Raw genomic sequence first — 144,179 nt, 5'->3', positions numbered from 1 at the left:
GGAGGAAAATTTCTTTACAAGGTTGTGTTGGTTTCTTCCATATCATAATGAAAATCAGCCATTATTATACATGTATCACCTCCCTCTCCTTCCTCCAATCCATCCCTCTAGATCATTACAGAGTATATGTCTGGATTCCCTGTGGTATATAGCAACTTCTCACCAGCTATCTGTTTTACAGATGGTAATGGAGATATGTATATATACCTTCTCTATTCGTCCCACTCTCTTCTTCCTCCACTGTGTCCATAAGTCTGCTCTCTGTATTTGCATCTCCCTTCTTTCCCTGCAATATGTTCATCAGCCCATTTTTCTAGATTCCATATATATATATATATATATATATATATATATGTGTGTGTGTGTGTGTGTGTGTGTGTATGTGTGAGTTAATGTATGGTATTATGGGGCTTCCCAGTTGGCGCTAGTGGTAAAGAACCCACCTGCCAACGCATGAGACCTAGGAGAAGTGGGTTTGACCCCTGGGTCGGTAAGATCTCCTGGAGAAGGAAATGACAACCCACTCCAGTGTTCTTGCCTGGAGAATCCCACGGACAGAGGAGCCTGACAGGGTACAGTTCACAGAGTCACACAGAGCTGGACACAACGGAAGCACTTACGTATAATATTTGTTTTTCTCTTTCTGACTCATTCATTCCATATGACAGTTCTAGGTTCATCCACCTCACTATAACTGACTCAAATCCATTCCTTTTTATGGCTGAAAAATACTCCATTGTATATATGTACCACATCTTCTTTATCCACTCATCTGTCGTTGGACATCTAGGTTGCTTCCATTTCCTAACTATTGTAAATAGCACTGCTGTGAAATTTGGGGTACACGTATCATTTTCCATTGTGATTTTCACTGGGTGTATGTCCTGAGAGGTATTGCTAGGTCATATGGTAGATTTATTCATATATTTTAAAAGAATCTCTATACTGTTCTCCATGCTGGCTGTATCAATTTACATTCCCACCAACACTGCAAGAGGGTTCCCCTTTCTCTACATTCTCTCCAGAATTTATTGCTTATAAATTTCTGATAATGGTCATTCTGACTTGTGTGACGTGATACCTCATTGTAGTTTTGACTTGAATTTCTCTAATAATTAGTGATGTTCAGCGTATTTTCACGTGTTTATTTGACATACATCACAGTAAGAGCCTCTTTGACCCACCTCCTAGAGTAATGGAAATAAAAACAAAAATAAATGGGACCTAGTGAAACTTAAAAGATCTTTCACGGTGAAGGAAATAATAAACAACATTAAAATACATCACTCAGAGTGGGAGAAAATAGTTTCAAATTAAACAATTGACAAAGGATTAATCTCCAAAAGATATAAGCAGCTCATACAGCTCAATATCAGGAAAAAAAAAAAAAAGAAAATCAAAACAATGGGCAGAAGATCTAAACTTTTCTCCAAAGAAGACATACAGATGGCAAATAAACATGAAAACAGATGTATATTTTCTAATAGATACATCTTAGAATGGGCTTCCCACTTGGCAGTAGTGGTAAAGAAACTGGCTGCCAATACAAAAGTTATAAGAAACTGTGGTTTGATCCCTGCATTGGGAAAATCCCTTGGAGAAAGAGATGGAAACCCATCCCAGTATTCTTGCTTGGGGAATCCCACAGGCACAAGAGCCTGGTGGGCTACTGTCCATAACGTCGCAAAGAGTTGGACACCATTGAAGTGACTTAGCACACATGCACAGGTATTAAAATATTAGGCAGATGTCTGTGTGTGTTTAGTCACACAGTCATGTTCAAATCTTTGTGCCTGCATGTTCCTCTGTCCATAGGATTTTTCAGTTCAGTTCATTTCAGTTCAGTTGCTCAGTTGTGTCCAACTCTTTGTGACCCCAAGGACTGCAACATGCCAGTCTTCCCTGTCCATCACCAACTCCTGGAGTTTACTCAAACTCGTGTCCATTGAGTCGGTGATGCCATCCAACCATCTCATCCTCTGTCATCCCCTTCTCCTCTCACCTTCAATCTTTCCCAGCATCAGAGTCTTTTCAAATGAGTCAGTTCTTTGCATCAGCTAGCCAAGTATTGGAGTTTCAGCTTCAGCATCAGTCCTTCCAATGAATATTCAGGACTGATTTCCATTAGGATGGACTGGTTGGATCTCCTTGTTGTCCAAGGGACTCTCAAGAGTCTTCTCCAACACCATAGTTCAAAAGCATCAGTGTTTCAGCACCCAGCTTTCTTTATAGTCCAACTTTCACATTCATACATGACTACTGGAAAAACCATAGCTTTGACTAGATGGACCTTTGTTGGAAAAGTAATGTCTCTACTCCAGGGGATTTTATTTACCCAAGGATTGAACTCTTGTATCTCCTGCATTGCAGGCAGATTCTCTACCCACTGAGTCACCAGGGAAGCCCCAGGAAGATGGCAGTAACTCTGACTAAATTGTCAAGAGCAGGAATCAGCATGGCCTCTGCTATATAAGTACATGTTACTGGAACTCAGCCATGCTCATTCATTTATGAATTACTTAAGTCTTACATATTAATGAGTCTACATACATCTTTGAGTTGAGACTCTGTGACAAACACTTCATGACCCAGAAAGCCAAAAGTGTTTACTACTGGCCTTTTATAGAAACAAATGGTCAATTCCTGATCTCAGCAGTGTTTCTCAAAATGTGGTCCCCTGAGCAGTAATCATCATTGTAAGCTAGGAAATAGTTAGAAATGCATACACTTTCTTAAGCTCTCCTAAGACCTACTCAATCAGTACTCTGGGGAGGGACCCTGCAATGTGTGTTTAAACAAGCCCTACAGTGAATTCTGGTGTATGGCACTGTTTGAGTACCATTGCTCCACAGTAAATTATTTACTATTACAGTATATTTTATTATATATATTTTATATTATTATATCATTACACAATATTAACTATTATGACTTCCATATGATCATACCTTATGATTACTCCATGCCTGCCTTGTTTCAGCTAAATCCTAAAAGACATATTGTTGGTTAAGAGGTTACTTAAATAGAGATAGGAGAAAGAGATCAAATTGAGCTGGCAGCCAGTAGTCAAAATATATTTTTTAAATGGCCCATCAATTTAAAAATGAGACAATGCACTTTCAGTTTGCTGAGACCTTTTTGGTCAGCCATTTTAGAGTTAGAACAGGAGGCTATAATTTATTCAATGTCCTTTGGGTATAACTGTCTTACAAACTATTTGGGTCTTCTCAATCTTTCTGTAACAGTATAACTCATATCTGTACCATTATTATTTACAAGGATGCTTCTCTAACCATTAGAAACTATTTTGAATAATCATAAATGTGGACTGACTTTTGTAAGAAAGAAGTCTAATATAAAGTAATACTAGTTTGATATTATTATCTTTCGAGTGCTCCAAGTTTGAAAAAATATTTATTTTCAATGTTTTATGATTATTAGTCTTATAAATGTGCTGTAAATTTCTCATAAACCCCTTAGGAAAAGCAAAATGAGTTCTTTTAGGTTGGGATCCCTCTTCTCTGGTCCTCTGACTAGTAAAGTTTCACTCTACACTTAAATTTCTACTGTTTAGTTGAATGGTTTCCATATTGTATTTGGGAAAGGAGAGTATAGTAGAATACAACTGAAAACCCAATCAATGCAATTCTCTTGAAAAAATATAAACTAATGAAGTGTGAGCTTAGAAATGGATCTGATAATGAAGGCAACTTTTCTGGAAGACATGTTCCTATCTAGTCCAATGAAAGACTTTAACTACATTCAAATAGCAGCTCAAAGACGAATCAAGAAGTAGATGTTAGAGATTCTAACCTCCAGTCTCATATAGGTTTTATTTTTAAATATTTTAATTAATTTTCATCAAGTACAGTTGTGTTACAATGTTATAAATTATAGCCTCAGTTTAGTTCTATATTTCCTGTTGTTGTTAGCTTTGTATTCTGAAATTCTCATGTGTATCATAAGCAGAAATATTAGAAGACAATATATAAAGATTACAGTGAAATTAACAATACATGGAAGTAGATAATAACGGTTAAGATATGTAAGAAAAATTAAAAAGCATAATAATGTGACAGAAGAATTTTTCTAACCGGTATAATCACCATCAAGATTACTGAGTCATTTTTTCAAAATTGCTTGACAAAAATTGTTTTTAGTTAGTAATTGCACAACACTGAAACGAACAAAAAATCTCTTACCCCAGTCCCCAAAGTCATCTAATCGGAGAAAGTTTTACCATTATCAAAAGAACATTTATGGATTGCTTAATTTACTTTTCTTTGTACCTTCTCTATATTATCTCATGTAATTCTTAGAAGCACCACATTGAAAAAAAAAAGAGGAGCAGCATCTCTCTTCAACAAGTGCCGAAGAGTGTTTTGCTGTTCAGTCACCAAGTGATGTCCGACTCTGTGGAACACCGCAGGCTGCAGCATGTCAGGCTTCCCTGGCCTGCACTGTCTCCTGGAGTTTGCTCAAACTCATGTATGTGGGGAGGTAAAATATATGTCTAGGGAGGTAAAATAACTTGCCTGATACTTCTTAGTAAATGGAGGAGCAAGAATTAAAACTCAGTTCTACCTGACTTCAAATTTCTTGCCTGTAGCTATTAGGTGGTATACTTTTCCAATAGTTTTGAGGGGCCTTATGACTAAAAATTGAACTGTGGTGTTGGAGAAGACTCTTGAGAGTCCCTTGGACTGCAAGGAGATCCACCCAGTCCATCCTAAAGGAAGTCAGCCCTGAATATTCATTGGAAGGACTGATGCTGAAGCCGAAGCTCCAATAGTTTGATTACCTGATCCGAAGAACTGACTCATAGTAAAAGACCCTGATGCTGGCAAAGATTGAAGGTAAGAGGAGAAGGGGACAACAGAGGATGAGATGGTTGGATGGCATCACTGACTCGATGGACATGAGTCTGAGTTGGTGATGGACAGGGAGGTTTGGCGTGCTGCAGTCCATGGGGTTGCAAAGAATCAGATATGACTGAATGACTGAACTGAACTGAATGACTAAATATTAAAAAAAAAAAAAAGTCTAGCTTACTTAGACTTTATTTTTTACTACAGTTTTTCAGTGTATCACTGGAGATATTGGTGATACAAATTTTGAAAATGTAATGATTCTTTTTTACTTACAATATATTTTGAGGGACAAATGACTATAAGAACAAGCAGATAAATGGGACATTTAGACTGTGCTGCTGATAAAATACAGAGCATTATCACTTTATCTGACAAACATAAACGAATGAAAATAAACTTATAGGATCTGATTTTATTTCAAGATGTTTTCTTTAAACCAGCACAAGGGTGACTGTCTTTCAATTTCCTGGTATGCAAACAGAGTACCATATGCAATGAACAAATTCTTATAAACTACATAATGTATTGGTGAAAAGAATTTGGTAACATGGGAAATATGTAAAAATAGTGTGAGTCTATCAATTTCTAAAGAAAAATAGAGCATGCAAACTCTCGTTAGGGATAAGAAGTTCTCTAAATTATAATTTTTTTGTTCCTCTAGGCCCCTGATAAAACTAAACATATTTCCAGCCTGTTTTTGTAAATAGCCAAAATGGACTTCTGCTTGGTCTTGCTGCCATTTCTAACTTCCCTTGGACATTGATGTCCAAGGTTTGGAGGTGCAGTTTGTGGCTTCACAGGAACAAAAAGCACCAGGCCCTGAACACCTGGCCTTGCCTGTTGGCTTTGTAATACTGCCAGTGACGGAGGAACGCCCGGGCATTTTCAATTTTTCATATATCAAAAATTGAATTAAAACTATTTTTGGCTCAAAGAATAAAGAAAATTTAGTTTATAGGAACAGATATGCAACCCCTCTTCAATATGCGTGTAAAATACTCGAAAGACAGTGAGAGAGAGAGAGAGAGCAAGAGAAAGATGACCCGTACTTAATACTTGCGATGAATTTGCAATCTGTGAATGTGTGTCAGCTCGGGCAAGTGAAGTTTTTCCTAGCATCCCTTTCCAATTCTCTCAATTGATAATCAACATCATGTTGGAGTTTTACTGTGAAGATCATATAAACTATACGCAGAAAAGGACCACTATTCTGGCACGTGGTTTGTCTTCTATTAGGCGGCCGGACAACAGACACACAACTGAGTTGTTATTTCCCTAAATAATTCTTACCTTGAAAATGACTTTCACATCATGCCCTGAAAATTTATCCTTCATCCCTTCCTTCCTTCTTTCTTTATTCTTTCTTTTTGTTTTTCTTTTTTCCTTCTTTTCTCCCTTTCTCCCTCCCTCCTCTCCTTCCTTCCTGCCATTCTTTACTTCTTTCTATTTTCTTTTGATATGTCTTTTGATGCAGTGTTATGCTGAGATTCATTGTTTCAAATTCTTTTTAAAGGAAGGCTAAACATAAGGATCCTTATGATAACTTCTGGGTAATCTTAAGAGGACTCCAGCTTCAGTGAACTTTGCCCTAGTATTGAGTACTAATTTCAAATGAATAAGAAAGCCTTGCTAAATATATGGCATCTGTAGCTAAATTATGCACTGGACAGTCTAAGGGATCAAGTGTTCCTTAATGGAAAATAAAGAATAGTACCAGTAAATGTGAAACCAAGGTTAATAGAATCCCTAAATATCTGCTCAACATACATATATTTATTAAGAAAATAATGAACTGCCTGTGAGAAAAAAAAAAAAAAAAACAACAACAGAGAGTGATATAGCCAAATTCTTTTAGAGGTCAGGGTGCTAAATTTTCAATTGGTAAAGTGTTCAGGATGAGTTTGCAGTTATATAGATAACTGAAAATCTTATGTGAATTCCTAGCACAGACACAATCACGAATTGCTTTGCTCCTGTTCTTTTTCTGCTCCTGCAGGGAGACTGACAGTTGGGAGGCAGCCACTGGTCCCTGGGTTTCTGCTTCAGCCAGAGATCAGCATTTGCTGCAAGTTGAAGCATGGTGGGGATCTAACAGCTTGAGTGTGATGACCAGGCAGACTGTGTGAAAAGCCACTGCCTGAGGATAAAGAAGGAGAGGCAACAACCTCGATACCAGCATAGGAAACTGCCTCACAACAGATGCGGTGCTAATTACATCTGGGGTGGGGACTCTCAGATAGTCACTTTCATATTGGCTGTCAAATCCAGACAGAATTGTGTCATAAGAGCTTCTGGCTGACAGTCTGTGCTCGGGAGAAGATTCTATTCACCAAGACCCGGAGGCTGAATTGCATGTAGTACCCAGCTCATGGATCCTTAGATTTCCTGCTTAGTCACTTCCTATTTCACCAAGATGAGTTCTGCAAATGAGTCTACACAAACATTAAGAAGTGGAGTTGACAAATGTTTTTGTCTGCTGAGATTGACAAGTGTTTTTGTCTGCTGAGATTATTTCCTAATTTTAAAAGGCCATCAATGAATGCAAAGTCAAAGTGTTAGTTGCTCAGGCCTGTCCGGCTCTTTGCAACCCCATGGACAGTATCCCATCAAGTTCCTCTTTCCATGGGATTCTCCAGGCATGAATACTGGAGTGGGTTGCCATTGCCTTCTCCAGGGGATCTTCCAAACCAAGGGATCCAACCCAGGTCTCCTGTATTTCAGGCAGATTCTTTTACCGCTGAGCCATAGGGAAAGTCAATGAATGAATGCTAACAGTAAATACATATTTTCCTTGCACAGCCAGAGACCTTAATCTTGATTATTCTAGAAAGAAAGTTATATTGACAGGTCTTATATTAGGACTGTCCCAGGATACAGGTAAAGGAAACAGATTCAAAGCAATGAGGCATCTCACCATTGAGCCGAAGAAATACTCTTACTCCACGGGTCTTTAAACGACACCACACTGCTTCTTAAATTGATATTCCCTTTTTAGAAAGTTGCCACCAATAGATGTTGAAGGTCCAAAGTAATACTCCAGAGCCGTCATTTACAGAAGCTCTGAGATAGAATCTCCTATTACTCTCTGTTCAGTAAGCACTGACGATAAGCATACTGCAGTCAATGCTAAACATGCTCTTCATTATCATTCTCATTTCAGTCAGCAGAAAGCCAGCCCTAGATGACGTTCCACTCCAATTCCTAACGTTTGTGTAGAATAATATTAGTAATAAATCTGATAATCATCTTTGGTCTGATAACTCATTGCCTGAAAAATAAAGCCCCCCATGATTCTGAAAGCCAGTAAATCCTAGATGGAAAATCTTCTCATTAATTCTGAACCTGATCTGCATGAGACAAATTCTTGCAGGCTCTTCTTTAAAATCCAGATATTTCTGGAACCTCCCCTGGATGTTGAACTGTCCTCTGCTTTTACCTCTTTCTCATCTGCACAAACGCATATGAATGCACACAAACAACTGAATTAAAAAGTAAGGAGAGCCTCAAGCTGGACCACAAAGTTAACTGCTAAGAAATTAAAGATGATGGGAAGCTCTATCCTATATGAAATGCAAAACATTAATGCCATAAAAAAATCAAAGTAATTTATAAGCATCCAGAGTCTTATATAGTCTTAACTGCTCAGTTGTGTCCAACTCTTTGTGACCCCATGGATTGTAGCCTGCCAGGCTCCTCCATCCATGTAATTCTCCAGGCAAGAACACTGGAGTGGGCTGACATTTCCTTCTCCAGGGGATAGTCCCAACCCAGGGATCAAAGCCGGGTCTCCCACGTTGCAGGCAGACTCTTTACTGACTGAGCCACTAGGGAATCCCAGGGTCTTATACAAATAGACTCAATTCTGTGATTTCACATTATTCTTATACAAATAGATTCAATGTTGTGATTTCATGTTATTCAGGAGTAATTTCTGATTTAAAAAATCGTCCTTTATTTGGTGATTATTGGCACCTGACCCACTTAAAGCACAGGTTTTATGCACAATAATTGGGCACTGAGTTTACTGCGTTTACTGCTGCCGCCGCTGCTAAGTCACTTCAGTCATGTCTGACTCTGTGCGACCCCACAGATGGCAGCCCACCAGGCTCCCCATCCCTGGGATTCTCCAGGCAAGAACACTGGAGTGGGTTGCCATTTCCTCCTCCAATGCATGAAAGTGAAAAGTCAAAGTGAAGTCTCTCAGTCGTGTCCGACTCCCAGTGACCCCATGGACTGCAGCCTACCAGGCTCCTCCGTCTAAACCCAACTGTGCAGAGTGTAGGACCCAATGGAGGAAGCGTGTAAGGTACAGCCCTTGATCAAGACCAGCTCAGTCTTTTTGAAAAGAAAAGATTCACACCCAAAACAGTAAATAACACGATAAAACAGAGTATGACCAAGGGTTAAAACTGAATGCTGTATGGCAAAACCAATACAATATTGTAAAGTAATTAACCTCCAATTAAAATAAATTAAAAAAAAGATACCCAATTTCAAGAATAAAAGAAATTAAAAAAGAAAAAAAAAAACTAAATGCTGTATAAATGAACAGGACATTGCTATTGTGATGAGTTATTCTTTAAAAAATAATCTTATAGAACCCCTTTCCAGGAAAGAAAGGCTAATAAACAGAATATGGCTAGTTTAAAAGTATCCATGAAGACAAAAGAACTGAGAAAACCAAAATAGACCAGAAAAATACACAGTCACTATATTTGTAAAGGAACATCCCAGGGAAATGCCTTGCTGCTGCTGCTGCTGCTTGGTCACTTCAGTCGTGTCCGACTCTGTGCGACTCCATAGACGGCAGCCCTCCAGGCTCCCCCGTCCCTGGGATTCTCCAGGAAAGAACACTGGAGTGGGTTGGGTTAGAAATGGTTAAATTTGATAAAGATAAGAGGCTAGCCTCGTTTAGCTTTATTACAACTGCATTTTGAGTTGCAGTCAGTGAGAAGATCCTTGAGTAATTTCACAGGCAATGGCTGGGACAGAAGCTTTAAGAAATACTAAGGCTAAGACTTCCCTGGTGGTCCAGTTGCTAAGACTCTGATCTGCCAATCCAGGGTGCCCAGGTCCAATCCCTGGTCAGGTAACTAGATCCCACATGAGGTAACTAAGCTTTGGCACAGCCAAATAAAATAAGTAAATAAATAACAAAGAAACAAGACTGTAATCCCATAAACTAGGGGTGAGGTCGTTTGATGACTGAGTAGAGAGATGTATTAATAAAATGAAAGGAAGTGCAGAGAGAAGAGGGTTGTTGAGGTCACTGCTAACAGTCTTAAGTTGGACGTGTTCTCTAAAAAGGCTTCACTGTGGCTCAGTGGTAAAGAATCTGCCTGTCAGTACAAGAGATGCAGGTTCGATCCTTGGGTTAGAAAGATCCCCTGGGGAAGGAAATGGCAACCCACTCCAGTATTTTTGGCTGGGAAATCCCATGGACAGAGGAGCCTGGCAGGGTATAGTTCATGGGGTTTCAAAAGACTGGGACATGACTTAAAGACCAAACAACAATTGAATCCTCTAAAAGGAAGACATCTTTTTTCAATATTTCATATCAAAGAAATGTGGTCATTTATTCAATTCTTCAGCATTGACCAGCATAGGGCAAACTGATTTCTAGTGGATTTAGGGCAACAAGAAAAATATTCAGAGTATATGAAAGTATAACTATCAAGGAAAGGAGAATTTCAAGGCAAAAAGACCGCCTAATGAAGAGATGAGCAAATCTTGAAGTACAATTTGATCATTTCCCAGCAATAGCCAGTCCTGAACAAAATTTTAAATGTAGGTTCTTTCCTGTTAGACACAGACTGTTTCCTGTTTGAAGAGTTACATGTAGTTCAAGACATCTGGGTATATGCCTTCCTACCCTATTAAATAAATGCAAATAATTTCAGAGTGTAGTTAATGAAAATTCTCCCTCTGAAACAATGTAGAGAGTAAACTACAATTTAAATCACAGTGGAAAGAACATGCCTTTAAAATTTTAGAGAATTAATTTTATGAGTCAACCTTTATTGGATTCCAATAAAGTTCTGAGTTCTTGCTAGTTTTCCTAGAACCTAAATTGAATGTGATCTGCCCGCAATATTCATGTTGATAACTTTTTTCAGCAATAAGCTCCTGTGTTATATACCAGGAGCATTCCATGTAAACATCAATATATTTTTATAGAATTTAATGCATATCCCCCCTATCTGTTTCATCTCAGATTTGACACTACATAGGTATTGAAGCATTTTTTTTCTATGCAACTGATTTTTTTAATCTTAATAGCATTTAATATGGGCTACCCTGGTGGCTCAGATGGTAAAGAATCTGCCTACAGTGGTGGAAACCCAAGTTCAATCCCTGGGTTGGGAAAATCCCCTGGAGAAGGAGAAATGGCAACCCATTCCAGTATTCTTGCCTGGAGAATTCCATGGACAGAGGAGCCTGGCCAGCTACAGTCCACAGGGTTGCAAAGATTCAGACACAACTGAGCGAGTAACACACACACACACACACCCCTAACCTTTAATGCAGCACATTTTCAAAACACATCCTAGATGAGCATCACCAGCTTCACCGGGGTAACTGGGAATTTGGGGTTGTCATTATGGGAAGAGGAGCTACCGGCATCTGGTGGGTGGAAACCAGTGATGCTTCTGAAGACCTACAACAAGACACCCTATAGCAGAAGACCCTCTCTCCTCAACAAAGAAGTAGTCAACTACTGTAATTGAGAAATCCTGGTATAATCTATACCACTTAGTACAAAACTAGACATATATTTGTTGCTAAACATATATATATATATATATTTTTTTTTAAATTTAAAAGTTCTTGTTATAAAAGGGTCCAGAATTTACCCTCTAATTTTTTTTTTTTTTGCAAACACTGAATCTATTAAAATTAACAAAAATACACAATATGGATTAGAGGGTGATTCTCTATATCACCAGCTTTTCATGCCTATGGCTAAACATTTCCCAAAGACAGAATGGGACCCATAAAGCAGGAAGGCTCGTTCACCAGCACACTCGTTCCTTTTCCAGGTTACAGTGAAGGGGTGAAGTGAAAGTCGCTCAGTCGTGTCTGACTCTTTGTGACCCCAAGGACTATACAGTCCATGGAACTCTCCAGGCCAGAATACTGGAGTGGGTAGCCTTTCCCTTCTCCAGGGGATCTTCCCAACCCAGGGATTGAACCCAGGTCTTCTGCATTGCAAGCAGATTATTTACCAGCTGAACCACAAGGGAAGCCCTTGTGAGGGGTAAAATATGAAAACACCATTTCAAAAGGGATGTCATAGTTCTCAAGACAATGTCTACTTGCCCCCCAGTTAGTGAAAAGAACATTGCCTCAAGCTGGCTGCTTCCATGCTTCCTGCCACCTGCACCCCCACAGGAAAACCTGGGTCTTTCTTTTCAATTCACCATGGCCAAAAAGGATACTTGATTCTAATTTGAGACATTTTTAGATCTTAGCATTAAGAAGAGCATGTTTTCTTACAAAGAGCAAGGAAGCAGAGAAGAACCCTGAGAGACTGGCACTGTCATACCTCTGCTAGAAACTGCATGAGGAACATCAGACAGAAGCAAGGTTGGTACATATATGGGCTTCCCAGGTGGCCCTAGTGGTAAAGAACTGGCCTGCCAATGCAGAAGGCATAAGAGATGCGGGTTCAAGCCCTGGGTCAGGAAGATCCCCTGGGCACTAGTGGTAAAGAATCGGCCTGCCAATGCAGAAGGCATAAGAGACGCAGGTTCAAGCCCTGGGTCAGGAAGATGCCCTGGAGGAGGGCATGGCAACCCACTCCAGTATTCTTGCCTGGAGAAACCCATGGACAGAGGAGTCTGGTGGGCTACAGTCCATTGGGTGGCAAACAGTCAGACATATCTGAAGCAACTTCCCGTGCATGCAAGTATATAAAATTCTACTTTTTAACATATCCAAATTCATAACCAGCCTACCTAAAACCACTTTTATATGGTCATAATGAACTGAAATATCCCTACTTGTGTCTTTGGGAGACAGATGTTTTTAATAAATCAAGGACTTAGCTTCCCCACTTCTCATCACTTCCTCATTGTTTTAGGGGATCTGCTTTCAGCAAGGCATGCACAGTAGTAATGGATCATTTTCTTCCACTAACCCCTATGCCAATGTGCCTGTACATCTTTGCAGCAATTTATCCTGGAGCATCTCAATCAGCCAACCTCTCCTCACTCCACGGGGGAAGACACTTTTCTATTGTTATTATGTAAAGTGTTTTATTTACTGTGAATCATTCACACAGGTTTTATATTATGATGTGGCAGAGTCTCATTATGAAGCAAATGCATGCGGGGGAATAACGGTGAACCACATCAGATAAAAAAATCAAAATATGGCACGGAGTGGGGAGGAAGCCTGTCATGCTTTTTAAAGAAAGGAAGAAACTACTCAGGCAATTTTCAGTTTGGACAGCAGTTACAGCAATTCTTGGATCCTTTCAATCCCACAGTCTATTACGAATGGACTGCCGTGTCTAGGAGGGACATCCTGGTGACCTTTGGACTGTGAGTCGCTGAAATGCAGACACCATTTCTGCAGGTGACACATCTTCTGAATGCAAATGCCGCATTAGACTTTCAAATCTAATGATAATGTGACAAACAAAATCAGTCACAGCCCTGTGAACTATGCTGAAGTCAGTTCCTACCTCGTGGAACTGCCTTACGCCTCAATTTGCTCAGTGAGCACTTGCAACATAGTTTTTTGAAAAGCCTTTAAAATGAGGAAACTGGATCATCCAGCCAAGAATGTGAGGCAGACAGGATGCTTCCTAGTGCTTCCACTGGTTCTGAATGTCTTGATTGTTAGAGAGTTTGTTCACTTTAACTCAGTTTTTTTTTACCTCACTGCCATTGACAGTTAGTGTTAGATAAGTTCTCCTTCCCTGGGTTGTCCTGCAACAGTAGGGGATCCTGAAGCATCCCAGTCCTCTACCTGCTAGACCTCACTATCAATTCCATTTACAATGATCAAAGTATCTGCACACCCTGCCAAGTATCTCCTGGGGACTGAAGGCATTAAAAGAAAAGAAAAACAGAGCATACACACAATTTAGAAAGTACTTACAAGTTAGCTGCATCTCACTTTCCAATCTGAACTTAGGGAAAAAAAAATTCTTTATTAAGAGTGGAAGAAAGTGAGGGAGCAAGAATGAGAGGATTTATTGCAGGAACTGGTTCCTCGCTGCTTAAATACTTCTCTTGTTTGCTGGGGAGAATCTTCTCTTTGTCTAGGCTGAAGCTGAGAAAAGTAAAATATAAAATTGTATCAATTCAGGGCTTTAGTAGAATCATACATGCATCATGAAAATTCCATCCTCGTAAGAAAACACAGGTTCCTGTTGAGTTCTTCAGCCCGATTTAGAATAGGAAAGACTTACTATTTACTTCTACCCTATGTCTCTTGGTTTCCCAACTTCTGCCCCCCTCTACTTGCCTGCACCTTAATGTTTGATAGGAGTCCCTTGGCAATGATAACTCTTTCAAATAATTGGGAACACACTATAAGACGAGGGAGAAAAACTAGACTTCCTCCACCTAAGAAAAGATTTTGTCTTGCTAGTGTTTAAGATTAAAAATAATCATCTGAGTGCTCTAATTTTCTTTTTTTTTTTTTAAAGAAAAGTAGGGGAGGGATTGAGAGGGAAAACATGTGCCCGAGTCTACAGGCTGAGCATGTGTTCAGATTTTGGGGGGAATTTTACTTATTTATTTATTTTTAATATAAATGTATTTATTTTAATTGGAGGTTAATTACTTACAGTATTGTATTGGTTTTGCCATACATCAACATGAATCTGCCACGGGTGTACACGTGTTCCCCATCCTGAACCCCCCTCCCACCTCCCTCCCTGTACCATCCCTCTGGGTTGTCCCAGTGCTCCAGCCCCAAGCATCCTGTACCATGCATCGAACCTGGATTGGCGATTCATTTCATATATGATATTATACATGTTTCAATGCCATTCTCCCAAATCATCCCACCTTCTCCCTCTCCCACAGAGTCCAAAAGACTGTTCTATACATCCGTGTCTCTTTTGCTGTCTCGCATACAGGGTTATCGTTACCATCTTTCTAAATTCCATATATATGCGTTAGTATACTGTATTGGAGAAGGCAATGGCACCCCACTCCAGTACCCTTGCCTGGAAAATCCCATGGATGGAGGAGCCTGGTAGGCTGCAGTCCATGGGGTCACTAAGAGTCAGGCACGACTAAGCGACTTCACTTTCACTTTTCACTTTCATGCATTGGAGAAGGAAATGGCAACCCACTCCGGAGAATCCCAGGGACAGAGGAGCCTAGTGGGCTGCCGTCTACGGGGTCGCACAGAGTCGAACACGATTGAAGCGACTTAGCAGCAGCAGTAGCAGTATACTGTATTGGTGTTTTTCTTTCTGGCTTACTTCACTCTGTATAATAGGCTCCAGTTTCATCCACCTCATTAGAACTGATTCAAATGTATTCTTTTTAATGGCTGAGTAATACTCCATTGTGTATACGTACCACAGCTTTCTTATCCATTCATCTGCCGATGGACATCTAGGTTGCTTCCTTGTCCTGGCTATTATAAATAGTGCTGCAATGAACATTGGGGTACACATGTCTCTTTCAATTCTGACTTATAATTAATTAGACCTTCAATATAGCTTCCCTGGTGGCTCAGATGGTAAAGCGTCTGCCTGCAATGTGGGAGACCCGGTTTCGATTCCTGGGTTGGGAAGATCCCCTGGAGAAGGAAATGGCAATCCACTCTAGCACTCTTGCCTGGAAAATCTCATGGACAGAGGAGCCTGATAGGCTATAGTCCATGGGGTCTGAGAGAGTCAGACACGACTGAGCGACTTCACTTTCACTTTTCAATATAGCCGAAGAAGGTTAGCAGCTTTTGTACTGAGGAATATGCTGACATGAATATCAACTCACTTGTCTGCACTGCTCAGGGTTAAGTAGCCATATAATCCACTGACCGACAGGAATTCCACTCTGAACACTAGGAGGCAAGTTGTTCCATATGCTGTTTCTCTCCACCTTGTCTCACAGGCCATGGCCCCATTTCACAGGCCAGCATCTCAGCCTTCTCACTCTCTCTGTCCCAAATACTCACCTGCATGTTTAGTTTTGCCCTCCAAAAATACTCCTCAGCCTACCCTGATCCCTGCCTTTGTGCTCAGTCACTTCAGTTGTGGCTGATTCTTTTCGACCCCAGGGACTGTAGCCTGTCAGGCGTGTCTGTCCATGGGGATTCTCCAGGCAAGAACGCTGGAGTGGCTTGCCATTCCCTCCTCCAGGGGATCTTTCCCATCCAGGGATCCAACCCACGTCTCTTAAGTCTTCTGTACTGGCAGGCGGGTTCTTTACCACTAACGCCACCTGGGAATCCTGTCCTTCCTAATTTTAATGGTTGCTCTAATCATGACTTCTCCTACAAATTCTTCCACTACCAACTATGTGGAAATCACAGTTGTATATTTTTACATCAGTATCTCGGGTTTCCCTAGTGGCATGAGTGGTAAACAACCCACCTGCCAGTGCAGGAGACATAATAGACGCCAGTTCAATCCCTGGGTTAGGAAGACCCTCTGGAGGAGGGCATGGCAACCCACTCCAGTGTTCTTGCCTGGAGAATCCCATAGACAGAGAACCCTAGGGGGCTAGAGTCCATGGGGTCACAAACATTTGGACACAACTGAAGCGACATCACATGTACAGACTGATATCTTATCACAGGGTTATACTCTGACTCCTGTCTTGGGCAGAAAGCAAGTGCTGAAAAGCTGATACAAATGTCAGCGCCATACAGCCCCTGATCCTGAATATCTGTATCTAATTTGCTAAATACGTTCAGTCTCGTATTTATATTTTGTATATATAGGCAGCTTGTTTTCAAATGAGTGTGATGAAAACCATGAAGCTAGTAGCTCATAAGAAAAAAGAAATCTTTCTAAGACAATGTCAACTTCTCTTGCCTCTGACATCAGGTGACATTGGTTTCTTAATCTCAAGGGAATGGTTGCTTCTCTGTCTCCACAACATATTTACAAGCTCAGCATACAATATTTACTCAAGAAGTTTGCTCATTTCATTCCTGAGAATGTAGACAAATTTCTAATAAGATCCAAGGTGGATCCTCTGCATCTAGTTAATGTTTTTCTAAGCACAGCTTTGTTTTGGTAAACTTCTCTGGCATTTTTACATTATGTAGCTGTCAACATTAGACTACTTTCTCAGTCAAATTTTGTAACCACATAGCAATTTCACAATTATTGTCTTCCAACATTTATGATTAGCCAAACATATTTATTAAAATTAAATATGTCCAATCAATATAAGTGACATCATTAGACATACACCTTCTGGCATTAGCTGAGACTTAGCTCATTTAAGTAAGTGGGAATTAACAGTAGGAAAGAAAATTAATTTAATTTTGGCTTGTCCATTACTGCAGTACTTGTTAGGTTGCATATGAGTGATCATGCATTTGAGCAATAGAACTATCAGAAATATTTTGTTGGAAACAGCAACATCCACAAATGGGAAGAATGATGAAATTTTAAGGGACTGAAATTTTATGAGAAAGCTATTGTTTTTCTCAATATTCTCGCATCATCCCTGGTCTTGAATGTGTTTATGTCTTAAGTGCACCATACTGAAGGCATATGGGGAAGCTATAAGTTAATATTTTTAAAGTAGATTTTTTTGTAATCAGTCATCTGGAATGATACGCTCAGACCTGTTACAGTGGTAAGGAAGTTTTTGACCAGACCCTGTTCTCCAGTTTTCCCCCTTCTTTCCTTACTTCCTCCCTCCCTTGCCCTCTCTCTCTTCCCTTCTCATCTGCCTGCCTACCTCTATTCTTTTCTTGCTTCTTTTCCTTCTCTTTTTGAAACATTTGAAATATGAATTTAATATGAGTTTAGGAATGATTCTAATAACAGCTGTGTTTTCTGTTTAAAGGATAAGATTTGGATCTGTATTTCCCCAAGTTGCCTTTCCTCCTCATTGACATAGAAGTTTTTTTTTAAGCTCTCTTATTTAAAAAAAAAAAAAAAGAGAGAGAGAGAAAGAGAGATGTGTCTATATATTGCCCTTTAGTTTTTGTTTAGCTGCTCAGCTGTGTCTAACTCTTTTGAGATCCCATGGAATGCAGCCTGCCAGGCTCCTCTGTCCATAGAATTTCCCAGACAAGAGTCCTGGAGTGGGAGACCATTTCCTCCTCCAGGGGATCTTCCCGAATCAGGGATTGAACCCCCATCTCTTGTAATTCTCCTGCATTGCAGGCATATTCTTTATCATTGAGCCAGTGGGGAAGCCCTGTATATATTCTCCTAGCAGAGATTTTTTAATGGTGATTATATGCCTCAAAATATTCATAGTATTTAACATGTGTTTCATTCAACAAACTATGCAATAGGTACTCTAAGTATCCTTGAAAAAATTAGGTACAGAAAAGGACTATAACTTGCCCAGATAAACACAGTTATCGAGTAGCAGTCAGAACCAGAATAATAAATCTGTATGAATCTGACGTTTGTTTTTTGTTTTTTTTAACTACTAAACTCTGAGTTTCCAAAAATTTGCACTTTGCAAGTTCCAGAAGATTATGAGTGATTAAACCCCTATTTAAATACAAATATTCAGATTGTAGAACTTGTGTTTTTAGACATGTTAATACCCTGCCTCAAGAAATAGTGTTTGCTAATATACATTATTACAAGTAGGATTTACTTGAAGCTGTATCTGATGGCTAAATTTTCTCTTTGGTTATCACACAACATTTTTCAATATAGATACCAAAGGCCCATTCATTTTGTGACCAAGCTTCATTTTGCATTATGTAACCAAGCTTCACATCTACTTTTATATAAAAGTATTCTTTGAATTAAATAACTTCCCTATTTTACCCAATATTGGGAGGGGGAGAATTAGGAGACTAAAGCATAGTAACTGACATATTTTTCATAAAGTGTATGAGATTTCACAATAGTTATATGAAAAATTAAAGTCTTACAGAGATTATTATTTTATGACCTCAAGATTCACATTTTTTCTCTCTCTTTTTATTTGGAAAAAATAACTGTGCTCTTGAGGAACTGAGGCTTTGATCAGTCAAAGGCTCGGAAGTTCAGAGCAGGCAGTGTCCTCAGAGCTGAACTAGTCCGAGCCCACCTCTCCCCACTTCCTGCCCTCCTGATACTCTCAGAAGAGTCCCAGCCCCGTGAGACATGCAGAGCAGTGTAAGGAGCCAAGGAAGCCAGATGGATCCAAAAGAAAATCCAAAATCTGCTTCTTACCAGGTCTGTTGCCTTCAGTGAGCTCATTAGCTTTTCTCAGGTGCCATTTCCTAATCTATAAAATGGGGATGTTAATTCCTGCCTGCAGGGTTGTTGAGAAGAGCTGGTGAGCGCGGTATCTGGCATATGGAAGAGTGCTCAGGTAGCACTTTGCTCTCTTCTCCGCCCTTCCTTCCGCTTCATTTAGGTCTCCACGGGTGTGCTGCTGGATCGGTGCTGCGTGCATGCACTTGTCCTTCCTTGACCCTCAGGGAATGTGACTCTCCCTTCATCTGGGTCCTCCTAGCCCTGTGTACATGACTCCATAAGCACACCATACCCTCAGAGTCAATTCTATGTTTCTCTCTCTCTCTTTCTCTCTCTTTTTTGTTGGACAAGGAGCTTCACAAAAGAGAGAAAACTTAACTATTTATTTTTTTGTATCCTGATCATCTACAATAGCTCAAGACACACAGTACCCAAGTGTAAACAGTCATTGAATGGAAGAGATTTATGAGTCTTCAGAGCCTTGGTTTCCTTAACATTAAAATTACAATAATGGGTTTGGCCCTTTAACATTGCTGGATTGCAACAAGAATCAAATGAGATATGCATTGTAAAATGGTTTCAAACACTTGCAGTAACACCTATTTAGGCATTATCATGAAATAACATCTTCTCAGAGAGACCACTCAATTAAGCTGTTCAACACAGATCTCCCCTTATTGGTGAGATCTACTTGCTCACCCTCTTTGTATTTCTTCATACCATCTGTCACTCTCTGATATTATCTATTTATTTTATTTATCATTTGGTTATTCTTACAAGAATACAAAAGCTAGGAAGTCATCTGCAATGTCTTTTTCATTCATTTCCAAAATACCACCCACTTGAAGAGTGCCTAGCACATATAAATGTCTAAAATATGTGTAATCAAAGCATTTAAAAGCAATGAATGAGTAGAAAATTAAAGGGAAGAGTGACTATCAGGAAAAAATTTGAGACAAGATAGTTTCTCTTACCACCCTAAAAACCCAATAATAGTCATGTAAATAGAATTCCAAGACGGTTCTTCTCTTAATAATGGGGTTTGTATAAATCAATGGGCTACCTCTTAAATCTAAATCCCTTTCCACAAAAAACAAACAAACAAACAAACAAAAAAACAAAAAGCACAGCTTTCAGAATGACAGTGAATGCCTCAGCACTTCCAGGTGACCAGCCTCACTTTTTTTCCTTCCCCTGCCTAGAGAAGTTCCTTTAGCATTTGTTGTCAAGCTGGTGTGGTAGTGCTGAATTCTTAGCATTTGCTTGTCAGTAAAGCTTTTCTTTTCTCCCTTGAATCTGAATGACAGCCTTGCTGGGTAGAGTTTCTTGATTGTAGATTTCCCCCTTTTATCATTTTGAATATATCATCCCAGTCCCTTCAGGCATGCTGAATTTCTGGTGAAAAATCAGCTGATAAACCTATGGGGATTCTCTTTAACATTATTTGTTATTGTTTCCCTTGTTGCTATTAATATTTTTATTTATATTTAATTTTTGTTAGTTGGTTTAGTATGAGTCTTTGTTTCTCCTTACATTAAGGATACTCTGAGAACTGAGCAGGTCACATTCATTACCAAGGAATGCACACACCACATTTCTCTTTTTGTCCTTAAAGTAATGCTTAAAATTCTCCAAACCAGGCTTCAGCAATACATGAACCATGAACTTCCAGATGTTCAAGCTGGCTTTAGAAAAGGCAGAGGAACCAGAGATCAAATTGCCAACATCCACTGGATCATTGAAAAAGCAAAAGAGTTCCAGAAAAATATCTATTTCTCCTTTACTGAGTATGCCAAAGCCTTTGACTGTGTGGATCACAATAAACTGGAAAATTCTGAAAGAGATGGGAATACCAGACCACCTGACCTGCCTCTTGAGAAACCTATATGCAGGTCAGGAAGCAACAGTTAGAACTGGACATGGAGCAACAGACTGCTTCCAAATAGGAAAAGGAGTACATCAAGGCTGTATATTGTCACCCTGCTTATTTAACTTCTATGCAGAGTACATCATGAGAAATGCTGGGCTGGAAGAAGCACAAGCTAGAATCAAGATTGTCAGGAGAAATATCAATAACCTCAGATATGCAGATGACACCACCCTTAGGGCAGAAAGTGAAGAAGAATTAAAGACCCTCTTGATGAAAGTTAAGGAGGAGAGTGAAAAAGTTTGCTTAAAGCTCAACATTCAGAAAATGAAGATCATGGCATCTTGTCCCATCACTTCATGGCAAATAGATGGGGAAACAGTGGAAACAGTGTCAGACTTTATTTTTGGGGGCTCCAAAATTACTGCAGATGGTGATTGCAGCCATGAAATTAAAAGATGCTTGCTCCTCGGAAGGAAAGTTATGACCAAAATAGCATATTAAAAAGCAGAAACATTACTTTGCCAACAAAGGTCCGTCTAGTCAAGACTACGGTTTTTCCAGTAGTCATGTATGGATGTGAGAGTTGGACAATAAAGAAAGTTGAGCTCAGAAGAATTGATGCTTTTGAACTGTGGTGTTGGAGAAGACTCTTGAGACTCCCTTGGACTGCAAGGAGATCCAACCAGGCCATCCTAAAGGAAATCAGTCCTGAATATTCATTGAAAGGACTGATGTTGAAGCTGAAACTCCAATACTTTGGCTACCTGATGCAAAGAACTGACTCATTTGAAAAGATCCTGATGCTGGGAAAGATTGAGGGCAGGAGGAGAAGGGGATGACAGAGGATGAGATGGTTGGATGGCACCACCGACTCTATGGACATGGGTTTGGGTGTACTCTGAGAGTTGGTGATGGACAGGGAGGTCTGGCATGCTGCAGTTCATGGGGTCGCAAAGAGTGGGACATGACCGAGCGACTGAACTGAACTGAGATTGTGGAAATCTCCAAAACTACTGTGAATGGTGACTGCAGTCATGAAATTAAAAGACTTTTTTCTTGGAAGGAAAGCTCTGACCAACATAGACAGCATATTAAAAAGCAAAACCATCACTTTGCCAACAAAGATCCAAATAGTCAAAGCTATGGTTTTACCAGTAGTCAGGTATGGATGTGAGAGTTGGATCACAAAGAAAGCTGAGCACTGAAGAATTGATGCTTTAGGATTTTGGTGCTGGAGAAGACTCTTGACAGTCCCTTGGATTGCAAGGAGTTCCAACCAGTCCATCCTGAAGTAAATCAGTCCTGAATATTCACTGGAAGGACTGATGCTGAAGCTGAAGCTCCAATACTTTGGCCACCTGATGCAAAGAGCCGACCCGTTGGAAAAGACTGTTGCTGGGAAAGATTGAGGGCCGGAGGAGAAGGTAGCAACAGTGAATTCGATTGTTGGATGGCCTCACAACTCAATGAATGAGTTTGAGCAAACGCCAGGAGATAGTGAAGGGCTAGGAAGCCTGGTGTGCTGCAGTCCACAGGGTCGCCAAGAGTCAGACATGACTAAACAACAACAGATTTTGGAAAGTTGCTGAGTCCCCGGCCATTGACTACATCTCCATGCTATGAACTATGACTATGAATTCTGACTGTGAACTCTGACTATGAACTACATAGTCTTGAATGTGCAGTTCCTCGTATAGTCGTGAATACAGAGGATCATAGATTGCTATGTAGGGCTAATGGGAAAGGGAACCTATCACGCCTCGTGAGACATGTTATTTTTCATTGCCAGGGTGTCTCAAGATACGCCATTTATTTTATCCTACTCTTTCTACTTTATTTCGGCCACTGTCATTACCACTGCTATTGATATTAATATCATCACCACAATCTTGAGCACCCCCATTGTGCCAAATACTGTTCCAGGAAATTTACATGCATTCAGGAGTATGTTCATTTCTTTCAAAACCAATTAAGATATTGTTAGATATTATGCACAGTTGATGGATAAGGAAATGGAAGATCACTTACACAGCCAGTGAAGGATAGATGTAGCCCCAGGATTCAATTCCAGTGAGCTCACGTCCAAAGAGTGCTATTCTTCACTTTATATGCTTACATTCATAAGGAAGGCCAGACAGATGCTGCACTGCTTTGCTTCCTGGTTTTGAATCTTCTTTGATGAATAAAAGATCAATATCCCAAAATGGGTACTTTAGCATCACATTTCCAGGAAATAGTTCCCAAGATAAATCTGTAGCTTTTCCACATTTATCAATGCTCATGGTTTTCTTTCATAATGCACTAACTCTACACTTGGATGCCTCAGGGCAAAAAAAAAAAAAAAATTCTAGAAGAATGAAAAGTTTTTATTTATTTTTGGACACTAACTGAAGGGTCTAATGAATTTGTTCAGTTTCTTCATGAGCAAAGGAGGAGAGAGTTTTAAAATCTATTTACTCATGCAAAAAAGAATTCAAAGGATGATTGTCAACTTTGATCCACCCAAACCCTATGAATCCAACCAAAAATCACATTGTCGAGTTCAAAGAGGGTCAGGGGAAAGGGAAGTTTAAGGAGGAAAAATAGTCACAAGTGGTACCTTTTGATAAAATATTTACTAACAATTACAGAGATATCATGGAGAAGGTAATGGCACCCCACTCCAGTACTCTTGCCTGGAGACCCCCATGGATGGAGGAGCCTGGTAGGCTGCAGTCCATGGAGTCGCTAAGAGTCGGACACAACTGAGAGACTTCACTTTCACTTTTCACTCTCCTGCATTGGAGAAGGAAATGGCAGCCCACTCCAGTGTTCTTGCCTGGAGAATCCCAGGGACGGAGGAGCCTGGTGGGCTGCCATCTATAGGGTCGCACAGAGTCGGACACGACTGAAGCGACTTAGCAGCAGCAGCAGCACAGAGATATCAATAATGTGAAAGGAAAGAGAGAGAGAGAGGGAAAGAAAGGAGGGAGGGAGGAGGGAAAGAAAACAGTGGGTGAGGAGAAAAAAGCAATTTAAAGTAACTGTTTCAAGTTCCTCAACGGATAAAATGATTCTGAATTACTATCCGTGTTTACTTCTTTGCTTATTCAGTTATGAAAAAAAATATTAAGCATTTTATTAGTAGAAAAACTCAGACTAACTCATTTGGTGGCAATAGCTAACAAGTTAATATAAGCAGCTTAATCTCTTAACTAAATCTTAAGAAATATGTCTTTATTTCTGTTCAGTAAGGATGCAGTCACTCAGTATGCTTAATGTTTTCAAAAACATTAAGGTTAAACTATTGATGATAATACTGTATTTCACTTCATGGATCAACTTTGTATATGTGTGATTGGAAAGAAGTACTGTTGAAGGTTCGTTGATTGGCTAGCCCATCATGTCCTGTCTAATACTACAAAAACCTTTGCATGGAAAGAACTCATACTTTTGTTTTCTAATCTAGTACCCTCCTATTGCAAGCATTCTCTCCAAAACACCTGTAACAGAAACATCTTTAAATAGATCACCTAAATAATTTAAGACACTTCATTCTCTCTTTCTTCAAAGAGAAGGGAGAAAGAAGGTGTACCGTTAGGCTTATAGATCATGACATTGTTGACTCTTCTGGAGGCTCAGAAGGTAAAGAATCTGCCTGCAATGCTGGAGACCCAGGTTCCACCCCTGGGTTGAGAAGGTCTGGAGCAGGGATTGGCTACCCACTCCCATATTTTTGACTGGATAATTCCATGGACAGAGGATCCTGGCAGGCTGCAGTCCGAAGAGTCACAAAGAGTCACAAAGAGTCAGACACGACTGAGTGACTAACATGGTCACTTGACTGGATCACTTCCTGTTTTTTGCAGCTGCTGCTGCTGCTGCTAAGTCGCTTCAGTCGGGTCCAACTCTGTTCATTAATGAAAACTGAGAGTCACAGGGTGGGCTCTGCCCCTTTTTCTTTAGTCAATCATGAAAAAAATCCATCATCTCTCTTCAGAATGTGAGGGGTAGTGATCACTAATACTTTCCACCTTTGTGGTTTCAGAAGCAATTTGAGATAGAGATCATTAGCCTTAAGGTTGATGGAGGTAAAAAGGCCCAGAGACTGTGAATTTTGTCCTATTGTTCTCCATTTCTAGCAGACTAAATTGTATTGCCAGCTTCATTCTGTTAACATATTTTTTTCCCTGTACAGAAAGCCATGAAATGGTTAGAAATAGATTAATTTATATCAGCCTTTTGAAAGGCAATGAATGAAGAAGAGAGAAACATTCGAAACGCAGGAAATAATACTTTCTGGGCCATTGGTCGGGATTTTCCAATTTTCAGTTATTTCAGTTATTGTATAGAAAAGCATTGAGTGTAGGCACATTATAAGCAAGCTTTGGTGTATTTAATGGATCTGAAAAACCCCTTGAATTCCATTTATGCATGCTTCCATTAGTATTTTAAGATTCTAATTGTGTTCCCACAATGAGTCATTTTATATCAGTGGCTGACAGTTGATAATCAGGGTGGCTTAGAAAGGAATATTTTTCATCTATCAAATTAGGCTTTGTATATTTAATAATTACTAAATGAAAGACACTGACAAAAGTAATTTGATCACAATGTGGATTACCAAAATCTGCTTCTCATTATAAACATTTCCAGAGGCCATTAGGAGAAAAACTAGGGATTTTCAGTGCAATAGATAAGCAGTCAGGCTCAAAGGTCTACATTTTAAAGTGGACTAGAGAATTCCACATTCCCTTTATTATAATACTCTTTAGATCTTTCTGTTCAACATGGATTGACCGAGATGCAGAATTGTGTATACAGAAGAAAAACTTGTATTCTTTTTTCTCCCAATTTATGGCATTGTGGCTGACCTGCATGGTTCAGGAAAGCAATGTTATGCTTAATAGCTTTCTGAAAGCAGTTCAGTGAAACTTTTAGATAATGAAATTTCCCAAGTTCAACCTCATAGGATATGATGACCTCTACGTTTCAAATACTTGTTTAAAACATCTTAATCAGTTTCTCAATTATGTCAGCTTAAAATACTGAGCTATACCAACCACAAATCCTCCTTTGAGTAAGTAGACCATCAAATGTAGTGTCAACAAACTTTCAAAATAAGGATCATAAAAATTACAGAGGTTAAAAAAAAATTGCAAAGTTAATATTGTCTAACTGGACTTTAAGGCCAATAAATCCAGAAAGATAAAGAACAGCTTTACCTAATGATTCTCAAGGGGAGAAAGATGAATGCTTCTAAACTCTAACAGAAATGACAAATATTTTATAAACATTATTTGATTAGAAAGGTTCTGAGAGAGGGGGACAATTGCAAAGCAATCATTAAGATTATAATATTTAAAGAGACAGGGATCAAATGGAAGTTGGGGTGATTTCAAGCCATGAGACTGTTGTAAACACTTCTCTTGCATCTCTGGTATGCAGTTAATCTCACAGAGAAGATTAAGAAATAGTTGCTGACTAGATAAACGCATGGCTTTTCTTCTGGAGTGAGTTCCTGGGAGACAAGTTCCATTACTTGCACTCTTTTGTGGTGCCAGCACCTGGCAATAGAGCAGAGGGTGTGTTCATGAGCAGTCAGGGAAATACGTTTGATCGAGGTGCTTGTGCAAAGCCACTAAGAAAGGAAAGTAGAAGATGAGACGATGGTTTTGTTAAGACCAAAACCACTTACAGAGTGGAGAGCTGAAGCATATGAGGCACTCAGAAACATTTGCACATATTCAGGTAGATGGATAAAGTTTATCTTTCAGACGAACCAAGTTATGATGCTAAGAAGGATAAAGACACAGTGGGGCATGTCGCCACAGTGTAGACCGTTGTCAGAATGTTGTCTTTCTGAACTCATTTATATTGTTCCTTGAATACATACAAAATCTATCCTGATGATCTCTGATTCTGAACTCTTAGAATGTTCAGGGAATTCATTTCTATGTGGAGATAACAGGATCACCTGGGAGCAAATATCCAATTCCCAGTTTCATTTTCTGGTTTCTCCTGTTTGACCTGAATAGAGTAATATTAAAGCACACACACAGCTTTACGAATTGGAAAGGTCCATGTAAATGCATGTTGCTTCTATTATCATCATTTGATGGGTACTCTTTCTATAATGTGCAGAGCACAGGGCAGGTACATTAATTTGAGGTTGGTTCGCTAGGAGCGTCTGCTGATTCTAATTGCTGGTAATGTTGCAATTCATTCCTAAGTGAGCACTGCTATTTCCATCATTGTGAGAAAACAACAGCTTTGTGGGGATGCTTTCCCAAGGGAAGGTAGGGTGAGCAATACGAGAAGCAGCTGAAGAGCAGGGCCATTACAGTATCTATATTCTTTTTAAGAAAACACAAAGGGATTAGCTAGGGCTTTGCTGGTGGCTCAGTTGGAAAAGAATCCACCTGCAATTCAGGAGTTGCAGGAGACGTGGGTCTGATCCCTGGGTTGGGAAGACCGTCTGGAGAAGGAAATGACCACCCACTCCAGTATTCTTGCCTGCAAAATCCCATGGACAGAAGAGCCTTGTGGGCCACAGTCCATGGGATCACAAAGGGATGGACACGACTTAGCAAACAAACTACCACCACCAAGGAGATGAGCTATGTTGTGAAATTGAAGCTGTCCTGTTCTGTCTGCAGAGCTGTTCTTCAGAAAAGAGTTACAGGAGACTCGGTCCTATTCCAGTAGAAGTACATGCAGGGGGCTGTGTGGATGCTACATTTCCATGTCTCTCCACTGCTCCTGTTCCTCTCACCTATAACCTCATTCTTTTCCCTCCCACTCTCCACTCCCAGATGCTTTTGCTCACCTCATCACCTTTTCCATCCTTGGACCTAATATGCACTTCACTCCAAAGCCTTTCCTGATTTCTCCATGGAGAATAAATATTTGTGTATACAGACATCCTACAAAAAAATGAACTTCATTGTCACAGTCTTTTAAATATGTTCCTCTATCAGCAGAAAAGACGCTTTATTTATCTGGGTGTGTCTGTTTTCAATAACTAAGAAAGTTACTAAGTGAAAAACTATACAAAAATAGTTAGGTTCAGATTTAGGTGTACCTGACTCTATGTCCTGGAGCTTCCCAGGTGGCACAGTGACAAAGAATCCTCCTGCCAATCAAGCAGATGCAAAAGACAAGGGTTCAATCTCTGGGTCAGGAAGATCCCCTGGATGAGGAACTGGCAACCCGCTCCAGTATTTTTGCCAGGATAATCCCATGGACAGAAAAACCTGTTGGGCTATAGTCTATGGGGTCACAAGAGAGACATGACTAAATGACTGAGCAGGCATGCCTCACTATATTTCCTAGTTCAAACATTTAAATGTATCACTTAATGTTTTAAATGAGGACAGAATATTTATTTTGAAGGATTTTTAGAGAGAGTTAGCTGAGTAAGGTTATCCTCAGTCAGTCCTGAATGGTGTGTTATACATACTAAGCTTTGACACACAGAAAATATTTCTGAAAACATTTCTATAGGTTTCATGTAATATTTTGCAGCTCAAAAGAAACCCCCAAACATGTTTGAATATATCTGTGAATTAAACTGTGGCTTTTGTTATTTTAGTTTTCTGTTAAAGGCATTTATTATCATATAACCTTGAAAAATCTGTCCGAATTCTTTTTATCATTAGTGTAATTTAGTGAGACAATTACTGAGTTAATTTTGCATAATTACAAAAATACCTCACTGTATTTTTTTTTCTAGTTTACTTTTAAAAATACCACACTCAAAGCATAACTCTCTAGCTTGTTTGTCTAGGGCTTGGGTGAACTCAGTTGGAAATCAGAAAAGAATAGGATATGGATTTCATTTTGAGCACAGCTCTTAGTATAGAGTAGAAACTGGAATAGAAGATAAAAACATGGTTGTCTACTTTTTGGTCCTCATGACCTGTGACTGGCACTGATGCTAAAATCTTCATGTATTTAAAATATTTAGTCCTATTAAAACCCCTGTGCAGTACATGTCATAATTTTTCCAAAATTTGTATAAGTTAGGAAACTGAGGTAAACTTGCCTGAAGTCACACAGCTGGAAAATGACGAGCTGAAATTTGAATACAGAGAGTCTTTACAACAAACAGCTTCTGTATTTTAGCCTTGTAAGTTATCAAACTGACATTTTCACCAAAATAGGCATTGTTCTAGAAATGCAATTAGTAAGTAAATAAATAAATGAATACTAAATCTCTTTAGAACAATAACCATGATAACACATATGAGAAAGAGACAGCTTATCAAAGCAAAATGGAAAGAAAGAAAAAAAAAAACAAGAAAAATAAATGATGTAGGCTTAGATAAATTTGCAGCTTGGTTCTTTGAAATGTTCATGCTGCTGCTGCTGCTAAGTCGCGTCAGTCATGCCCGACTCTGTGCGACCCCATAGATGGCAGCCCACCAGGCTCCCCCGTCCCTGGGATTCTCCAGGCAAGAACACTGGAGTGGCTGCCATTTCCTTCTCCAATGCATGAAAGTGAAAAGTGAAAGTGAAGTCGCTCAGTCGTGTCTGACTCTTAGCGACTCCATGGACTGCAGCCACCAGGCTCCTCCATCCATGGGATTTTTCCAGGCAAGAGTACTGGAGTGGGGTGCCATTGCCTTCTCTGTGAAATATTCATAGAATAAATAATTTTCATATAGTTTAAATATTTGCAAAAGCTTTAGAAAGTTTTTGTAAATAAGCCAGGTTCTTAAATGAAGTTAGTATAGTCCTTATAGAAACTTGGACAGATAGCAGAAACACAGAAACACATACACTTGCATATACTATCTTTCAAACACAGATTTTAAGTCTCCATTCTCTGTGAGTTATGATGCAGAAATCCTAAATAAAAGACTAGCCAGCAACATTCAAAAGATGTTGTTAATAATACAAGAAGATTATATGCTGGCAAAACAGATGCGAATTTGCCATTCAATATCCAGGAGTGAGAATTATCTCATTTCTTTATTTTTCTAAGTGAAATGAAGGCAGGCTTCATGTTCCACTGAGTCATTCCATCCCCCTGACCCTTGCCGCACATACACAACTATCTCCAGGTGTCACACACATAGCCTAGCAATGACGACTTCTGAGAGAAGGAAGGAACGGTCACATAGTCCCAGTTCAGGGATCTTCACTCTTTTCTCTTGCACTTTCTGTTTTATAGCACAGTAGCCCTGAGCATCTTCTAAATGCTGATGCTTCATGCAGCTAAGACATACCCTCAGCTACACATAGCTTGAGATCAGAATACCCCACCGTGGTCCGCAGAATCCCAGTACTTACTGAGCAACCACCCCTGTCCGTATTTCTTCCATAATCCTTGTGTGGAAGCAGGTTTTCAATCCCTGAAAGAAACCATCCACCTTCTCTTCCCTTTGCTCCCATCCATGGTCTAGCCAGTCCCTTATTCCTGTTCAATACCCTCTCCTGCATCATCCATGGATTCATTCTGCCCTGATTAGTTGATGATTTTTTTTTCTTTTTATCAATACCTGTAAAGGTATTTTCTTTAACCAAAACTGTGAACTAGGGAGAGCTGTTGAGTTGAGTGGAAGAGGGGATGAGGAGGCAGAAATGACTGCTTTATTTTCCAGGCTTGTTCCATTTTCCTGAAAGAAGAGAAAAGAAAGGGAAATTGTACTTTGGTAGCCTTTCTCCCCACAACAGCAAAACACATCAAAAGTTAATAGCATTTCCTAAAACACCAGGAATACAAAGGTAGCTTAATATTATTAAAGCCATTAATACATTATATCATATCCATGTGTCAAACATGCAATAACTATATGATTATTTAAATAGATCTTGAATTTAAAAAAAAAAAAACTAATAACCCAACACCCATTTGTGGAAGTCTGATAAAATGACTTGGAACTGAAAATGAGAAAACTCCTCAATTAGAATCCAATATCATCATTAGTGGTAAAACACTTCAAACAATTCTGCTGAATAGCAGCAACAGTTTAAAAAACAGAAAACATAAAATGTTCAATAGACTAGAAGGTAAAAGAAATCAGTATAGGGGTTGGTAATGGCATTGAAATGTTGCTTTTCTGGATATCACACACATCAACAGTGGCTTTAAAGCCACTGAGACAGAAGCCTTCCTGCATAGCTGTAGCAGTTCCATCTTCGTGAATGTGTAACCTGGGGCCATGGAGCCCCTGGCTTAGAAGGACCTGTGCTCATTTTGATGTTCTACTGTCACCATCTTTAAATCCTCAGTACATTTTGCACAAAAGCCTCCTTATTTTCCATTTGCCTTGAGCCCACAAATTGTGTAGCCCCCAGCCTGACGGTGGGGATCTGAAAACCTCTGATGCTCTCCCCTGTGTGGCAACTGGAGTGAAGCTGTGGGTCCAGGATGGAGCTTGTCCAAACTGTCGTCGTGAGATTTTAACAAAATTATTTAATCTATTTGTACCTCAACATCCTTGGGGCTTCCCCGGTGGCTCAGTGGTAAAGAAATCTACCTGCAATGCAGGACGCACAGGAGATGTGGATTTGATCCCTGGGTCTGGGAGATCCCCTGGAGGAGGAAATGGCAACCCAGTCCAGTATTCTTGTGTGGAAAATACCACAGAGAGAGGAGCCTGGCAGGCTAAAGTCCATGGGTTTGCAGAGGTGGACAGGACAGAAGCAACTGAGCATGCACACACACGCTCTCTTGTAAATTTTAATGTGGAAGACAAGAAAATAAACATTCTTAACTGTAAAATGGAGAAACCTATTTTTCTTTTTAATGTGTTGTTGGATTCTGATTGCTAGAATTTTGTTAAGGATTTTTGCATCTATGTTCATCAGTGATATTGGCCTGTAGTATTCTTTTTTTGTGGGATCTTTGTCAGGTTTTGGTATTAGGGTGATGGTGGCCTCATAGAATGAGTTTGGAAGTTTACCTTCCTCTGCAATTTTCTGGAAGAGTTTGAGTAGAATAGGTGTTAGCTCTTCTCTAAATTTTTGGTAGAATTCAGCTGTGAAGCTGTCTGGACCTGGGCTTTTGTTTGCTGGAAGATTTCTGATTACAGTTTCAATTTTCGTGATTGTGATGGGTCTGTTAAGATTTTCTGTTTCTTCCTGGTCCCATGACCAAGTGGGCTTTATCCCAGGGATGCAAGGGTTCTTCAATATCCACAAATCAATCAATGTAATACACCACATTAACGAATTGAAAAATAAAAACCATATGATTATCTCAATAGATGCAGAGAAAGCCTTTGACAAAATTCAACATCCATTTATGATAAAAAATCTCTAGAAAGCAGGAATAGAAGGAACATACCTCAACATAATAAAAGCTATGTATGACAAACCCACAGCAAACATTATCCTCAATGGTGAAAAATTGAAAGCATTTCCTCTAAAGTCAGGAACAAGACAAGGGTGCCCACTTTCTCCACTACTATTCAACATAGTTTTGGAAGTTTTGGCCACAGCAATCAGAGCAGAAAAAGAAATAAAAGGAATCCAAATTGGAAAAGAAGAAGTAAAACTCTCACTGTTTGCAGATGACATGATCCTCTACATAGAAAACCCTAAAGACTCCACCAGAAAATTACTAGAACTAACCAATGAATATAGTAAAGTTGCAGGATATAAAATCAACACACAGAAATCCCTTGCATTCCTATACACTAATAATGAGAAAACAGAGAGAGAAATTAAGGAAACAATTCCATTCACCATTGCAACGAAAAGAATAAAATACTTAGGAATATATCTACCTAAAGAAACTAAAGACCTATATATAGAAAACTATAAAACACTGGTGAAAGAAATCAAAGAGGACACTAATAGATGGAGAAATATACCATGTTCATGGATTGGAAGAATCAATATAGTGAAAATGAGTATACTACCCAAAGCAATTTATAGATTCAATGCAATCCCTATCAAGCTACCAAGGGTATTCTTCACAGAGCTAGACAAATAATTTCACAATTTGTATGGAAATACAAAAAACCTCGAATAGCCAAAGCAATCTTGAGAAAGAAGAATGGAACCGGAGGAATCAACCTACCTGACTTCAGGCTCTACTACAAAGCCACAGTCATCAAGACAGTATGGTACTGGCACAAAGACAGAAATATAGATCAATGGAACAAAATAGAAAGCCCAGAGATAAATCCACGCACATATGGACGACACCTTATCTTTGACAAAGGAGGCAAGAATATACAATGGATTAAAGACAAACTCTTTAACAAGTGGTGCTGGAAAAACTGGTCAACCACTTGTAAAAGAATGAAACTAGAGCACTTTCTAACACCATACACAAAAATAAACTCAAAATGGATTAAAGATCTAAATGTAAGACCAGAAACTATAAAACTCCTAGAGGAGAATATAGGCAAAACACTCTCCGACATACATCACAGCAGGATCCTCTATGACCCACCTCCCAGAATATTGGAAATAAAAGCAAAAATAAACAAATGGGACCTAATTAAACTTAAAATCTTCTGCACAACAAAGGAAACCATAAGCAAGGTGAAAAGACGGCCTTCAGAATGGGAGAAAATAATAGCAAATGAAGCAACTGACAAACAACTAATCTCAAAAATATACAAGCAACTCCTACAGCTCAACTCCAGAAAAATAAATGACCCAATCAAAAAATGGGCCAAAGAACTAAATAGACATTTCTCCAAAGAAGATATACAGATAGCTAACAAGCACATGAAAAGATGCTCAACATCACTCATTATCAGAGAAATGCAAATCAAAACCACTATGAGGTACCATTTCACGCCAGTCAGAATGGCTGCGATCCAAAAGTCTACAAGCAATAAATGCTGGAGAGGGTGTGGAGAAAAGGGAACCCTTTTGCACTGTTGGTGGGAATGCAAACTAGTACAGCCACTATGGAGAACAGTGTGGAGATTCCTTAAAAAACTGGAAATAGAACTGCCTTATGATCCAGCAATCCCACTGCTGGGCATATACACTGAGGAAACCAGAATTGAAAGAGACATGTGTACCCCAATGTTCATCTCAGCACTGTTTATAATAGCCAGGACATGGAAGCAACCTAGATGTCCATCAGCAGATGAATGGATAAGAAAGCTGTGGTATATATACACAATGGAGTATTACTCAGCCATTAAAAAGAAAACATTTGAATCAGTTCTAATGAGGTGGATGAAACTGGAGCCTATTATATAGAGTGAAGTAAGCCAGAAAGAAAAACACCAATACAGTATACTAACGCATATATATGGAATTTAGAAAGATGGTAACAATAACCCTGTATACGAGAGAGCAAAAGAGACACTGATATATAGAACAGTCTTTTGGACTCTGTGGGAGAGGGAGAGGGTGGGATGATTTGGGAGAATGGCATTGAAATATGTATAATATCATATATGAAACAAGTTGCCAGTCCAGGTTCGATGCATGATACTTGATGCTTGGGGCTGGTGCACTGGGACGACCCATAGGGATGGTATGGGGAGGGAGGAGGGAGGAGGGTTCAGGATGGGGAACACATGTTTACCTGTGGAGGATTCATTTCGATATATGGCAAAACCAATACAATATTGTAAAGTTAAAAAATAAAATAAAATTAAAAAAATAAATTAAAAAAAAAGAAAGAAAGAAACCTATTTTTCATTCTCATGATGGCTTTTGTGGGGATCCAATCCAGTTATAGACACAATATACTTACCAAGTGACATAATGAGCACTTGGTAAATGGCATCTAATCACTAATATTATTGCTGCTATTACAATTGCTATCATTATTAGCCTCCTCAAACATAAGCAGCTAGGTGATAAAAGATATATTTCACTGCTGAAATTGCAGGATTATTTATATTTTATTTTCTGAAAAGAAATATTATTTACAGGATAGATAATAAGGACTTATAACAAGAACTTATAATAAGGATTTAGTTAAAAGTCTTAAGACATATAGATAAAAGAAAAAGTTATAACGATAAAAATTATCTCTAAATAATACACTATTAAGATATACACAGTGGTCAAATTACTACATATACATCACAACCACTATATATTTTATTTTTAATTTTCTTAAATTTGTATACACTTGCTTTCCATTTGTGGATATTACAGATGGTTGGCTCTATTCCCCATGTTGTGCAACACATCCTTGAGCCAATCTTACACCTAACAGTTTGCACCTTCCACTCCCCCACTCCTGGATTACAACCTGCCCCCCCGCAACCTGCTCTGAAAACCACGGTTTGGTTGCCTTACAGCATTGAGCTATTTTCTGCTGTACAGCAAAGTGAACCAGTTGTCCAGAAGAAAATAACACAACAGTAAAACAGCTATACATCAATAAAATTGTTTTAAGTTTTTTCTCTATGTGTGTGATTCTGTCCCTTTTTTTGTTTGTTAGTTTTTATTTAGTATCTCTATATACTTCAAATATGCATAACAAGGTAAGAAGTTATTCAATAAATTATCAAAGATATTTTTTCCTACTGGTGATGTAGACAATTTTTATCTTATGCTTTTTACTCTCTGCTTTTTTAAAATTTCAACTGTGAGCTCAACAAAGTTGTAAATGAAAATAAAAATATTTTTGAAATAGCATCTCACATTGGCATAATGTGGGTATGTGCTCACACACACACACACTCAGACATGCATAACTCTAGATTTATTTGGGAAAGAGGTCCTTAGATGAAAGTAATTCTCAGAAGTTGTTGAAATTAGGATTATTGGGAACAGTGAATAGTCCTTGAAAACTTTTAAAGATATTCTCTTCAAGAGAAAGTATAATTACAAGAAATTAAAATTGTTATCTATTATATTTAAACTCAGGACAGCACAGAGGAAGTGTGTGCTTTAAATTATTCTAAAATAACATAGACATCATTTGATAAATTATTAATGTTGCTATTTTAAAGACAAGTGTCTGGATTATGTTTTTTTAGGCATACTATTTTTTCTTTCATGAGAGACATTATATGTTTGACCTTAAAATGTCTATGTTAGTTATTATTAAGATCTGTAAAGTGAAAGAGTCACACAGACGGTGAGAGCCCTGGAGAAACTTTCATATAAAGAAGTAGTAGAGTATAGCAGATGTCATAAGTAGGTGATATTAAAAAGACAGACACATGAGTTTATTGAGGACTTTTGTTTCTCACAGAAAGCTTCCTGTATTTCCTGTTCTTGTCTTCCTCGTGAAGAGTTACAAGAGAGTCAGTCAGTGTAGTTTTGTGTATGAGTGTCATTGTTGACATTAGCTATTAATTTGCCATTCACTCTGCTACTTTAAACAGATTCAGTTCAGTTCAGACACTGAGTCACATCCAACTCTTTGCAACTCCATGGACTGCAGCACGCCAGGCCCCCCGGTCCATCACCAACTCCCAGAGCTTACTCAATCTCATGTCCATTGAGTTGATGATGCCATCCAACCATCTCCCCTTATGTCCTCCCCTTCTTCTCCCACCTTCAATCTTTCCCAGCATCAGGGTCTTTTCCAATGAGTTGGTTCTTCACATCAGGTGGCCAAAGTATTGGAGTTTCAGATTCAACATCAGTCCTTCCAATGAATATTCAGGAATGATTTCCTTTAAGATGGACTGGTTGGATCTCCTTGCAGTCCAAGGGACTCTCAGGTCTTCTCCAACACCACAGTTCAAAAGCATCAATTCTTCGGCGCTCAGCTTTCTTCATAATCCAACTCTCACATCCATATATGACTACCGGAAAAACCATAGCCTTGACTATATGGAACTTTGTTGGCAAAGTAATGTCTCTGCTTTTTAATATGCAGGGTGGTTGGTCATAACTTTTTTTCCAAAGAGTAAGTGTCTTTTAATTTCATGGTTGCCGTCACCATCTGCAGTGATTTTGGAGCCCCCCAAAAATAAAGCTGTCCACTTAAGCAGATTACACAAATTCATTTGCCTTGTCTTAGGACACGGCTTAGAGACTGAACTACAGCAAATATTTCTTAATTATTATTAATTTTTTTTATTATGAGTTTGCATATTTTAGAGCAGCCTTAGGTTTACAACAAAATAGAAAATATTTCTTATATAACCCCCAAAACTCCCCATGCATGACCTCCTCTATTATCAACATCAGTGACAAGAATGAGGTATTTGTTCCTATGGGAATTGCCAGGCAAGAGTACTGGAGTGAGTTGCCATTGCCTTCTCCTTAGCAGCAGCAGCAGCATAAATAGACACTGACACATCACAATCACCCAAAGTCCGCAGTTTACTTAGGTTTCATTCTTTTTATTGTACATATTTTGGGTTTGAACAAAGATATAATGACATGTATGTATCGTTATAATACTGTTTGTTTCCAGTGCTCTAAAACTCCTCTATGCCCTACCTGTTCACCCCTCCAGCCCTCATCCCTAGCATCACTGATCTTTTTACTGTCTCCATAGTTTTTCCTTTTCCAGAGTTGTCATGTAATTGGTATCATTCAGTATGTCATCTTTTCAGATTGGCTACTTTCAGTTAGTAATATGCATTTAAGCTTCCTCCACATCTTTTCAGGACTTACTAGCACAGTTTTTTTTTTGTTTGTTTGTTTTTTGTTTTTTTTTTTTAGGGCTGAATAACACTCCATTGTCTGGATGCACCACAGTTTATCTGTTCATTCACCTACTGAAGGAATCTTGGTTTTGGCTTCCAAGTTTTGACAATTATGAATAAAGTTGATATAAACATTTGTGTGTAGGATTTTGCATAGACATCAGTTTTCCACTGCTTTGGGTAAATGCTAAGCAACATGATTGTGGATCATATGATATTGGTATGTTCAACTCAGTAAGAAACCTGCAAACTGCCTTCCCACCTGGTGTGCCAATTTTCATTGCTGTCAGCCATGAAGGAGTGTCCCTGTTGCTCCACCTTCTTGGAAGCACTCAGTGCTGTCAGCGTTTCAAATTTTGGTCATTCTTTTTTTAATTGATTCTATCTTTAGAGCAGTTTTGGGTTCACAGCAAATTGATCAGCAAATACAGCGCATCCCCATATACCCTCATTCTTCACAGTCTCCATCAACATTCCCAGCAGAGTGGTATCTTTGTTACAGTCTAGGAACTCACATTCAAATAGGTGTGCAGTGGTATCTCATTGCTGTTTTAATTTGCATTTCCCTAATGACATATGACTGTCTTCATTTTTTAAGCTTTAAACACATAAAATCTATTTCACTGCACTAAAATAATTCTTTAAATAATATAGTGTATAAAAAGCATTTAACACAATACCTTCTGCAGTGGTAATTATAGTAATGTTGGTGATGTTGGATATGATGATAAAGAGAAAAGTACTGAGAAAAGAATTATCCATTAAATGTGAACCACAGAAATGATCCCCAAAGTGTCCATTATTTCAGTCAAAAGCACTCATTTTTTTTTACTGTTAATAAACCTTAATGCCTTTTATTAATAATAGATACATATGTATGACAGCATATGCATTTATATACATACATTTACTCTGTGTAAATGTAAATACCAGCTAACAGCAACAATGGTAATATTATCTGCAAAGTTCTGGATGCGTCAGTTCTTGGAAAGCCAAGTGTGTTGGTGGCATTGTAATCCTGACAGTCTAATTTTCTCTATCCACCCTGCTGCTGCTTTTGCAATCCTGTAGTGAGCACTTTCCATGACCTTTCAGTGTTGGGATTTAAATTTGTGTCAGTGATAGCAAATTGACTACCCTGGAAAGATCAAGCAGAGAATATGATTTGGCCCTTTATAACAATTTCTTAAATGCTAGCTGGGAATAGCTCATCTCGCTTGGATTTTTCTCTTCTAGTCATTAATAAGAGCATGATCTCAATTATAACAAAGACATAATCATGACAGATGAAGACTCTCATAACAATGGTCACTGTGAAAAAGTAGGTCATATTTTCTCAGTTAAGGTTAACCTATTAAAATGTAATTTATTTACTGAAGTAAACATAGTACACGCATAACTTAGCCTATCACTTTCAGAAAATAAAATTCCTCCCTTTCAAATCCTTTGCCCTTTGATTAAGGGAATCCAGACATTCTTAGAAGTTTTCAAAAGGTCATACAATAATAATAAAAATGAAGTTCACATTACATGTCCTAATTTATCATTATAAAAAGATGAAAATGATGTATGATCAGAAATGCAAGCTTCAACAACGATGCAATGTGTTATTTTTCATGGAGAACTGGAGGTCTCACTTTTTCAAAATTTATTTCCCAAGTAGAACATTTCCTTTTCATGCCTTCCATATTATATGCTTTGTGAGCTTTCAGAATTTTGTAACAACCAGTAATAAAATTTACAAGATCAGAGGCATTCTGATATACTGTGCTCTTTTATGTTAATTAAGAATGACTATTAATCATATGAGGCTTTATCAACCTTTGATGTGCAAGAGATTCACAATTGGAAGAACCAAGAAACTTTCGCAAATCTGAGTGGTTCTTGAAGTACAGTTGAGACCCATTCTAGCTTATTATTAGTCATAGATTTGTAAAATTAAGGCCAAATTATGTTATCTAACTCACAACTTATCTTTGTAAAAGTGTTTTTGATAATCAGAACTCTATGTTGAAGATGATATGATCTTTCTCTGAGAGAATATCTTCCTGTTTTCAAAGCTACTATTGTTAACAATTCTGGAGAGGCAGATTATTAACAAAGTGGATCATCATAGAGAAGAAACTATCTTTCTATTACATTGCTTTCTAAGAAGGCATAATGGAATGGTCAATAATAGTGTATATTTTAAAGATTTGTCTTATTTCTGAATCTCAATTTACAAAATCATCCAAAAACTTTATCCAGTTACCAAAATAAGATAATGTTATCTGTATGTAGTTGCATAGAAAAATGAAACTGGATGGTTAAGAATAATAAAGCAAGTAGCAAAACTATTATCTTGTGACCCACGCATGTATTATAAGTATCAGAAAGAGCTGCAACAGTGTTACAAATTGTCAATCTACAATATTTCTTTAGAGAATGAATTTATGATTGGAGAATGCACACTTCTAATCCTTTATTTTATACACTTTAATATACATAATGGAATTTTAGATGAACATGTATTTCTTTTTTAGAAAAATAAATAATAAGTTAATCTAAGATCTAATTCTTGTTAATCTTATTTTTATACTCTGTCTAGTATAATGTGATGTGAAGATTACAAATATCTGTTTTTTTTTTTCATTCTAAGAGAATGGAATACATTGACTTTCAGCCTTTTCTGCACATAGAGGTTCTGAAGAATTATTTCTAGGAATGAATGATTGTTGACCAGGTGATGGAATATTAAACAGGAAACAAGGTTCATGCAGAGAAGATACTTGAAAGTACTGCTGTGGTAAGTATAGAATGATCTGAATAAAACATGTATCATAAAGCGGAAAGAGGCCGAGGAATTAGGGAAAGTGGTTACAGAGGAGATATAACAATTGGCACTTAAACCCCAGGATGCGTTTTAGGTGCTTTAACGTGTGTGTGTTGCCACAATTAAAAGTATTATTGAGCCTCCATGAAGGCTATTCAAAGACTTATACAAGATTTAATTCATAGTGAAGAAGGTTGGAGCATTACTGCACATTACTCCAACAGCATTTATCAGACCAGGTACAAGCAAGAGGGAAGGACATGGAGGGTTGATGTGGATGAAAAAGCCATGCACAGTAGGACTGCTTTGCAACAGTTACTTAAAGGTAGGAGAATCCCAAAATAGGAAGTGGCCATGGGCCTCATAAAAGCTTGAACAGGATCTATTTGTACATATGAATTAATGTGAAAGATCACAGGTGGAAAACTTGCAGGCAGTGAGAAGATACCTAAAACTGAATTTGGTTATTGAGATATACTTGTGATGGATTAGCCTTGTCTAGATATATGGACCAGAGAGTGATGCTTAAGCAAAGCAGACGGAATACGTAAATGAAAGGATCTCAGATTGCAGTCATCTGAAAGTATATTCACATTAAAAGATTGAAGAGGACATTATTAAGAGGAGAGTGGTTTCAAACCATTTTGGAATAAATCCATTGGACATTAGGAGAAAAGAGTAGCAGTAATTGTGGCAAATGAGTGGAAGAGTATGTAGCCTTCATCTGATGCATGGAGAGGTATAGTGCTCTGATATGGGTGTGGCAAGCTTGAGAATATCTGTATCAATCAGCAACGTGATGGGACTTCCCTGGTGGCTCAGCAGTAAAGTATCTGCTTGCAGTGCAGGAGACCCGGGTTGGATCCTTGGATCAGGAAGATCCCCCAGGGAAGGGAATGGCAACCACTCCAGTACTCTTGCCTGGAGAATTCCATGGACAGAGGAGCCTGGTAGGCTGCAGTCCATGGGGTCACTAAGGGTTGGACACGACTGAGCGACTTCACTTTCATTTTTCACTTTCGCGCATTGGAGAAGGAAATGGCAACCCACTTCAGTGTTCTTGCCTGGAGAATCCCAGGGATGGGGGAGCCTGGTGGGCTGACGTCTATGGGACTGCACAGAGTCGGACACGACTGAAGCGACTTAGCAGCAGCAGCAGCATAAATGTTAATTTAATTTTAATGTCAATTTCTTGTCTTTTTATTGATTTATGCTCTTTTATCAAGTATTTTTTCCCCTTCTTTGAAGTTTACTAAGCTCTTCCTCATCTAGATGCTTGTGATACTACTTTAAGTCATTGATTTTAGGGCTTTATTTTTTACCGCTATAATCATTTAAAGTTATGTATTTCTCATGAAACATCACTTTTGGGGAATCTCAAAATGTTTGGCATGTTTTACTTTCAATGTTATTCTAGATGAAATATTTTTCTATTTATCCTTATGATAATTTAAAATCATGGGTTACTTGAACATGTACCTTTTTTAAAGAAAGGGAGAATTGGAGAGTTTTCTGCTTATCATTCATATCTTTGTTATTGGGATTCCTGTTAGACAAGCAATGGGAGTGTCAATGGGATGAAAACTTCAACACAGTGCGTGGTAAAGGGGGTTGTATTAAAGAGGACTATAAGGTGGTTTGGGTGAAGAGACTGAGACCTTGATAAATATAGCATATATTGGGATAGAGGGATGTCGGGTGGATTATACTGTTTTCAAGGATATGATTTTGTTTTCTCAGTCTTAAGATTGATGCAAGAGCTATAACATCAACTAGACAATGCAATTCAGAGGCAATATCCCAGAGGGAAACCAAGGTACTGTTTTAGCTGATTCTGAAGTTCTAGTGTAAACTAACTCCCCCGATAAGCCAGTATTTCCAAGCCACTCCATAAGACTATTATTTAAGAGAAACAGTTTTCTGAACAAAATGTTTATACATTGTCCTTTCATTCAAAAGATAATTGAGGACCAAAGTTAGAGTGATATAATCACCTGTTTATGTTTGAAAACCAGGCAATGTCTGTGTAAGTTTATTTTCTCTTTAGAACGTCTCTGGCTTTCTTCAAAACCAGATTTTCAAATATATACTCATCTTTATTTTGAGTGCTTATATGTTTATGCTGCAAGTATCTCTGGGTGGGGAAGGCAAAGTTGCGTTTATCAGAGCCCCAAATTCTTCTTGGTCCTGGCCTGAAATGAAATTTTGTCTCAATGTCATTTTCTCAAAAGGCCAACTAATTCATACTCCAAAAGTGCAGATAAACTCTGTGTAAGATGGCTGATTCTAAATTTGAAATATTAGGGCTATACAAATTTCTTCTTTTAGTATATTTTCCTCATTCATGTGTGTCCCTCTAAAAAAGAAAAACGCTGATTTTGTTTTTCCCCTCTTGCTGTCTCTGTTTCTCTTTCTCACTCAAATAGATTTTTTGCATACACTCCAGTTTAATCTCTGTTATCCACACTTACACAGCTAATATTGCTTTACATTGCTTCTTCTCTGGAATTCAAATTCGGAAGCTCTCTAGTTACAGTTGACTTGACTAAAGTGACTCAGCACACACACAGTGACAGTAATCCGCCCTTGCCGAGACTCTTCACAAGCCTGTGTGTTACCTAACCCACCCTGGCTGTGAGAAATGAGGTGTCTTGTTGTTTGGTGATTTTATTTTTTCTATCTCTAGAGCTCTTACTCTTGAGTACTTCGTGGCCGTAGCCCCGCAGGAATCACATAAACACACTAACACCGAGGATTTAAATCAATCTGAAAGAACAAGGCTCCCAACTGTAAGTTTTCCTCAACTTAAAACATATTGCTAAAGGCCACAAGAAATCCACTGTGTTTCCTATTTAGTTCTATGAGTGTCGCAGAACTTGAGTGCCTGCTGACTCCACTGGTGGGCGGTCCTCTAGGCCAGTGCCAAAATCGCGTGATGCCCCCGATGGCGCATGCAACAGACAGTCGCGTGCAATGAGAGATCCAGCCTGGTTCCCCAACCTTTCATCACCAGAAACCATTTCCCTTGTTTGACGCCACATCCGCAGCCTATTTGCATGAGAGAACTGACTCTCCGAATGTATGATGTGTTGAGCTGGAGCAAGACACAAATTCTGCTCCGATTTTCCTCAGACGGCCACTCCAACTACGACGCGAAGGTCATTGCTGTTAGGTTGCGGTGATACTATTGTTATTATTATTATTTTTTTTTTTTTACTTCCTAAGGCACGATGAAATATGACTCTTCAAGTTTGAACCCCTGAGTGCAGTGGCATTTTATCTAACTTCCTCTGAACTTGTGATCTTGCAGCTGTTGGGTAAACCCACTGTAGCCTGTAGCACAATAATCGCAGTGTATCCTGAAGGCTTGTGCTCAGTTTTCATTCTTCCTGTGTGAAACCTAACAAGGACCTTATCCACCAAGTGAATTCTAGTGTGCTACCCTGGGAAAAGTTCTCCCCAGCAGCCCCGTAGCTGGCAGGGGAAACACGCACTTGGAGATATCAATTGAGAGTCTGCATCCCAACTTTGCTAGTGACCCCATAAGCAACCCCAGCAAATCACTGAAATTACTTTCATCCAGCTTTCCTTTTGTGAAATGAAAGCAAAGTTATTTATTATTTCTGTCACAGTTTGGGGACAAGGGAGGTGCATTCATTTTACCAAATGAGCTAGCAATACCAAGTTCACTGTGGTGGGGGAAGGCTTTATTATGGTATATTTATTGTGTTACATCAGGAAATAATCTCCTTCAGCAAGGTTGCAGATGGATAGGGAAATGGAATGTTGGAGAAATATAGCCTTTCTTTAAAGCAAGTGATTCCCTGGGCCTAAACTGCCAACAGCATCTAGTGGCCATCCATTAGAAAAATTCTGGAGATCAAAGTTGGATATACAGAAACCTAGAAAAGAGATCGAGAGCCTAACAAGTCAATAATTTTACATTGTGAAAATCCAAACCTCCCTTTGTAACCACTACTCCACCCTTATGTTTCTCTTTTTAATACACAAAAATGTTTACAAATTGGTGTCACAGTCTAATAAGTAATCACAAGGTGAATACATCATCGAATAATAGCCAAGTCAAAAATAGAAATGATCCACACCCTTATTTTTTTTTAAAGTTCTTTTGAGAAAACTTTATTAACATGAATAACAATAAATCACTCCAGACTTTCCACAGTCTTTATGAAGTTTTTGTTTTAAAGATGAAATTTATTTCAAAAGCTCTTATATAAATCAATCATGAATAAACTTTTATAATGAACGTCTCAAATCTTTTTACTATCTAGCTTTCTGGCTCAGCTGTTAAAGAATATGCCTGCGATGCGGGAGACCTGGGTTTGATCCCTGGGTTGGGAAGACCCCTGGAGAAGGGAAAGGCTACCCACTCTAGTATTTCTGGCCTGGAGAATCCCATGGGACTGTATAGTCCATGGGGTCACAAAGGGTCAGACACGACTGAGCGACTTTGACTTTCTTCTTGGGATAGCATTGTTATGATAGTATTACATTTCCTTTTTTATTCAAATGAACTTTTCAAGATTAATGATTATTAGCAAATCTTGATGCAAGGTAAACATGATACTATAAAATTACCATTCCCTATCAACTGTCTAAAGTAAAAAAGTATTTGGTACTAAGTGTTCTTATGTTCAAATTCTAAAAGTAATTTTTAGTCCCAAGGGAACTTGGTACTCCAAGACTTAAAAAAAAAATTTAATGATATTTACATAATATATGTATATTTTTAATCACTAAGTTCCTCCTCATCACGGAAGTACGTGCTTTTCTTTATCCTTGGGTGTCTTGAATCATCTGATGTTGAAGGACCTCCTGAACTGGGTTTCCATTTTTTTTTTGTTCTTCTTCAATTTTGGCTTGCTGGAAAGCTATGACCTGACTGAGGCTGTCAAGAGCAGGATCTTTCCCTTCATCTTCACTTTCTTCTACTTCTTCAATTTCTTCTTCTGGCTCACGAATTTTCTTTTTTTTCCCTTTTCTCTTTCTTCTCTGGAGGCTCACATTCTCCAAGCATATTTTTAGGACAGGCATAACTTAAGTGTCCACTTTCCCCACATTCTTAAACACTTAGATTTATCAAAGCAGTTTCGTCTTCGGATGAACTCAGCTTCTCTTCCATTGTCAATAGCAATGCTTGCTTTTACCACTCTACCAAATAACTGTTTGTTGTTTATTGCCCTGGTACAGTTTTGTGCAGAGTCTTTATCCAAAAATAAAATAAATGCAACCCCTTTACTCCTCCTGGTATCTTTATCTTTCATTATAGTAACCTTTACAACTTTGCCATACTTGGAAAATATCCGATATAAGTCATTGTTGGTCAGGGAAAAGGGCAGATTGGATACATACACTGTGCTTTTACTTGGGGGCCATCCACCACTTATTTCTTCAAGTGGGGTGGGCCCGGAGTGGAGGGCCAGAAGAGCGCTAGCCCTCAGCTCACTCGGGGCTCAACCCCAACCGTTCGTCGCTCCTTGCAGCTGCCTCGGCATCACGGGTCCCAGGAAGTGTCAGGCGCAGGAGGCGAGAAGGTCGCTACCTTGCCTCTTCCCGGCTTTCCTTCCATCAACACCCTTAAAAGGCCCTTTTGTACCGTCTCATAATCACTACTATACCTTTTGTTGTTGTTTTAAAGTCACTAAGTCATGTCTGCTGCTGCTGCTAAGTCGCTTCAGTCGTGTCCGACTCTGTGCGACCCCATAGATGGCAGCCACCAGGCTCCTCCGTCCCTGGGATTCTTAAGGCAAGAACACTGGAGTGGGTTGCCATTTCCTTCTCCAATGCATGAAAGTGAAAAGTGAAAGTGAAGTCGCTCAGTCGTGTCCGACTCTTAGCAACCGTATGGACTGCAGCCTACCAGGCTCCTCCATCCATGGGATTTTCCAGGCAAGAGTACTGGAGTAGGTTGCCATTGCCTTCTCCGAAGTCATAGTTGACTCTTTGCATGCAACTCCATGGACTGCAGCAGACCAGGCTCGTCTGTCCTACATTATCTCCCTGAGTTTGTTCAGATTCACATCCATTTGGTTGATGATACTATCTAACCATTTCATCCTCTGCCACCCCTTTATCATTTTGCCCTTAATCTTTCCCCGCATCAGAGTCTTTTCCAATGAGTCAGTTCTTCACATCTGGTGGTAAATGTATTGGAGCTTCAGCTTCAGCATAAGTCCTTTCCGTGAATATTTGGGATTGATTTCCTTTAGGATTGACTGGTTTGATCTTCTTGCAGTCCAAGGGACTCTCAAGAATCTTCTCCAGCATCATAATTCAAAGCATCAGTTCTTCAGCACTCAGCCTTATTTATGATCCAACTCTTACATCCATAAATGACTGCTGGGAAAACCACAGCTTTAACTAGACAGACCTTTGTCAGCAAAGTGATAACTCTGCTTTTTAATATGCTGTCTAGGTTTGTCATAGCTTTCCTTCCAAAGAGCAACTGTCTTTTAATTTCATGGCTGCAGTCACCATCCACAGTAATTTAGGAACCCAAAAAAATAAACCCACCACTGCTCCTACTTTTCCTCATCTATCTACCATGAAATGATGAGACCACATGCTATGATTTCGGTTTCTTGAATGTTGAGTTTTATGCCAGTATTTTCCACTCTCCTCTTTCACAATCTTCAAGAGGCTCTTTAGTTTCTCTTCACTGTCTGCCAATAGAATGGTATCATCTGCATTTCTGAGGTTGTTGGTATTTCTCCCAGCAAACTTGATTACAGCTTGTGATTCATTCAATCTGGTATTTCACATGATGTACTCTGCATATTAGTTTAATAAGCAGGGTAACATTATGCAGCTTTGTAATACTTTCCCAATTTTGAGCCCGTCCATTGCTCCATGTACAGTTCTAACTGTTGCTTCTTAACCTGCATAAAGGCTTCTCAGGAGGCAGGTAAGGTGGTCTGTTATTCCCATCCCTTTAAGAATTTTCGAGTTTGTTGTGATCCACAAAGTCTTTAGCATAGTTAATGAAGCTGAAGTAGATGTTTTTCTGGAATTATCTTGCCTTTTACAGTCCAAGGAATGTTGGCAATTTGATCTCTGGTTCCTCTGCCTTATCTAAATCCAGCTTGTACATCTAGAATTTCTTGGATCACATACTGCTGAAGACTAGCATGAACGATTTTGAGTAAAACCTTACTAGCATGTGAAATGAACACAATTTTATGGTAGTTTGAACACGCTTTGGCATTGCCCTTTTTGGGGATTGGAATGAAAACTGACCTTTTCCAGTCTGTGGCTGAATTTTTCAAATTCACTGACATACAGTGTGCAGCACTTTTACAGCATCATCTTTTAGAATCTGAAATAGCTCAGCTGGATTTCTGTCCCCTCCACTAGCTTTATTTTTAGTGATGCTTCCTACGGCCTACTTGACTTCACACTCCAGGGTGTCTGGCTCTAGGTGAGTGATTACACCATTCATGGTTATCTGGATAATTTAAGACTTTTTTTTTTTTTATAGTTCTTTGCATTCTTGCCACTTCTTAATCTCTTCTTCTTCTGTTAAGTCCATACTTTTTCTGTCCTTTATCATGTACATCCTTGTATGAAATGTTCCCTTGATATTTCCAGTTTTCTTGAAAAGATCTCTAGTCTTTCCCATTCTAATTTTTTCCTATATTCGTTAGCATTGTTCACAAAGAAGCCCTTCTTATCTCTCCTTGCTATTCTCTTTGACTCTGTATTCAGTTGGTATATCTTTCCCTTTCTCCCTTGTCTTTCACTTCTCATCTTTTCTCATCTATTGGTAAAGACTCCTCAGTCAACCACTTGGCCTTCTTACATTTCTGTTCTTGGGGATGGTTTTGGTCACTGGAGTGATGCTGCCACAAGCCAAGGAACACCTCTGGCCATCAGAAACTGAAAAAGGGAAGGAATCCTCCTTGAAGACTTTGGAGGAAGGACAGGGAGGCCTGGCATGCTTCAGTCCATGGGGTTGCAAAGAGTCAGACACAACTGAGCAACTGAACTGAACTGAACTGAGACAATGGGTGTTCAGTGACTTCCTATGACTGTTTATCTAAGAGCATGGGTTGAAAATTGTAAATATTTAAAATTGTATATTTCAAGGATTTGAGAAAGAAATAGATATGGAAAAATCCCAAAGTGAAACAGATATACAAGTAGATATTCTATGCTTGAAATTTCAAATTTTGAACAATCTCAATAATTAGCAAAGAGATAATAAGATTTTTGTGTAAAATATGTTTTAAATGTTTAAGTAGGTTCAGAAACATATCTAAATCTTAAACTTACTTCTGGCAGAGAGCTTTTTTAGCCATGCTGTAGGTAGGCTGGTCTATTAATCATGGTTTGTTGAGATTAAAGTATGTGGTTAGGTTAACAGTTTAACAACTTGCAACTGGTTTGTTCCATCATGTAGATTCTTTAATGTTAGTGGTTTTCTCTATATTTTCAATTGTCAGTGCTTCTACTGAGCCAGATGGACCATACCAAATGTATGCACAATTCTGGTGTCCAGAATAAATACAGCAGTCAGAAAGAACCCTTGCAGGATGAAGCCAGAGTAAGTACTCTAACTCTATTGATATGCTGCATGTTATAAGTTGAAACTCTGTGCTGCTTGAAATAGTCTGCGGAATAAGGTAAAGTAAAACAATAAGCAAATGCATTAAACATGCTTAGACTTTGCAGAAATTTGGGGGCCATGCAGCCATTTTTAAATTTTCAAAACATCCAAATCATTTTACTTTGCTTTTCAAATATATTCAGAAAAATTCCATAAAATAAGTAGGTAATTTTCACAGCTGAATGACATACTCAAATTTCAGCATTAAACATTCTTTTGGGGGGATGCAAGTTTTTTTTCTTTTTTTTAAGCACTGATTTTTTTTTCTTTTTTCTTTTCATTTTTTTAAACCATTTGTTTTATTTAATGACCTTCTTTTCTTTATGTTTTCTTTCTTCTTTTATATACTTTTCTATCAGTTAGATGGTCAGTCTTCCCCTGATTTAGTCTTTATAAAATATAGTAAGAACTTAGTAGTTAATTCAGCTGACCATAGCCAACAGCAACAAAAAAAAGAAATGATACCCTTATGTAGATTCAAATAAATTATTTTCCTACAATGGAACTCACAGATAGAAATATATACACGAATCAATGGCAATTTTAATTACAAGTGCTGTTACTGACAAAGCCTCAAACTTGTCTTATTTGATTATGTTAGGATGTACAATTTTTTGTTATATTTACTTTCTAATAATTCTTCTTAATAGGAAAAATAATGATAGTTTTAAGTAGTAATAATGCTACTGTTGCTACTATTTAAGAAGTTGGAAATTAGAGACATTATATTTTTAAACATAAATTATAGAAATATACCAGAGTACTGATACTTTCACGTTCCCATATCCTGAACAGTAAGTTACTCCTCAGCCCATAAAACTTGAATTGCCTTTTAATAAAATAATGACTGACTAAAAAGGACACATTTATAGATACACTGATTTGTCATTCCAAGAAACCCATAGGAAAAGAATATAGATTGCAAAAGCAAACTATGATATTTTTTGTCCAGACGTTGCCCAATGGAGATGAAGCCCACCTACAATTTAACTGCTAATATGGAGAGAGGAGACAATGCTTTAACCAAAAGTTCTTGAGTGTCTGTGATCTAACAAAGGAGGCCATCACTCTGGTAAGAAAGATGCATCATGATGTCTTTATTTGATGCCATTAAGCAACAAATTCATACAACTGCCCAGTTCCCCACATTCTAACTCCACTTTTGGCCAGAAACATTCCAGCTTGCCTCCCTTATGAAGCTTGACTTTGGGAGGCAAACCATGATGAGCAGGCTGACAAAAGTATTCTAGGCACAGGAACAATTCTTTTTCTCCATAGAAATGTTTACAAATACTTATAAACATGAAATTTACATTCTGGATGCCTGTACAAAAATCACAACATGAAATGATTTTGGTAATCTAGACCATAAAGTACATGGAGGTTGTAAAGTTTTGCATATAGTAGTAATTCAATAAACATTTTTTATAAAAAAATTAAATTACTGACAATTTGAAGTCTTTGTAATCTTCCTTGTTGCATCAAGTGCAAAAGTGAGTTCTGGGAAAATTAAGTATTTTTTGTACAGGGAAAATAAGATGGAAGTAACATTTTTGAGTACCAATTATCTACTAGACCACTATGCTAGGTATTTTGCACAGGTTATCGCATATAAATCTTATCTCAACCAAATAATCGATATCTCTTTTTTTACATATTAAACATAAACTAACTAAAACTAACTGGGGATATAAGGAATCCACAAGGGTAGTAAGTTACAGATCTATTGTTCAAAGAGAAGGTAGACCAATCGCAAAGTCCATGTTCTTTCTGCCATGTCTCACTTCTGGCTGTATTAAAACTGTAATCTGTAAAGTGCAGTACGCACATGCTAAAGGATATGTCAAAATTTTCCAAAGATCATGTGGGTGTGCAGCAAATTTTGAGACTCTTCCTTTTAGATCCTTTAATTTTTGCGTGTTCCCATTTTTATGTTCCCTAAATTTGATGTTGCACCTGTGTTCTCTTGCTGTCTTGCTGGTTGTCTTATTCTGATTCCTGTGTCACAATAGCTCTTGCTGCAACTTATAAAAGTATAATTCTTACTGACCACAAATCTTATTAATTAACATTGACTTTACAGTGTGCAAGTCTCTGCTCTCCAAATTAAATAAAGGTGTTGAGGAATTTGAACCCACAATACTCTTTGTGTCTTTCTTGCCATTTAAATATTTCTGTTATTGGTGAAGAATGTCATTAGAAATTGAATATTTTTCACAAATTATAATGCCAAGAATTTGCATATATCATATGTTGGGTGACAAAGTGAGATGTTTCCTAGGTATTCAAAAAGTAAGTGGTTTGTTTCCACAGAGAAAGGTTGTGAAAACCAACTAAACAGAGCCCTTGTCAAATATATTAAATACAGCGATAATATTGATATATTCCATTCATGAAACCAGATCACAAGATGGGTATTCCTAATATCCAAAAGGTTTAGAAAGTCATTGTAGAAATACCTATCTGGTCTTCTTTCTTCACTGTGGTCTTCTTACTGAGAATGGAGGGACTCTTCTCTGATTCACTCATTATATTTCACATCTACATTTGAAAATATGCTTAAATCATGTAATAAGATTAAAGCCTATTATCAAGAATATTGTGTTGACAAATGAGATTGAATTAAATATTAGTTGATGTTTCTAAATATTTTTGAGACTGCCCAGTTAAATAAATAAGATTCCTCTAAGAAAAAGGGAATGAGTAGGATTAACAATCATTAGTATAAGTTTTTTTTTTTTTTTGTACACATTAAGGAAATTGAGAAAGTAAATAACTTCCTGGACAAACTTTTTTTTTTTTTTTTTTTTTTGTGAATTGGTGCTCTCAACAAAAATAAAGAGAGTAAAATAAGAATTTTCTGCTGATTGATTTTTAAAAGTACATTTTGATATCTAAAAGTGATAGCTTCCAAATAAATTTTATTGAATTCAGTTACATACTATTTAGGTAAACAAGCATTTATTCCTTTCATTTATAAAAGATTAAATAAAACAATAAATAATAATCTGTGTTTTCTAATATGAGGCACAAAAGATTCTTACCTAAAGGTAAACTAATTAAAGCAAAAGGAATCCAAACTTTTAAAAAGATTTACAACTTGCGGTGACAAGATATTTTAAAGGTATGTCTCTCACTCTTTACACACACACACATATATATATATGCTGCTGCTAAGTTGATTCAGTCGTGTCCGACTCTGTGCGACCCCATAGACGGAAGCCCACCAGGCTCTTCCATCCCTGGGATTCTCCAGGCAAGAACACTGGAGTGGGTTGCTATTTCCTTCTCCAATGCATGAAAATGAAAAGTGAAGGGAAGTCGCTCAGTTGTGTCCGACTCTTGGCGACCCCATGGACTGCAGCCTACCAGGCTCTGCCGTCCATGGGATTTTCCAGGCAAGAGTACTGGAGTGGGGTGCCCGTGCCTTCTCCGCCATTAACATTAGTCCCTGTGACTGGTGTTGACCCATGTAATGAGCAGAAACTGACACGTGCGTAGGAATCTCATGGTTCTGCCATTTCTCTCTTCCCTCTGATACTAGAATTATGAACTACAAGGCATCTGGTCCCAAAACTTCATGGAAAATAGATGGGGAAGCAGTGGAAACAGTGGCAGATTTTATTTTGGGGGGGCTCCAAAATCACTGCAGATGGTGACTGCAGCCATGAAATTAAAAGATGCTTACTCCTTTCAAGAAAAGTTATGACTAACCTAGACAGCATATTAAAAAGCAGAGACATTACTTTGCCAACAAAGGTCTGTCTAGTCAATGCTATGGTTTTTCCAGTAGTCATGTATGGATGTGAGAGTTATATTATAAAGAAAGCTGAGTGCTGAAGAATTGATGCTTTTGGACTGTGATGTTGGAGAAAACTCTTGAGAGTCCCTTAGACTACAAAGAGATCCAACCAGTCCATTCTAAAGGAGATCAGTCTTGAGTGTTCATTGGAAGGACTGATGCTGAAGCTGGAACCCCAATACTTTGGCCACCTGATGTGAAGAACTGACTCATTTGAAAAGACCCTGATGCTGGGAAAGTTTGAAGGTGGGAGGAGAAGGGGACAACAGAGGATGAGATGGTTGGATAGCATCACTGACTCAATGGACATAAGTTTGAGTAGACTCCAGGAGTTGGTGATGGACAGGGAGGCCTGGCATGCTGCAGTCCATGGGGTCGCAAAGAGTCAGATATGACTGAGTGACTGAACTGAACTGAAAGGCTTTGGATATGAAAAGCTAAATATTAATTATAGTTTTGATAGAAGAGGGTCAGCATCTGGATCTCTTGTGTTGTTAAAAAGTGAACTGTACATAGCTGTTGCATATACATGTAAATGCTAAATATGTAATAATGGAGAAAAAAATAATATTGTTATCAATAAAACACTTTTAAATGTAAAGTTAGGTTAGAAAAAATTATGAGTTGGTTGTAGAATGGAAAACTTAATTCAAAGAGAGCAAAAAAGAGATTTAAAAATATGCAATACTTGAAGAACCTATATGTATATATAATTTTAATGATAGATATCCAACTAAAATGATATCTATAGTCATTTAGTACATTTAAAAGATTAACACAACAATCTGAGGTTAAAATATTTATACAATACTGTAAAATTTATCTTTTTTGCAACTTTTTAATCTCAGAATGTAAGTTTTTAGATGTTTAAAATGTTTTAGGATATATATAGCTTCTAAAAGCTATGTAGGGGACACTTGAAAAACACAAAAAGCCTGAATTCTACCATTATTAGGCAAAAAACAGTGCTGCTAAGGGACTTGAAATTTGCATGAGCCAAAGGATTGAATCATCTGGGACTGCTGTTTACTCCTCAGATACTGGAAAATGACAAGAGAGCCAGAACATATTATTGATACTCAAAGCATGAAACAGCTGCATTTTGAAACAGTTACAATGTTTTGAATAAAATTGGAGTTCAAAGGAGGATTGAAATGAGACTAGCTATTTGGTTAAGAGTAAAGATGAAGTTTTTATTTCATTTGAGGTATCACCCCACAGTGGTCAGAATGGCCATCATCAAAAAATGGTATAAACGATAAATGCTGAAGAGGGTGTGGTATAAAGGGAACTGTTTTGCACTACTGGTGGGAATGTAAACTGGTACAGTCACCATGAAGAACATGTGGAAGTTCCTTAAAAACATAAAAATAGAACTACCATATGACCCAACAAACCCACTACTGTGAATATACCCTGAGAAAACCATAATTCAACAAGGCACGTAGACACCAATGTTTCACTGCAGCTCTAGTTACAACAGCCAAGGTGTGTAAGCAACCTAAATGTGAATCAACAGATGAACAAATAAAGAATATCTGGTACATATCAGATCAGATCAGTCGCTCAGTCGTGTCCGATTCTTTGCAACCCCATGAACCGTAGCACACCAGGCCTCCCTGTCCATCACCAACTCCCGGAGTTCACTGAGACTCACATCCATCGAGTCCGTGATGCCATCCAGCCATCTCATCCTCTGTCGTCCCCTTCTCCTCCTGCCCCCAATCCCTCCCAGCATCAGAGTCTTTTCCAATGAGTCAACTCTTTCACATGAGATGGCCAAAGTACTGGAGTTTCAGCTTTAGCATCATTCCTTCCAAAGAAATCCCAGGGCTGATCTCCTTCAGAATGGACTGGTTGGATCTCCTTGCAGTCCAAGAGACTCTCAAGAGTCTTCTCCAACACACATAGTTCAAAAGCATCAATTCTTCAGCGCTCAGCCTTCTTCACAGTCCAACTCTCACATCCATACATAACCACAGAAAAAACCATAGCCTTGACTAGATGGACCTTTGTTGGCAAAGTGATGTCTCTGCTTTTGAATATGCTGTCTAGGTTGGTCATAACTTTCCTTCCAAGGAGTAAGCATGGAACATATATACAATGGAATATTACTCAGTCATAAAAAAGGCCCAATTTCATTTGGGTCATTTGTAGAGTTGTGGATGGACCTAGAGTATGCCATACAGAATAAACAAAGAAAGAGAAAAGTAAATATTGTGTATTGATGCATATATGTGAAATCTAGAAAAATGGTATAGATGAAACTATTTACAGGGCAGGAAGAGAGACACAGACATAGAGACCAAACGTGGAATTAGGGAAAGGGGAGGATGGGATGAATTGGGAGATTAGGATTGACATATACATGACACTATGTAAGATAGATGCCCAGTGGGAACCTGCTGAATAGCGCAGAGAGCTCATCTTGGTGATGACCTCGATGGGTGGGAGAGAGGTTCAAGTGGGAGGGGATACATGCATGTATATAGCTGATTCACTTCACTGTACAGCAGAAACTGACACAATATTGTAAAGCAATTACATTGCTGTTCAGTCTCTAAGTTGTCTCTTACTCTTTGCAGCCCCATGAATGACAGCACACCAGGCTTCCTTGTCCTTCACTTTATCATGCAGTTTGCTTATAATCATGTCCATTGTATTGTCGATGCCATCCAGCCATCTCATCTTCTGTTGTCCCCTTCTCCTCTTGCCCTCAGTCTTTCCCAGCAACAGGGTCTCTTTCAATGAATCATCTCTTCTCATCAGGTAGCCAAATTATTGGACCTTCAGCTTCAACAATTTTACTTCAATAAAAATATAATAGATATGGTTTCCCTCCATCTGGTTATATACTTCTGCTGCTGCTGCTGCCGTTGCTGCTGCTAAGTCTATATACTAGCATGGACAAATAATAATAATGGTAGTAGTTAATGGATAGCATAAAATAGACCCTTCATAGTCACAGTCTCTCTATTGGAAATCTTACTGATTTATTTCTATACATGAAACTTTCTGTGTGTCTATTAACATTTTCAGGCTTCCCTGCAGGCTCAGAGGTAAAGAATCAATGAATTATTTGCAACAAGTGATAAAGAATCTGAATTCAATGCAACCGACATAGGTTCGATCCCTGGATCAGGAAGATCCCATGGAGAAGGAAATGGCAACCCACTCGAGTATGTCTTGTCTGGGAAATCCTGTGGACAGAGGAGGCTGAAGGGCTATCATCCATGGGATTGCATAACAATAGGACCCTACTTAGAGACTAAGCAACAGTAACGATTAACATTTTCAACATGCACATTTAATCCAATGTACTTTCTGTATTGAAATAGTTGTAAGGTATCTTAAAACTGACTTTTTTTTAACAAGTGTTCATAGTATGCTTTATTTGAAGAATATAGGAGTATTTTGATTTTTTATTGAATGATAAAACATGCAAATGCTACTTGACATATCTTAATGTTTTCCAATTAATGTTTTCTCTCACATTTACAACTCTAAAGATGGGTGAACACAGAGGAATTCTTGTAGTCACTGTGTTAGTATTTTAGAGGTTTGCTCTACTCCATTTCTTCTCTTATACTCTGAGAGATCTTCATTATGTTGCTTGACCCACAGGAAAACAGTAGTTCTCAAGGTCAGGTTAACTTTCTCCTAGTCAGATTTGCCTAGTGATGGCTTCTGAACTCAAAGTTTGGCCAGACGGAAGGGCTGTTTGTGAATAGGTCATGTTCCCACACCTGTGCCACTTTTCTGGGAACTGGCCAGTTATTTATATTTATCCTCACAATAGCTTTATTTCCCTCATCAAGATGAAGCATCTGTGGTTTAAAGAAACTTGGCCCAGGTCCCTGTGATGGACTGACTGTGACCTACCTTCCACCCCTACTCCACCCACCCTGACACACACACAATCTATATGTCAGATTTGTAGTTCCTCCTATGACGGTATTTAGAGCTAGGGCCTTTATGTTGATAATTACGGCTGAAATTGATCACAAGAGTTGGGCGTAACCCTATATCACTGGTGTCCTTTCAAGAAAGAGGAGAAAGAAAGAGAAACCCAGGGATGGATATGCTCAGAGAAAAGGCCATCTGAGGACACAGTCAGGAAAGCAGCTATCTGCAAGCCAGTGAGAGGCCTTCGGAGAAAACAACCCTATCCACACTGGACCTGGGATTTCCAGCCTCCAGAACCATGAGAAAATAAATTTATGTATTTTGAGCCACCTCAAAATATGGTGCCTTGTTATGGCCACCCAAGATGACTAGGACAATCACTCAAGTGGAGACACACCTTTGCTGACAAAGGTCCGTCTAGTCAAGGCCAGTAGTCATGTGTGGATGTGAGAGATGGACCATAAAGAAGGCTGAGCACTGAAGAATTGATGCTTTTGAACTGTGGTGTTAGAGAAGACTCTTGAGAGTCCCCTGGGCTGCAAGGAGATCCAACAAGTCCATCCTAAAGGAAATCAGTCCTGAATATTCATTGAAAGGACTGACGCTGAAGCTGAAGCTCCAATACCTTGGCCACCTTATGCAAGGAGCTGACTCATTGAAAAAGACCCTGATGCTGGGAAAGATTGAGGGCAGGAGGAGAAGGGGACGACAGAGGATGAAATGGCTGGATGGCATCATCAACTCAATGGACATGGGTTTGAGCACACTCTGGGTGATAGTAAAGGACAGGGAAGCCTGGTATGCTGCAATTCATGGGGTTACTAAGAGTCAGACACTACTTAGTGACTGAACAAGTAGTAAGAGGGAACCAAAATCCGAAGTCATTGCTAGCAATCCAAAACATGATCTTATTAATAGTAAATATTTAGCAATCACCTGGCTTCCCAGGTAGCTCAGTGGTAAAGAATCCTCCTGCCAATACAGGAGACGCAAGAGACAAGGGTTCAATCCCTGGGTCAGGAACATCCCTTGGAAGAGGAATGGCAACCCACTCCAGTATTCTTGCCTGCAGAATCTGATGGAAACAGGGGCCTGTCAGACTACAGTTCATAGGGTCGCAAGAGTCAGACACGACTGAAGCGAGTTAGCACTAAGTACTTGAAATCATATGGGCACTTGCTGAAGTACACATTCTCTCCCCAAATTAACCAGCAAACCTGGTCTCTTATACATTCATCTGTATGGTTTTTAGTACTTTGGCTCAGGTTGTAGACCTATTAAGTGGCAAAGCAAGGATTTGAACCTGAGCAGACAGATTTTTTTTTTTTTTTTTTAGCTACTTCATTACAACTGCTTCAAATATTAGCATACTTATATTCCTCCTTTTCACTTAAATAATTTTGATATGCTTAGAGTTAACCTTCTGGGCTAAATTCTTTTCTTTTTCTTTCTTCTTTTATTGAAATAATTCCCAGAACATTTAAATACAACAGGATTCAGATGAAAGGTGTTGAAATCAAACAGAAAAAATCATTTCACCCCTAATATTTTTTTTTTTATGATTTTCATATTACTCCTCAAGCCCTGAAGATTCTTCTGAAAACTAACTAGGCATCATTGGAGGTTTTCACACTCATAATATTGCAAAATTATTGGAAATCTAAACCACATATGTGTAAAATGCTAGCATTCCTGTTAAATGACTAAGATTAAGTTAAATCCAGCCTCATTCAGGGAAACGTGTAATAATCAAATGTGAATGATGGACATGGCAATTAAAGACCTCTGCTGTGTCCAATTTTAAACACCTGAAAGAAAATTGTTCTCTAGTTTAGCTTGAATGCTGACAAGGGATGGCAGAAGCCTGTTCCCATTAGGGAGTTCAACTACTGGGGGAAAAAAGGCTAAATGTAGAATTTTTCAGTATCAAAGATGACCAGAGAGGCATCTTACAGATTCTCATAGAGGATAATCAACCATCTTTCTTTCTTGGCTGTTCCTAACTATAAGCTATACTTCTCTATTCATTTAAGAAACAAAAGAATGACTGTAATTTGCAACACAAAATCAAATATAATTTAATGTCAGTGAACTAACTAATTACAGTATTTACTATGTCAAGTTGCACTTTGCCACCATGGTCTGGCTAGCTTAATTGAGTCTCTGTAAGCAAGATGGGCTTGTTTTGATTTGGTTGATTTGGTACTGGGCATTACATCATCTCTTCCTAAAATCCTTCTCCATAATATCCTTCTTGCAATGGATACGACTAATTGTGCCCATGCTGCCCACACCCTGCTGAAGGACAACAACTGGGTGGTGCTCGCTAGCACCCAAGCCCAGATCAGCCTGACTGGTGACAGAGGAAGATTGAGACCCCTCAGGCTAGGTGTTGAGGTGAAAGCAAGATTAGCGAAAAGAAGCTAGAGTCAGGCTTCAACAATCTGGAAACTTTCTGGAGTTTTGTTAATTTATTTGCTCGCTTGTTCCTTATCTGTTTATGCATCTATGTTTTAGAGTTCAGTTCAGTTCAGTCATGTCTGACTATTTGTGACCCCATGGACTGCAGCACACCAGGTCTCCCTGTCCATCACCAACTCCTTCAGTTTACTCAAACTCATGTCCATTGAGTCAGTGATGCCATCCAACCATCTCATCCACTCATTCCCATCTACTCCTGCCTTCAGTCTTTCAGAGCATCAGGGTCTTTTCCAATGAGTCAGCTCTTCGCATCAGGTGGCCAAAGTATTGGAGTTTCAGCTTCATCATCAGTCCTTCCAATAAACACTCAGGACTGATCTCCTTTAGGATGGACTGGTTGGATTGCCTTGCAGTCCAAGGGACTCTCAAGAGTCTTCTCCAACACCACAGTTCAAAAGCATCAATTCTTCAGCACTCAGCCATCTTTATAGTCCAAATCTCACATCCATACATGACCACTGGAAAAAACATAGCTTTGACTAGATGGATCTTTGTTGGCAAAGTAATATATCTGCTTTTTAGTATGCTATCTAGGTTGGTCATAACTTTTCTTCCAAGGAGTAAGTGATCAAATTGCCAACATCTGTTGGATCATCAAGAAAGCAAGAACAGTTCCAGAAAAACATCTATTTCTGCTTTATTGACTATGTCAAAGCCTTTGACTATGTGGATCACAACAAACTGTGGAAAATTCTTGAAGATATGGGAATACCAGACCACCTGATCTGCCTCTTGAAAAATCTGTAGCCAGGTCAGGAAGCAAGAGTTAGAACTGGATGTGTAACAACAGACTGGTTCCAAATCAGAAAAGGAGTTCGTCAAGGCTGTATACTGTTACCCTCTTTATTTAACTTATTCAGAGTACATCATGAGAAATGCTGGGCTAGATGAAGCATAAGTTGGAATCAAGATTGCTGGGAGAAATATCAATAACCTTAGACACTCAGAGGACACCACTCTTATGGCAGAAAGTGAAGAAGAACTAAAGAGCCTCTTGATGAAAGTGAAAGAAGAGAGTGAAAAAGTTGGCTTAAAGCTCAACATTCAGAAAACTAGGATCATGGCAACCGGTCCCATGACTTCATGGCAAACAGGTGGGGAAACAGTGGAAACAGTGGCAGACTTTATTTTTTGCGACTCCTAAATCACTGCAGATGATGACCGCAGCCATGAAATTAAAAGCCGCTTATTCCTTGGAAGAAAAGTTTTAGAGTTAATTGCCACTAATAACTTCCCCTGGCTAGTACAATTTGTTTTTTCGTTCTTGTTTATTTTCTGTTCTATTCCATTTTATAACTTCCTTGATTAGGCTTGCTTTCATATCCATTTACATAAAACATTGGGTTGGTCAGAAAGTTTGTTCCAGTTTTTCTGTAGCATCTTACATCCAAACAAACTTTTTAGCCAACTCAATGGACGTAATACTAAATTCTAAATGTGGCCTTTGAGGATTATTTCATTAGTTTAAAAGATAGGATAAGTATGTTCAAAGTTTATATGACTGGTTATTCCGCTTCTGTCCCAAAAGGAGAGTCACATGCTTGGGGACCAAACGCATCACGTGATGTCCAGGATAAACTCACTTCGGGTCATTAGAGGTAGTCAGGCTGGGAAAAGCCCAAGCTTTCCCTGGGTGAGGCACTTAAACAAGTAAGCACTCTTGGCCTCAGAGTCCTTCCTCTGCTTGTGAAGTCATCTTTAGGAAGAGCTTGCTCTGGTGATAACATGAAATCAATTTCTCTGCAACCTGAAATTGAGTAAGTAAGACACTGAGGTAAGGAGCAGCAGCACATCGCGCTTAGAGCAGAGATTGTAAACTGCAAACTATTTTCAGTGTGTAACACATGAACAGAAGGTTGTAGAAAACAAAACACGCACTCAGCACAGCCAGTCACCGACAGCAACGATAACAAAGAATCTGCCTGCGCGTGACCTGCAAAGCCTAAAATATTTACTCTCTGACCACTCACAATAAAGTTTGCCAACTCTTGGCCTAAGGACACTTGTAATGATCAGCACTGCACGTCCAAGCAGAAAGCAACCACATCTAGGCAATCTAAGGGAATTATTACAAAGGCCAGGTAACATACACGCACTCTGGGAGTGACTCTGTCAACCAAGACTGACACCTCTAAGTTAGAGGAGCTTTTAATCATGTTGTAGAATTTGCCCATGAAGACCTGCCTGCTGTGTACTTCGTGAGGCACAGATACCGCCACCTGTCCCCTCCATTCTATCAACAGCTGACACTGTCCCTGGAACTGCAATTGGAAACAGAAAAAGCTGAATAGGACCAGGGGGAATTTCCCTACAATCCTCATCAAAATGGATTGCAGAATGGATTCCCCTGTTCTTTCTTGTAACTGGTTTCTGGTGGATTTGCATGATCCGTGGAGCCTCGGTTATGTTTCTGTGTCTCCACCATAAAGGATGCCAGGAGAGTGCTAAGTGCTGTATGTGTAAGCTGTTGCTGTTGTTGTGTTCCTGTTATCCCTGGTATCAGGTACAAGCAAGTGATTTGGTGCCTTAGGGAGACCATAGCCAATCCAACAGTTTAGTAGAGCAGGGGCCATAAATAGTTAGCAAACTGATAGAGAAAGGAGAGGGGATTCAATGTACAGAAAGACACACAGGTGCCATGAGAAATTATCCTCCTAGGGAGGGCTGCCTGATGATATTTTAGTTTCCTTTCTGTTGTCACATAACCTACCTATATTAGGATTTCTGTTCTTGGATTTCCATGAGCTGCTCATCAATTTTCTAGTTAGAAACATTTTTATATAAACTCATGTGAAGAGGATATATTTATAACCTTGTGAGTTCTAACTGGAAAGTCTCTGTTTATCCCCACCCACTCCTCATATTGGAGCTTCCCTGGTGGCTCGGACAGAAAAGAATCTGTCTGCCAGTTCAGGAGACCTGGGTTTGATCCCTGGGTCAGGAAGATCCCCTGGAGAAGGATATGACAAACCACTCCAGTGCTCTTGCCTGGAGAATTCCATGAAGAGAAAAACCTGGTGGGCTATCGTCCATGAGGTCACGAAGAGTTGGACATGACAGAGCAACTAACATTTTCACTTGACTGTCACTTCTTTTATTATTTAGGAATTTTATGGTTAAAAGTAAGAGGAACACACCTTAAACTAAGATTTTTGGAGTCTCATGATACCCAAAGATAGGAATGATATAATCCTTAAGAAAAAATCTTTTAGGATTTTGTGTACCTGTTACTAGCCTTGGTTTTCCCCTATCAGTTCACTTCAGTTCAGCTCAGGCATTCTGTCATGTCTGACTCTTTGCAATGCCATGGACTGAAGCATGTCAGGCCTCCCTGTCCATCACCAACTCCCGGAATTTACCCAAACTCATGTCCATTCAGTTGGTGATACCATCCAATCATCTCATTCTATGTCACCCTCTTTTTCTTTCACCTTCAAACTTTCCCAGCATCAGGGTCTTTTCCAATGAGTCAGCTCTTGGCATCAGGTAGCCAAAAGATTGGAGTTTCAGCTTCAGCATCAGTCTTTCCAAAGAACATCTGGGCTGATTTCCTTTAGGATGGACTGGTTGGATCTCCTTGCAGTCCAAGGGACTCTCAAGAGTCTTCTCCAACACCACAGTTCAAAAGCATCAATTCTTCACCACTCAGCCATCTTTATAGTCCAACTCTCACATCCCTACATGACCACTGGAAAAACCATAGCCTTGACTAGACGAACCTTTGTTGGCAACATAATGTCTCTGCTTTTGAATATGCTATCTAGGTTGGTCATAACTTTCCTTCCAATTAGTGAAAGTGAAGGTGAAGTCCGTTGGTCATATCCGACTCTTTGCGACCCCATGTAGTGTAGCCTACCAGGCTCCTCTGTCCATAGGATCTTCCAGGCAATAGTACTCGAGTGGGCTGACATTTCCTTCTCCAGGGGAACTTCCCAACCCATGGTCTGCAGTGATTTTCGAGTCAAAAAAAATTAAAAAAAATAAAGTCAGCCATTGTTCCCCCTCTATTTCCCATGAAATGATGGGACCAGTTGCCATGATCCTAGTTTTCTGAATGGTGAGCTTTAAGCCAACATTTTCACTCTCCTCTTTCACTTTCATCAAGAGGCTGTTTAGTTCCTTTTCACTTTCTGCCATAAGGGTGGTATCATCTGCATATTCTCCCAGCAATCTTGATTCCAGATTGTGCTTCATCCAGACCAGCATTTCTCATGATGTACTCTGCATAGAAGTTAAATAAGCAGGGTGACAATATACAGCCTTGATGGACTCCCTTTTCCTATTCGGGACCAGTCTGTTGTTCCATGTCCAGTTCTATCTTTTGCTTCCTGACCTGTATACAGGTTTCTCAAGAGGCAGGTCAGGTGGTCTGATATTCCCATCTCTTTCAGAATTTTCCACAGTTTATTGTGATCCACACAGTCAAAGGCTTTGGCATAGTCAATAAAGCAGAAGTAGATGCTTTTTCTAGAACTCTCTTGCATTTTCAGTGACCCAACAGATGTTGGCAATTTGATCTCTAGTTCCTCTGCCTTTTCTATAGCCAGCTTGAACAGCTGGAAGTTCACACTTCATGTACTGTTGAAGCCATGCTGGGAGAATTTTGAGCATTACTTTGCTAGCGTGTGAGATGAGTGCACTTGTGCGGTAGTTTGAACATTCTTTCCCATTTCCTTTCTTTGTGATTGGAATGAAAACTGACCTTTTCGAGTCCTATGGCCACTGCTGCATTTTCCAAATTTGCTGGCATATTGAGTGAAGCACTTTCACAGCATCATATTTTAGGATTTGAAATAGCTCAGCTGGAATTCCATCACCTCCACTAGCTTTGTTCATAGTGATGCTTTCTAAGGCCCGCTAGACTTCACTTTCCAGTATGTCTGGCTCTAGGTGAGTGATCACACCATCGTGATTATCTTGGTCATGAAGATCTTTTTTGTACAGTACTTCTGTGTATTCTTGCCACCTCTTCTTAATATCTTCTGCTTCTGTTAGGTCCATACCATTTCTGTCCTTTATCGAGCCCATCTTTGCATGAAATGCTCCCTTGGTATCTCTAATTTTCTTGAAGAGATCTCTAGTCTTTCCCATTCTTTTGTTTTCCTCCATTTCTTTGGACTGGTCATTGAGGAAGGCTTTCTTATCTCTCCTTGCTATTCTTTGGAACTCTGCATTCAAATGGGTGTATCTTTCCTTTTCTCCTTTGCTTTTTGCTTCTCTTCTTTTCTCAGCTATTTGTAAGGCCTCCTCAGACAGCCAGTTTGCTTTTTTGCATTTCTTTTTCTTGGGGATGGTTTGATCTCTGTCTCCTGTACAATGTCACAAACCTCCATCCATAACTCATCAGGCACTCTGTCCATCAGATCTAGTCCCTTTAATTTATTTCTCACTTCCACTATATAATCATAAGGAATTTGATTTAGGTCATACATCAATGGTCTAGTGTTTTTCTTTCTTCAATTTAAGTCTGAATTTGGCAATAAGGAGCTCATGGTCTGAGCCACAGTCAGATCCCAGTCTTGTCTTTGCTGACTGTGTAGAGTTTCTCCATCTTTGGCTGCAAAGAACATAACAATCTGATTTCAGTATTGACCATCTGGTGATGTCCATGTGTAGAGTCTTCTCTTGTGTTGTTGAAAGAGGGTGTTTGCTGTGATCAGTGCGTTCTCTTGGCAAAACTCTATGAGTCTGCCCTGCTTCTTTCTGTACTCCAAAGCCAAACTGCCTGTTACTCTAGGTGTTTCTTGACTTCCTTCTTTTGCATTCCAGTCCCCTATAATGAAAAGGACATCTTTGTTGGGTGTTAGGTCTAAAAGGTCTTGTAGGTCTTCATAGAAGCATTCAACTTCAGCTCCTTCAGCGTTACTGATTGGGGCATAGACTTGGATTACTGTGATATTGAATGGTTTGCCTTGGATACAAACAGATACCGTTGTGTCATTTTTGAGATTGCAGGCAAGTACTGCATTTTAGACCCTTTTGTTGACTATGAGTGCTACTCCATTTCTTCTAAGGGATTCCTGCCCGCAGTAGTAGATGTAATGGCCATCTGAGTTAAATTCACCCATTGCAGTCCATTTTAGTTCACTGATTCCTAAAATATTGATGTTCATTCTTGCCATCTCCTATGTGACCACTTCCAATATTCCTTGACTCATGGACCTAACATTTCAGGTTCTTATGTAATAATGCTCTTTACAGCATCAGACTTTATTTCCATCACCAGTCGCATCCACAACTGGGTGTTGTATTTACTTTGGCTCCATCTCTTCATTCTTTCTGGAGTTATGTCTCCACTGATCTCCAGTAGCATATTTCACACCTACTGACTTGGGGAGTTCATCTTTCAGTGTCCTATCTTTTTGCCTTTTCATGCTGTTCATGGGGTTCTCCCCATACTTTCTTTTAATTGGTTTGCTCAGTTCAAAAAGACTTTAAGCAAACAAACAAACAGAAACTTTGAACTCAGGACAAATGACATGAGCTTTAACTTTCACATTTGGAGCTAAGAAAAAGACAAGTATATTTAATCCATCTGAAGTCCGCAATCTTGGTGGAACGACTTGTTGACCTAATTTGTATGTCTGTCTCTGGTCAAGGCAATGGCTTCTATCTTTGGCCTAAGTTGGGTATTTTCTCTTACATACATAATTAAAAGTACATAATATAGCTACAATAAATAATTTAATAAGAAAGTTATGTGTAGTCATAACACAATGGTAAGTGCCATAATAAAATGACATGTTGATGTGTTGCTTAGCATATCCAGCAAGAAACAGGATAATTCAGAATTAAAATTCTTCTTTAATAATTCTTCTACCGTACTCTTCTTGGACTTCCCTGATGGCTCAGTAGGTCGAGAATCTGTCTGCGATGCAGGAGACACAGGAGATTCAGTAGACATGGGTTTGATCCCTGGATCAGGAAGATCCCATGGAAGAGGAAGTGACCATTCATTCCAGTATTCTTACCTGAAAAATCCTGTGGACAGAGGAGCCTGGCAGACTACAGTCCAAAGGGTCAAAAAGAGTCAGAAACAACTGAGCAACTAAGCACACATGTTCTTCTTGGAAGTCACGCAAGTCACGTAAGGTTCAAAGCTAGGTGTCTCTTTGCAATTAATGAAGATATTAAACTTGAGATTTATGACAAACACATGTATGTAATTTGAGAACAGTTGATTCTACAATTTGCAATGGCCACCAGCAGTTTATTATCATTAATTTAGCTTAAATGTAATGATACAGTTACATTCAGAAGCATTCAGAAAAGAATCATTTTTATTCTCCTTCTCCAAGAATGTGTGAAAACCCTAATCCAAATATCACTGAAAGAACTGTCTCTGGGTTTATTTTTTTCCAGATATATTTTAAGCTGTCTGGCATTTTTGTTCCTTCTATGTACATGCCTATTGACTTTATCGTGGTATTGAAAGGGATATTTGTTCTCTAATAACTTGGCAACTAGAATATCTTCAGGATTAGAGTTCAATGCAGCAAGAGATTCTCTTTTGGAAAGCATCTTTGGTGATCTTGTAGTCTCTGCATGGCCTTAAGTGTCCGGTTTGGCAACAACAACTCATGGGGTTCTCTATTTAACTGTTCCACGTCTACATAAAGCTTTAGGGACAGAAGAAGGGAACTAGTGATCCCGCAGGTTCACAGTGTGTCTCAGAAGAGACGGCATTTGCACCATTCTTGAAAGAAAATTCAGACTTACATGTTTTAATGCCATTCTCCAAAATCATCCCACCCTCCCTCTCCCAAAGAGTCCAAAGACTGTTCTATACATCTGTGTCTCTTTTGCTGTCTTGCATACAGGGTTGTCGTTACCATCTTTCTAAATTCCATATACATGCATTAGTATACTGTATTGGTGTTTTTCTTTCTGGCTTACTTCACTCTGTATAATAGGCTCCAGTTTCATCCACCTCGTTGATGTATGGCAAAACCAATACAATATTGTAAAGCAAAAAAAAAAAATAATAATAAATAAATAAATAAATAAAATAACAATAATAATAAAGAAAATTCAGACTTACATAGTGATATATAAGCAGCTACTGATGTAGATGCCAATTTCTAAGTCAATGCTATACTCTTTCCTACTTGCCAATTTCTTAGCCAATGCTACAGTCTTTCTTATTCTGTTGCCTTTAAAAAATTAACTCAACTAACAATTAGCTGAACTGGTTGGCACTGATCTGTACTTAAGGGCAATAATTATCTAGCAAAATCTTGCATTCTGTAGTGACTTTTCTGAGGTATAGGAAAGCCCTTCATTATAATTCTTAACTTGGCTCTTGATCAAGGTTTTAATTCAAATGCTGTAGATCACCTTTTGTCCAGCAATTTTACAATTTAATTTTCTTCTGACAAATTTCCAAAGAAGCATAGCTCATTTAAAAGGACATGAGAAGGAACAGAAGACATAGAAGAAATATTAAATGAGTTGTGTAGGTTAAGTGGAGTAGGAAGAGAGACACATGTGCAAAGTGGCATCTGACTTATCAGAAGGTTATAGAGTCTTCGAGACTCTCTTGGAATTATGAGAACTCAGCACATCCATTCAGGAAGCTGACTTTTAAGTGTTTGGTGCTTTGTTTCCTATTTTCTCTAGAGTGCAAAAAGTTAGGATTATATTACAATACTATATATGAAGTAAGAGCTCTTGGGAGACTTTGCTGCTTTGACATGGACAAAAACCTTGGCCACTAAGAAAGAGGCTATTTCTTTTGTTCAAATTGTGTGTGCTTGTACATGGTATCTCAAGATTCCTAAAGAAGCAGAGACTAAAATAGGAGAGATGATCAATGACCCAACCAACGTTGAATCCAAAGCACACATAAACCAAAATGAGCCTCTTTCACCAAATGACAAGACAGGGAGTTCCCTTATAAAAGCTTTGTATGGAAATAGAGATTTACTAAGCCTATGCTTCCATTCACTTTCAACAGAATATTCCCTTTACACATCAACAGAAACAAAAGACCATTGAGGACAAAACAAAAACATATGAAACATGTGCTGTGTGCTTCATTACTCGGTTGTGTTCAACTCTTTGCCACCCCATAGACTGTTGCCCACCAGGCTCCTCTGTACATGGGATTTTTCAGGCAAGAATACTGGAGTGGGTTGCCATTTCATTTCCCAAGGGATCTTCCCTACCCAGGGATGGAACCCTTTCTTTTTTGTCTCTTGAATTGCAGGTGGATTCTTTACCTGCTGAGCTATCCAATACCTTGTAATTAATATAAGGATTTATATAATATTGGAGAAGGAAATGGCCACCCACTCCAGTGTTCTTGCCTAGAGAATTCCATGTATAGGAACCTGGTAGTCTACAGTCCTTGGGGAAAAGAGTCAGACACGACTGAGAGACTTCACTTTCACTTTATATAATCTAAGGGTTTTATATAGATAGATAGATCAATAGATAGATGATAGATAGATAATGAGGGCTTTCTAGATGGTGCTAGTGGTAAAGAACCTGCCTGCCAGTGCAGGATACATATGAGACATTGGTACAGTCCCTGGGTTAGGGAGAATTCCCTGGAGAAGGACATGGCAACCCACTCCAGTATTCTTGCCTGGAGAATCCCATGAGCAGAGGAGCCTGGTGGGGTATAGTACAAAAGGTCTCAAAGGGTCAGACACAGGTGAAGTGGCTTAAAACACACACACACACACACACACACACACACGTTTTAATGGTATTATACAAAAGATACTTCTAGTTATCTGACACCAAATTCTATTTGGTTATAAAAATCTTAGGATTTGTAACCTGTGTTTGGAAGATCCCTGGAGAAGAATGTGGAAACCCACTTCAATATTCTTGCCTGGGAAATCCCATGGGCAGAGGAGCCTGGTGAGCTACAGTCCATGGGGTTACAAAGTCAGGCATCACTGAGCACACACAGCACTTAGGATAGCAAAATAGCTCAGCAATGAGATGAGACTCAAAAGAATCTAGTCAGAACTCAAATCCTCAATGATCCATGGGAAAGTCTTTTTTTTTTTTTTCCCTATTCTTCTTCTTATAGGCTGAAGAATTGAGCAAAATGTGCTTTTCATCAATAAGCAGATACTATATTGTTTATCATGGTACACTCAGTATTTATGCAAGTCCACCATGAGATAAGATAGAATTCAGTTCAGATCAGTCACTCATTTGTGTCCAACTCTTTGTGATCCCATGGATTGCAGCATGCCAGACTTCCCTGTCCATCACCAACACCTGGAGCTTGGTCAAACTCATGTCCATTGAGCTGGTGATGCTACCCAACCATCTCATCCTCTGTTGTCCCCTTCTCCTCCTGCCTTCAATCTTTCCAAGCATCAGGGAGCTTTTCCATTGAGTCAGTTCTTTGCATTAGGTGGTCAAAATATTGGAGCTTCAGCTTCAGCATCAGTCCTTCTAATGAACATTCAGGACTGATTTCCTTTAGGATGGACTAGTTGGATCTCCTTGCAGTCCAAGGGACTCTCAAGAGTCTTCTCCAACACCACAGTTCAAAAGTGTCATGTCTTCGGTGCTCAGCTTTCTTTATAATCCAACTCTCACATTCATACATGACCACTGGAAAAACCATAGCCTTGACTAGATGGACCTTTACTGACAAAGTACTCTCTCTGCTGTATAATATGCTGTCTAGGTTGGTCGTAGCTTTTCTTCCAAGGAGCAAGCACCTTTTAATTTCATGGACCTTTGTCTGCAGAGACAGAATTGAAAAGTTACCAAAAAAAAGTGTAATCTTTGGGTTCCTGGAAAATACCTCACAGCTATAATTTTTCAATCCATCTGACCTTACCCTGCTTGGTGCCTTTTCCAAAGTTAGCATTTGTTTCTTGTGTTAAGAAAGTTATAACAAAGTAAAAAAGTTTAATATATGTTGATGTTAATGATCATATTATTATCCATGGATATAGATATAAACATGTACACATATACACAAATATATATAGAAAGAGGTGGGTGAATGGGAGAGATATCATTTAAGAGTATAGTAACTATTGCAACTAGTAATAAGTTCTGGAGATTTCAGAACAGTGATTATAGATAACAAAACTGTATTATGACATTAAACTTTCTAAGAGACTATAATTTATTCACTGAAAAAACAAAAATAAATGATAATTCAGATCAAATCAGTCACTCAGTCGTGTCGACTCTTTGCGAACCCATGAATTGCAGCATGCCAGGCCTCCCTGTCCATCACCAACTCTCGGAGTTCACCCAGACTGACACCCATCAAGTCAGTGATGCCATCCAGCCATCTCATCCTCTGTCCTCCCCTTCTCCTCCTGACCCCAATCCCTCCCAGCATCAGAGTCTTTTCCAATGAGTCAACTCTTCCCATGAGGTGGCCAAAGTACTGGAGTTTCAGCTTTAGCATCATTCCTTCCAAAGAAATCCCAGGGCTGATCTCCTTCAGAATGAACTGGTTGGATCTCCTTGCAGTCCAAGGGACTCTCAAGAGTCTTCTCCAACACCACAGTTCAAAAGCATCAATTCTTCTGTGCTCAGCCTTCTTCACAGTCCAACTCTCACATCCATACATGACCACAGGAAAAACCATAGCCTTGACTAGACGAACCTTTGTTGGCAAAGTAATATCTCTGCTTTTGAATATGCTATCTTGGTTGGTCATAACTTTCCTTCCAAGGAGTAAGCCTCTTTTAATTTCATGGCTGCAGTCACCATCTGTAGTGATTTTGGAGCCCAGAAAAATAAAGTCTGACACTGTTTCCACTGTTTCCCCATCCATTTCCCATGAAGTGATGGGACCGGATGCCATGATCTTAGTTTTCTGAATGTTGAGCTTCAAGCCAACTTTTTCACTCTCCACTTTCACTTTCATCAAGAGGCTCTTTAGTCCCTCTTCAGTTTCTGCCATAAGGGTGGTGTCATCTGCATATCTGAGGTTATTGATATTTCTCCTGGCAATCTTGATTCCAGCTTGTGTTTCTTCCAGTCCAGCGTTTCTCATGATGTACTCTGCATAGAAGTTAAATAAACAGGTTGACAATATACAGCCTTAACGAACTCCTTTTCCTATTTGGAACCAGTCTGTTGTTCCATGTCCAGTTCTAACTGTTGCTTCTGACCTGCATACAAATTTCTCAAGAGGCAGATCAGGTGGTCTAGTATTCCCATCTCTTTCAGAATTTTCCACAGTTTATTGTGATCCACACAGTCAAAGGCTTTGGCATAGGCAATAAAGCAGAAATAGATGTTTTTCTGGAACTCTCTTGCTTTTTCCATGATCCAGCGGATGTTGGCAATTTGATCTCTGGTTCCTCTGCCTTTTCTAAAACCAGCTTGAACATCAGGAATTTCACGGTTCACATATTGCTGAAGCCTGGCTTGGAGAATTTTGAGCATTACTTTACTAGCGTGTGAGATGAGTGACATTGTGCAGTAGTTAGAGCATTCTTTGGCATTGCCTTTCTTTGGGATTGGAATGAAAACTGACCTTCTCCAGTCCTGTGGCCACTGCTGAGTTTTCCAAATATGCTGGCATATTGAGTGCAGCACTTTCATAGCATCATCTTTCAGGATTTGGAATAGCTCAACTGGAATTCTATCACCTCCACTAGCTTTGTTTGTAGTGATGCTTTCTAAGGCCCACTTGACTTCACATTCCAGGATGTCTGGCTCTAGGTCAGTGATCACACCATCGTGATTATCTGGGTCGTGAAGATCTTTTTTGTATGATTCTTCTGTGTATTGTTGCCATCTCTTCTTAATATATTCTGCTTCTGTTAGGTCCATACCATTTCTGTCCTTTATCGAGCTCATCTTTGCATGAAATCTTCCTTTGGTATCTCTGATTTCCTTGAAGAGATCCCTAGTCTTTCCCATTCTGTTGTTTTCCTTTATTTCTTTGCATTGATTGCTGAAGAAGGCTTTCTTATCTCTTCTTGCTATTCTTTGGAACTCTGCATTCAGATCTTTATATCTTTCCTTTTCTCCTTTGCTTTTCACTTCTCTTCTATTCACAGGTATTTGTAAGGCCTCCCCAGACAGCCATTTTGCTTTTTTGCATTTCTTTTCTATGGGAATGGTCTTGATCCCTGTCTCCTGTACAACGTCACGAACCTCATTTGGTGACACAATAGAAGTGTTAGCTAGCATTACAATAGCAATCATATTGCAATTCAGATCCATCAAATTAATGTATTGCACGTGTTATACTTGAACATTGTTGTGTGTCAATTATGTCTCAAATGAAAAGATACTGTCTCTAAATCGGCATATCTTCAAAGCTCCTATCCATAAGTCAATGGGGAAAAATAATAAAATGAGAAATCTAATTAAACTCTTACATCTATGTGATAATTTAAATCTCTCCTATATATTGCATCTAAAATTTCTTATTTTAATATATTTCATGGCTCAGATAATAACAAAACATCATCAAGTACTCCATCTGCCAATAATTCCTTTCCCATGTTAATATCACATAGTTGAACGTGAAATAAATATTGGGTGACTAAAGACACTGGTTCCAAATAGGAAAACGAGTACCTCAAGGCTGTATATTGTCACCCTGCTTATTTAACTTCTATGCAGAGTACATCATGAGAAACGCCGGGCTGGATGAAGCACAAGCTGGAATCAAGATTGCTGGGAGAAATATCAATAACCTCAGATATGCAATGACACCACCCTTATGGCAGAAATTGAAGAGGAATTAAAAAGCCTCTTGATTAAGGTGAAAGAGGAGAGTGAAAAAGTTGGCTTAAAACTCAACATTCAGAAAACGAAGATCATGGCATCTGGTCCCACCACTTCATGGGAAATGGATGGGGAAACAGTGGAAACAGTGTCAGACTTCATTTTTCTGTGCTCAAAAATCACTGCAGATGGTGATTGCAGCCATGAAATTAAAAGACGCTTACTCCTTGGGAGAAAAGTTATGACCAACCTAGGTAGCATATTGAAAAGCAGAGACATTACTTTGCCAACAAAGGTTCGTCTAGTCAGGCTATGGTTTTTCCAGTGGTCATGTATGGATGTGAGAGTTGGAATGTGAAGAAAGCTGAGTGCTGAAGAATAGATGCTTTTGAACTGTGGTGTTGGAGAAGACTCTTGAGAGTCCCTTGGACTGCAAGGAGATCCAACCAGTTCATTCTGAAGGAGATCAGCCCTGGGATTTCTTTGGAAGGAATGATGCTAAAGCTGAAACTCCAGTACTTTGGCCACCTCATGCGAAGAATTGACTCATTGGAAAAGACTCTGATGCTGGGAGGGATTGGGGTCAGGAGGAGAAGGGGACAACAGAGGATGAGATGGCTAGATGGCATCACTGACTTGATGGACGTGAGTCTGAGTGAACTCCGGGAGTTGGTGATGGACAGGGAGGCCTGGCGTGCTGCGATTCATGGGGTCGCAAAGAGTTGGACATGACTGAGCTACTGAACTGAACTGATCTGAAAGACACAAAAAACAAAAGTTTGTTTGAAGTTTTTCCTAAGGCTTACCCACTGGTTACTGAGGGGACCAGATAATATTTTAAATATTCAACAATATTCACATCAAAATAAATGATGTTATAGCATTGAAAAAATCATAACATTAGTAACTGGTTTTGTATCAGTTCAGTTCAGTCACTCAGTCGTGTCTGACTCTTTGCAAGCCCATGAATTGCAGCATGCCAGGCCTCCCTGTCCATCACCGTCCACTGAGTTGGTGATGCTATTCAGCCATCTCATTCTCTGTCCTCCCCTTTTCCTCCTCCCCTCAAATCCTCCAATCATCAGTCTTTTCCAGTGAGACAACTCTTTGCATGAGGTAGCCAAAGTGTTGGAGTTTCAGCTTTAGCATCAGTCCTTCCAAAGAACACACAGGACTGATCTCCTTTAGGGTGGACTGGTTGGATCTGCTTGTAGTCCAGGGGACTCTCAAGTCTTCTCCAACACCACACTTCAAAAGTATCAATTCTTCAGTGCTCAGCTTTCTTCACAGTCCAACTCTCACATCCATACATGACCACTGGAAAAACCATAGCCTTGACTAGATGGCCCTTTGTTGGCAAAGTAACGTCTCTGCTTTTGAATATGCTATCTAGGTTGGTCATAACTTTCATTCCAAGGAGTAAGCATCTTTCAATTTCATGGCTGCAATCACCATCTGCAGTGATTTTTGAGCCCAGAAAGATAAAGTCTGACACTGTTTCCACTGTTTCCCCATCTATTTCCCATGAAGTGACGGGACCAGATGCCATGATCTTCGTTTTCTGAATGTTGAGCTTTAAGCCAACTTTTCACTCTCCTCTTTCACTTTCATCAAGAGGCTCTTTAGTCCCTCTTCAGTTTCTGCCATAAGGGTGGTGTCATCTGCATATCTGAGGTTATTGATATTTCTCCTGGCAATCTTGATTCCAGCTTGTTCCTCTTCCAGCCCAGTATTTCTCATGATGTACTCTGCATATAATTTAAATAAGCAGGGTAACAATATACAGCCTTGACATACTCCTTTTCCTATTTGGAACCAGTCTGTTGTTCCATGTACAGGTCTATCTGTTACTTCCTGACCTGCATATAGGTTTCTCAAGAGGCAGTTCAGGTGGTCTGGTATTTCCATCTCTCCCAGAATTTTCCACAGTTTATTGTGATTCACACAGTCAAAGGCTTTGGCATACTCAGTAAAGCAGAAATAGATGTTTTTCTGGAACTCTCTTGCTTTTTCCATGGTCCAGCAGATTTTGGCATCTTGATCTCTGGTTCCTCAGCCTTTTCCAAAACCAGCTTGAAAATCGGAAGTTCTTGGTTCACGTATTGCTGAAGCCTGGCTGGGAGAATTTTGAGCATTACTTTACTAGCATGTGAGATGAGTGCAATTTTGTGGTAGTTTGAGCAGTCTTTGGCATTCTCTTTCTTTGGGATTGGAATGAAAACTGACTTTTCCCAGTCCTGTGGCCACTGCTGAGTTTTCCAAATTTGCTGGCATATAGAGGGTAGCACTTTCACAGCATCGTCTTTCAGGATTTGAAATAGCTCAACTGGAATTCCATTACCTCCATTAGCTTTATTTATAGTGATGCTTTCTAAGGCCCACTTGACTTCACATTCCAGGATGTCTGACTCTAGGTGAGTGACCACACCATCATGAGTATCTTGGTTGTGAAGATCTTTTTGTACAGTTCTTCTATGCATTCTTCCTCTGTCGTCCCCTTCTCCTCTTACTCCCAATCCCTCCCAGTATCAGTCTTTTCCAATGAGTCAACTCTTCGCATGAAGTGGCCAAAGTACTGGAGTTCCAGCTTTAGCATCATTCCTTCCAAAGAAATCCCAGAGCTGATCTCCTTCAGAATGGACTGGTTGGATCTCCTTGCAGTCCAAGGGACTCTGAAGAGTCTTCTCCAAGACCACAGTTCAAAAGCATCAATTCTTCAGTGCTCAGCCTTCTTCACATCTCAGAGGATGAGATGGCTGGATGGCATCACTGACTCAATGGACATGAGTCTCAGTGAACTCTGGGAGTTGGTGATGGACAGGGAGGCCTGGCGTGCTGCGTTTCATGGGGTCACAAAGAGTCGGACACGATGAGTGACTGATCTGATCTGATCTATGTATTCTTGCCACCTCTTCTTAATATCTACTGCTTCTGTTAGGTCCATGCCATTTCTATCCTTTATTAAGCCCATTTTGCATGAAATATTCCCTTGGTATCTCTAATTTTCTTGAAGATATCTCTAGTCTTTCCCATTCTATTGTTTTCCTCTATTTCTTTGCATTGATTGCTAAGGAAGGCTGTCTTATCTCTCCTTGCTATTCTTTGGAACTCTGCATTCAGATGCTTATATCTTTCCTTTTCTCCTTTGCTTTTCACTTCTCTTCTTTTCACAGCTATTTGTAAGGCCTCCGCAGACAGCCATTTTGCTTTTTGCATTTCTTTTCCATGGGGATGGTCTTGATCCCTGTCTCCTGTACAATGTCACAAACCTCAGTCCATAGTTCATCAGGCACTCTATCTATCAGATCTAGTGCCTTAAATCTATTTCTCACTTCCACTGTATATCATAAGGGATTTGATTTAGGTCATACCTGAATGGTCTAGTGGTTTTCCCTACTTTCTTCAATTTAAGCCTGAATTTGACAATAAGGCATTCATGATCTGAGTCACAGTCAGCTCCCCATCTTTTTTTTGCTGACTGTGTAGAACTTCTCCAATACTGATTTCAGTGTTGACCATCTGGTGAAGTCCATGTGTAGAGTCTTCTCTTGTGTTGTTGGAAGAGGGTGTTTGCTACGTCCAGTGCATTCTCTTGGCAAAGCTCTATTAGCCTTTGCCCTGCTTCATTCCATATTCCAAAGCCAAATTTACCTATTACCCCAGGTGTTTCTTGACTTCCTACTTTTGCATTCCAGTCTCCTATAATGAAAAGGATATATTTTTTTGGTGTTAGTTCTAAAAGGTCTTGGAAGTCTTCATAGAACCATTCAGCTTCAGCTTCTTCAGCGTTACTGGTTGGGGCATAGACTTGGATTACTGTGGTATTGAATGGTTTGCCTTGGAAACAAACAGAGATAGCATGCACATTGATGTCTTTATCACCTTTCTTCCTGGCAGAGGAACTCCTCCCAAAGATAAAAATAAAGTCCTATGTGATTGATATAACCAGCATGATTGAATGTCTCTGGCTAAGAGATGTGTGATCCCTACCCCTGCATCTTGATTAAATTAAAGAAAAAAAAAAAAAACCTAAAATAAAAATTGGCCCCTAAAACTGTAGTGCTTGGGAATTGTTCAGGAAATATGTCACTGTGTCGTTTGGTTTCATTTCTCAGCCTTCAGCGTAATGAGCATGGTTGAGCTGTCTTGTCCACCTGGCCCCATTCTCATGGACCTCTTCCCACACCATGCAGGCACTGAACTGTGTCTTATTGAGGAGAATTGTATTTTCAATACAGCTATAATCAGTTGTAATCCATTCTTGTATGAACAATGGTATAAAATTATACTGTAATGCATGCTTCATTATGCACAATAGCCGTTTTCAAGTGTAAATTCAAAATATTTTGCATTATGAATTATTAAGCTTCCAGGTTGGGCCTACTTTACAAAAGCTTTGTAAAGTTTGTAGTCTGATCCCTGCTAATCCGAATAATCCAGCCCATTAGGAGTTGCAAATGTATTCTGGGAAATCAAGAAAAGAATTTTGCTAATGTGATGTGTATTATGCTTGGAATATTGCCTAAATTAAAGTGTAACGGGGCTAGTCAGCTTCACAAGTTTTGGCATTTGCCCTTTCTTCCTGAACATTACCAGCTCTAAACTAGCACACTAGCCTAAGAAAAATCTACATTTTGGAATGAACAGAGGTGTTAGTAGTCATTGACTTTCCCCACTTGTGATGTGAACATTGAAACAGAGGTGTGATAACTTTTTTTTAAAATTCTGGCTTCATAACTTTTTTCCAGCTTTATTGACAATCACTTTTCTAGTGACCTTCGATTTATTAGTTTGAATTGTCCACAGGTTGAAGTCTAGCATAGTCATAGGGAAAGGATGAATAGGCAATTTTTTTTTTTTTTTTAATCTTCCTGCCCTACAATCTTGGAGAAGGCAATGGCACCCCACTCCAGTACTCTTGCTGGGAAAATCCCATGGACGGAGGAGCCTGGTAGGCTGCAGTCCATGGGGTCGCTAAGAGTCAGACACGACTGAGCAACTTTACTTTCACTTTTCACTTTCATGCATTGGAGAAGGCAATGGCAACCCACTCCAGTGTTCTTGCCTGGAGAATCCCAGGGATGGGGGAGCCTTGTGGGCTGTCATCTCTGGGGTTGCACAGAGTCGGACACGACTGGAGTGACTTAGCAGCAGCAGCCCTACAATCTACAGACCTGTGAGAACACATTTATTTCCATGTTTTTAACTACCTCAATTTTTAGAAGTATCTAGTGTCTAACTTCAATTGATATTTCTCTCCTGACTGCCTGGCCTGAAGATCCAACTGCCTAACGAAATATTCATATGGATATCATCAAAAGTTCAGACAGTCCAATGTGTATGGAAAACAATGCCTTTGTTCAGTTGAAATTCAGAGGTCTCCCGAGCTGACTAGAGTGAGGACAAGTGAGGGGGGATATTGGTATAAGTCTGGAGTATGGAAGATCGCTGAGAAAGCTTATAATATGGACCTGGGTGTTGGCACATATTTGGATTTATATTTCTGTTTTCTCCTTGTGTCTTGACCTGCCTGGACACCAGCTTCTTTCTATTCAACACACTGAATCTGACCTGCTATATCTTCTAAGTGGGAACCTTCATCTACCCAAAATATTGAATCTGCTCTTTAGGGTCTTCAGTTTGTCCTTTATCACCCTGAGTATCCTTCATCACACAGAGTATCACTCTGCCACGTGCCACCAGTGATGGCATCTGCTCTCAGGCTATATAACGAGTGTCCTAAGGAAAATGTTGCAACCCCTGAAAAGTAACTGGATGTGGTGACCCTGTATACAATTCTTACTTTCTTCTTTTTATGTTTAGTTGTTGAAACAAATGTATAACACATAGTAGCCATGTTTCTATAAGTATCAACCACTTGATTTCTAAGCATCTATGAAAGTTCAGATATTTCCAACAACTCTCCCGTCTCTATGTATTTAAAGAGATGTCATCTAAAGGCATCCCACTCCAGTACTCTTGCCTGGAGAATCCCATGGACGGAGGAGCCTTAGAGGCTACAGTCCATGGGGTCACTAAGAGTGAGAGATGACTGAGCGACTTCTCACTTTTCACTTTCACGCATTGGAGAAGGAAATGGCAACCCTCTCCAGTGTTCTTGCCTGGAGAATCCCAGGGATGGGGGAGCCTGTTGGGCTGCTGTCTATGGGGTCGCACAGAGTCAGAAACGACTGATGTGACTTAGCAGCAGCAGCATCTAAAGAGATAATATTACTTATCTAATATCATTTATTATTTAATATCATCTACCTAAATAAATAGATAATATTTTTAAGAATACCTAGTTGGGAGGGTTTCCCCGATGGCTCAGAGGGTAAAGAATCTGCCTGCAATGCAGGAGACAAAGGAGAAGCGTGTTTGATCCCCTGGTGAGGAAGAGTCCCTGGGAAAGGAAATGGCAACCCACTCCATTATTCTTGTTTGGAAAATTCCATGGACAGAGGAGCCTGTGGGCTACAGTCCAAAGGGTCACAAATAGTAGGGCACAATTAGCGTGAGCACAGAGTTTGTATTCGTCTTGAACAAAAGCACCTTTCTCAGAGGGAGGCCAAATAGTATACTTGACCTGAATACTCAGCATGACTTGCTGTCTGCCCTCTCAATCCAATGCAAGGAATGAGAACATCCATCAGGTCTGAAACAAAGGGTCAACCTTAGATAAAAAATACAACTGATTAAAAAGATTCTGCAAACAGAATCTTGGTGTCTACCTGAAGCACTTCTACTTTGAAGAGAGAGATGCTAGAGAAAGCCAGAGACCCATTCCATAATTAGAGCTGTTGTTAAGTGGCTCAGTTTTGACTGTCTCTTTGCGATCCGTGGACTGAAGCACACCATTCTTCCCTGTCCTTCACTATCTCCCAGAGTTTGCTCAAACTTGCCGGGGACCAGCCCCGGCTGATCCAGGGTATTCGAAGCAGGGACGGCGTCGGCGAGGATCAGGAAACAACTGCTTAATTAAACGTTAATTAAGGATATAAAGAGTAATAGAATGAGGATAGCTCAGTGAAGAAATTCAGTGGAGAAAAGAGGCTGAATAATTCAGCCAGAAGGTAAGAGAAAGAACGACATGGTGAGACCAAGTTTCGGTGAACAAGGCCCGCACTTTATTTTCCAAAGTAGTTTTTATACCTTAAGTTATGCATAGAGGATAATGGGGGAAGGGGTAGAGTCATGCAGTAAGCCAGGCTTTCTTCCTGCAAACTTATCATATGCAAAAGTTTAGGTGATTTGCATCATCTTCTGGCCCGGAGGCCTTTTTCTCTAAGGTGATTATTCTCAAGTCAGGCGCCAGCCTCCAAAAAGCATTAGAAAAAGTTGCATTCCTACAGAGCAAAGGTGTGGTGGGCTATAACAAGAAAAAGAATTAACTCAAGGATCCCAGGTTACAAACATTAAAGCTACTACTTACACCAACTATATTAATCAATACACTGCCAGGGACACAGCAGGTAAGGGATATGGAGACTTAGCAGCAAACATTGGCCCAACAAGTGAGAATCCCTTCACCAATACAATTTCTAATCAATCTTTTAACTGCTCAAAGGAATCTGTATTTAGACAGTTTAGAACATCTCATGCCTCTCACAGTTTGGAGGCTCTGAGCAATCACATGTGGCCGGAAAAACCTATTCAGGCAGGCTAGAGGACTTCCAAGGGAGTTTGTAGATTGAAACACTGTCACACCCAGGAATTATTAACTGGAGCTGTAAGCTAACTCTTTTTCAGAGAGGTAGTGGGGGACAGCCCCCCGTAAAGTCAGAGGTGTAGGTGAAAGCACAAAGCAGAAAGTAGGCAGATTCTGGTTTTGGGGGTAGATGGCTCGAGAATTTCCAGGGAGACTCCTGAGGCTTGATCCCGCCTTTGCGTATGTCAAGCCTCCTTCCTCATGACCTTTGCCACGGGCGGAGCTAGCTCCCCACACAAACTCATGTCTGTTGAGTTGGTGATGTCATCCAAACATCTTATCCTCTTTTGTCCCCTTCTTTGCCTTCAATCTTTCCCAGCATCAGGATCTTTTCAAATGAGTCGGCTCTTTGCATCAGGTGGCCAAAATATTGAAGCTTCAGCATCAGTCCTTCCAATGAATATTCAGGGTTGAATTCCTTTAGAATAGACTGATTGGATCTCCTTGCTGTTTAAGGGACTCTTGAGAGTCTTCTCTAGCACCACAATTCAAAAGCATCATTTCTTCAGTGCTCAGCCTTATTTATGGTCTAATTCTCACATCTCTACTGGAGAGACCAGTCTACTGGAAAATGTCTACTAGACATATGTCTACTATGACTACTGGAAAAACCATAGCTTTGATTATATGGATCTTTCTTGGCAAAGTGATGTCCCTATATTTTTTAATACACTACCTAGGTTCATCATAGCTTTTCTCCTGAGAAGCATATATCTTTTAATATCATGGCTGCAGCCTCCATCGATGGTGATTTTGGAGCCTAAGAAAATAAACTCTGTCACTGTTTCCATTTTTCCCCATCTATTTATCATGAAGTGATGGTACCAGATGCCATATAAGAGAAGCCATATTAGAGAGGGAACCATTAAGAGTATTATCGCAGGAGAAACTGATTATTTCCCTTGTGATTTGCATTCTTTCTAAAATCCTGCCCAAGCCATGCCCAACATCACCCTTTACTTGCCACATGAGTGTTTTTGTTTGTTTTTTCAAATAGAAATCAAATCATGTCACCTCCAGCTTTAAATGTCTCCCTAGTTTTTCACCTTCTTTAGGATAAATCCAATGATGTCCCTTGGTGTACAAACATTCTGTAGGTTTTCAGTTCCTTTATCCCAATCCAACCTTCACATTCACTGTTCTGTTTTGCACACATATTTTTGTTAAGCCAGGCTACAAGCTCTTGTTTAGTCCCTGAGTTGTGTCCAACTCTTTGTGACCCCATAGATTGAAGCACACTAGGCTTCCCTGTCCACCACCTCCCAGAGTTTGTTCAAACTCATATCCATTTTGTCAGCTATATGCAGTAGTTTGAAAATGTAATATGGATTTGTAATCCATATTTGTATCTTTTCTCACATAGTTCTGTTTCTTCACAATCCAACTTCTCTGATTTTCTCATGGCAGTTTTATTTTTCAAAGACATTAACTTCTTTGGGAAGACTCACCAGAATGGTAACAGACTGAGGATGAAGTTTATTCAACATTACCCATAGCACTTTTTAATTTTCCCTATCATAATATTTATTAGGAGAAGGCAATGGCACCCCACTCCAGTACTCTTGCCTGGAAAATCCATGGACAGAGGAGCCTGGTAGGCTGCAGTCCATGGGGTCACTAAGAGTCGGACATGACTGAGTGACTTCACTTTAACTTTTCACTTTCATTTTTTGGAGAAGGAAATGGCAACCCACTCCAGTGTTCTTGCCTGGAGAATCCCATGGACGGGGGAGCCTGGTGGGCTGCCGTCTATGGGGTCACACAGAGTCGGACACAATTGAAGCGACTTAGCAGCAGCAGCAGCAATATTTATTATCTTTTACTATATGCTCTATTGCATTTACATTTCATTACAGTGTAAGGGGAGGATGTGTTTTCTACATCTTTCTGTCTCAAGGAATAGCACACTTAGGATGTAAGAAATTGGGTTGGATGAATGGGTATCCATTAAATTTCAGATATTTGCAACAATTTTCCTGTCTCTAACTTGCACATAGGAAACAGGCCTAGACTGTCTGGTAAGAAACTAGGCCACTGACCTAATTTAGATACCATCTTTATTGCTTATTCAATTTTTTTCACGCTCTTCTTTTTCCATACCATTTTTAGTGGACAGGAGCTATGCTTACACAAATATTAGATGCGGTTTTTTATTACCTTACCATTTAGCACAGGATCTGAAATGTAATAACTCAACAAATTATGACTGAGCAACGTTCAGGCACTATAAAGCATGTTAATAATGGGAAATTTAGAATAAGAAGAAGACATGCTGAAGGTGATATGTGCAATACTCACTTCACATATTCTTGGTGCCTTTTCTTTTGCAATAGTCTTTATTTTCTTTGACTCTCAACCACTAATATTTTTTTCCAAATGTTCTTCATTTCTCATCCACCCTCTTCATATAATCAGAAGTATAATTGTCATGCCATAAAAGAGACAAATTATCAATACACTGAAAGCAGGTGGTTGAGAATAAGAATAGTCCTCTCATTGCAAATGAAAATGTTAATAATTTTAAGTAATACTTGAGAGTTGGTATGGATAATTCTAAGCTCTGTAAGTTCTTTCCACTTACTATAAAACTACTGTGATTCCAAAATTCAACCTAGGTGTAACAGAGTCATTCTTTATTCTGAAGCAGAGAATTTTATTTTCATTGTTGTTAAAATAGAGAATGAAATAATAGTTTTAGCCCTATAGCATCACTTCAACAAACCACCCCAGATGGAAGATAATATGTTTTACTGACTTACCATGAAAAAATCTGTCCTGATGAATTTCAATACAAAGCTTCCAAAGTTTTGTCTAATCAAAATTTTTCCAATGTACCTGGGATCCTTCATATCTATATTTCTATAAGCTTATTTTCTGGTTCAATACACTTTTTCTCATCCTTCATATTATGCCCATGAAGTCAATTTTATTCAACAATAACTGGAGCATATATTAGAATCATGGACAAAAAAGAGCACCATAACAGCTTTAGCAAAATATTTCTTGAAGGATAGCATACGTACCAAAAATTGCAGAAATCATGAGCATTCAGTTCAGTCCAGTTGCTCAGTTGTGTCTGACTCTTTGTGACCCCATGGACTGCAGCATGCCAGGGTTCCCTATCCATCACAAACTCCTGGAGTTTACTCAAACTCATGTCCATTGAGTTGGTGATGCCATCCAACCATCTCATCCTCTGTCATGCCATTCTCCTCCTGCCGTCACTCTTTCCCAGCATCAGGGTCTTTTCCAATGAGTCAGTTCTTCACATCAAGTGGCCAAATTATTGGAGTTTCAGCTTCAGCATCAATCCTTCCAGTGAATATTCAGGACTGATCTCCTTTAGGATGGACTGGTTGGATTTCCCTATAGTCAAAGGGACTCTCAAGAGTGTTCTCCAACATCACAGTTCAAAAGCATAAATTATTTGGCACTTAGCTTTCTTTATAGTCCAACTTTCATATCCATACATAACTACTGGAAAAACCATACGTTTGACAAAATGGACTTTTGTTGGTTAAGTAATGTCTCTGCTTTTTAACGTGCTATCTAGGTTGGTCATAGCTTTTCTTCTAAGGAGCAAGTGTCTTTTAATTTCCTAGCTGAAGTCACCATCTGCAGTGATTTTGGAGCCCCCCAAAATAAAGTCTCTCACTGTGTCCATTGTTTCACTATCTATTTGCCATGAAGTGATGTGACGGATGCCACGATTTTAGTTTTCTGAACATTGCTTCAAGCCAAATTTTTCACTGTCCTCTTTCACTTTCATTGAGCAGCTCTTTAGTTCTACTTTGCTTTCTGAAATAAGGGTGGTGTCATCTGTCTGTCTGAGGTTATTGATATTTCTCCTGCCAATCTCGATTCCATCTGGTTTTTTTTAATTAATTATTTTAATCGGAGGCTAATTGTTTTACAGTATTGTAGTGGTTTTTGCCATACATTGACATGAATCAGCCATACACCAGCTTGTTTTTCATCCAGCCCGGCATTTGGCAAGATGTACTGTGCACAGAAGTTTAATAAGTAATGTGACTATATACAGCCTTGACATACTCCTTTCCTGATTTGGAACCAATCTGTTGTTCAATGTCGAGTTCTAACTGTTGCTTCTTGACCTGCAATCAAATTTCTCAGGAGACAGATCAGGTGGTCTGGTATTCCCATCTCTTTAAGGATTTTCCACAGTCTGTTTTGATCCACAGAGTTAAAGCCTTTGGTGTAGTCAATAAAGAAAAGTAGATGCTTTTCTTGAATTTTCTTGCTTTTTCAAGGATCCAGTGGATGTTGACAATTTTATCTCTGATTTCTCTGCCTTTTCTAAATCCAGCTTGAACATCTGGAAATTCACGGTTCACGTACTGTTGAAGCCTGACTTGAAGAATTTTGAGGATTACTTTGCTTGTGTGTGAGATGAGTGTAATTGTGCAATAGTTTGAGTATTCTTTGGCATTGTCTTTTTTGGGATTGGAATGAAATCTGACCTTTTCCAGTCCTGTGGTCACTGCTGAGTTTTCCAAATTTGCTGGCACATTGAGTGCAGCACTATCACATCGTTATCTTTTAGGATTTGAAATAGCTCAACTGGAATGGCATCACCTCCACTAGCTTTGTTCATAGTGATGCTTTCTAAGGCTCTCTTGACTTCACACACCAGGATGTCTGGCTCTAGGTGAGTGATCACATCATCGGGGTTATCTGGGTCATGAAGATCTTTTTGTGTAGTTCTTCTGTGTATTCTTTCCACCTTTTCTTAATATCTTCTGCTTCTGTTAGGTCCGTATCATTTCTGTCCTTTATTGTGCTCATCTTTGCATGAAATTTTCCATTGGTATTTCTGATTTTATTAAAGACATCTCTTAGTCAGTCAGTCAGTTCCTTAGTTCAGTTGTATCCGACTCTTTGCAACCCCATGAATTCCAGCACACCAGGCCTCCCTGTCCATCACCAACTCTCGGAGTTCACCCAAACTCATGTCCATTGAGTTAGTGATGCCATCTAGCCATCTCATCCTCTGTCCTCCCCTTCTCTTCCTGCCCCCAAACCCTCCCAGCATCAGGGTCTTTTCCAATGAGACAACTCTTCCATGAGGTGGCCAAAGTATTGGAGTTTCAGCTTTAGCATCAGTCCTTCCAAAGAACACCCAGGACTGATCTCTTAGAATGGACTGGTTGGATCTCCTTGCAGTCCAAGGGACTCTCAAGAGTCTTCTCCAACACCACAGTTCAAAAGCATCAATTCTTTGACGTTCAGCTTTCTTCATAGTCCAAGTCTCACATCCATACATGACCACTCGGAAAATCATAGCCTTGACTAGACGGATCTTTGTTGGCAAAGTAATATCTCTGTTTTTGAATATGCTATCATGGTTGGTCATAACTTTCATTTCAAGGAATAAGGGTCTTTTAATTTCATGGCTGCAATCACCATCTGCAGTGATTTGGGAGCCCCCAAAAATAAAGTCTGCCACTGTTTCCCCATCTATTTCCCATGAAGTGATGGGACCAGATGCCATGATCTTAGATTTCTGAATGTTGAGATTTAAGCCAACTTTTTCACTCTCCTCTTTCACTTTCATCAAGAGGCTTTTTAGTTCCTCTTCACTTTATGCTATAAGGGTGGTGTCTTCTGCATATCTGAGGTTATTGATATTTTTCCCGGCAACCTTGATTCCAGCTTGTGCTTCTTCCAGCCCAGCGTTTCTCATGATGTAGTCTGCATATAAGTTAAATAAGCAGGGTGACAATATACAGCCTTGATGTACTCTTTCTCCTATTTGGAATCAGTCTGTTATTCCATGTCCAGTTCTAACTGTTGCTTCCTGGCCTGCGTATAGGTTTCTCAAGAGGCAGGTCAGGTGGTTTGGTATTCCCATCTCTTTCAGAATTGTCTACAGTTTATTGTGATCCACCCAGTGAAAGGCTTTGGCATAGTCAATAAAGCAGAAATAGATATTTTTTCTGGAACTCTCCTCTATTTCTTTGCATTGGTCCTCTGAGGAAGGCTGTCTTATCTCTCCTTGTTATTTTTTGAAACTCTGCATTCAAATGGGTATATCTTTCCTTTCTGCTTTGCCTATAGCTTCTTTTCTTTTCTCAGCTACTTGTTAGGCCTCTTCAGACAGCCATTTTGCATTTTTGCATTTCTTTTTCTTGGGGATGGTCTTAATCACTGCCTCCTTTACAATGAACCACTCTCCATATTTCTTCAGGCAGTCTGTCTATCAGATCTAATCCCTTAAATCTATGTCTCACTTCCACTGTATAACCATAAGGGATTTGATTTAGGTCATATCTGAATTGTCTAGTGCTTTTCCCTACTTTATTCAATTTAAATCTTAATTTGGCAATAAGGAACATACAGCATATAGACTGATTAATTGTCAAAAAGCAGACACATTCATGTAAATAGCACCCTATTTTAGACACTGTCATATTTTTATACCTGTAAACATATTCTATTTATATTTAACATTGTAAGTTGCATTGCATTTCATGATCACATCAGAGTGTCTTGAAGAGAATTGACAAAACCCTAAATTGTTTGAATAATCAAGTCTGCATTCAGCTTCTGATGACTATGTTATTCAAAATCTTTCAGTTGAACTTGAACAACAACAAAGTGGATTCAAATCTGTTATGAACCTACTTTTGTTCACACTCCCACATTCTCTTTTAATAAATGACAATATTAAGCAATGACAATCTATCAAGTTCCTATCTAGAAATACTTAGATCCTAGGTATATGTGGTGCTGTGCTAATAACTATAATTCTGTAGCATGCATTTCACTTCTTGACCTCTTTATTACAATTTCTTAACTGTGAAGATCTCAGATAATCAAAATAAAGGTATTACCTGAAAGTTATGAATTAAATGCTGATTGCCATCTTAGAAGAGTCATCACCAAAATTTTACTATGTCTAGCTTCAATTAAATTTTCTCAGTATGTTCAAATTGCTCTTCCTTCTGAACTATCATAGCATTTTATATGAATAGCAAGTTGACTAATTCCCTTCCCATGCTAGAAAAAATATTTTCCTCTGTACCACTCAATCTCTTCTACTTATAAAGTAGAAGTGGTTTTAAGTTACTAAGATTATCTTCATGATTCAGAAAATAGCCATCAATTATGACAACTAATGCCACAGGACACACATGCGCAGGAACCACACAGAAGCTGCACACTCACCTCTAGAACATCTGTTTACACAACAAGTTTTACTTATAGAGGCAGCTAAGCTGACTGCCCTCAGAAAAGGGAAATTTCCATTTAATATGTTATCACTTTGCACCAGTGCATTCATTTGTACCTGCATCTATCACATATATGTCTGGATTACAGGAGGGATATTAATTAAGTTTTACTGAACCTTCATACTACTATACTTTGCTGTTTTGTAGAGAAAGCTGAGCCTTGCTTTACCCTCTCCCTCAATGACAACTCCAGATAAAAGTACCAAGATACCCGTGGTTTTATTGATCTGCAAGTTGAATGACACTGCTTATTCATAGCATAACTGTATTTCTTCCAGATTTTTTAAAGCAGATTCTTCACCATCTGAGCCACGATGAAAGCCCTGTTATTCTATGCTATGCACCATCATGGACTTCCCAGGTGGTGCTAATTTTGAAGAATCCCCCTGACAAGGCACGAGATATAAAAGATGCAGGTTTGATCCCTAGGTCAGGAAGCTCTCCGGAGGAGGAACTGGCAACCCACTTCAGTATTCTTGCCTGGAGAATCCCACGGACAGAGGAGCCTAGTGGGCTACCATCCATAGAGTCACAAAGAGTTGGACGTGACTGAAGTGACTTATCACACACGTGTAGTACCATGTGGATTACTTTGTTTTCCTATTACAAAGTCTCAGAGATGTAGGTTAAAGTGCATTTGAAGCATCTGATATAAATACCACCCTAATTGTGTGTGCCAAGTGTTTCCCAGTCCTAGGACTTCACAGCTGCCCCATCAGTCCCTTTAGCTCAAAAGCCTAAAACTTTTTCTGATACCATTCTTATGCTCCCAAGGAATTGTGAATATCTGTATACATTTTAAGTATTACTTCAATTAAGAAAAATTAGGAATATTTAGACACAACCATGTCATATACTCTTGAACACAGAAACCATATTCTGCCTACACTCAACAAGTCTGCATTGAATGCACTGTCATCTGTTTTTAATACATTCGTTCAACTCTCAGACTATACAAAAGGACTCCTTTATCTAAACCAATTTCTTCTTCCATAGACTAATCTCAACACTTCTCTGCTATACATCTGTCTGTGTGTGTTTATATCCCTTCACTAGATTTAAAGCTCCCTAGTGGCAGAGATTTCAGGTAATTCATGTGAGAATCCCCTTCATTGTGCTGTACACCTATAATCAACAGGTGTCCATTCAATCAACACTGCATCTATATTCTTTCAACTTTATACTCATACAGTTCAGGAGGGCAGACATATATCTTTCACTGAAAACAATGAATATAGAGTAAGAATGATTTCAGAAGAAATGAAAGTTATAGAAAATAATTTTTTATTTCCAGGACTTCATGGAAAGTCTGGAATAATTGTGTGTGTGTGTTAGTCACTCAGTCATGCCCAACTCTTTGTAACCCCATGGACTATAGCCCACCAAGCTCCTCTGTCCATGGGATTTTTCCAGGCAAGAATACTGGAGTGGGTTGCCATTTCCTTCTCCATGGAATCTTTCCGACCTAGGGATTAAACCTGGGTCTCCTGCATTGCAGGCAGATTCTTTACTGTCTGAGCCACCAGAGAAGCCTGGGAATTTTTTTGAGGAAGTAGGGTAGGGTAATAAATTTAAGTTATTTATTGTATTAAATTTTGTTTGACAGTAAGACAGTAACACTGGTGTTTTACTTTACCTTAAGTAATTAAATAGAGTTTTAAAGGTATTAAGATTGAAAGTTAGGTATGAATCTTAGTATTGCATTAGGGGCAGTCTAAGGGAAAATAGCATTAAAGGATCATTACATTATCTACAAGAGCATTCTGAGGTGGCCTGCCAGTGGAGGAGATGTAAGAGACATGGGTTCCACCCCTGGATCTGGAAGATCTCCTGGAGAATGGCATGACAACCCAATCTGATATTTGTGCCTGGAGAATCCCATGGACCGAGGAGCCTGATGGGCTAGAGTCTCAGAGAGTGGACCACAACTGAAATGACTTAGCATGTAAGCACATGATCTACAATGCTCAAACTTTAAGTCAAAGTAGTAAGCAAGGTTAGCGGTCAATGCCAAGGGTATAACAATATTTCTAATGGCATACAGCCCTTCTGATACATTTATATTCTTGAAGAGAAGATGAATGAATGATATAGAATAAAAACTAGCAAAAAGTCACTGTAAAAATGAGATATTACTACTATCAATATAAAGTAACACCACTGTGAAAAATTTGCTGGCATATTGAGTGCAGCACTTTCATAGCATCATCTTTCAGGATTTGGAATAGCTCAACTGGAATTCTATCACCTCCACTAGCTTTGTTCGTAGTGATGCTTTCTAAGGCCCACTTGACTTCACATTCCAGAATGTCTGGCTCTAGGTCAGTGACCACACCATCATGATTACCTGGGTCGTGAAGATCTTTTTTGTACAGTTCTTCTGTGTATTCTTGCCACCTCTTCTTAATATATTCTGCTTCTGTTAGGTCCATACCATTTCTGTCCCTTATCAAGCCCATCTTTGCATGAAATGTTCCCTTGGTGTCTCTAATTTTCTTGAAGAATCTCTAGTCTTTCCCATTCTGTTGTTTTCCTCTATTTCTTTGCATTGATTGCTGAGAAAGGCTTTCTTATCTCTCCTTGCTATTCTTTGGAACTCTGCATTCAGATGCTTATATCTTTCCTTTTCTCCTTTGCTTTTCACTTCTCTTCTTTTCACAGCTATTTGTAAGGCCTCCCCAGACAGCCATTTTGCTTTTTTGCATTTATTTTCCGTGGGGATGGTCTTGATCCCTGTCTCCTGTACAATGTCACGAACTTCATTCCATACTTCATCAGGCACTCTATCTTTCAGATCTAGGCCCTTAAATCTATTTCTCACTTCCACTGTATAATCATAAGGGATTTGATTTAGGTCATACCTGAATGGTCTAGTGGTTTTCCCTACTTTCTTCCATTTAAGTCTGAATTTGGTAATAAGGAGATCATGATCTGAGCCACAGTCAGCACCTGGTCTTGTTTTTGTTGACTATATAGAGCGTCTCCATCTTTGGCTGCAAAGAATATAATCAATCTGATTTTGATGTTGACCATCTGGTGATGTCCATGTGTAGAGTCTTCTTTTGTGTTATTGGAAGAGGGTGTTTGTTATGACTAGTGCATTTTCTTGCACTGGTCATATGCCAGCAAATTTGGAAAACTCAGCAGTGGCCACAGGACTGGAAAAGGTCAGTTTTCATTCCAATACCAAAGAAAGGCAATGCCAATTATTGCTCAAACTACCGCACAATTGCATTCATCTCACATGCTAGTAAGGTAATGCTCAAAATTCTCCAAGCCAGGCTTCAGCAATACGTGAACTGTGAACTTCTTGATGTTCAAGCTCGTTTTAGAAAAGGGAGAGGAACCAGAGATCAAATTGCTAACATCTGTTGGATTATGGAAAAAGCAAGAGAGTTCCAGAAAAACATCTTTTCTGCTTTATTGACTATGCCAAAGCCTTTGACTGTGTGGATCACAATAAACTCTGGAAAATTCTTTAAGAGATTGGAATACCAGACCACCTGACCTGTCTCTTGAGAAATCTGTATGCAGGTTAGGAAGCAACAGTTAGAAGTGGACATGGAACAACAGACTGGTTCCAAATAGGAAACGGAGCACGTCAAGGCTGTATATTGTCACCCTGCTTATTTAACTTATATGCAGAGTACATCATGGGAAACGCTGGGCTGGAAGAAGCACAAGCTGGAATCAAGATTGCTGGGAAGAATATCAATAACCTCAGATATGCAGGTGATACCACCCTTATGGCAGAAAGTGAAGAGGAACTAAAAAGCCTCTTGATGAAAGTGAAAGTGGAGAGTGAAAAAGTTGGCTTAAAGCTCAACATTCAGAAAACGAAGATCATGGCACCTGGTCCCATCACTTCATGGGAAATAGATAGGGAAACAGTGGAAACAGTGTTTCAAGGAGATCCAACCAGTCCATTCTGAAGGAGATCAGCCCTGGGATCTTTGGAAGGAATGATGCGAAAGCTTAAACTCTAGTACTTTGGCCACCTCATGTGAAGAGTTTACTCATTGGAAAAGCCTCTGATGCTGGGAGGGATTGGGGGCAGGAGGAGAAACGGACGACAGAGGATGAGATGGCTGGATCGCATCACTGACTTGATGGACGTGAGTCTGGGTGAACTCCGGGAGTTGGTGATAGACAGGGAGGCCTGGCGTGGTGTGATTCATGGGGTCACAAAGAGTCGGACACGACTGAGCGACTGAAGTGAACTGAACTGTGTAAAATAATACATTAATTTAAGAACTAACATTGGCCTTATTTTGTATGGAATACCCAACCATTGTTCAGGAAGTGAAATGAGTAACTGAAAAGTCACGAAGCTCTAAGCACTGGGAACTGAATCTCCTTTACCATACTTTCAAGACTTCACTATTTCCACCTTACCGTTATCTTACATTGCAAAAAGTATGTTTCTGTTTTGATAGAGGAATAAAAAAATGGTACGTTAACCCCATTTACTAAATGACTTTCATTTTAAAGGTAATGACATGCCACTTTCAGAAAAATTATAATGACAAATCATCATAAAATTAGAGGTTAGGAGGTATCAAATCAGATACTCATTTTGTTGCTTTCTTGATAAAGTAATTCTACATAGGCTGTAAAAAAGCAAATCAAAGTTACAAAATATTTACAGTGCGTAGAATGCTCTATAAATGTAGTATAAAACAGCACAGAGCCCTGAAAAATGTTGCGATTCTTTCAAAACCTTTTTCTAATTGTGAAAATTATGAGGATCTGCACTGTCTCCTCCTGTATATTCTGTTACTGAGTATGTCATGGAGAGGATATTTAAGGAAAAATAGCAGAAATTTAAATAATGAAGACTGCAACTTCTTCCTCATAAAATTATTATAATTTTATAAAGCATCAATTTATAAGCCTATCATTTTGGAGAACTTAAATACAAAAAATAACTTGAACCCTAGAAAAAGTTAAACATGAGAGGTAAAATAATAAGATAGAAATAAGTCCCCCAATACATAGCTGAGCCCTCGAGACAAAAAACTAAAAAACAAGAGCTACTAAAGATACTGTCTTGAGCTGCCCCATGATGGACTGCTATCTTCAGTAATCAGGGAGTTTGGCATAGTAGGCCATATACACATAGGATATCAGGGCTGGGTCTTAAGATGATGGCTGGGTCTTAAATAAAATCTCTGAGAATCCATGGCTAGGAATTTGTCATACAGAAAAAGTCTATGAAATTAATGTAAAATACTCCTGGATTGATTGATTGTTGGGTAGTATTATTTTGCAGAAATAAAAACATGTAAAATGTCTTTGAAGGAGTACAACTTCTGATGAGCAGATAGAAGGTCTAAGGTGCAAGAAAAAGGGGCAGTCAAAAAAAGCTGGTAATTTTGAAGGAATACTAATGGTATAGAATCATACTTCATTAGATTACAGAAGTTTTAAACATACAATAAATAATTATTAACCAGGAAAAGAAGACACGATTGTTAAAAGTGTTCTCAGTTTCTGATACTATACAAGAGAAAGGAAAGATCATTTTGTCTTTGATAAGTTAAACACGCTTTTCATAGGCCATAGAGGAATGAAAAGGAAAATGATAAATACAACCAAGTTAGAAAGAAAAATTGATAGGGAACAGGTAGGACTCACAACATAAGATCATATTCAAAATTAACTGTATCATTAATTCCATTAACTGTAAATAAGCAACATATATATATTAAAATATAGAAAAAAGTCTAAGAGTAATCAATTTCATTTAAAAAATATTGCATGCTATTCATTAGAAACAGTCTAATATTAAGTATATAGAAAAAAATAAAAGGATAATAAAAGGTAAAAAAACACACTTTAGAATATAGAAAATACTCAAAACGAAATCAAAATGAAAACACATAAACTTATGGGATGTAACCACAGCAGGATAAGAGAGAGATATATGTCATGGCTTGTACTACAAAGAATAATTATAGCAAATTGAACAGCCAGTGTCTCCAATCATATTTTCTGTTTTAAAGGACTCCCAGCATGTTTTTGGCTGGCATAGCCTAAAATTAAAGTTCTATTCTTCATATGCTACTATGAGATCACAGTCTCACCAGGCCTCTTAAGTAAACCTTCAGATATTAACCAGAAAGAAGAAAACAAAATTGGACTATAACAAATAAAATCTGCATATTATTGAGAATGTGATCACATGACTCAGAGAATCTGAACCCTAAAACCAAGCTAAGTGGTGCTTAGCAGAAGACGCAGCCTGTCCATCTCTGCCTGATGAGACTCTTCAACCTTGCTTCTTGACCTTTGGTTGGGAAGTCAAAGGTCCTCATGTCACTTGCTCATTGTCTCCAGACATAACAAGAGCTGTATTGCAGTATGAGATGGAAAGTACAAGATCTGAAATCTGACTTCGGAGAAGAAAGCTTAAACCTGGAACACCTACAAAACCTGAATAATTTACATTGGCCCATACATGGAGAAAGTATTTGGGAATAGATTCTTGAAGCTGCCAGGCCAAAAGTAATGAATCATCTCTCATCAGGCTGAAAGTGTCAATAGCAATGCATTTACCAGAGAAGGTTTTATGTAGTAGCTCAAACAACTGCGATTGGTTTTAATTGGTTATTTGGTTGATCTCATAGATGCCCTATACAAAGTAAAGATGAGGAGGAAAATGTTTCTAAGATAGTAGGGAAAGTGGGAATATTTACCACTGACATTCACTGAGCTGTGATAACTAACCACTTGTCAGTCTACAGAAATTATCCAGGATGAGCAACATCTGATTGGACATTTATCTTTAATTGACTTAACACCTTTTGGTAATTTTGAGTACTTTTTTTCTTTTTGAAACATTTCTTTTATAGTTTCCATGATTAAATGGATTGAACAGTGTACATAAGAGGTAAAGATAGCAAATAAAAACAATTTTTAGGAAGTTGGGCTCTGGATGAGGCTGTGAACAATGGGTAGCAGGAAGACAAAAGTTTGTGTTCAATTCAAATCTTAAAATTCTGTGTAGATAAAAAATAACATTTGACCTTTAGAAAATGCTCAATAATTGTGGATTTAATGAATGAAAAATAGTTAACAGAAGTAGTGTCTTTTTCACAGGTTGTGAAGAATCATAATTGGTAAAAATGATTTGATGCTTTCATAGGCATAAGCTTTGATATTCAATTAAAAGGAACCATGAGGAATGTGATATTCTCCAACTTCCCAGTGCTCCATCTAATCTTCAAGTCTGGTTAATTTCATTCAAGGAACTCTTTTATATTTACATTTACATATTTATATTTAATATTTACATAGTAAACTATCTGTAGAGGTCAACTCTATCAGAGAATTAGGACCCCATCTGAAAAATGCCTCTAATTGTGAAAATTGAATATATTTTCCTTGATTAAAAAAAAAGCACGATACTTCCTTGAACAAAAACAACACCAAAGCAACTTCATTGTAACAATGCAAAAAGTCATGAAGTCTTTTCCAGTTCAAGGAGAATGTGAGAATATATGAAATATAATCCTTTCTTCATCTGTAAATCATTTATTTAAATTAAATACAAATGAATTTCTTGATATGGCTATCATTAAAAACCTTAGACTAAACTGCATAAGGCAATAACTTGAAGTAATACTTCACTGTTGGAAATTTGAAATTTATACCACCTTGGGTTTATAATAGTTAAAATTCAATTTGTAATATTTAGGCATCAATTTATTCTAAAATGCTAAAAAGCAAAACTAAGATGCAAAGTCAAGAGGCTGAAAAGTGAAAATGAATTTGTAATGAGTAGTTATGCTCCCATCTGGAAAGGCATAAATAAAAATGAATGAATTGAATAGCTTTTCTTATTTGCATATTTAAAGACTAACAAGAAACAGGCTGTTTTAAATTACTTCCATTTTAATAAATTGTATAACCTGAGAAGTTTGCATTTCAGAGCCCTCCATTTTATAAGATCACACCATGAGACTTATTTTATTCAGATATTGTGTTACTCATTCTTGGGTAAAGCACAATTGGGGAACTCAGCTATAGCTCAAATGAGCATTAATAGTACCTTTAAGTATATACTTACAATTCGCCATGTTCACATATCTTTCTAATAACTACACTCATGCTATTTGATAGGGGCACTGGGAGAATGCTACTAATAAATATTTGCATTTGCAGTTGCTTTTTGTGCCAAAAGCCCCTCGGACAAAGCAGAATGTGATACGTATACTGCTAGTTTATCAAGTTGGGCAGACATTGCCGTTTGTATGTGTATCTGACAATGAAACAACTATGGATAACAACTAAGCTGGTTTTGTTTTTGAAGATGCGAGGGGAAAACAATCACTTAACTGTTGACTGGTGATAATTCTCAGGAGCTGACCTAATCATTCAGTCAGCATAATCAGAATAGCCATTCTGATAGTCTTAAAGGCAGAAAATAGCATATGCTATCATTTAAAACAATATGTAAAGAATATGCAAACATTATGATGATGTTGCAAAAAATCTGCTTTCAAAGAAACTTGTATTAACCAAAGAAAAACTGTTAATTCAAACTGGATATACATCAAAACATTTTTACAGAACAAACTACAAGTTTAACAATTTTGATAAGGGATATTAATATTTTCCCAAGTTGTGTTTGAATCACTACAAACATGAAAGAGAAGGAAGAAAATTAGAAGTAGAAGGACATTTATACATGCCAAGAAAAAAAAAATAGGAAATTTCTCTAAGAATACCTATAAGATTAGTCTGATGGAGAGGCACTATTACCCAAGACAAACCACTGGCTTTTTTCAGAGGTGAAAATTTTTCCGTCCATTGGAAAAAACTTTCAAGCCCAGAGAGAAGAGCCAGAGGAAATATGATTGAACCAAAAGGAAACATTAAAACATTTAATTAAAGGCCTTCTATGAAACAATTTTAATATTATGTATCTACTTTGAGATATTCTCAAAAATGTACTCCAAGAACTCAAGCAACTTGTATTCAATAATAAAAAAAGTGCTGTAAAACAGGTGATTTATGTTTATATAGAATGTTCTGCTGTAAAGAATCTGGCTGCAATGCAGGAGACCTGGGTTCAATCCCTGGGTCAGGAAGATCCCCTGCAGGAGGACATGGCAACCTGCTCCAGTATTCTTGCCTAGAGAGCCCCATGGACAGAGGAGCCTGGAGGGCTGCAGTCCATAAGGTCACACAGTCAGAGCCAACCGAGCCACTGAGCAGTAGCAGCAGCAGAACGCTCTGCACTTACTACAAACTGAGCCACACAGCACAGGCGGAAGAGTCATAATAATAACCTGATTTAACAGAAAATCAGGAAAATAGATAAAGTACTGAAAAATAAAGTACTGCTGCTGCTGCTAAGTCGCTTCAGTCGTGTCCGACTCTGTGCGACCCAATAGACGGCAGCCCCCCAGGCTCCCCGTCCCTGGGACTCTCCAGGCAAGAACACTGGCGTGGGTTGCTATTTCCTTCTCCAATGTATGAAAGAGAAAAGTGAAAGTGAAGTCGCTCAGTCGTGTCCGACTCTTAGCGACCCCATGGACTGCAGCCCACCAGGCTCCTCTGTTCAGGGATTTTCCGGGCAAGAGTACTGGAGTGGGGTGCTGTTGCCTTCTCCAATAAAGTACTAGTATTTCATTTAAAAATGGAGAGAAAAACACAAAAAACAATGAGAAGAATGAAAATAAATATCAATGCAAGCTGTCATAAAATAATTACATGTACTGTATTCAACTCTGGCAAATATATTGGTAATACTGAATGAAACAGCTGATCTATGGAGAAAATACAAATTCTTAATTTGACACAGAAACGTTTACCAAATCTAAATATATCACAGACTTAAGAGAAAGTGAGAAGTTGTTAAAAATCTTTCCCTTTTCTCTTAACCTTCCCCACATTATATAAAAGCAATGAATTCAGTAAAATTTCACAGATAAATTAAACTACCCATAAGACAAAAGTTCACTGCTATACTGGTTAAGAAAATGGTGAAAGCTTCCAAATTTCTTATGAAAATATTATATATACTAATTTTGGGACAAATTGATCAGTTCAAATACAATCATGCTAATTCTCTAAGGGCATTAATATTTTGTTTCATAAATATCTTGACAGTTGAATCTCAAATTGTTTATATTATGCCAAGGGATTTGATTACTTCTGCATACTTCTCTAATGTAGAGATACTTTTAGTTGATTTATATTATGTCTTAAATAATATCAATGTTTGAAAATATGTATTCCTCCTGGAAGCTGTGGTGAAAAGAATCAAACCTGGGGAAGAAATAAAATTATATTTCAGTAGAACAGGAAGTGACCCGTTCACACTGGAAGGTAGTTTGTAAGCAAAGGCTCCATTGCTTTGACACTTCAGGAAAGCGTCTGTATATCACATTAAACCTCAGAGCAGCGCGCCCAGCCTGGGGTCTATGGAGCATAGCTTTTTATATAATTGAAGAAGCAACTGTACTGCATCACGTGTGTCAGTGGAGTGTTACAAGTTGCAATAGAAACGATTTCCTGGTTAAATTAAGAGGAGAGAATATAGCTGCCTGTGTAGCTTTCTGGAAAATTTTGTGGTTAGCAGGCCAGATTTGCAATCAGCTTGGTTAGCAAGTTTGGAATATTTGTATTTTTTTATTTTAAAGACTGAGAAATATAATATTTGAAATGATTTTACAAATAGTAATGTCAGCTAAAATGACTTTTCCCAACAGTAATGGTGATAGAATCCTGTTCTCTTCTAATTATTTTTTTAAAAAAGAATACCCTGTGTTTCTCCATGAAGTAAATAGGAACAGCAGAAATAAAAGACATCTATTTTATTTTATTAAAGGATATCTTGAGTTCTATTTTAATTATGTTTTGAGGAAAAAGATGAATTTTATGAAATACACTATAATATTTATTAAAACTATATATGCATATTTATAAAATTTTACTTGTATTAATTGTATATATTTCTTCTTCTTTTTAATGGAGAAGTTTATAGTTTTAATAGATTTATTGTGCTTCCCTGGAGGCTTAGACTGTAAAGAATCCAACTGCAATCTGGGAGGCCTGTGTTTGATCCCTGCCTTGGAAAGATCCCTTGGACACGGCAACCTGCTCCAGTATTCTTGCCTAGAGAATCCCATGGACAGAGGAGCCTGGGGGGCTACAGTACAGTCCATGGGGTCGCAAAGAGTAGACAGGACTGAATGACGACTTTCACTTCACTTCACTCATTTCACGTTGAATAAACCATTGCTTACCCAGAGTACTGTTTAATGAAACTCTAAGATCAACGGACAATTTTAGAGTATTCGTTAAGCAGATACTACATTAGTTAAGAGTTTGGTTTCTGGCTTCATATTCCTAAATTGGTATTCTGGTTCCTTCCCTGACTAGCCATGAAACTTTAATCAATCTGCAAATCCTTAAAATGCCACAATTTCTTTATCTACTAACATAGATACAATAATAATGATATTTCATATGTTGGTTGTAATGATTTTCAGGGAAATAGACGTAAAATACTTACCAAGATGCTTGGAATATAGAAAACACTATCAGGTATCCTTATATGATTAGTATCAATTTAGGTAACTGGGGTTATGTTTTCACCATTGAAATGAGGCTTGAGCCTCATTTCTGTTGGTTGGCATATGAAATGAAAGCTTACCCATATTTGTAAAGGTTACTTTTTCTTGAGAGATCAAGTATGTACTCAAAGGGAGTGAGATGATTCAGGTGGGGCAGGGAGCAGTGTTTACACACCACATGGTTTTAGCTGGAATGACCAGAAGTAGGAAATAAGCAGGGAGTGGCGGTGAAGGCAGAAGCGTAAATTAGCCTAAAGACTTATCAGATAATCCTAAAATTATTGGAAGGAGTTGAGAGAAGAGGGAAATTTCCTGATCAAAACTGTTGCTGTGTGTTTTTTCTTTGTCATGGTAATTTTAGCTCACTTTTTATTCCTGAAATTTTCTTTGAGTCAGGAAAGATGAGCTATATTTGTGCTTATAGGGTGCACATTTATGTTTGAATGTGCTTGTCTGCTAGTCCTGAACTGAGCCAAGCCTTCGCCAGCACTGTGCTCCTGGCAGCTAAACAGGGCACCCTGGGAGCTAAAGATCTACTTGATACTTAGTCTCAGTTGGCCTTCCATTCTGGACCCAAGTACTACCTTTATTCTTGGCCACTCGCTTTGACTCCCTTAGTTTATTCCAAAGCACAGAAGAGATGCAACATGAACTCACGTCTCTAGAGATTTTCATTCATAAAGGATGGCAGGAGGAGGTAAAACTCATCATTCTCTGCAGGGCTAACAGAATGGAGAGCTTGAAGTATCCTCTCCAACATTACTTTAAAAAGTGGTTCAGATGCTCTCTGTGACCCATGGTTTTAATTACAGACAATACCAGAAAATTTAGCATGGATTTCCCCTTAAATTTCTAGCTCAGGTAGAAAATATACATATTCTTGTACACATATTGCACACACACATATTATATTGGGATTAAATTTTCCTCTTTGCTACAATGTTGCAACGGTACTTAGCAAATTTCCTAGACTACAGCAAGCATTTAGTGGACAAGTATAAATCATTTGATGTATAAAGTACCAGCTGGGGTAAACACCATGATCGAACAAACCCATCCTACATTCTTAAATGATTAATTCTTGCGACACCATGGACTTTACAGTCCCTGGTTTGCTCCAGGCCAGAATATTGGAGTGGGTAGCTTTTCTCTTCTCCAGGGGATCTTCCCAACCCAGGAATTGAATTGGGGTCTTCTGCATTGCAGGCCTTCTTCATTGATTATAATTCCTTAAAAATGATAGTGACATTTTTCGTTTGACCAAAGAGAGAAAAACATGAAGAAGAAATCTCCTTTCAATATAGTGGCAATACAGCATAAAATAATCAGTGGACTTGCCCCAGGGATGAAACTGTGCACCAACAGACCACTCTCATTTTTCCACTCTACAGTATAAAATTATTTTCTTGGATTTAAAAAGACAGTTGCTATCCTATCATATGCTCAAATCAGTATCAACTGTGTGGTTGAGAATCCTCTGGCTAAAATTATATATCAAAGATGATAAAGGGGAGAGAGAAGCATTTTTATTGTTTCCTTGATTACATAACTCTCTTTTAGTTTATAAATAATAGCCAAGACATTGGGATTTTCCTCAAAACTTTTGCGCTGAGACAATAGTTAAATGCAGTCTATGATCTCATATTATTTTTGAAATATATTGGACTTTCAAAAATCAAATTTTTGCACAACTCAGTCATCATTCTGAGATAAAAATCCAACAGAGAAATACACAATTTAAGTGAATTGGTTAGTGATATAAAATTCTTCACAGGAAAGCTGTGAAGAATTGCCCAGTAGTAAACCTCTTTTCTTCCCAGAATTGTGAAATGCAGAGAACACTGTCAGGAATGTATACATACCGACTCCTCTTGTTTTATTTTTTATTTCCACTGCAAAGAAAGTGGTTTCACCAATGCTGTTTTATTCAGAAATCTTCCACATATTTTAAATTAATGTGTTAAATACATATATTGTTTTTACAAGAGCACTTGTCTGATCTCCCTGTGTTATACAACAACTTTCCACAGCTATCTATTTTATACATGTCAGTGTATTTATTTCAATGCTACTCTCAGTTTTTCCCACCCTCTCCTATCCCTGGTGCCTCCAGAAGTCCATTTTCTATGTCTGTGTCTTTATTCCTGCCTTGCAAATAGGCACATCAGTACTGTTTTTCTGGATTTTACACTTAAGTGTTAATATACAGTATTTAGTATTCTGACGTACTTCACTCTGTGTAGCAGGCTCCAGCTTCTTGATATAAAGATTATTTTAGCCTAACTTAAAAAAAGGAACTGAAAATTATGTTCTCTTTTTCTATTAAATGGAAGATTTCATTTTCAATAGGCGTTGTTTTCCCTTTTTGGAATATTTGGAAGAGTTTGTTAGTGAAATTCTTTGAACATGGAGATTTCTGTGGGATTTTTAAAATAATAGATTTAATGGTTTTTTTTGTTTTTTAACAGAGATGGTGCTGTTGATAGTTATTTCTTTCACTTTTATTATATTATTATTTTTAATGTGTCCACATCATGCATCACATTAACATGTATATTCTTTTTTGAATATTCTCTTGAAATTTCTAATATCTTTAAAATTTGTAATGATGCTCAATTTTCTTTTTTTAATGTTAGAAATGCATTATTTTTTGTTTTCTTTTTCCTTGATCAGTCTTGTTAGATTTTGTATTTAAAAAAAAAATTACTTTCTTGATCTTCAGTAGAGGGAAAGGTGTTTGCTTGATAAGTTAGCAGTTTTTGCTTTTATATTTACTATATTTTCTTAGTTTCTTTGACCATTCTATGCTTAAGCTGATTCAGTCTGTCTTTTAACTCCTCTATTCTACAAAAATAAATCTTGTCAAATTCAACAAGACCTCCACATTGCTACAGCCAAAGAAAATTTTCTTAAAAAGCACTGGCTATCGTTAATCATTATTTCAACAGTTAAGTTTGTAATAGTAACTTACAATACAGCTACGGAAAGCATAATTTCTGGGGACAAATTCCTTCTCTACTGTATGACCTTGAATAAATGTTTTCTCCTTCTGTAAACAGTTTTATCGTTGACATTAATATTACAAAGATAAAATTTAACCAAGCAAATTAATACATGTAAAGTGCTTAAAATGAGCCTGAAACATATTTAGATTTTTCCTACATATCTGCTATCATTATCACATCTTCATTTGTGACATTTTTTCTTTTCAGGTAAGCAATTGTAGAAATTGTATCATATATCCATTTCTAAAATTATGGTCACCCTCAAACTTTCACGTATGTATGAATTAACTGGGGAGACAATTAAATATAATGCGTTTTGGGTCCCAAACATGATATTTTAATTACATATTTATAGGTAGAATTCAGAGATTTCATTTCCATTAAGTACCCCAAAGGTTCCGATGTAGAGAGCACTCTTTAAGCTTTCTGCTAACAAAGATTCTTTCCTTGACCAAGCTGTAGTCAGGTTCCCTTGAGCCCTCTTCTCAACTATATCTCCTCCTCTAGAAGCTTGAATAAACCCTACTGTACCTTCTAACAGCTTAAGGCAGCACCCAAAAATGATTCCAGTCCCTTTTAAAGTGTCTACTGAGAAAACTCAAGACCACCACAAGAATTTAGTGTCACTTCTAGCCAAAATTTTAACACAGGGCCCCTGTTCGTCAGTCTCTATGTAAAGATAGGAACTGATCGTTGCTTGATAAGTACCAGTTAGCAAACCCAGATGAATTCCACATGGACCACCCTGGCCCTTCTCGCTTTTTGTAAGTTTTCACCTCCCTGACTGTTCATGCCCCGACCTTGCTCCTCCTTACTCTCTCATTTTCCTTTAAAATGCCCAATTTCCTCAAAACAAATCATAAAGGAATTAAGCATGTTCCTTTACAGTTAGTAGTGACTGAGTAAAATCTATTTTCACTGTTTCAGATAATTGCTGGGCTGTGTCTAGGCTGTGTTTTTCTTTGATGTTTCTCCACAACTAGCATACTTTAGTGTAACTTCGAGACACAGCTTATGATACATGACTCAGTTTTCAGCCAATCTGCTTTGTCGTTCTGCTGGGTAACTATTCTTTTTATAAACCTCTCAGGTGTTTGTTACCAAAAAAATTTAGAACGTAAATCTAACTATGGCATTGCTTCTATGACCATAAATGTAAATGGTTTAATTTTGAACTCTCACTTCTGCTCAATTTATCTGTAACCTTATCCTTATGCCAATGTCCCACTGCCTTGATTATGGTAGATTTATAACAGTTTTGAAACTGCTGTGTAAGTGCTGGCTTTATTTTCTGTCAAGCAGCTTTGCCTACTCTAGGTCATTTGCGTTTCCCTATAAATTTTAGAATCAGCTTTTCAATTTCTCCAAACAGAAAAGCCAGCTGAGGTTTTTAGAATGATGCTATCAAACCTATAGATAAGTTCATGGAAAATTTCCATCATAATAACATTTAGTTTACCAATTCATGAACATGAAATGTCTATCCATTTGTTTAGATTTTTCTCAAAGAGCATCTTCTAATTTTTATTGCCAAGTGCCAAATTTTCTTGCCTGTTTAACTTAATGTTATTTCTAAGTATTTTATTTATTTTTCATACAATTATAATTTTGTAATTTAATTTACAAAATATTCATTAATGAAAGAAACACTAATATTAATATATAGATATTAAACAGTGTAATCTTGATCTTAGCCTTGGTCAGAAGTTTTAGTAATTTTTGTGACTTATTTGGATTTCTCCATACAGGATAAGGTCATCTGCAAATAATAACAGTCTTATTTATGATTTTCCAATCTGGATATCAGGGTTTTTTTTTTAATCTTTTTCTTCTGCTGTTTTTGCTTTGTTTTGTTTTTCTGCCTTATTGCATTGTTTATACCTTTAATGCAATGTTGAATGAAAGTGGTAAGAACAAGCATTCCTTCTTTTTCCCTGTTTTTTCTTGATCTTAAGGGGAAGGGTTTACTTTAACAATGTTTTTTATGAAGTTTTTCACTTTAGTGGTGAAAATACGAGTTGTTGTTTTTCCATCACTCAGTCATGTCCGAATCTTTGTGACCCCGTGGACTGCAGCACGTGAGGCTTCCCTGTCCTTCACCATCTCCCGGAGTTTGCTCGAACTCATATCCATTGAAAAGGTGATGGCATCTGACCCTCTGATCCTCGTCGTCCCCTTCGCCTGCCTTCAATCTTTTCTAGTATTAGGGTCTTTTCAAATGAGTCAGTTCTTTGCACCAGGTGGCCAAAGTATTAGAGTTTAAGCTTCAGCATCAGCCCTTCCATTGAATATTATGGGTTGATTTACTTTAAATACTTTGATCTCATTGCTGTCCAAGAGACTCCCAAGAGTCTTCTCCAGCACAACAGGTCAAAGGCATCAGTCCTTCAACACTCAGCACTTTTTATTGTTCAGCTCTCACATCCATACGTGACTACTGGAAAAACCATAGCTTTGACTATATGGACCTTTGTCGGCAAAGTAATGTCTCTGCTTTTAATACACTTTCTGGGTTTGCCATTGCTTTACTTCCAAGGTAAAGAATCTGGCTGCAATGTGGGAGAGACATTGGTCCAATCCCTGGGTCAGAAAGATCTCCTGGAGAAGGAGATGGCAACCCATTCCAGTATTCTTGCTTGGAAAATCCCATGGATGGAGGAGGCTGGAGGGTGACAGTTCATGGGGTTGCAAAGAATCAGACACGACTGAATGACTTCACTTTCACTTTCTTTCTTCTTTACTTTCAAGGAGCAAGTGTCTTTTAATTTCATGGCTGCAATCATCATCCACCGTGATTCTGGAGCCCAAGAAAATAAAGTCTCTCACTGTTTCCATAGTTTCCCTGTTTGCCAGGAAGTGATGGGACCAGATGCCGTGATCTTAGTTTTTTGAAAGTTGAGTTTTAAATCAGCTTTTTACTCTCCTCTTTCACCTTCATTCATCAAGAGGCTCTTTAACTCCTCTTTGCTTTCTGCCATAAGGGTGGTGTCATCTGCATATCTGAGGTTATTGATATTTCTCCCGATAATCTTGGTTCCAGTTTGTGCTTCATCCAGCCTGGCATTTAGCATGATGTACTCTGCATAGAAGTTAAATAAGTGAGAAGATAACATACAGCTTTGCCATACTCCTTCCCAATTTGGAACCAGTCCGTTCCACGTCCAGTTCAAACTGTTGTGCCTTGACCTGCATTCAGCTTTCACAGGAGGCAGGTCAGGTGGTCTTGTATTCCCATCTTTTAAAGGATTTTGCACCGTTTAGGATTTGAGACAGTTCAGCTGAAATTCCATCACCTCCACTAGCTTTGTTCCTAGCTATGCTTCCTAAGGCCCACTTGACTTTATACTCCAAGATGTCTGGCTCTAGGTGAGTGATCACACCATCGTGGTTGTCTGGGTCATGAAGATCTTTTCTGTACAGTTCATCTGTGTGTTCATGCCACCACCTTCTTGACACCACCTTATCTTCTGCTTCTGTTATGTCCATACCATTTCTGTCCTTTATTCTGCCCATCTTTGCATGAAATATTCGCTTGGTATCTGTAGTTATCTTGCAGAGATCTCTAGTCTTTCCCACTCTATCGTTTTCCTCTATTTCTTTGCATTATTCACTTAAAAAGGCTTCCTTATGTCTCCTTGCGTTGGAACAAAAGTCTTCGGAACTTTGCATTCAGATAGATATACCTTTCCTTTTCTCCTTTGCATTTTGCTTCTCTTCTTTTCTCAGCTATTTGTAAGGCTTGCTAGACAACCATTTTGCACCCCCCTCCCTTTCTCCTCTGGCATTTCTTTTTCTTGGGGATGGTTTTGATCAGCACCTCCTCTACAATGTTAGGAACTTCTATCCAGAGGAAAACCAAGTGCTTCCCCCTTAAAATCAGGAAAAAGAGTTATAGGATTTTTGTAGATGCTGTTTATCAGTTTAAAGAAGTTCCCTTCTATTCTTAATTTGCTTAAAAGTTATAATGAAAATGGATATAAGATTTTTTTAAAATATATACTTCTGCAATCCTTGATATTATCATGCAGTTTTGGTACTCTATTTAATTAATGTAGTGTATGCATGTGTGAGCATTGGTACTCAGTCATTCCAACTCTTTGCAATCCCATGGACTGTGTCCAGGTTCCTCTGTCCATGGATTTTCTTAGGCAGAAATACTGGAGTAGGCTGTCATTTTCTTCTCCAGGGGGTCTTCCTGACCCAGGGATCGAATCCGAGTCTCTTACACGGCAGACAGATTCTTTACCACTGCACCACCCTGGAAGCACTTGGATTGATTTGGGGAATATTACACTGACCTCTCATTCCTGAGACAAATACCACTTAGCTGTGGTGTATAATCCTTTGGCTGTTTTTCAGAGATTTATCTTCTATTTTAAGAATCTTTGTATCTATATTTATTGGATATATTGGCTACTTTTGTTTTTCCCTATTGATGTCTATATATATATATATATATATATTTTTTTTTTTCCTGGTGATAAGACTAAGATAAAGCTTTCCTAACAGGATGAATCAGAAATTGTTCCCTCCTCCTTTATTTCTAGAGGAATCTTTTCTATTTATCTCTCTTCCTTCAGTTTTCTGAAAGAATTCATGAGGAATTGCAATTGCTTTGTGTAATGTCCCTAATGTTCTAGTGAAATTTCTATCTTTAAAACATGCCATATGAAACTGGAGAGAGGTGGGTCTTTAACAGTATAAGGCATTACCAACATTAGTTTTTGTTAATGTGGGCAGATAGAGATCATATTATACTATGACTTATGCTTGATGTATACAAACATGGCTGCAGCGCTGTTCTATATGAAAAATCTATGATTTGTTGACTAAAATATCTCAAGAAGTCTAGTAGCTACTTAATAAAGATTTATGTCACCTCATGTATGTGGTATCACTCAAATTTATTTAGACTATCTTCTTTCTCAACTTTATTTTTTCTTAAGTAGATTCTTATGCTATAATGTTCAGATTTGTGGGAATTAGAACCTAGATGGTTTCAGTAAATGGCTAGGAATTTTACAACTAATGGTGTTGTTCAAGCTCACTTTTCAGGTTCAGTTATGATGTTATTCACTCACTCTGTTATTCAGTCATCTGGTTCTTTATACTGTTAAATGATTATGGATAACTTTTAAAAAGGTAAACTGAATAACATTTCATGTTTAAAATTAGACACTGAGATATCTGTTACATTTTGTGGCATATAAAATAAGCTGAATCATTCTGGAAGGCATTTTGTTTCTAGAATTTTTCTCAAATCCTCCTGAGCTTATCAAAGAATAGCTTCCTAAAACCATCATCCCAATTCTGAGCTTGTTCATCCATAAAGAAAACATGTCAACACTGCTACCATCTCCAATACACTTCCTTGTGTGTGTGCCAGTACTGTTGCTAATAGGTAACAGTTGTTTTTGAAAGGAGAATTCAGACTCAAAATTATTTATAAAATGAGTTAAAGTGGCTATTTTATGTAAAGTATAATTTTAGATTCTTTCACATGCTAAATTCCTTTATTTCTCATCTTCTTCACTAAAGTAGATTTCCTCTTTTAAGTACAAAAACTGACAGAAAGTTAAATAAGCCATGTAGTTCAGTTCAGTTGCTCAGTCGCGTCTGACTCTTTGCGACCCCATAAATCGCAGCATGCCAGGCCTCCCTGTCCATCACCAACTCCCGGAGTTCATCCAGACTCACGTCCATCGAGTCAGTGATGCCATCCAGCCATCTCATCCTCTGTCGTCCCCTTCTCCTCCTGCCCCCAATCCCTCCCAGCATCAGAGTCTTTTCCAGTGAGTCAACTCTTCGCATCAGGTGGCCAAAGTACTGGAGTTTCAGCTTTAGCATCATTCCTTCCAAAGAAATCCCAGGGCTGATCTCCTTCAGAATGGACTGGTTGGATATCCTTGTAGTCCAAGGGACTCTCAAGAGTCTTCTCCAACACCACAGTTCAAAAGCATCAATTCTTCGGCGCTCAGCCTTCTTCACAGTCCAACTCTCACATCCATACATGACCACAGGAAAAACCATAGCCTTGACTAGACGGACCTTTGTTGGCAAAGTCATGTCTCTGCTTTTGAATATGCTATCTAGGTTGGTCATAACTTTCCTTCCAAGGAGTAAGTGTCTTTTAATTTCATGGCTGCAGTCACCATCTGCAGTGATTTTGGAGCCCAAAAAATAAAGTCTGACACTGTTTCCACTGTTTCCCCATCTACTTCCCATGAAGTGATGGGACCAGATGCCATGATCTTCATTTTCTGAATGTTGAGCCTTAAGCCAACTTTTTCACTCTCCACTTTCACTTTCATCAAGAGGCTTTTCAGTTCCTCTTTACTTTCTGCCATAAGGGTGGTGTCATCTGCGTATCTGAGGTTATTGATATTTCTCCAGGCAATCTTGATTCCAGCTTGTGCTTCTTCCAGCCCAGTGTTTCTCATGATGTACTCTGCATATAAGTTAAATAAGCAGGGTGACAATATACAGCCTTGACATACTCCTTTTCCTATTTGGAACCAGTCTGTTGTTCCATGTCCAGTTCTAACTGTTGCTTCCTGACCTACATACAAATTTTTCAAGAGGCAGGTCAGGTGGTCTGGTATTCCCATCTCTTTCAGAATTTCCCATGGTTTATTGTGATCCACACACTCAAAGGCTTTGGCATAGTCAATAAAGCAGAAATAGATGTTTTTCTGGAACTCTTGCTTTTTCGATGATCCAGCAGATGTTGGCAATTTGATCTCTGGTTCCTCTGCCTTTTCTAAAACCAGCTTGAACATCAGGAAGTTCACGGTTCACATATTGCTGAAGCCTGGCTTGGAGAGTTTTGAGCATTACTTTACTAGCGTGTGAGATGAGTGCAATTGTGCGGTAGTTTGAGCATTCTTTGGCATTGCCTTTCTTTGGGATTGGAATGAAAACTGACCTTTTCCAGTCCTGTGTAAGGTCTAATAAATTTTCTAACTGGACTTTTAATTCATGCTTTATCTGACTGTTCAATACACATGCTCCCTGAATTCATATTGCATAATAAGACTTAGATGAGTATTATGTCCAAGTCCATAAGCCATGCTTTTTAGGATTGTTTGTTTGTTTGTCTTTATGGAAATTTCTTCCTTCATCATTTGGATTAAAAATTCAGATAAACCATGATTTGAATTTGTTCTTCTACTTACCCCGAGTTCAAATCTTTAGTAAGCATTCTGAAGTCTTATATCCTACCAGAATAATACTTACAAAAAAACTATTTACCAGAGCTTTATATTTTAATAATAATCTTTCCACAACTATCATTATTTATTCAGAATGATAAATAATGTTCTTTTCACTTAGATTGATTTTTAAGCATTAATATTGTCGTATGCCACATTCATGAATTTTTATTCTATTGCCTTGACTATATTGTATTGATGCTTTTGAACTGTGGTGTTGGAGAAGACTCTTGAGAGTCCCTTGCACTGCAAGGAGATCCAACCAATCAATCTTCAAGGAAATCAGTTCTGAATATTCATTGGAAGGACTGATGCTGAAGTTGAAACTCCAGTACTTTGGCCACCTGATGCGAAGAACAGACTCATTGGAAAAGACCCTGCTGGTTGGAAAGATTGAGGGCAGGAGGATAAGGGGTCGACAGAGAATGAGTGGTCAGATGGCATCACCAATGCGATGGACATTGGTTTGAGTAAGCTCCGGGAGCTGGTGATGGACAGGGAGGCCTGGTGTGCTGCAGTCCATGGGGTCACAAAGAGTTGGACACAGCTGAGTGACTGAACTGAACTGAATTGAGATTATATTTATAATAAAATATTTTTTTTACAGTTTTTCAATTTATGGGTCAGATTCCAGGAATTCATCCTGGAATAAAAATTTACTTAGGATTTGTGCTTATCTATATGCTTAATAAAAGATACCTCTAAAAAAATCTGTTTCTAATTTGAATAGCAATGCCAAGACTTGTAGTCCAGCTTTACAATAAAATGCAGTTTTCTCATTAAATGGAACATCCTGCATTTCAAAAAATTAAAAAAATAAAAGTATAAGATGAACTTAGATAGTCATTCTATCCAGTTCATTAATGCATGGGGGAAAGTTCAATACAAGAATATTCCTTGGAGGTATTGAATTTTTGTTTGATTATGAACAGGATTCATTTTCATTTAATTTGCCAACATGTCTCTCAGTGTTTTATTCTTAGATAAAAAAAGTGACTACAGGCATGTTGAGCCAATTACTCTCATTCTGTCCCTAAATTGGCATTAATACAGTAGTCGAATGGAAATGATCTCATGCTTGCTGACAAAGTAACAACGACTAATGATGCAAAAAATATTTCTATAGCTGTGTTTCTTTGTTTCTATGTTTGAGGCCAATGGACTTCATAAATCCCATGCATGCTGCTTTTTCTTTTTGGAACCCACCTTTAGAAGATGTTTATTTTTAGCTTTTATATATGTTTTAATAATTTGTGAAATAATTTTAATATCTTTAAAGTTTTTGATATATTTTAATTATTTCTCAACTTTTAGATTTTTCTCTTTTGTTTACTCTAACATAGATTATTCAATCCTCAATTGATAATATATGGCTATCTTCTTTTTTATCATATCTAGGGATAAGAGATCCTTTGGAAGATTCTGCCTTCACTTCTTTTGATCAATAGACAGTGATTTTTAGGGGCAATTTACAAAGTAGAAAATAACTTTGTCTCTTTGAAGATACAATGCAATACTACTTCTATAAACAGAAACTTCAGTTTCATATCTCTCAGCACTGATGGAGGTTGAAAAGGAACAAATAGAATAAAAACTTTTAAAATAATTCTCTTTTGTTTCTGGATTTCCATCAAAAATATTCAACGCTTGGGACAGCATGCTAACTGGAGAATATTGTGACTTTCTGTGGAGAATCTTCATATTAGATCTATTCCATCAAAAGGCCATGTTCTTATGGAACTTAATGGTCAAGTACCTGCTGAGAATTCCTTCATAGCCCTAAGACTAAAACTTCAGCATTCAAGTTGAGAACTTAAGCCTTGGAGTTAGAAAAATCTAGAACTTAGTCACAACTGCTTCACTTAATAGTTGTGTTGACTTGGACATAATACTCAAACTTTACCTCCGAAGTTTATCATCCCTAAAATGATGATGAACCATGTTTTATAGGGTTGTTGTGAGAATTAAATGAGATAACTCAGTCTATATCATCAAGTTAACCTTCTTGTTCTCTGTACTCTTACCTAATACTTCATATATAGCAATCAGAATTTTATTTTGTACTTGACTTTAAACTCAATTGATATAATTGATCATGGGATCCAGCTGCCTCTACTCGAGTAGTGCTTTAGGTCTCTGTTTCATTTTCATGTATGTTCATCCTGAAAGTGGAGATCCCATGTTGCTTCCCCATTATTACTTAAGATTTCATTTCTGCTTCTCTTGGTCTTCAGAGGTGTTTTTCCTAAGAGTACTCTTCAATACATTCATATCAGCATCTCAGATTTTGCTTCCTGGGAAAACCACCTAAGATGGTCCCCATCTCTTTGGTTGAACACTTTCCTGACAATTCCATGCCTGACCAAATGTATAGTTTTGTATTACTTATATTTATTACTAACTTTATGGGTCCTTAAAAACAGATCCTATGTTTCAGGGAATCTATCAGTTAAAGAGCATATTAGCAATCAAGCATTTGATCCAAGCATTGCTCTAAATGATTGATAATAGTATTGCTTCATTTAATCCCTGTGATGACTCTCTGAGGTGAATGCTATTATTATCCCCATTTTTCAGATGTGAATGCTGACACACAGTAAGTAGAAGAGCCAGGATATACAATTTAAATCTCAGCTCTCTGATTCCTGAGGTCATACTTTTCACCACTCTGAACCTCCATGACCATGAAGTTGACTGTTTCCCTTTTTGCATTCCTACAGATTTTTCATTTCCAGATACCTGGAGTCTTTTCCAGATTTCCAATGTGAAATTAATATGTCTGTGCTTCTCTGCAGAATCTGACTGAGACTGAAATTTTATCTCACTTGTCTTCTTCTTCACTCTCCTGATTCTGCAGCCTTACAAGTGTCTCCTAAGAGCATTTCCTGAGGAATTCACTTGTACACAATCTTCATCTCAGTCTCTGCTTCTTCCAACACAGGATATGTACAAATGGTTAATTATTAGAGATGAATTTTTGAGGGAAATTAAAGGACCCCAGCCAGCTTCCCTGGTGGCTCAGATGTTAAAGCATCTGCCTGCAATGTGGGAGACCCAGGTTCGATCCCTGAGTTGGGACAATCCCCTGGAGAAGGAAATGGCAACCCACTCCAGTATTCTTGCCTGGAAAATCCCATGGACAAAGAAGCCTGGTAGGGTACAGTCCGTGAGGTCGCAAAGAGTCAGACATGACTGAGCGACTTCACTTTCACAGGACCCCAATCCCTGAATTGTGATGTATCTTTTGGTTGGTGATAAGCATGTCTAAAGATGGAAGTATTGTGTATATATTGGTAATTGAGGAAATTGACAAAAAATTGACATTGTAGAAGAAATCCAATAGAAACCAGTAATGGCTGAGATTTGAGAAAGTTTGCATGAGATTGGATATTTTATATATAATGGGAGCTCACTTAATTTTACAATTTTACTACACTATGCTCAGCAGCTTGATAAAAAGTTTCAACAACAAATGAAAAAATCTCAGAAGGTAAAAAGAAGAGACTCAGCCTATTGATAAGTGTCTCAAAGACGTAAAAGTTTTAATTTGGAAAATGGAGCTTTCAATTTTCCAAACTACAAGTTGATAAAATATCTTCACATACTTTATTTAATTCTCACAGAAGCAGAGGAAAAAAAAAGTGGAAAAAGACAAAGCATATTCAAGAGACAAAATTTAGTCTTATTTGATTGGGGATAAAAATGGTTTGGATGGGGAAATGTTGGAGGATAAAGACAGAAAATGAGGTTGATCCCTGATTCTAGAGGATCATCCAGGCACACTTAAAGAATCTGTAATTTTCTTTGTATTTTTATAAAATTCATTAAAGTATGAAAATAACAATAAAATTGGAAGATTAGTTGTGGGCTGTGCATCTTTAGGGATACAGGTTAAGGAACCTCTTCAGTAATTCCAGTGGAAAATAGTAAAGACTTCTTTTACACGACTGCTTCATGAGCAAGTGAGAAAGGAGGGTTATATCTTGAAATAAAGACAATTATGAAACTAAATAAAAATTCTAATTAAAGATATAGGTTTATGTAGCATTAGAAATATTACCAAACACCTCTTATGGAAAGGCTACTAGGATTATAAAAAAAATATTAGATTTTTTTTAATCAAGAAGATTACAACCCAGTTGGAAAAAGGAAGTCTATAAATATAATTTAACATTATATTATATTTTTATTTATATATTGCTGCTTCACTCTTATTGGGTTTTCCTCTCCCCCTTTCTGCTTCACAAGCTTGTGGGTCTCCCTGAGAGTGTTTTCTTAGTGAACCACTTGCACACAATTGTTATTTCTGCCTCTGCCATTGGTGCACACAAGTTTACCACAAGGGTTAAGTATTAGATAAGCATTTTGAAGAAAAGAGAGAACACGAATTGTGAGGAAATATCAGATATCATATGATTTCAACCATAAATATTTCAAGAGATAATGATATTCATGTATCCTTATCACACCTAAACTAAATTAACAATAAATCCTAATAACTTCAAATACCCACTCTGTTCAAATTTCTATTGTCTCCTTATGTTTATGAGTTTTTGTTTGTGTCAGGGTCCTCTTAAAATCCAGGCAAAGTAATTGCTCAATGTTTCCTTTATTCTCTTTCCTATGTTTTGCTCAGTTTATGTATCCTTTTGATTGACTTGTTGAAAATACTGAGTTGTTTCTCCCATAAATTTCTCCTGATCTGCATTTTGTTGATCACCTTCCCAGGGTTTCTCTGTAAACTGGTGGCTGTTTAAAGAGGTTTGATGAGATTCAGTTTTGTTTCTTCTGGCAATATGGCTTCATTGGTGGTATGTTCTTCCATCAGGACATGTGTAATGTCTAATTATCTCTTTTTTGCTGATGCTAAGTACTTATATTCATTAGCTCAAATAAAAGTTTCAAGATGATAAGTCCTAATGTTATAGGACTTTCTTTATTCAGATGAACATTTCTATGAAGAGAAAATTCCCTGCATCTAATATCTGGCTTACTAGTTTTATAGTTGGTATCAAAAAGTCAGTGTAAATGTCTGATTCTTCATGTATCAGTTCCAAAATTATAAGCTTGTTTCCTAGTGCTTCCCAAAGATGGTCAATTTCCAGTTTCTTTGCTCATTTTTCTTTTTATTATGAATCTGTATATATCATCATATTTAATAAAATTTACCACATATTTATCATTCATGTTAATGTTCAAATTGTCTTATCCTTGGTCAATGGTATCATGTTCAAGGACTTTTTATAGCATGCTTAATTTCTAGCATGACAGGATATTCAAGGTACATTTCCTGCCCCAGACTGTGAATCACCAACTCTCCAAGAAGCCCTGGCTCTCTTCCCCAGGTCCATTTAACTTTTAAATTCTTTAATGAATTCCCCGCATCCTCCTAAAAATTAAAAATCTCCTTTTAAAGATGACTGATGGCTAGCTTTTAAACCAATGTCTTTCCCTTATTCACTCTGTTTTTTTTTTTTTTTCTTGTCTTTTGTTTCCTCTTTATGTTGACATTTTCTTCTTTTCTTATACCCTCCTTATTCCTCTCCTCTTTGCTGTCATTACCTTTTCTTTTCCAGCTGATTAAGCAGAAGTTGCATACACACATAAACATACGTGAAACTATATATGAAAGTTAACATGTCAGTTGCTCAGTCGCGTCTGACTCTTTGTGACCCATGGACTGTAGCCTACCAGCTTCCTCTATCCATGGTATTCTCCAGGAAAGAATACTGGAGTGGGTAGCCATTCCCTTCCCCAGGCAATCTTCCTGGCCCTGGGATCAAACTCAGGTATGCTGCATTGCAAGCAGATTCTTGACCATCTGAGACACAAGAGAAGCCCATAGGCATGTATATGTATATGTTTATATATTTGATTACATCTTAGGATATATATATATATATATAAAGAAAAATGATTTCAATCGACGGCATCTCAGATTATTAAAGGAGTCATTCCTTTAACAAATTTGTAATATGGATTGAGAGTGGCTCAATATATCTGCAGTGCACAAGACACAAAAGACATGGGTTTGATCCTTCGGTTGAGAAGATCCCCTGGAGAGGGAAATGGCAACCGACTTCGGTATTCTTACTTGGAAATCCCATAGACAGAGGAGCCTGGTGGGCTACAATTCATGGAGTTGCAAAGAGCTGGACACAACTGAGCACATAAATTCATTGAGAACATAATATATATGACATGTTTAAGTACTACAGTAGATCAATGAATAAAACAGATAAACTCTATCTTTCAAGAGATAGAAGATTTAACAAAATACGTACACACACACACGTATTTACATGTTGTCATTTCTATACAGAGAATTTTAGTTGGAGGAATGGATTTTTGAATACTCATGAGGCCTGTAGCGTTAGAGTGAAGCACAGAAGGTTTGAGAAGCTTACACCTCATCTGAGTCTGAGGAAGTACAGAAGCATGCACGTACTTATTTGAGAAATGCATGCCACAGAGGGGGGCAGCAAATGCAAAGGCCCTGAAGAAGACTCGTCCCTTTTCTGTTGGAGGCACAGCGAGGAGCCACCTGTGACTGGAGGGACAGGGTTCAAGAAGGGGAAGCAGGATTTAAGGCCAAAACGAGGAGTGGGAAAAGCAGAGCATCTAGCACCTTATAAGCCATGAGAACATTGACTTTCGCCGAGTGAGTGGGAACTATTGAGTTCATTGAGCAGAAGAGTGATGTAATGTAACTTAACAAACTGAAAGGGATCTCTTGGGCTGACATATGGCAAGTAGATTGTAAAGGGGCCCAAGGAGTAGCAGGGGGACTTGTTAGGAGGTTATTGCAATAATCTCAGCCAAAGACCGGAGCACGCGCAGTGCTGGTGGTAAGAAGCGATTAGATGTGCCTAATTGAGAACCCACACCCTGCCAATGCCAGCACCTGGCACAGGGCCCCGATCTGCCAGTGGGAGTCAATTACACTCTGTCCAGGAGGCACTGAATTTTAAATGCATTCTATTCTTCCCAATCAACCCCTTCTATCCTCTTCTTGCCCTTGTCTCTGATGAATGCAAACATGCCCATCTGAGGCAGCTTGTTTTGGCCCCCACACTGCACTCATTATTTAAACACACCAGAAAACAACTCCACCAGTTCCAGAAGCATCCTGCAGTCTTAGGCATTACTCTTTGTAGCCTCAGCACCCAAGTTCTGGGCTTCCCTGGTGTCTCAGATGGTAAAGAATCTGCTTGCAATGAGGGAGACCCAGCTTCAATCCCTGAGTTGGGAAGATCCCCTGGAGAAGGGAACAAATATCTCATCTGGACTTCAGATAAAGTAATTCACAATTAGACAGAAGTTCATGAGTAGAACACAAGTTCTATCATAAATATCAGACATGCCATGGCCTTTATTATTCAGTTTCCTTAACCACGGCTTAAGAATCCTGAAAGTGAAACAGTCTGATGAGATCCTATAAAAGAACTGCCTAAAGAAAAACAGCAAACTAATAAACAAACAAAGGCTTTTTTCCCCTAAGATGATTACTAACAGGGTGCAAAAGTGTCTGTTATTGCCCAAGGATGAATGTCATTAATTCAAAGTGATATGAAAAGTAATAAAACTAGAAATTGTCAAGAATGCTATCTGAAGTTAATAGGCATTTTACGTAAATACACAACTTCATGATCACACGTATACAAATATACTCACATACATTAAGATAACTTATACCAAATATTGCTATTAAACAGCCCACATTCAAGAGTTTTGTGAGCCAACTACCATAAGTCCATCCCATCTCTAATGTACACAGAAGTGAGGACTTGCATGTACTCCTGTCTACCTTAAGCTCATATCTAAAGCCCATAGATCTTGAAAGCTTTTGTACTCAGCTTCAGACAATTCCAGATTCATACTCATTTTATTTCATTTTCCTGACCACAAATATAGAGGGTAGCAAAGAAGTCTATGTGTTGTGATACCTATGCCTGAGTTGGAAAGAGAGAGGGTCAGAGGGAAAGCTGCTGAGAGAGACACAACTGAATAAGGTAACACAAAGTTCGACCCCAGGGCACTTGCAAAAAGTCAATTATTTCAACCAAGTGTTGTTCAGTCTGCCCTGGCTTATTGGCTTCTAGGCTGTTGTTTTTTGAATGAAGTGGCATCTGATATAGTCTGAGTACCATTTGCTGCTTCTTCCGTAGGGGATGTCTTGCAGTTTGGAGAGTTTAATCATGGAGCTTAATCATGAGGCCACCAATGGGCTTCCAAGGTGGCCCAGTGCAGGAGACACAGGAAATGAGTGTTTGATCCCTAATCTGGGAAGATCCTCCAGAGCAGGAAAAGGCAACCCACTCCAGTAATTTCTCTGGGAAATCCCATGGAGAGAGGGGCCTGGCAGATACAGTCCATGTGGTCCCAAAGAGTTGGGCATGACTTAGTGACTAAACAACAACCATGGGCTAGAGAAGTGCCTGAGGATGCAGGAGCAACAGATCAGCAGGGCCACATGCTGCATTATTCAAAAAGGAGTAATGCTTAAAGGAGATTCTTAGATTCAGAAGTCAATGGCAAGAATGTGTATTGGCTTTAGAGACCTATAAATCCAAGAATTCAAACATCAGGACTTTCTCCACCTTTCCCTATTTCTTTCATATATCACTTTCTACAGCCCCTTGTATCTGGAGAACATCTTCCTTCTTTTCAGTTTATAAAGCAGAAAACATTGCTGTTCTTGGCTCCCTTATTGCACATCTTAGGATTCAGGTACCCAAGGAATTACTGTCCCAAGTCACTTGGGTCCAAGTGAGAACTTGATGAAGAACTCACAGATTTCAGCCTGGAGCTGGTTCTCAGCCGCTGAAACAGCCATTGAGGTTGTTTCGGTGGCACTGGTGGCCAGAGTATTCTTCTTATCAATTTGAGCAGATATGTCTTCCTACAAAATAAATCAACTCTGGCCAAGAAAGAAAGGCACATTATGGGAGTTCCCTGGCGGCCTAGTGGTACGGATTCTGAGCTTTAACTGCTGTGGCCTGGATTCAATCACTGGCTGGGGAACTGAGATCCCGTAACCACGGAACAGTCAAAAAATAAAATAAAAAACAAAGAGAGAAAAAATTTTAAAAAGACACTGATGACATGGCTGTTCCAGAAACAATAATGAAATTTTTGGAAAAGTGATCTGGGGTTCAACTGAAATAAATGTATATCCTGTTTCCCTCTGTGTGCATGTTTTACCCTGTGGCATATTATATATTATCGCTTCCCAATATCTCCTTAGGTGTGTATAGCTGTCACTATTCCTTCCCGGCATAACCCACTTAGCCATACTATCCACTTGAATGACTGAAAAATGTTACATACAGAAAAATATGGAATGCTTTGATGCCATTGTAATACAACCTATCCTTTATTCTTCTTACATATTAAAAAAAATAACTGTACTGCAAAAAAAATTGTTATAAAAAAACCTATTTGCAGGGTAGCAATGGAGAGGCAGACACAGACAATAGACTTATGGATGTGGGTGCGGGAGGGGAGAGGGTGGGATGAATGGAGTAACAGACAATAGACTTATGGATGTGGGTGCGGGAGGGGAGAGGGTGGGATGAATGGAGTAACAGACAATAGACTTATGGATGTGGGTGCGGGAGGGGAGAGGGTGGGATGAATGGAGTAACAGACAATAGACTTATGGATGTGGGTGCGGGAGGGGAGAGGGTGGGATGAATGGAGTAACAGACAATAGACTTATGGATGTGGGTGCGGGAGGGGAGAGGGTGGGATGAATGGAGTAACAGACAATAGACTTATGGATGTGGGTGCGGGAGGGGAGAGGGTGGGATGAATGGAGTAACAGACTATAGACTTATGGATGTAGGGTGCGGGAAGGGGAGAGGGTGGGATGAATGGAGTAACAGACAATAGACTTACGGATGTGGGTGCGGGAAGGGGAGAGGGTGGGATGAATGGAGTAACAGACAATAGACTTACGGATGTGGGTGCGGGAAGGGGAGAGGGTGGGATGAATGGAGTAACAGACAATAGACTTACGGATGCAGGGTGCGGGAGGGGGAGAGGGTGGGATGAACAGAGAGTAACAGGGAAACATGTACACTACCTTATGTAAAATAGATAGTCAGTGAGGATTTACTTTATGATTCAGGGAACTCAAACTGGGGCTCTATAACAACCCAGAGTGGGTGGATGGGCAGGGAGTTTGCAAGAAGGTTCCAGAGGGAGAGGACATATGTATACCTACGGCTGATTCATGTTGATGTATGGCAGAAACCAACCCGATATTGTAAAGCAATTATCCTTCAATTAAAATAAATCAGCTTTTAAAAATTGTTTGCAATGATTAAGAAGATATAATTCTGAAATTAAAATAATTGGTTTAAGCAGAGAATCAAACAGTAAACAAATGGGATGTTACTTCAGAAAAAATAAATAAAACGAGGACTATAACGTTAGCTTGCATTTTTATTACCATTAGATATACTAAAATGCACATTACTACTGTTTATCATGTCAGTCTTGGCTGAGCATCTCTTTCCACTAAAATTAGTTTTCTAAGGACAAGCACTGACACATCACTGAAAGTTGATTTTTTAATACAGATTCTCCTCCAACATAATTTTGTAGTTGCTAAGCAGTCAATTGACAAACTGCACACTAAAATACGCATAATGTGAATAGAGTTAAGAAATGAGAGTAGGCAAAGGCGAGGAAGAAGCACAGTTGGAAAACTGTGTTCCAACTTTATACTCAGTTGGAAAAGGAACGGATACCTGGCAAGAGGAGAGTGGTGGAAAGCTACACTCCCACCAGCAAGAAACTGTTGCAAAGCTGCTTTCTATGGATAGAATTCTCATCGTGCCATTTTGAGAAAGCTTTCAGAGGCAATATATGTGAATTTTCAATGCTCATTGGGTGAGCTCATTCAGGTCAAGAACTGGCTCAGGTGTGCTATTTTGAGGCTGAGATGTCTCCATTATTATAATTGTATTTGCAATATAGGGGACACCCAATCTTCCTACTAAGACATAAATAACACAACGAAATCCCTGGGATGAGACATAAAATTATGCAAGACTCTAAGGCTGTCTAAGGTTGGTGACTAGGTGTCACTTTCTAGCTGATCCTTACTTCCAAGAGTTTTTATACATTGCTTCCCCTTGGTTCCACTGATTATGGAAGTCTAAGACTAGCTGGCATCAGTTGCTTTGGAGAAAGATGTGGTGGAAAGTTTTATGACCCTAAGAGTGAAGATTTAGTAAAATCTTTGGGTAACAGAACAGGTTCCTAAGAAGGAGGTACTCCAATTTCTGTGACTGCAAGAGCAACAACATACAAAATGGAAATGATAGCAAGAGAAGAAAAGTCCAGACTGGTGACTGATGGTCAGATCAAAGTCAGTGGGTTGACAGAGGAGACTGGATATGGCCCTGAACGTGTTCCCGATGCAGCCCTCTGCAGACAGACATGCTAGGGCAGTTGGTAGACTTTGTGGTTTGGTAGCTAACACGTGTCTATCGGTATGTCCACCTTAGCTGAAGGAGGGGATCATGGAATTTGAGTGTGCAAATGAGAAACTCTTAAAAATATATGTTCTTCATATTCTATAAAGAGATACTATTTTAAAAAGTCAGAAGTTATTGAAAAAAAAAGTAACTTTGGGGTAAAAGATTAAGATTTGTACATTGCTTTTAAAAACTTATGGCAACTAGACAAATTACAGTTGACCTTCAAACGACACAGGGAGTGGGGAAGGTTAGGACCACCAACCTTCTTCTCAGTGGTAAGTCCTCCTATAAAGTTATAAACAGTCCTCTGAATCTGAGGTTTCTCATCTTCTGGGTCAACCAAACCTGGGTCATGTAGTTTTCTAGTAATTATTTACGTTAAAAAAATCCTTATATAAGTGGACCTGCACAATTTAGAACCACATTATTTAAGGGTCACCTATGCTTTTTGCCTTAATCTAATCTGTAATTTGGTTTCCCAGGTGACTCACTGGTAAAGAATCTGCCTGTGAATGCAGGAAGCCCAGGAGATACAGGTTCGATTCCTAGATCAGGGAGTTTCCTCTGGAGGAGGAAATGACAACCACTCCAGTTTTCTTGCTCGGGAAATTTCATAGAGGAGGCTGGCAGGCTCCAGTTCATGGGCTCACAAAGAGTCAGACACGACTGAGCATTCATGCACATGTACACACAAGCACACAGTCTGTAAGGTTACAGTGAAGTTCAAACTTGTTGTCACAGGACTGCAGCACTCAGTACAAGCGGCTGCGAATTTCTGTTTATCTGTCTCTAGGCTGCAAACTTTGTATGCATAAGGATTTACCTGCTTTATTTTTGAGCTCCAATGCACAGTAGTCTCTCAATATTGCTTATTGAATAAATGAAAGTGCCTTCTCAGGAGCAAAGAGCACCACTCATTCTTAATACACAAATTTAATTAAGTCATGGTCGGTTTATTCATTGGTGGTTAGGAATGTGCTTGTCAACATTGCTGAGCCTTCAGGCATTGTTACCAACATTCAATATTTCTGTACTATTGATTCCTGGCTGCATTAGATTAAAAAAACATTACAGGGAAAAATGATAAATAAGGTAAATGTCATACTTTTATTCTACAAAGGAAGTGGACCTTGAATTTTTTTTTCTGTTTTAAGGAAAACATAAATATTTTATATCATAAAAAATATTTTAAAACAGAGTTCAAATATATATTGTTCTTGTGAAAAAATAGTATCTAGCCTTGCTTTTAAAACTTAAGTTTGCTTCAAAGTATTGATTTAGCATAGAATGAACATAGAAATGTCCACGATAATACATTTATCAAGAAAATCTGCTTTTCTTCCAAACCTCCCATCTCCATGATACCATCATTCTGGCAACTCTCACGATCATCTACTTTTGACATTTTCGTTTCTTCTCGATCTTCTCAAATATATTCATATTTATCCCCAAGTGGATGAAACTACTTTTAGGCTTTTCACTGCGTGAAATAACATGGGTTAAGTTTAAGTAATTTTTTTATCTTTCTCTCTCTTTCCCTTTCTGCCTTTCTCTTATCCTCTGTAAAGGAGGAAAAATTATTTTCCCTCTGCTCCTCCAGGTTTTTGGCTAAGGCAATCTTTGTAATGTTAAGGATTCTGAAAAGATAGAGAAGAAAGATTTTTTGCCTTACTACACTGATCTTTCTTTTGAATCACCAAAAACCAACTTTTGCCTCTAGTGAGTTGCGTGTTTGTGTAGGATGAATGCTTTTTATTTTACAGAAGCTCGAGTAAGTCTGGAGAACTGCAGTCCCATTTACAGACGAGGAGTACAAGGCCACAACTTAAATGGCATGCCTAAGGAGCACTTGTGCTAAACTTGTACTCCTGAGTACTCCTTGTACAAGCGCTCGTACTTGTACTCCTTGTGCTAAGGAGTACAAGGCCAAAACCTAAACGTCGTGCCTAAGGCCACAGCAATAATTGATGATGGAGTAGGAATTAACATAAAACCATTCATTGGCTTCTGCCTTGCAAAAGCTTACGGAATTGGAACTAAGGTGGCTGACATAAAGATCAATACCGAGAATAGGTGTAAATAGTTATTGTGTACTGTGTTAGGGCAATATTCACACATTGGTAATCATTGCTATTGTTACAGCCCTCATTAATCTTCCATTATCTAATTCAGTGTACAGTATATATGAACAGTGAATGCCATGTTTCATGAATCCATCCACATTTTAAAAATACGCTTTTCTCCTCCTCTGTTCCTGATAGTCATCTGCTTTGGCATCTTTTTCTTCTGGTTCACCAAAGCACCAGCAGAGGTTAAGTTTTAACCAGTATCTGATTGAACTGAGAAAATTTGCTTGCTGAAAAATCTCCCCTTTCCCCTGCAAACAAAAACTCCCCCAAGTCACACAACTGGCACACACACACTCACTCACGTATCTGTCAGACTCCAGGCTCATTATGTTTTCTTTTCCAGACTACAGTGCATAGAGGGATCTAGAATAATCTTTTTGCATAATGATGGGAGATCCTTGCAGATGTTAATTACTTGGTTTGGTTGAAAATCCCTCTACCCCATGCCCTCGGAACCCTTGTACACACGTGTATGACAAAATGCAGAAAATGAATCTCAGAATAGAATGAATGTGTTGAACTGTGGGAATGTTTATTTTTTTTGACTCCTTCTTTTGCCTCCTACCCATTCTGTTAAATTTCTGCTCTTCACATAAGCCCATCTGACTCATCTAAACTACATTGCATTATCAGATAAATATTTGTATAACATGGTGGCATGCCATGACTCTGATCATAGTTCATTGAGTGTGTTTAATCTTTGCTGCTAACTTTTATACTTTATATATATAAAGTAGGGTGACCATATCTTTATTGTGCTAACCCGGACACTATTTTCTAATAAAAAAGTATATATTCCTTTGATTTTCGGCTGTATTGGGTCTCTGTTGCTTTGCCCAGGCTCTCTCTAGTTGCTGTGGGCAGGAGCTGCTCTTGGTCGCAGTGTGTGTGTTTCTCGTTGCAGCACCTTCTTTTGGTGCGGAGCACACTCACTAGGCACATGGGCTTTAGCAGCTGTGGCCCACGGGCCCGGCTGCTCCACAGTATGTGGATCCTTCTGAGAAGGGATAGAACGTGTGTCCCCTGCACTGGCAGGCAGGCTCCCATCCATTACACTACACCGCTAGGGAAGTTGAACCTTCGTACTCTCGATGACCCAGGCTATGTTTGCCCTCTTTGCCTAGCCCGAGTTTTCAGTACATAATGAATGCTCAGTAGGAATTTGGTAAATAAATGAAGAGCGGACCAAGAGGGAAGCAGACCTTACTTCCTCTCTTGTTCCACTTAATCACGCCACCAACACCAAGCACACACACACGCACACACTCACACACATGTACACACAAAAGTGCACACCCATATCCACAAAGAACATGGAATTACCAAAAGCAAGACTTAACCTTTGGTGATATAAAGGGATTAAGAGTCTTTTTATGCTCAAGCTATTCTTTCTCTATATATATTTAAAGTAAGAAAGTTTAGCAAATTTTGACACAATTATGGTTGAAGAATGCTGGTGCTGTTATGCCAATGTGCACTTAAAATATCAATAACACAGTCTTTCTAGCATAATTTCTTATGGATGTACTGCAGAGAGTAGGAAATATAATGCAGAAGAATTTATAACCCAAGACTTTATTTATTGAGAAAAATCTATGCTTTATTGCCATGGTACTCCATTTGCTGTAATTGCCTAGTATAACCTTAAGTATACTTAATTGCCTTTTGCTATCCTCTTTCCACTGACAAAATGATGACATGATTGTAAAATACCAAACACGGAGAGCAGTTTGGAGAAAGTTTGCTTAAGAAAGAATGTGTTATTTTACTTGTGCATGCCTGATCAGTTGCTAACTTATGTCCAACTCTGTGACCCCATGGACTGAGGTAAGTTCTTCTGTCCACAGTATTTATCAGGCAAGAATACTGGATTGGGTTGCCATTTCCATCTCCAGGAGAGCTTTCAGACACAAGGATAAACCTGTGTCTCCTGCATTGACAGACGACTTTTTTTTTTTTTTTTTTAACCACTGAGTCACCTGGGAAGACCATTTTACTTGTGAAATAACACATTTATTAATTCTAGCTCTCCTGCATATTAAGTATAATATATGCATCCTGAGTAGCAAACTTACAGAAGAAAAGAAAATGTTTGTTTCATATAGGATGGTGTGGTATGGTAAGAAATATAGTTGGTCTTTTTCCTAGGTTCCTGGCACAAAGCTCCTAATACCCTTGGAATTTCCTGAGTGACTCAGTGTCTTTGTTATTCATCATGGAGGCCTTTCAGTCACACCTGAAATCACACTAATGAGGTGACTTGCAATGAATGGGGCTACTAGATAGCTTTAGGATGGGGCTGGTCTCCAGAAAGACTATGGGGTTAGAGGGCTGGAACTTTCAAGCCCACCCACCTACTTCTTCTGGGAAAGGGGGATAGGATGAGCTCCTAACCTGTGAAATATGACACTATCCCTAAATAAATAGTATCAGAGTTGAGGTAAATTCATAGCACACCCGGTCAATGTCCACAGAGAACTGAAGAATTGCACAGTACTGTCGGAAAACACACAACACAGATGGCTTTGCCATATTGGATTCTCAAAATTGTGTTTAGGTTATTGTTGGACTTATTTAAGTCCCATGCTTACAACGTTATAGGAAAATACAGTTCATTATATATTGTGCATTTTTCTAAAACTGAGAATATTTTCTCCAAAACTTTGGAACTGGTATTCATATTATTCCCATTTTTCAGATGAGCAATCCAATCTCAGGGGCTTCCGTGGTGGCTCAGTGGTAAAGAATGCACCTGGCAAAGCAGGAGACCTGGGTTCGATCCCCAGGTTGGGAAGATCCCTTGGAGAAAGAAATGGCAATCCACACCAGTATTCTTGCCTGGGAAATCCCATGGACTGAGTAGTCTGGTGGGCTACAGTCCATAGGATCAAAAGAGAGTCAGACACGACTTAGCGAATAAACAACAGCAAAAATTCAAGCTGAAATATTTAAAGCTCAAGTTTCCCCTCGTTACACAAGTAGAGTGTGAACGAGCTGATGCACATTGCAGATTCATCAGACTCCAGTGTCCACGCTCTGATTAAGTCCCATCAATGCGAGCATTCTGCTACATACATGTGCAGTTCCCTACAGTGTGTCCTTTCTCCTATTCAAACTCTTACACTATAAAACCTTTGCTTTGCAATTAAATTAAGTCTCCTAAAATGTCCCTTCAAAGGATCAATAGAACTGAAGGGAATCTGGAGAGCTCCTTCTAATTCTTATATAGTAAGAGAAATACATTTCCTAACCCTGGCTTCTAATATGTCTAATCTACATCAGGCACACTTCAATAGAGGTTTCTTAGTTCACTGAATATCCAAGATAGCCTACGCTTTCCAGAATCTTGCGGTTGACCCAGTACATGTGCCTATCTCTGGACAGTGGACTGAAAAATAGAAGTCACCATCATTTTGAGGCAGTAAAATGTTTCTGAGTAACTGTCTAGCTTTCTCTTCTCCTCATTCAGTAACCCTAGAAATCATATTAATAATTCTAGATGGAACAATCACAAAAGAGAAGAATAATGAATCCCAAAGTCAATGCTTAGAGTTTACGTGGAACTCCATGGGAGCTGCAGCAGAATTTATATAGATGGAAATAAACTTTGATTTATTCTGCTTAATCTGATTCATGCAGACATAAAATAATGAGGTCATAAAGACACAGTGATTGATCCAAAATCTTGAAGTTAAAGTTACTATGCTCTTAGTTTGGGGTATCAGAAAATCTTACTGTAAATTATTTTAACAGTGGGATATTTATTTTCTTATATAAAAATGTACTCTGGAATTGCATTATTCTAGGATACTAGCAATGTGTTAACAATGACTACAGAGGATCCAAGCGTCGTATTATGAACTTTAATATCCAAGGTCAGTGAGAGGTATTTTTATTTTCACAAGAACTTTCATTCTCACGGCTCAGTTTTAGGGAAACAAAATTTTTCTTTTATACTTTTTTAATGCCTCCCCCCCCCAAAAAATGTTCTAGGAGTCCAATGTTGTATCAAATTCTCTTGCCTAAACAAATTACAGTTAAGTGGGGTTTACTGGAATTGGTTCCCTCTGCTAACCAACATTTATTATCCAGAGCTAACAGATTTCATAAAAGGAATGGTTGCATGATTTCTGGAAAAAAAAATGCAGGGTTCTGCTAGCAAAGACAAAGTAAACAATGGCTACTGAGTAGATGACAGTGTCTGACCATATGAACGGAGAAGGCAATGGCACCCCACTCCGGTACTCTTGCCTGGAAAATCCCATGGACGGAGGAGCCTGGTAGGCTTCAGTCCATGAGGTCGCTAAGAGTCGGACACGACAGAGAGACTTCATTTTCACTTTTCACTTTCATGCATTGGAGAAGGAACTGGCAACCCACTCCAGTGTGAAAGATACTCAGACAGGGAGGTAAAATGACCTCTCAACATTTTACAGTGCCCTGGGGGGGGGTGGTGGGGGCAAAATTCACCACCCCACAATATGCTTCTTTGGCATAAGAATTATTTCAGATTGATTATTTTTAAGAAATAGTAGACACAGTAAAAGCTTTGACAACAGAGTAGAAATTATCTGTTTGTAAGCAATATTTAATATTTAGAAGAGAAATCTCTATTTGTAAGTGTGCTTCCCTCTCTTTGCCGGGAAGGGAAAGATGACTAAATCTCTAGAAATATATCAATGAAAAAGGCAAAAAATTCAATCTATATAAGAATCTTTCTGTGCTTTTCCTGATAGCCTCCTACAACTGTCCTCCCCCTCCCGCCAACATCCTTTGTCATTAGCCGCAGAAGATATTTAAGGTGGTGGCTTGGGTCCTTTCAGGGAGTTACTTAGCTTTGTGGGTATCTTCCATAGGTACAGGGGTTATACATTTTATTAAACTTATTTTTTTCTCCAGTTTGCCTGTGTTTTATTACAGTGGAGTCTCAGCAAGAACAAAGAAGGGTGTGGGGAAAATGCTCCTTCCCCTTCATACCCAAATTCAAATTTAATTTTAAATTCAAAATATGGCTAATATTAATTTCTATTTAAATTTTCTATTTTTTCCTAATATTAAAAGTTTTATAGCAGCTCCAAAAACATTATCACTGAGTTTATTAACTCAACATCAAGTGAAAACACTTCTAAAGAAAGTAAAGCTTTCTAATAAATGCTCAACTATTACTTTAGGCTTTTTTTTTTTTTTTTTCTTTTTGATCACAAAAGGGCCTGCTATTGGGTTGCTGGTTTAAAAATATCATTATTTTTAATTTCTCTATTTGAGACTATTCCAATCAGTATCAGGTAGACAACCAAATTTGAAAATATTTACTTTTAGAGCAAGTGGATATTTTTAGGTGAGGACCAACTCAGGATTAGAAACCGATTCTCCTTACTCTCCATTAGGCGGCCAGATTAAGTCAATTTGACCGAAGAAGCTATTTTGAATTTAATAAAAATACTGTCTGTCTAATGTAAACTCAAGTTCAATTACATATTATGACCATGAAAAGAGAAAGTTACCCAAGGAAACATTAATATAATTGCCAAGCTTGGTCGGGAACTAAACTATTCTGTTTTCTGGCTCCAGATTTCATCCCTTTCTGAGGTGATGTAAGAGGACCCACTACAAAAGTCCCAGGGTATATGCTTTTCAAGAATTTGTATTAGGATCTCCACCTTTCTGAAGCAGGAATTTGCATGATTGGCGCTGATGTGTACACAGGATCGGATGGGTTATTGGCCTTCCGGAATCACTGGGGCGAGGAGTTGAATGATGTGTGAAATGAAAAACCCAACCCAGAGCTCGCAGGGAGGTCAGAGCGGCTGCGGGTCGTCTGCGCAGGGCCTGGGGAGCAGAGATGAGTCGCACAGGTGTGTGATCAAGGCTCCCCGAGCCTCGGAGCGGGCAGAGGATGCCTGCGCTGTAATGAGCGGCTTTATGCCTCATCCTTGTCTCAGTACATCTCTCTTATCTCTCGACTCAGAGTTGTAATAATTAATAGTCTCTGTCTCAACGTGAAGCACGAAGGTGAGAAAACAATCTGAACCACTTGAGTCAAACTACTCCCTCTTCCCTCCACTTTTAAGAACTCTTGAGAGAGGCAAAGAAAAAAAAAGAAGGAATTAAGGGAGGGAGTTGAACTTTAAGAATGCTAACTTCAGTCCTTTACCTAAGTGTTATGGCCTAGATTTACAAGCATGACATCCTGATCATCACTAACCTGTGCAAAATAAAATAGACAATAAACTAAACACACACATGCACACCCTATGCATAACAATAATATAGTTTTAGTAACATATAACACACATGTATAATAAGAGGCAAGTAAAATACATTAAGTGTCTGAGCTGTTTGTAAAATGCTAAGCTCTTGGATCAACTTGTCATAATGTGAAGTGAAAAACTCTCCAAGATTGACTGACTGATTATGGAGAGGCAGGGATCTGGAGAACCCACGCCTGAATTCGGTGTGACTGGTCGCTTATTTTCTGAATGAAACTCCATTCTTTAGATCTGGCGTGTGACAGTAAAGGTAGTGACTAATATGTGCCACTTTCAGTCTTCCCACGAATGGATCACACACGGCCATGCAAGGTGTTTCTTGGTGCGTCGGTGATCTGATTTTTAGTTTTGACAGTTACACATTTTAGGGGGTATGCACTTGGGAAAAATACAATTCAGGCACCAACATATCGTTTCTTGAACATTGTTCCTCAGGAGGAGACAGAGTCAGAAAGTGTACCCTATGATAACACATGTGAGAGTAGCACCTACCTAAGGGGACAGATTTAGGAAGGACTGAGATACAACAGTGAAAAGAACTTAAGGGCTTTTAGGAAGAGAAGTATCATGATTTTCTTTATGCTTTTGTAAGACTTAGTAACATTTTTTTTTTTTACTTTTGGAATAATAGGTTTTTTTAAATTTATTTTTTAAAATATAAATTTATTTTAATTGGAGGTTAATTACTTTATAATATTTTATTGGTTTTGCCCATACATCAACATGAATCATGTTTAGCATTCCTCTCAACAGTTTCCCTGTCTCTAGTCTGCATATGGCAACAAGGTCACTCCCTGCTAACTTTGGTTCTATGTCAGTTTATTCACCACTGCCATTACCATAACAGCATCCATTTTTAAAGTGTATACCATGCACAAAATGCTGAATTGAATACTTTAAATGCACTACGTCCCTGAATCCTTAAAGCAACTCAGTAGTAGACACTATAATAATTATTCCAATTTTCCAGATAAGGAGACTGCTACATTTAAAATCTGACTCCTCTTAACAGGCTATTCTGTCTTCTGAAATTACCACTTCCCTATCTGTATCTCCTGTATATTAATAATACAATTAAGAATATCATAATAGCTAATATTTATTGATCACAACTGTATTTATGCTTTGAATATTCATTTGTTTGGCTGCAGCAGGCCTTAGTTGCGGTGTGCAGAATCTTTCATTAAGGTATGTGGTACACTGGCTGCTCTCTAGCTGTGGCACCAGAGCACACTGGCTCAGTAGTTGGCATTTAAGCTTAGTTGCCCCAAGGCATGTAGAATATTAGTTCCCCAACCAGGGATAGAACTTGTGTTCCCTGCATTGGAAGGCCAATTCTTAACCATTGGACCACCAGGGAAGTCCCTAATCACAGCTATGTTTAGGACACAAGTTTATGTCTTTATGTAGATTAACTTTTTAAATACTCACAATAAACCTGGTAGTACATGCTAGTATTATCTTTCCTTTGTAGATGAGGGCTCCCCTCACAACTCAGTTGGTAAAGAATCTGCCTGCAATGCAGAAGACCCCGATTTGATCTCTGGGTCAGGAAGATCTGCTAGAGAAGGGATAGGCTACCCACTCCAGTATCCTTGGGCTTCCCTTGTGGCTCAGCTGGTAAAGAATCCACCCGTAAAGTGGGAGACCTGGGCTCAGTCCCTGGGTTGGGAAGATCCCCTGGAGAAGAGAAAGGCTTCCCACTCCAGTACTCTGGCCTGGAGAATTCCATGGACAGTAGAGTCCATGGGGTCTGCAAAGAATCAGACACGGTTGAGCGAGTTTCACTTTTATAGATGAGGAATGATGTGGAGCGTGGTAAAACAACTTCTCCAGTGCCCCATAGCAGCGCAACAGAAGAACTTGGCTTTGATAGCAGGCATTCTGGCCACCCAGCTTGCCAACCCATTCTCGAGGAACAGAATTTGTACCTGCCTTCAGTTTAGGCTGTGGGGTAGGATAAAGACACTAGAATCAAAATAAATCAGTTACTCCCCACTGGACACTTACCTGTGAGGTTTAGACTGAGTAGTTAAGCTCTAGAATCTCTTTCTGTTCCATGTATCTGTCCTATACACTCAATTTCCTTGTAGGAAAGAGGCAAGGAAGAGAAAAAAAGAAGAGGGGCAAAGAGAAAGAGAAGAAAGGGATTATAGAAAGAAAAATGTAGCAGACAGTTGGATTGATGTTAATCTCCAATTCTGCTTTAATTCTTGAATATATTGAGACTGAAAAACTTAAAAGTTTCAAAGAGCTTCATTCCTAGGTTGACCTGAGTGTTCTGAGGAATTCTAAAGTAATGGTGAGCTCTGTCACACAAGCTCTAAAGACAAATCTGCTTAATGAACTGAACTTTTCAATTACAAAATAGCTAGAAGCCAAATTATGTTCACGTTGTCCTTTAAAAACTCTCCATTCTCAAACCCAGCCATCAGTTTAATCCCATGAATATAAACAAGAACTGACATGACTAAACCTTCTTAAATCAGATTTATAAATACAGTTCTAAAGGCATATAGATTCTCTGTAAAGTGTTTTCCAAAGTCTTCCTTGTCTAAAGTACTTAATATTTTATCCCTACAATTTTCTCTATCCTTTACTTAGGGCAAGAGGATTCAAAATATTCATAAGGTGAATGTGTGATGAGCTGAACATGGTACTATAGAATAATTAATATCTAGTTTAAAATTTTAAGAGATTAAGGATGACAACTTAAATCATTTGCAGGTGCATTCTTTGCATAGTTACGTGGGAGCAATTCGACACTCAGCTTTCCGTTTGACAAAAAGACACTGGCTCTTCCGTTCAACCACATTCATCTTTAGTAAATCAACCGGTAATAAAACACTCAGCTCCACTTCCTCAGCCCTGCTGCTTCTATATTCCTTGAAAAATAATATTTGATGTAAGTACTGCCTTTTAAATTATTAAATATTCAAAACTATAGTGATAACCACTGATAAAAGTTATTTAAACATAAATTATAATGCTTTTAGTCTCTGGGAAGTGGTGTTATAAGCTAATAAAACAGAAAGCAACTTCTTTTGTTCAAAGCTTCAGGCAACCTGGCTATGATTTACCTTAGGCTGTTGGGAAATAGCTACTACTAAAAATCTCATCACTGTAATAACCTATGTGGGAAAAACATTTGAAATAGGTATATGTGTATATATAACTGAATCACTTTGCTGTACATCTGAAATTAATATAATATTGTAAATCAAATATGTTATTGGTGTTGTTTGGTCCATAAGTTGTGTCCTACTCTGTAGCCCCCCAGGCTCCTCTGTCCATGGAATTCTCTAGGCAAGAATACTGGAGTGGGGAACCATTCCCTTCTCCAGGGGATCTTCCCAACCCAAGGATCCAAACTGGGTCTCCTGTTTACCTCTGAGCCACCAGGGAAAATCAATTACACTCTAGTATAAAATAAAAATTTTAGTCAGAAAAGATGCTTGGAATGATTTCTATTTTTTTGAATTTACCAAGGCTAGCTTTATGGCCCAGGATGTGATCTATTCTGGAGAAGGTTCCATGTGCGCTTGAGAAAAAGGTGAAATTCATTGTTTTGGGATGAAATGTCCTATAGATATCAATTAGGTCTAACTGGTCTGTTGTATCGTTTAAAGTTTGTGTTTCCTTGTTAATTTTCTGTTTAGTTGATCTATCCATAGGTGAGAGTGGGGTATTAAAGTCTCCCACTATTATTGTGTTATTGTTAATGTCTCCTTTCATACTTGTTAGCATTTGTCTTACATACTGCGGTGCTCCCGTGTTGGGTGCATATATATTTATAATTGTTATATCTTCTTCTTGGATTGATCCTTTGATCATTATGTAGTGACCATCTTTGTCTCTTTGCACAGCCTTTGTTTTAAAGTCTATTTTATCTGATATGAGTATTGCTACCCCTGCTTTCTTTTGGTCCCTATTTGCATGGAAAATCTTTCTCCAGCCCTTCACTTTCAGTCTATATGTGTCCTCTGTTTTGAGGTCAACCACTTGTAAAAGAATGAAACTACAATACTTTCTAACACCATACACAAAAATAAACTCAAAATGGATTAAAGATCTAAACGTAAGACCAGAAACTATAAAACTCCTAGAGGAGAACATAGGCAAAACACTCTCTGACATACATCACAGCAGGATCCTCTATGACCCACCTCCCAGAATATTGGAAATAAAAGCAAAAATAAACAAATGGGACCTAGTTAACCTTAAATGCTTCTGCACATCAAAAGAAACTATTAGCAAGGTGAAAAGACGGCCTTCAGAATGGGAGAAAATAATAGCAAATGAAGCAACTGACAAACAACTAATCTCAAAAATATACAAGCAACTCCTACAGCTCAACTCCAGAAAAATAAATGACCCAATCAAAAAAGGGGCCAAAGAACTAAATAGACATTTCTCCAAAGAAGACATACAGAGGGCTAACAAACACATGAAAAGATGCTCAACATCACTCATTATCAGAGAAATGCAAATCAAAACCACTATGAGGTACCATTTCACACCAGTCAGAATGGCTGCGATCCAAAAGTCTACAAATAATAAATGCTGGAGAGGATGTGGAGAAAAGGGAACCCTCTTACACTGTTGGTGGGAATGCAAACTAGTACAGCCACTATGGAGAACAGTGTGGAGATTCCTTAAGAAACTGGAAATAGAACTGCCTTATGATCCAGCAATCCCACTGCTGGGCATACACACTGAGGAAACCAGAAGGGAAAGAGACACGTGTACCCCAATGTTCATCGCAGCACTGTTTATAATAGCCAGGACATGGAAGCAACCTAGATGTCCATCAGCAGATGAATGGATAAGAAAGCTGTGGTACATATACACAATGGAGTATTACTCAGCCATTAAAAAGAAAACATTTGAATCAGTTCTAATGAGGTGGATGAAACTGGAGCCTATTATACAGAGTGAAGTAAGCCAGAAAGAAAAACACCAATACAGTATACTAATACATATATATGGAATTTAGAAAGATGGTAACAATAACCCTGTGTACGAGACAGCAAAAGAGACACTGATGTACAGAACAGTCTTATGGACTCTATGGGAGAGGGAGAGGGTGGGAAGATTTGGGAGAATGGCATTGAAACATGTAAAATATCATGTATGAAAAGAGATGCCAGTCCAGGTTCGATACACGATACTGGATGCTTGGGGCTAGTGCACTGGGATGACCCAGAGGGATGGTATGGGGAGGGAGGAGGGAGGAGGGTTCAGGATGGGGAACACATGTATACCTGTGGTGGATTCATTTCAATATTTGGCAAAACTAATACAATTATGTAAATTTAAAAATAAAATTAAAAAAATGTTTTTAAATCTGGTGAGTTCAATTCAATTGTTTTAAGTGTACATATAGAATACACTCACTTCCCTGTTATTGGGATACTTCAGATAGTAAAGAATCTGCCTGCATGGCAGAAGGCCCAGGTTTGAGCCCTGACTCAGGAAGATCCCTTGGAGAAGGGAATGACTAACCACCAGGCTCCCCTGTCCATGGAATTCTCTAGGCAAGAATACTCCCCTTCTCCAGGGGATCTTCCCAACCCAGGGATAGAATTTGGGTCGCTTGCATTGCAGGCAGATTCTCTAGCATAGAAGCCACCTATTCAGCTAATAAGGATCAGAGCCACAACTCGATTTCAGAGCTGCCTGCTTCTAGGATCTGTTCTCTAAGCTGCTAGGCTTGGCTTTTCTAGTAGCATCATGCCAGGCCTGGTAAGAATGCAGATAGCAGAAAAGATGACCCTTGTAAGAATTTTGCATCACTGATAGCCAAATATAATTTAAACACACAAAAACACAGGAAAATATAATTATTAGCTCTTAATTTGCTGTGGATATGAGTTCAGTCAAAGAACACAGCAGCTATGTTCAATGAGAAAAGCTTTATTGTTCACAGCATTTCTTCTCTTTCATTTCTTGAATATGGTGGTGTTTAGACAGATGGAGGATGGGAGGAAACCATCACTGACTAAGCACAGAATCTTAGACAAGATATTAAATAAAATGGACACCTGTATAGTCACTTAGCAGAGAAGGCAATGACAACCCACTCCAGTACTCTTGCCTGGAAAATCCCATGGATGGAGGAGCCTGGTGGGCTGCAGTCCATGGGGTCGCTAAGAGTCAGGCACAACTAAACGACTTCACTTTCACTTTTCACGTTCATGCATTGGAGAAGGAAATGGCAACCCACTTCAGTGTTCTTGCCTGGAGAATCCCAGGGATGGTGGAGCCTGGTGGGCTGCCGTCTATGGGGTCGCACAGAGTCAGGCACGACTGAAGTGACTTAGCAGCAACAGCAGCAGCAGCAGCATAGTCTTATAGAGTTAAAAGAAAATGCTTATGTTCAACATATCATGTAAACTTCACTTCATTCCTAGAGCGTAGGTGAACTAAAAATAACCATGTTGAAATTACAGAAAACTTTTTGAGGTTCATTCATTGAGGCCCAATTTGTGGAAGAAACAGAACTGAAGCTGAAATTTTCTACTGACCAGCAATCTTGCCAATCTTGTATATTGTCATCCAAGATGATAGAGTAAGCATGTCATGAGTGATAACAGTAGAAGATGAGAATTATTGGGTAAAGAAAAAAAAAATCAAATGAAATTTCTTTGATGACAATAGAGAGATAAATGTAGATATAAGATTGTCATCTGATAAATGTCAACAAATATATTTGTGAGTTCAAATGTGATTGAGGTTTGTGGAGGATAATAGACAATATCCCACAACCAATTTTGGTGTCAAACCTGGGATAAATATGGCAAGCTATTTAATGTCTCTAGCCTTGAGTTTCTTTATATTTAATATGAGAATATTAACACCTACATCTCTGGGGCTTTTATGGTGACAATAAAGGATAAATGTGAAAATGTATGTGAGATGCACAGAGATAGCTCTCCAGAAAGAGCTGTGATTGTGATTATATTTCTGAATAAAGTGAAATAAAAACTGCACTTGAAGTGGTTTAACCAGGAAGTAACATAGGAAAGAAAACATTAAGACCTTGAGTCAAGGGGAAAACATATCATGACATCGTTTTGATATATAAAATTTCTCTCTCCTTCATAATGTCCTTTATTGGTTCCCCTTTATATCCGTGCTAAAATGATCAAAAAAGGAGGCATTAAAGTGAAGTGGCTCTCATGCTTTGGTCTACATAAACAAACCCAAGCCTAAGCCAAAGTCAATTTCTGTAAATGTCTCAAGGTTAAGAAAACCGAACACAAACAGCCAACTAGGCCTTCCTAAATAGTGCAACCTTAAGCCATAACCAATCAAATAATTGTCTTATTTCACTTCTCTGTCTTCTCTATAAAAACCTTGCCCCCAACCTTCCATGGGTAGAGTGCTAACAACCACTTATGCTTTACTGCTGCAGATTGGAATCAAATAAACCTAAACATTTTACTGGGTGTTCTTTGGAAGGAATGACGCTAAAGCTGAAACTCCAGTACTTTGGCCACCTCATGCTAAGAGTTGACTCATTGGAAAAGACTCTGATGCTGGGAGGGATTGGGGGCAGGAGGAGAAGGGGACGACAGAGGATGAGATGTCTGGATGGCATCACTGACTTGATGGACATGAGTTTGAATGAACTCCGGGAGTTGGTGATGGACAGGGAGGCCTGGCGTGCTGCGATTCATGGGGTCACAAAGAGTCGGACACGACTGAGCGACTGAACTGAATTGAAACATTTTACTGTGCCTCAGTTTATCTTTTAACATGTGGAATACAATTCAAAATCTATATAGCCTGTCGTACAAATATCGCATAATGTGGTTTCTGCATTCTCCTCTAGGATTGTTTCACCAGAATGTCCTCTTGTTCTTTGATCACCAGCCACAGTGAGATTCTTTGATTTCTTGATTTTCAGTTTCCCAACTGCTTGCTGCTGCTGCTGCTGAGTCACTTCAGTCGTGTCTGACTCTGTGCGACCTCATAGACGGCAGGCCACCAGGCTCCCCGTCCCTGGGATTCTCCAGGCAAGAACACTGGAGTGGGTTGCCATTTCCTTCTCCAATGCATGAAAGTGAAAAGTGAAAGTGAAGTCCTTCAGTCGTGTCTGACCCTCAGCGACCCCATGGACTGCAGCCTGCCAGGCTCTTCCGTCCATGGGATTTTCCAGGCAAGAGTACTGGAGTGGGGTGCCATCCCAACTGCTTACCTGGTCTCAACTTAAATGTTCCTCCTTTAGATAAAATATCCCAGGGCTTTTATTGTTTTCATTAATTAATGACAAGATGTTGTCATTTTATACTTGTTTTTATAATATGTTTCTATTCAAGCAATAGAATTATTGACAAGGGAAGAGAGAAGCATCAATTAACGTGAATGGAGCTTCTCTGAGGCTCTGAATGCTCTAGAGCAGGGGTCCCCAACCTCTGGGATCTAATGCCTGATGATCTGAGGTGGAGTTTTTGTAATAATAATAGAAATAAAGTGCACAATAAATGCAATGAACTTGAATCATCCAGAAACCATTTATCCCCATCCTGGTCTGTGGAAAAACTGTCTTCCATGAAACTCGTCCTTGGGCCCAAGAAAGTTGGGGACTGCTGCTCTAAAGGAAATAAAGAAGGAAACTCTGGAGACCTGCTGAGGGAAATAGACCATTTATGTAACACTTCAAAATATCAAAACCAAAGACTAGATAATGAGTGATTAATTGCCAAGTGAAGTGAAAGTCATTCAGTCTTGTCTGACTCTTTGCAACCCCATGGACTATGCAGTCCATGGAATTCTCTAGGCCAGAATACTGGAGTGGGTGGCATTTCCCTTCTCCAGGAGATCTTCCCAATCTAGGGATCGAACCCAGGTCTCCTGCATTGCAGGAGGATTCTTTACCAGCTGAACCATGAGGGAAGCCCAGGGAAGGGGCAGGAAGTTGGAGAGGGGGCATGAAATCCTTAGCTCTTTTAGAAACTGTCAGAGAGACTGTAAAAAGATTTATCATTTTATAACTTTGCTGGTCTGAATACTGCTACAGTTGTTCTCTAAGGTGAAATAGAAAGCTATGCTTCAAACTCTTTAAGTTTGTGCCTTAAAGGTGTGCATGCATCTCTGAGTGCGTGCGCGTCCGTCTTGTTCTTTTGTGGATATTTTTGTGTTTGTGTTTTGTTTTGCTTTTTCTGTTCCCATGAGAGTAAGTGGAATGTGTGACAACAGAAACAATGTTTTGAAAGCAGTGGGAAAGACGCCACTTGATGGCTGCACTTTTTTCATATCACTTTGGTCTTCTATCTCAGATTTCCCTCCTGAGAACATCACTAAATTGTAAAGAGTTAAAATTGTCAGAAGGTTTCTATATCCATCTAAGAATTTATCTTATAATCTAGCCATGTGTTGGAGAAGCCAATCATAGTCTACAAAAAATAATCTAGAAAAATGCTTACTAAGTAAAATGAACATGATGTTTTGAGCCTATGTGATGTGCCATGGCATATAGCTTATTATTTATACACATGCATTGCATAGATGGCCTATTTATGTTTGTACAGGGAGAGTGTGAAATATACTTATGTTAATATAATACATGCTATACATGCATATATATGTATATATATAATACATGTTAATAAAATAGGAAGTGATGGGGAAGCCTGGCGTACTGCAGTCCATGGGGCTGCGAAGAGTGGGAACTGAACAATAAGCAACTATATTAATATTATTCAAGAGCTGTAACAAACTGGAACATATTTATGAAACTTGAAGAAATATTTTCTCTAAAGCTAGAGAGACAGTGGTTTCCTTCATCAATTTCAACAGCTTTGGTTTTTTGTTTTGTTTTTTCTTGACAAAGAGTGTAAATGCAGAAGACAAGTATCCCACTGTGCCCACGGGTCTGGAGCGACCCTTAAAAAATAGCAAATATGTCACCAATTAACTAGCAGAAAGGAAAAGAAAAAGTTGCATCTCAAAATGTCAAGAGAAAAGAAGCCTGAAATCTGACAGCTTTTGTTAAGATCCATGAAATAAGGAGCAAGTACAATCTTGAAATTCCATCTCCTGAGGAATTCTTTCTCCATCGAACATATCCTTGGTTTTGGGAGATTATCAAGTTAGGTGAAGATTTAGGACTGGAAAAAAAGTTATGACCAGGCAGACAAAGAGAAGTTTCTAAACTCTGATATTGTCCCCGGTCAAGTATTTAATCATTCATCACCTCTTTAGATAAATCCTCTTCAACCACTTATTCTAAATCATAAACACCATTTATACTGTTATCTTCTTCATAAGACCTGCTCTTTCTATTTTCCACTGTATTCAAATTATATTGTTTACAGATGTGTTTATTTGGTTGTTGATTGTATACTCATTGCTCCCAGCACAGACATTATGAGGTCATGGACCCTGTTGATCTTATTCACCTATGTTTCCCTAACTTATAAAGATACTTTCATGTCAGTTCAGTTCAGTTGCTCAGTCGTGTCCGACTCTTTGCGACCCCATGAAATGCAGCACGCCAGGCCTCCCTGTCCATCACCAACTCCTGGAGTTCACTCAGACTCACGTCCATCAAGTCAGTGATGCCATCCAGCCATCTCATCCTCTGTCCTCCCCTTCTCCTCCTGCCCCCAATCCCTCCCAGCATCAGAGTCCTTTCCAGTGAGTCAGCTCTTCGAATGAGGTGGCCAAAGTACTGGAGTTTCAGCTTCAGCATCATTCCCTCCAAAGAAATCCCAGGGCTGATCTCCTTCAGAATGCACTGGTTGGATCTCCTTGCAGTCCAAGGGACTCTCAAGAGTCTTCTCCAACATCACAGTTCAAAAGCATCAATTCTTCAGCTTTCAGCCTTCTTCACAGTCCAACTCTCACATCCATACATGACCACAGGAAAAACCATAGCCTTGACTAGACAGACCTTTGTTGGCAAAGTAATGTCTCTGCTTTTGAATATGCTGTCTAGGTTGGTCATAACTTTCCTTCCAAGGAGTAAGCCTCTTTTAATTTCATGGCTGCAGCCAACATCTGCAGTGATTTTGGAGCCCAGAAAAATAAAGTCTGACACTGTTTCCACTGTTTCCCCATCTATTTCCCATGAAGTGATGGGACCGGAAGCCATGATCTTCGTTTTCTCAATGTTGAGATTTAAGGCAACTTTTTCACTCTCCTCTTTCACTTTCATCAAGAGGCTTTTGAGTTCTTCTTCACTTTCTGCCATAAGGGTGGTGTCATCTGCGTATCTGAGGTTATTGATATTTCTTCCAGCAATCTTGATTCCAGCTTGTGCTTCTTCTAGCCCAGTGTTTCTCATGATGTACTCTGCATAGAAGTTAAATAAGCAGGGTGACAATATACAGCCTTGACATACTGCTTTTCCTATTTGGAACCAGTCTGTTGTTCCATGTCCACTTCTAACTGTTGCTTCTTGACCTGCATACAGATTTCTCAAGAGGCAGGTCAGGTGGTCTGGGATTCCCATCTCTTTCAGAATTTTCCACAGTTGATTGTGATCCACACAGTCAAAGGCTTTGGCATAGTCAAAAAAACAGAAATAAATGTTTTTCTGGAACTCTCTTGCTTTTTCTATGATCCAGTGAATGTTGGCAGTTTGATCTCTGGTTCCTCTGCCTTTTCTAAAACCAGCTTGAATATCAGGAAGTTCACGGTTCACATATTGCTGAAGCCTGGCTTGGAGAATTTTGAGCATTATTTTACTAGTATGTGAGATGAGTGCAATTGTGCGGTAGTTTGAGCATTCTTTGGCATTGCCTTTCTTTGGGATTGGACTGAAAACTGACCTTTTCCAGTCCTGTGGCCACTGCTGAGTTTCCCAAATTTGCTGGCATATTGAGTGCAGCACTTTCACAGCATCATCTTTCAGGCTTTGAAATAGCTCAACTGGAATTCCATCACCTCCACTAGCTTTGTTCATAGTGATGCTTTCTAAGGCCTACTTGACTTCACATTCCAGGATGTCTGGCTCTAGGTGAGTGATCACACTATCATGATTATCTTGATTGTGAATATCTTTTGTACAGTTCTTCTGTGTATTCTTGCCACCTCGTCTTAATATCTTCTGCTTCTGTTAGGTCCATACCATTTCTGTCCTTTATCAAGCCCATCTTTACATGAAATATTCCCTTGGTATCTCTAATTTTCTTGAAGAGATCCCTAGTCTTTCCCATTCTGTTGTTTTCCTCTATTTCTTTGCATTGATCACTGAGGAAGGCTTTCTTATCTCTTCTTGCTATTCTTTGGAACTCTGCATTCAGATGCTTATATCTTTCCTTTTCTCCTTTGCTTTTCACTTCTCTTCTTTGCACAGCTATTTGTAAGGCCTCCCCAGACAGCCATTTTGCTTTTTTGCATTTCTTTTCCATGGGGATGGTCTTGATCCCTGTCTCCTCTACAATGTCACGAACCTCATTCCATAGTTCATCAGGCACTCTCTCTATCAGATCTAGGCCCTTAAATCTATTTTTCACTTCCACTGTATAATCATAACGGATTTGATTTAGGTCATACCTGAATGGTCTAGTGGTTTTCCCTACTTTCTTCAATTTCAGTCTGAATTTGGCAATAAGGAGTTCATGATCTGAGCCACAGTGAGCTCCAGGTCCTGTTTTTGCTGACTGTATAGAGCTTCTCCATCTTTGGCTGCAAAGAATATAATCAATCTGATTTCGGTGTTGACCATCTGGTGATGTCCATGTGCAGAGTCTTCTCTTGTCATGTAGTTCACTGTAAATATTAACTTTGAGCTAGCAGTGGAAATAATATAAGGAACACAAAGATAAAGTCCAAGGCATAACATTAATTATATGCTTAGGATTTATTTGATTTTTCTTCCTGTCATTTAAATATCTTATAATATCTGTAGCAAAATATATAGTAATTAAAACATACAAAGTCCAAAAATGCTGAGTTTCACTTATGAGAGGACTGTGTTGATTATCTTTAGAGGGACAGTAGTGTCTTTATTTCACTTTCCATCATTCAATTATGCTGTTATTTATGCATTCATTCATATTAACAGTTTTTGTGTGGTTAGTGTCTGTCATTGTCTTACCATAGGCTATACCAGACATTTCACTCCTTCTAGGGAATTAGAATCTAACAGGCAAAGAGACAAGAAAACCAACATATACCTGAGCTACGTGAAACTGGAATTGTGCAGAATGAACTATGAGAGCACAATACCGTCATCAGAGGAAGCTTAGCAGAGAAGAATGGGCTGCAGAAAGCAGGGGTTAGTTGTAGTCACAGAGGTCATTTCAATGGCAAACAGGGAAAATTATCCAGTTGGTATGATTGGGAGCTTATATTTAGGGCTGAGTCTGGAGGAATGGTGTGCTCAGGTATGTATGCATGCTTCTACAGCCAAGAGGATTATGAATTCCTGCCTGTGATTATAGATAGCACTGGGGCTTCCCTGGTGGCTCAAGTGGTAAAGAATCCACCTGCCAATGCAGGAGCCTCAGAAGATGCGGTTCAATCCCCAGATTGGGAAGATCCATTAAAGAAGGAAAAGGCAACCCACTCCAGTAATCTTGCCTTGAAAATCCCATGGACAGAGGAGCCTGGTGAGCTACAGTCCATGGGGTCACACTGGAGGAGCAGGCATGAGTCATATCACAGGAGGATTTTCATGCCATGCATGGTACAGACAGTGTATATTTAAAGCTCCCTATGGTCCAATAAGACGGAAGCTGTAAGTTCTGGCCCCAGTCATACCCGTGAAGCCACATCCTACAGGAGGATCTGCTGGCCATGGGAGAAGCTATGCCTCTCCCCAGGTGACACCGCCTTCTGCTGTAAGAGGACCAACGTGTCCTCACTTTTATAGATCAGAAACTCAGTTTAGCTCATCTAGAATTCTAGTTTAGGGTGGTCAGATTCACAAGAGACAGATAACATGAGGTCTAAATGTGAAAGAACACTTGTATCCACTTGTAGTCCATTTTGTCTTGCACATGAAGCCTACAAACAGAACACACGAGTTGGAAAATTTTACTGATGGAAACATGAAAATGAGTTAGCATAACAAATCCATTCATCTATGGGGAAAAAACAAAATGTAAAATTAATTATGTGCAAAATCAAAGTCATTTCAGAGGCCTAAAAATAAATGCATGGGCCTTTCTCTTAGAATCACTCTTACTAATTTTCTAGATCACACAGTTTTTTCCTTAAACATTCTTTAAATTGTAGTAAATGTAAGACTTAGAGTTCTTAACTTTCTATAAGGATATATATTCCAAAATAAAAGCTATCAGATTATAAATGTAACATAAATCCTTCAAAAATATGTATTAATATTTACTAAATATAAAACTGTGAAGGTGAAATCACCTTTTATCCAACCTCTATTGATACTTATAAGAAATCTTTGCATCTTTTGACACACATAATGTACACATAAACCTACAGTACTTATAAATATCTTTGCAATTCAATGATAGATTATTAACATCTAGTGGCATTGATTAATATACCTCATGTTTTGGTTACAACTGCTGCTGCTGCTGCTAAGTTGCTTCTGTCGTGTCTGACTCTGTGCGACCCCAGAGACGGCAGCCCACCAGGCTCCCCGTCCCTGG

The 144,179-nt window shown here is 38.7% G+C and overlaps 1 pseudogene; it reads right to left on the bottom strand.

Annotated features, from left to right (window-relative positions):
- Positions 1-45,052: 45,052 nt before the first annotated feature.
- Positions 45,053-124,379, bottom strand: LOC133255255 (zinc finger CCHC-type and RNA-binding motif-containing protein 1-like; annotated as a pseudogene).
- Between the last annotated feature and the right edge of the window lie 19,800 nt (positions 124,380-144,179).

The sequence above is a fragment of the Bos javanicus genome, chromosome 10 (assembly GCF_032452875.1).
Source record: "Bos javanicus breed banteng chromosome 10, ARS-OSU_banteng_1.0, whole genome shotgun sequence".
Taxonomy (NCBI): domain Eukaryota; kingdom Metazoa; phylum Chordata; class Mammalia; order Artiodactyla; family Bovidae; genus Bos; species Bos javanicus.
Note: the sequence above shows the minus strand (reverse complement) of the source record. Positions and strands in the feature narration are given on the sequence as shown.